This window comes from Panicum virgatum, chromosome 9K (assembly GCF_016808335.1).
Source record: "Panicum virgatum strain AP13 chromosome 9K, P.virgatum_v5, whole genome shotgun sequence".
NCBI lineage: Eukaryota > Viridiplantae > Streptophyta > Magnoliopsida > Poales > Poaceae > Panicum > Panicum virgatum.
In genome coordinates this window covers 61742177-61868041 of record NC_053144.1, presented here as the reverse complement: position 1 = coordinate 61868041, position 125865 = coordinate 61742177, and the positions used below count along the sequence as shown (strand labels likewise).

Genomic DNA, 125865 nt, shown 5'->3' with positions numbered 1-125865 from the left:
AATCAAAAAAATTGCAAGATAATATTAGAAAATTATAGAAAATGTTAGAAATTGTAGATAATGTTAGAAAATTGTAGAAAATGTTAGAAAATTATAGAAACTATTTTGTTGAAACAGTAGATTAGCAATTAGTTTAATTATTATTAGGACTGATTATTGGTACATTTAGGTGTAGTTACTTGTAGTGATTAGCGTTGATATAGTATATTAGAAATCTAATTAATTAATGTTAGTAGTGATTATTGCTAGATTAAATATTAGAAAGTACTAGAAAATTGTTAGAGAAGTATTAGAAAGTCTTAAAAATTGCAAGATAATATTAGAAAATTTATAAAATGTTAGAAATTATTAGAAATTATTATAAATTGTTAGAAAATCTTAGAAATTATTTAGGAAATATAAGGAACTATTAGAAATATTTAGATGAGTGTGATTGTATTGTATTGTTTTGATCTTACGTGGTAGGTATGGCCGGGGTTACTCCTGCATTGCTGGACGCAACAATAGACTTGGGTCACCGGTCCTTCCTTGCGAAGGTTCAACACCAAGAACTAAACGTGTTGCGTCCACGTCCACCTGCAGAGTTGGTTCCTGTAGACCCACGATGGGTGCCCAGGTGATATGTCGTCTATTTTCTATTTTTATCCGTTATACATTTCGTTATATAATGTATTAACATTTGTGCACTGTATGATGCAGGCTGAGTGAGGCAGGTCTTCTCACTGTGGCTCGTCTTGCTGAGAGTGCTTTGGTGAAGCTAGACATGTCTCTACTTTCAGCTCTCGTTGACAGATGGAGACCTGAGACACACACGTTCCACCTCCCTTGTGGGGAGATGGCACCGACCCTGCAGGACATTGCGATGCTGCTTGGTCTTTCTATCACCGGAGATGCTGTCAGGCCCCGCGTGGTACCTTCTACGTGGCTGGAGGATCTTGAGGAATGTTTTGCAGGTGTTGCCACCACGATTGATCCTGAAGATTTCAATGAGCACCCACAGTGGAAAGGCCCTTCCAAGTCATGGCTCCTACAGTTTCAGGTACAATTTCATACAAAACAATGTGTTGATGTATTTTATGGCTTTGAAATACCTCATGTGTTTCTTATTCTCAATGTTCGTACTTCATTGCAGTCGGATCTATTGGCAGCCGATACTGATGAGTACAACGTGACTAGATCACTCGAGGCATACCTGCTGTGGTTGTTTGGGTACATCATGTTCAACAACTCACACGACCACTATGTGGATAGGGTGCTTCTGCCCTACGCATAGGAGATCGCCGATGCAGATGAGAATGACATACCCTTATATAGTTGGGGTTCAGCGGTTCTTGCATGCACATATCGTGGACTCTGTAAGGCATCATGACAGAATGATAGGAATGCTGTCCTAACGGGGTGCCCAATTCTGCTATAGTTTTGGTCTTACGAGAGGATTGCTATCGGTCGTCCCATGATTGACCAGTCACCGTACAAACCGGATATGTACGGTGACACGGAGGACGACAGACCCACCATGGGGACTCTCTGGTACTCTCGACAGTTATGGACCCGATAAAAATTTATATTCTATGCATACTATGGTCATAAATTGTTCCCTCAATACCTTTCTTATGGACACATAATTTTTATTTTTGCAGAAAACATGGGCACATGTACAGACCCGGCGGTCTTATCCTGAGTTTGTTGCCGAATTTGATCGATTGACCCCAGAAGACATTGTGTGGGAGCCATACAATCCTTCGGCTATAGCCGCACGTGCACCGCTTGGGATATCTTCGGTGTGCACACAGGACCAGGGCCTATGGATGACTACTGCAGCTTTGGTGTACGACGTTGCAGTTGAGGCCCACTGCCCGGATAGAGTCATGAGGCAGTTCGGTCGACGCCAGTCTTTCCCTGTGTCTTCAGCGTTGGATCCTATTCAACGCCACAATCATAGGTAACAAAAATGTATAAGTCCCCATGTACTAATAACGTGAAACTAATTTCTATTTAACGTGCAGTTTATCAAGGGCTGGACATCCTTTCTCGACAATGTGGGTCACTAGATTATAATCATGGGTGGTTGCGTGGGATGATGCAGGCGAGCAGTTGGCTGAGGATACCGGTCCACACACTGAGCCTTCGTTTCGGGCGTACCTGACCTGGTACGAACCGAAGACTCGTTGCCGTTTGACGTATGTTGACATGCATCCACAGCCGCAAGTTGCGACTTCGCAGGATCGCTATGCACGACACAGGGATGAGGCATTAGCTGGGGCGGTGAGTAAATGTTGACAGCATTTTCGATCTTTTAAGATTTGTATACTAAGTTTTTTTTGTTGCAGTTCGAGGCCTGTAGGTTGCTTGAATTAGATTGCGCACTAAATGTAATGAGGATTCATGGCGGGTCTACGATGAGCATGCCGGCACAACTCGAGGCCTGGACCACTCAATGTGATAGAGCCTGAGGCATCCTTCAGGCCTTTGGTACGCGGACGGAGTACGAGGATTCCTAGGGATCGTCGCAAGCGTCGACGTCGGTTCCTTGTGGCCCCGCATGGTAGCAGCCTCCTTTATACCACCGATAGTACGAAGGTATGGTGTGATATTTACCGATCCATATGTTTATATGCAGTATTTAAATACGACTCCACATAGGGTACGGGTACCCCGGTTCTCAGCCCTATGGAGGGTCAGGTGCCTCGCAAGGGGCTCCATTTCAAAGAACCCAGTTTACCTCTATGTCACCAGCTGGAGTGACTTTAGGTAAATATGTGGTGCATAATTTTATTTGCTTATGTTTTATGGTCGAAGGCTCATACGTTATTATTTATACTCAGGATCACAACAGTTCACCGGAGCGGGGCCGTCTTCGTATCACCCTATGCCGCCACTAGGAGGATATGAAGGAGCTTCTTCCTATCCACCACCACCACCTGGAACACAGGGTACCTATTGAATGTTGCTTAAATTTTTTTTTGTGATCTGTAGGGTGGTCTGAAGACAACGACGCGGCCTCCTTGGATGACTTTACACGGTTGTTTGCTACGCCTGCACAGGACGATGATCCCAGCTTGCATACACCTGTGGCTTTGTTATGCCGTCCTGCCAGAGACGTGAGGCCACCGGACCGTCATAGCTACCCTATATATCACGTACACGCACAACGTAAGAGATGTCGGAATGGTATGGGTGGTTAGTTGTTGGCACTTGTTTCTCTATTGTTATTATGGACTGTTTCGACTGTTCGGATTATGGTTGTTTATGATTGTGGTAGTTTACTTGTCATTTGTTTCTATAGATATTATTGATGTGAACTTGTTATGTTTGTGGGTTCCATAATACTCGTGAAATAAGGGAAGTTCTTGTGAATTTTTTCCGTGATTTAATAAAGGACAAGTTAGGTGCAGGAGGAGTTAGCAGCCGAGATCCCGCCGACGGTGATGATGACTACCGCATACAGAGTAAACTTCGTGACACGCTCATATAGCTCAAAATAGGGATCATAGTGTATCTAGCTGCGAGTACGAGATCACAGGTTGCCACTGCTCAGCACGGCAATCACGTGTTTCCCATATGTCGCATTGTTTGCCCAGACAAATGTGACAAAAGACGACAGCCCAATAACAGTGCCCTTTCACCATTTCAAAAGATGTGACAACACGGCAACCACACTAGCTCACCTTCAAAGCAGTCTCTCGGGCGAGGACGACGGAACTGTCATTCTAAAGCGAAGGTCTGTGGCGTGTAGTGGGGAAGGCGACATCTAGGCACGATCGACCGAGCGGCAGCGATGCAGTGTTGTGAGTCTGCATGCACTTAGATGCTCTGCATGCATAGAGATGCATCGAGTAGTCAGTTCGAGAATTGAATCTAGCTTTTTCAGTATTCAGTCAGCTAGCCTCTTCACTGTGTTGTCATGTAGGCTTTTCAGGTGCATTTACACTCCACACTCCGGGTATCAGATCTTTGTGCGCCTATAAATACTCCGAAGTTTGTAAACTCCTAGCAGCACTCAAACACCAAAGCTCATTGTATACCCAATGTCTGGAGGTGGGTCTAGCGGGAAGAATTACTACAGTTTTGGGAAAGAAAAAGGGGGAAGAAAGGGAGACCCCATAATATGGGAGGGGCATCTTGGACCTGATTCCTTTTCGGAACCAGTGTCTGAGTTTCCGCCACAGCACAAGAGTGAATTTACCAATGAAACTCCTCTTCGACAATACGATAACCGTAGAGAACCGAGGCCAAAATATAGACATGGTGAGGACTATTTAGTGCAGATGTGCACCGACGGGATGGATGGCGGTCGGCGTTTCTTCAAATGCCCACACGCATGGGTAATACTCGGTTGTTTTATTTCTTTATCTTCATTGAGACACCTTACATGAAATTTATTTTGCAGTCTTCATATGCTCCAGAAAACTGTGGTTTCACCAGGTGGGTCGATCCTGCACCAATTGATTCAGTTCAGGAGTTCATCGAGTACCTCCAGATAAAGATCTTTGATCTGGAATGCAAGGTGAACCATTACGAGGAAGTGAGCGAGGGTAACAAAGATGACGAAGATGATGATACCAGCAATACTGCCGCTTCACAGGATGAACTATGCACTATTCTTTACTGTAACTGCACTTATCACAAGAAGAAGGGCCCTGCCCCTCCGGCACCATCGCTTGCACCACCTGCAATGGGTGGATACTGCGGAGAAGGCTCAACGCAGTTTGCTACGTGGGGGTACGGCTACGAGGACTACCTAGTGCTAGTGACATGCTGTATCGTTGTGTTTGTTGTGTTTTTTTAAATTACCTAAGCCATGTTAGCTTAGTTCAGAATCTGTTTACCGTAGTTGCAACGGGTTCTGTCATGCCACTGCATGTCTGATTTGTGTTTCATTAACGTTGTATTATGATGTAATTCCTATGGTTTACATTGTGTAATGTAGTTTTTAGTTCTTAATTCTTATCGTTATATTTCATGTGTGGTTCACAGTATTCTAGTCTCCGGAAAATGTCCGAAAATATTAAAGGTAAGTTCAAAGATTCACTAGATTGCTTGTGCGTGCGTGGCACTCGGCGTCGTGATCTGTGGCGCCAAGACGTGTTATCTCGGCGCCGACCCCAGGGTCTATTTTTGCAAAAAGTTACAAAAAGGACACATATGTGAAATTCTTTCGCGAGAAGGGCTAAATTGCAAAAATTACGGCCGGTCGCCCCGCGGCCGGAAGGCTAGGGCCGGCCGCCCCGCTGCCGGGCGACCGGCCCCCAGGGACCTGCGAGCAATTTTCTCCGCGAATTTTTTTTCAGAAATGCCCCTGCCGCCCCGCTGCCGGGCGGCCGGGTATATTCCTGTAAATTTCCAAATCGAAAATATTTTTTTAAAAAAAACGAAAATAAAAAATAAAAAAATAAAAAAACCGCAACCCTCAGTCTTGGCCTTTTGGCCTGCGGTTGTGGCCGCGGGCCTCCTTTGGGTCCATGTAAATCAGTTTGCTTTGCAGCCTCTTTGAGTTTACACTATATCTAATAAATCATTCACATTCCTCTCGAAAAAAATAGAAATAAATCGTGCACATGACTACAGTAGTCATTTGAATAATTCTGCAGAGAATCTTGTATATTAGCCTTAGGTTTTAACTCTTCGAGAAATCCATTCAATTGTGTGCATCGAGATGAAATCAATTGACACAAGTTGCTTTGATAATGACATCATATATAAAAGAAAAGATAGACCTTTGATGCGATGTGGCAAAATTTATACTTGCGACCTCGAGAAAAAGAGAATTAGTATGTTCGTGACGAGATTTTGCGACATCCTGTATGCCTCTCTATTATTACTTGACTGGGCCGTGGGCCGACCTTATTAGGCTATCTCCAACAACGCAGGCAAATGAAGATCCAAACGCAAAATAGATCTTTCACAGTGTTTTTGCATACTCAAAACAGCCTCCAACAGAAGATGCAAACAGCTCACCCATTTTGCGCATCCGGCGAGGCAGAACCCAAATAAGGGTCTCCACTCTCCACGTCTGGCGATGGCGTAGGACGCGTCAAGGTGGGGCCGGCGAGGCGTGGCCGGGGCAGGGAGCCGCCGGCGCAGCGCGGCGGGTCTGCGGCTGGGAGCAGCCGCGGCGGGAGCGGCCGCGGGTGTGCTGCTGGGAACCGTCGACGCGCCGAGGAGCAGCCGCGGCGAGTGGGTTCGCGGTGGGGAGCCGGCACGGCGAGGAGCAACCAGCGCGGCGGGTCTGCGGCGGGGAGCCGGTGGCCCGTGGCAGAGGCGGCGGGGCACGGCCGGCACGCGAGGTGGAACCACGGCGAGGTGGAACCACGGCGAGGCGCAGCCGGATGCGGCGAGGCAGACCAGCGATAGGGAGCGGCCATCATGGCGCGGCGGCGCGGTGGGGAGCGGCATGCGCGGCGAGGTGGGCCCAAGATGAGGCGCTGCCGAAAGGGAATGGGTGCCGTGTTTTTGCGTTCATTGTTGGAGAAGGAAAGATTTGGGTGGGTGACCCTCTTACTGTACATGACCCAAAGTCTGGAATGAGTCTTTTGTTTGGGTCCTTGCGGTTGGAGACAGTCTTACAACCCTACTACGTTCTACCTACCCAAATAATTTGCACCCACCATCCTCTCCCCCCCCCCCTTCTTTACTCTGTCTGTACACAACATAATCCTTCTCCTATCTTCTTCTTTACCATCACATCTACATGAACACCAAACCCCAAAACGAAACAAAAAATTGTACGATCCCCTGTACTCCCAGCTAGACACGGTGCCGTGCCGCTACATTGCTGTGCTCTCGGTCAAAACGCTGTGCTCGCCGGCGATCCTCTGTACCCTGATCGGCAGGCCCTTGGGGAAGTCGACGAAGGGGTAGACGAAGGCCTGGTCCGGCTCCGCCAGCTCCCACCGGAAGTTGAGCACCAGGTGGTGCAGGAAGATGGCGATCTCCAGTTTGGCCAGCTCCGACCCGGCGCACAGCCGCGGCCCGCCGCCGTACGGCATGAAGCTGCTCGGCGCGTTGCTCTGCAGCAGCAGCAGCAGCAGCAGCAGAGTTAGACACCTGCGAGCGTGATCAATGACAGAAAAATCGCCGAAAACAAAAGTCTACTTCTTTTTTTTATTTAAAAAAAAGCTACTAGAGAAGCACAGGCTCGCTTCATTGTTCAGAGAATCTAGAAAGTCTATCATTTGGTTCATCGGTGAAAGTTTACAGTCTCGATCATCTCTGTCTTCTTGGTTCACCGGTGAATGGTGATCGTACTGCCACGATCGCTAGTCCTAGGGGCACTCACGACGGCGCCGTCTTCTGAGCCTACTTGCGCGCCGCATCCAAGAATTGACAATGGATTTCCCTATCCGTTTGCGACGGATAAGAAATACGTGTTGGCGACGGCTGGATTCTCCAAGGTGCCGTTCGTTTTCCATTTGGACCATGCTCTTGGAGGAGTCTCCTTCACTCCCGGCCGCCTCCGCCGTCGGAGCTAGGGAGAGTGCAGCTGGAAATCTATCAATCTAGCACGTCTCTTTCGATCGGACCACGACGAGATCGGGCACACGTGTGGGTGCCGAACATTCCCTTTCATAGTTTCATGTCAGGTCCATGCTCTTATCAATAATGGAGGTCATCAGAATAGGTGCCGTGCTGGATATTCCTCAACCTCAATCCTCAGAGGTCGCACATTTATCTCATGCGTGCTCCTTTTCCAGATTCTGATGTGCAGGTTAGCGTAGGATTCACTCTGCGTAGAGCCGGAGACCGCATCGGCATGCTCAGATATTTTCTTTCTCCATGATGGATTTGTGATCAGTGTTCATGTGACATCTACTGACTGGTTTCAGTTAATTTGTGCAGACTGAAACTTAGTTTGCAGAACTGCAGGGGGGGATCGGAGGCACTGACCTTCCATCTCCAAGGGTTGAACTGATTGGGGTCCTCGTACAACGACGAATCCAGATGCACTGCCGCTAACACCGGCAGAATTTTCCATCCCCTTGGTATGTCGTACCCTTCATTTTGATATGCAAGCAGAGAAATGTTCAGTACATGCTGTTGCTGCCTGTGCGATCGAACTCAGAATTGCGAGCTTATTAGGCTAAAGTTGAAGCTACCATTGTAGTGCACGTCTCGGATGACCTTCCGGTGCAGGAACCTGACAACGTTGCCAAGCCGCAATGTCTCATTTATAACCTGCAAGAAAAACAAAAAGAATCTGTTAAACGAAAACACACCTTCCATTTTCTACGGTTTTGAAGGAAAATGCTTCTAGCAGCCATCTGACAAGGCATTGACATCTACCACTACGTTTTAGGGTTAGAGACAAGCTTTCAGCATCTTTGGTTCTCTGTTTTATCTAGACCTGACCAGTTATTTACCCCCTGATCAGTTGATAATTGGCTGAGTGATGCTTGACATGTGAGTTCGATCAGCTTGCTTGTCCAGTTTGAACAGCGAGATACGACGCAGATACCTTCTTGTTGTATGCTAGTATGCGAGAACAATGTGTACTTCTCAACGCATCTGGACTGCCAGACCTCACCCTCTAAAAGCTTCCAAAACAAAAAATAAGAAGAAAAAACTCTGCTGGGAGAGCAAGCCGACACCAAGCACTCCAAAATTGGCCAGCTAATTATTCTGCCGAGCCACGGGTCCCCGCTCGTACATGACAATTTCGGGAAGTTGCTATCCTGTACTACGCAACCAGACGAGGCGGTTTGAGCAGGTCCGAGTTGGACGGGAGCAGGGCCAGCAGGTAGCAAACAGCAGAGCGTACAGCGATCTCGCACTAGCATTGCAGTGGAATGAACGATCAGAACAAGTGGGGCTTACACATTGCGTGAAAACCATCTCCTTGTAGTCTTCCCAGCTCAATTTGGACGCCCCGCGAAGCCTTTGTCTCCTAGCAATCTCGAGATGCTCTTCCTGCAACTCGTGTGTCAGTGCGACTGTACATGTATAATTCCATGATTTATGTATTTGTTTGACCAACATCTAATTTACTGTCGAAATTTTGAAAATGACTATATAAATGGTTGGCTTTGGATTTGTACCCGGAGTTCTTGGACAGCCTTAGGGCATCCTTCAAGAAAGAAGATGGCGAGGGCCAGCGCCATTGACGACGTCTCATGTCCGGCAAAGAGCAGGCTCAGCAAGAGGTCCAGGATCTGTTCCTTTGAGAGATTGGATTGCTTCAGCGCCCATCCAAGAAGATCATCTTCCTCTACACTTGAGTTCTCCTTGCTCATCTTCTGAAGCCTATCCTCCATTTTCCTCTCTATTACACCAAGTATGGACGCGCGTGACTACAAAAAAAAAAGGAACACGGCAATTGCATGATGTGGTCTTTTAGTACGAAGTCCCTCTAGTTTAATTTTGAAGAAAACATTGCACGTCTGTAGTATCGTTTAGGTGTTGCCTAACTGCCTATTGGTCTAGGGCAATGTCTTCTCATAGGTGTCGTCCGTTTTGGAGAAAACTGTGTCCTTTCTCATTTGGAAGTAAAAATGACATGTAACCACCGCCAAATATGGATAGAGAGAGGGTTCAGCAGCAAATTAATCTATTTTTTTCCTTCTCTCGTGTTCATCCATTTAAGTAATAAAAGAGGGCTAGGAAAGTTTTGCTTTTTCAGGTATGGAGGATGCATGGGCATGATTGGCATCTATCAGCTAACAAAACAGCCAGCACTATTTCATTAACTGCTAAGAGCAAATTATGACGTCCCTAATTGCCTGCTTAACAAAATGAATGCGGCTCTAGGGTGGCAAGAGTTGGTCAGCAATTGAATCATGATAAATGATGGATTCTGCCAACACATAATCATGTGAAGCTATGCAGATTGATCATTAGTTTTTTTTTTCAATAGCCTAGAACCTCCCTAAAAGAGAGTAAAAAAAAACCCCACATGCAATTGCATGATGCAAAGATCCTGTGAATAAAGCAAGCAAGCATGCATGCTGCAGCTGGGAGCAATCACTAAAGATCGTTTGAGGGTGACCTCACAGGCAGTGAAAAGTGGGCAGAATTTTTATGGGGCCATGAGTGATGTGGGGAGAAAGTATGGTGTAGCTAGCAGCTAGCTTGGGAATCGTAATTAGAGAAAAAATATATAAGCCGCGACTATAGCAAGCTTCTGATCTACTAAATCTAAGCTTTCATGTATGCAGTTTGTATTAGTAGGAAAACCTTGAACAAGCTAAGATAAACCTGTGCTGCTTAGAAATAAAGGTCTTCCCTGATCATGTACGCGTAGCAATAATTACACATCCACCACTACTGTTTCTAAACTGTTTTGTTTTACCCGTTTTGTGGATGCACAAACCCGTTGTGCAGAAAAGAACACATGAGGCGATATGTGTGTGTATATATAAATCCAGGTGCCTGTAGCAGGAAAGAGATGATCCACTGGTCTCTCTGATTGGACGTGTTATTAATTAGGACGTGTGCACAGCAACACAGCGATCCTGCTCTCTTGGACCATCCATACCAATCTGAAACCCACACTGCTCGTGCCATTTATATATTTAGTATAATTGCAATATACTAGTGTAGCTCTCTCTATATATTGGTATTGATACGGACCATGCATGCGGGCGGCGCCTACACACAAACTATACCAAACAAAAACTTAACAACCTATCTCTCACTCTCTCTCTCTACTATAGCTAGCTTTCGTGTTTTTTTGTTTTGTTTTTTTTTCTGACAAGGCACCAAACAAAACGTTGACAGGCTAGGGATCGGATCATATAAATATGTATACATCTATATATCTATATATATACATATATATCTTCGATCCATGCTGCTAGTTCCTGTAGCTAGCTCCCGCTCGTGCGCATCATATATATTCAGATCGCCGTAGCGGCTGTCGTTGCGCGTGCACAGCTAGCGTCCTCCGATCCGCTGAAACGTTAGCTAGCTGCCGCCTATTTTTGGAAACAAGGAAACAAAAAATCCGTGCTAGTGCGCGCACGGGGGGCACGGACAGAGAGAGAGAGAGAGAGAGAGAGAGAGAGAGAGAGCAGGTGAGACGAGACAACCCACGCACCTTGAGCGCCTTCCAGTAGGCCGTGCCCGGGAAGTTGAGCGGCGCGGACACGACGCCCTTCATGAAGGTGATGTACTCGAGCCGCAGCCGCTCCGTCTCCTCCTCGCCGGGGTCCATGCTCATTATGTTCTTGGCCATCAGGTTAAAAGTGAACTGCATGCACTCGCTCGTCATAATTCATCCGGGCACACACGGCGGTATGATCCTTGCTTGTTGGCTCTTGCACGGATGGATCATCAATCTACGGGGATCGATCGATAGAGATCGGGGAGCTGAGGTACATAACAACAACATACCTTCTTGGCCTCGTGCTGGGCGGAGAAGCAGCAGGCGCCGCCGGAGCCGCACCAGGAGCGGAGCACCAGCAGGGTGTGGCGCTCGACCTCCGGGAGCAGCACGGCGCGGAGGCGGACGGAGCTGAGGAAGTTGAGCGAGATGGCGCGCATCTCGCGGTGCGCGTCGCCGACGAGCACCAGCATCGACCACTTGCCCAGGATGCCGCCGATGCTGCGCGGGTAGCTGCACTCGAACAGCCGCCCCTCGTTCTGCAGGATGTACCGGTTCAGCCCCGCGTCCACCGACACCACCGTCCGCTCCCCGAACAGGCTCGACCGGTATATCTTCCCGTACCTGCATGCCCATGCCCATGGCCTCGCCGTTATTAATTGTTACCAACAAGCTAAGCTAAGCTGCTGGTGCGTGCACGTTTAATTTGCCAGCTGCTGCTCTGCTATATACCGTGCGATATGCTGCTCCATGAAGCGGCCGACGGAGGTGGCCGGGTGGGGGCGGAGGTAGCCGAAGGTCTCGCCGACCAGGGGCCACCCGGGGGCGCCCGGCGGCAGGTTCGGCCGCTTCTTCTTCGTCGGCCGCCACCGGCGGGCGCCGTGGCATTGGGCGGCGGCGGTCGTGTAGAAGGTGAGGAGGGCCAGCAGGATGAAGGGGAGGAAGAAGAGGAGCTCGCTGGTTATGGACGCCATCATGGCACCCATGAGCTCCTACTGATCGGAGGCCTCTAGCTTTGCTGAAATTTATTTCCTGTCGCTTGCCCTGCCCGATCACTCGCCCGCTTTGTTGGTTTTTGTGTGGTGTATGTTGGAGCGAGGGGATGGGTTGGAGAGAGAAAGCAGGAGCGAACCGAGCTAAATTAAAGAAGCGCTTTTAGCTCTGGATTTCTCTCTCTGCAAGTGCAAGCTTTGCCCAAGGAAAAAATTGGTAGGAAGCTAGCTAGGTGCCCGACCACTTCGCCCCCCCCCCCCCCTCTATATCTCTCAGCTCTTCTGTGGTGCTCTTATATAAGTTTTTGAGATGTGTGACAGGGGAGAGGTGGTTGTGGGGGCTCTTTTTTTTTTTTGGGTGCGGCGCACGGAGTAGGGTCGGTGCATCTCCAATGTTTATTTTCTCTTCCTTCCCAAGCTTAGATCGAGTGAAATCACAGTTTCGATGACCAACCATCTACTGACGGACACTACTATAAAATAAATAGTCTTTTGTTCTAATCCATTTGTCCCGACAGTCTTTGGACCCGTGACAATAGATGATTTTTGTCCCGGGTCCAACGGCTAGCCGGATCAGCGAGGGACAGGGATCTTTTGTCCCGGTTGGAGACACCAACCAGGACAAAAGGCCCGCACAGCTTTTTGTCCCGATTGGAGCCACCAATCGGGATAAAAGACTCCCCTTTTGTCCCGGTTGGTGTCTCCAACCGGGACAAAACTCCTTGGCCCCCTTATCCCCTTCCCTCTCCCCCCCCCCCCCCCCGCCCGAGCCATTCAGCTCACTTGTTCTTGTTTTTCTTGGCTCGGGAAAAGGGAGTTCTTGCCCATTTCTTCACCACATTTGTGAAGATCTTTGATTCCCCGTCCATCCATCGGCGCTAAAGGTTTGGGGCTTATTTTTCTCTTCTTCCTTGGCTTGTATGGCTCATTTCATGCTTTAGAAATAGATAAAATGTGTAGCTATCTCATTTCTTGGATATTTAGATTGCATATGTAGGTGTTATTTTCTTTTAGATTTAGATGAGTATGTGGATAATAGAAATTTTTAGAATGAGCGTAGACACTTCATGTGATGTACTTGTATATATGACCATATTGTGGATGGTTGATTTTTGTATTCATGAATGAATTAATAAAATGAGTATATTAGAATTTTTTGTATTATGAATGGATTATTTTGACACTCTAGTGATGTATTTATTCAGGCTCACATTGAACCATCTAGAAGCTAAAAAAATCTTTATTTCGAAACAAGTATACGTCGTTAATCTCCATCCAACGGTGATGGCACTGCCTTTCAGGGATACACGATGCGCTATAAGGACGTCGCGAATTGGCTGGTCGCATCACCAGCACTTCCGATTGATACGAAGACAACATTTGACGCAGTCAGCATGGTCGTTGTTGTACTGAGAGCATATCAACGAGCACGCTGCCTGTGCCAAGTGCTGTGTTCGTATTAATCATAAATGTTGGTGCTGCAACTGGCCGATTGGTGACATCCTTGTACCGCACCGTGTCCCCCGAAAGGCAGTGTCATCACCGCAGGGTCGAGGTTACCGACATATACATTTTCAGAAATAAAGGATTTTTTTCTTCTAGAGGGTTTCTGGATATTGAACAGAGTGTTCTCTTGGAACTGAAGGGTATCAAAGTAATTAGAAGTTATAGAGATTTCTTTCCATTAATGATACATTTCGTCTTTTTTATATAATTTCATTGTTATTTGCAAGAGTTATTAGTCTGATAATTGTAATTGTAATAGTAAATAATATTTGCACTGTAATGGTAAGAATTTATAATTTTGTGAAAAATAAAGGTATTTTCCAGTAAAATATGGCTTCAGCAGCTGGAGGAAGTGGCGCCGGTGGGGGTGATCGTTGTCCTTCTGGAGAGAAGGGCACAACTCGAGTAGGTCGTCGGTCCAAGAAACATAGTGCTTTTCATAGGGCAGCACTCCGTTATTTGGAAAAAGAATATAGAGAATGCGTGGCAAGGGGCGAGAAAAACCTATGTGTTGTCCGAATTTTTAAGTTTCATGTTGAGTACTCCTTTGTTAAGTTCTGTAATGGATTAAATACTCCTTTTAATTAATCAAGATGTATGATGGATATTGCAGATCTTTTAATTATTCATGTTATGTTATATTTAGTTTAATTTAGGTTTGACATATTTTATTTATTCGATACGTGTGAAGAATTCAAATCGATTTTTTTAAAATGTAGATGGACCGGCAATGGATGTACAATGCTGACCGATGTTCGAACGAATTCATTGAAGGCCTGCATTATTTTTTGTCTGTGGCTGAGGCAAACAAGCAGAATGGTTTTATGTGCTGCCCGTGTGTTCATTGCAACAATAACAAGGATTACTCATCTTCAAGAATCCTACACAGCCACATTTTCGCAAATGGTTTCACAGAGAAGTATGTTTGTTGGACGAAGCACGGAGAACAGGGGGTTACCATGGAAGACAATGAAGAAGAAGATTTTGACGACCACTTTCCCGGGAATGCTGGAATCGGTGCATTCGATGACGATATTCCCATGGAAGAGCCCGAAGTAGATGTAGCAGAAAATGATCCCAGTGACGATCTAGGGCAGGCATTGCACAATGTGCAGGCAGACTGTGAGAGTGAAATGGAGAGGTTAAAGTTTCAGAAATTTTTAGAGGACCACCGTAAGTTGTTGTACCCAGATTGTCAAAATGTATTGAAGAAACTTGGCACCACCTTGGAGTTGCTGCAATGGAAGGCGACAAATGGTGTATCCGACAAGGGATTTAGTGAATTACTCAAACTTGTTAAAAAAATATTTCCTAAAGACAACAAATTGCCTACCACAACGTATGAAGCCAAACAACTTGTTTGCCCTTTAGGATTGAAAGTGCAAAAGATACATGCATGCCCCAACGACTGCATCCTCTACCGAGGCGAGTACGAGAATTTGGATGCATGTCCCGTATGCAGTGCATTGCGTTACAAGATTTGAAAAGATGATCCTGGAGATGTCGAGGGGGAGCCTCCCCGGAAGAGAGTTCCTACGAAGGTCATGTGGTATTCGCCTATAATACCTCGTTTGAAGCATCTATTTAGAAATAAAGATAATGCTAAGTTGATGTGATGGCACAAAGAGGAACGCAAGAAAGACTCGATGTTGAGACACCCCGCTGATGGGTCGCAGTGGAGAAAAATAGATAGAACATACCCTGAATTTGATTTGGATGCGAGAAACATAAGGTTCGGTTTGAGTACGGATGGCATGAATCCTTTTGGTGAGATGAGCAGTGGTCATAGCACTTGGCCTGTGACTCTTTGTATGTACAATCTTCCATCATGGCTCTGCATGAAACAAAAGTTCATCATAATGTCAGTGCTTATCCCGGGTCCAAAGCAGCCCGGAAATGATATTGATGTGTACCTAAGACCATTGGTCGAAGAACTCTTATTGCTCTGGGCGATGAAGGTGCATGGATGTGGGATGAATACAAACAGGAAAACTTCAACCTACGAGCATTGCTGTTCGTAACGATCAATGACTGGCCTGCTCTTAGTAACTTGTCAGGACATTCGAACAAAGGATACAAAGCATGCACACACTGTTTAGATGATACCGATAATATATGGTTGACTAACTGTAAGAAGATTGTATACATGGGTCATCGTCGGTTTCTTCCCATCAGGCATGCGGTACGAAAGAAGGGCAAGCATTTCAAAGGCCAAGCGGACCACCGAACAAAACCGATGCACCGTAGTGGTAAAGACGTCTTCAACATGGTAAAAGATTTAGAAGTTATTTTTGGAAAGGGATCTGGTAGCTAACCTGTTCCGAACGAAAACGGAATGGCGCCCATGTGGAAGAAGAAATCTAAATTTTGGGAGCTACCATATTGGGAAGTCTTAGATGTTCATCATGCAGTTGATGTGATGCACCTCACGTAGAATTTTTGCGTCAACCTGATAGCATTCTTGGGAGTGTACGGAAAGACAAAAGATACAGTAGAAGCACGTCAAGAATTGCAACGTATGGAAGAACGAGATGCCTTACATCCACAATAGCGAGATAATGGACGGCAATACTTAAGTCCTGCCAGCTATACTCTTAGCAAGGAAGAGAAAGAAACCATGTTTGACTGTTTGAGCAGTATAAAGGTTCCATCTAAATACTCATCCAATATAAAAGGAATCTTAAATTTGGTAGAGAAGAAATTTACAAATCTCAAGTCACATGATGGTCCTTTTTAATTAATTTGATTAATGGTATATGCAACTTAATTCTGAGAGTGACCCTCTGTGTGATTTGAGTGGCTCACGTCTCGTTTAAAATTGTTTTGTTAGAAACATGGTTTAGGGGGCCAGCATGGTGCTTACTGCCTGGTTGGCCACTCTCCATAAGGACCGGTTCATAGAGCGACAACCTGGGACAACAGTGCTACCACAAGACTGGAATAGGACAGTCTTGACTTACTAATTAGGTCATTTTGGTTTGGGAGTAACTTACCGACGGGGCATGGGGGGTGGTGAGCTTCAATGGTGGCCAGGCTACGAGGCTTGGTCTGCGTACCCCTCGAGGTGGTTACCATAGTTGCGGAGCCTGATTCCTTAGCAGTTACACCTTACCAACGTGTCCTTTGTAACGGCCTCGTAGTGAGTTTGCTAGTCATCTCACCTAAGGAAGTGTGATGAACAACTAGCGTAGCTCACGACTTGTGGGTAAAGATGTGCAACATCTGCAGAGTGTAAAACTGGTATACTAGCCGTGCTCACGGTCATGAGCGGCCCAGATCCTCCTTTTGATTAGTGGGGTTAGCTCCTTCCGACGAGGGGGTGCCTCTCGGGGTTACCTTGGTGGTTTCGGTTTGGTTCTCAGTAGTAACATGATTAATTTTGATTAATTACTATGTAACTGGATTTATGGTAATTCATCAACTTGTAGTAATTAGCTTTAATAAAATTTTGCCAAGACTTAAAAGCTAATGCAGTTGAGTCAGCCAACCTTAGAGCCTCATAGTTTGTGTTATACTTGTTGAGTACAAGTTGTGTACTCACTCTTGCCTACTCTACTCTTTTTCCTCTTGGGATACTCTACTGCTGCTCAGTTCCTGCCGACGTGAGGGAGTTCACTCAGAGCTACCAGGACTACGAGGACTTCTAGGCGTTCGTCTCCCAGTCGACGTCCCTGTGGCGCCCTGCTCAGCTTCGGAGAGTTTTTATCGTATTTGTACTTCGCTTCCGCTGTATCAGACACTTTTGTCATTAATGTAATAAATAACATTCGTATTCGCTTTATTATATCTTTTACGTGATATGTGCTGTGATATACTGTTCATTCTGTTGTATATACGTGTGACTTGATCCTGGCACGTATATGATTGCTCGGTTTATGTCCTTTTATAAACCGGGTGTTACAGCAAGTCCTCGATCCAAAAGTCAAATTCTACTATGATGGACTATCTAATATTGACAATCGCAGCAAATATGATAATATGCGTGTATATATAATTAAGAATGAATATACCTATGTAAATATATATGTGTGTGTATGTATTATATTTCTATTTATGAGTATGTATGTATTATATATTTAAGCCCTCCAATAATATATATGTGTATATATATGTTTATATATGTAAACTATCTAGGACAAATATTATATAAGTAACTATATATATGTATATATTAGTGGAGATCTTACACACTGAATTCCAATACATAAGTTTAATTGAAATGTAAAAGTATAATCGAATTCCAATACATAAGTTTAATTGAAATGTAAAAGTATAATCGAAATAGAAAAACAATTGAGAAAAGAGGAACAGAAAAAAATGGAACTTTTGTCCCGGTTGGTGCCAACCGGGACAAAAGGGTGCGCCAGGCACGTGGCGCTGGCAGTTTGTTCCGGTTGCCAGACCCCCCTTTTTGTCTCGGCCTGGCGTTCCCGGTTGGGAAACCGGGACAACAGAGGTTTCCCAACCGGGAAAAATCAGCGTTTCTGTAGTAGTGGGAGGGTCTACAGTTTAGAGGTTTTAAGAATCGTCTAGCAAAACTGACTACCGAGAACTGAGGAAGAGAGACATGGGCAACGATACGAAAACACTACTGAATGATAATTTCTCATTAGGCTATAAATTCATAAAACTTTTTAAAGTAATACAACTGATGAAGAAGAATTGTATTGATTTATAAAATTATTTTTCATCATATGTTAGAGAATTTTGAAGATCCGTTAAAAGTTAAATTTTTGAAAGAAAGTTTAAATTTGTTTTTGTTAAAGAAATTCAAAATTTTCTGAGTAACATATAGTATAAAATAATTTTATAAATTAATGCATCTCATCTAAGTAATATTAGGTATTTTTATCAATTTTTGGATAAAATTTTTGTACTGTTGGGTGTATGTTATTTTTATTTATTTTTTTGCGAGGGAGGGTGTATGTTATTGTGGGTGCGAATGTGTGCCCTTATGTTTTAGTTTTTTTTTTCTTTTGAAGTAAACCTTGTGTGCCCTTATGTTTTAGTTGCTAGTGAAATAAAACTAAAAACTTTTTCATCTGGTGTAAACGAGGTATGCATGTTATTTAAGTGAACGAAAAATCATTTCTACTCTCTCACACACGAAATTGGTATCTTAACGTGGTTACGCCTAGCCCCCCCCCCCCCCCCAGGGGAATCAAGGATGGCTAATAATCCGTACTAGTTTAATTTAAGTGTATACAGAAACATACAGTCCTATTCAATAATGAACGACCTATATTTATCATTGCGTACAACTTCTACTGTTCGCGTGGATAGCTGCAAAAGGAATGATCCAGCCGGTCAGAACAGTATCGCCTGATCAGTCTAATTCCTGCTACTTGATGGTGTTGAGTATTGAGGAAAAAGCCAGATCCCAAAGGTAGTAGTTGGACGATACGTTTATCAAAGAACGGTTTATATCTCATCTCCTGTCAGAGCTCTGGAGTTATCAATCTAAACCCTATAGAATGTCTATGTATCATCTGACAAACAAATAGTTTACGTGGAACAAGATTTTATCAGACGTTGTCCGATTAGCTGTACCATGCATGCATGAGCCACAAGAAGAAAAACTGTCTCCATCCTACCCGCCAAAATAAGATATACATTCTCAACTTTTCATTTATTTGATTCTAGGAAAATAATAAGTAGAATATAGATTTAATTGAAGTGTCAAGTACTAAAAATGAAAAAAAACTCTGATTTCAGATATTTTCAAGTATATAATCTAAACAAGGTTTCAAAAGTTTACTCGAACGCATATTCTAAGCAGATAATGGAAATAGTAAACCACATTTAACAAAGCAAGACTAGTTAAGCAAAATAATACACCTTCACTAAAAGAGATTCCCGCAGGCCGCATCAACGAGAATTGTGGAACTTATATTAAATAAGCTGCTGCTCTGTCAGGGGGCTCGAGCAGTTGTGCTTTTGGAATATGTTTAATACTAATAGTATTTGAATTAAATATCGCCATCTTTCTTTTGGTTCCAGCTCAGTAACGAAATCGAGTGGCTCTGGAGCTGATTGATCGGTCCTGTTCATGCAGCATTCATAGTCTTTTCGGTGGGAGATGGCCCCTGGCGTGAGGGGGCATGGAAATGAAATCATCAAAAGGAAGGGTCTGGATCCAGATTTCCAGATAGGCCAGCATCATTGTTAATTTGGTGCCATGGGTAGATGATTAGGGTGATGTTTACTGATAATTTTTTAAATCGTGTACATAATTCAGTGGCTGTTGCTGTGGTCCCATCTAATAATGGTATGGTGGTGGTGTACCTTTGAGGACTGACAGAGTTGCAAAATAGCATCTGTTGCACAGGCTGAGACTAACAAAAGTCAATCATGGGAAGCAAATAGATTTTCGTAAAAAAAAAACCCCTTAGTACCATGAGATCAATTTTCAGAGAATGAATTTTTACATTCACAATATATAGATAAATAGATTGCCTTTAGTCTCTCTTACCATCATTACCAGCAACGATAACCATGACAATAAACAAACGCCTTCAGTATAAGGGTCTTGTTCGAAAGAGATGCAGCTCACAAAAAAAAACATGCAGGATGCAGCTGCTAGACATCTACATTTCCAAAAAATACACAAAGCAAGACTTGCGGCAGAGTTAGGTTATTTAGGTGAGGCATCTTGTTCACTTTATTTAGAATATAGAATCGAGATTATGCTACTACAGCCCAGGAGTTGAGCCCTAAACAACTATTTTCAATTTTTTTTTGTAGTATGTACTTAATTGCTGAATCCAATTTCTTCATCTTGTACGCCAATTAATGCCGACTTTATAGCTAGCCATCTCCAGTCTCGTATCCTGTTGTTTCTTCCGCCATCGTTGCTCTAGTTGGCACCAACCTCGCTAATCCCATTGGTCAGTTGCCTTGTCATGTCGGCACATATTGCCTTCTTATTACTTGGTGCCCAAAAGTAGTGTTCTTATGCTACTCCACCCTTTCATATCCGTTAAGATTGGGACGCACAACGGGTTAAATCCTAATTTCGAGGGGGCATCACTTGCCCTGCGTCGGGGGGTTCACAAGTTGGAGATTGAAACAGATTGCCAAGTGCTTGTCAAGCTGTGGGAGAGCAGGACTAGCCAGCGGTCTGAAATCTCACCGATACTCAGCCGCTTAGAAGACATTTGTCGTGATTTTCGGGATGTTAGATTGTCTTTTGTTCCTAGAACTTGTAATCAGGTTGCTCATATATGTGCCCAGCTAGCTTCGGCTGACAACCCATTGGTGGAGTGGCTTTCACCACCGATGGAGTTGCAAAGCCATCTGCATGTACCCTGTAATCTGGACTCTCATGAATGAATGAAGGCTGGAGTTCTAAAAAAAAAACGGGTTAAATCCTAATTTAGCTGACCTTCAGTCATGGAGAACGTCGTTGTCCGATAATAGTGTTAAGCAAAGCAGTAATCTCAGTCTCAGGTAATCGAGCAAGTTCATGCACCGCTTCATCAGCATCTATCTATTATCTTATTATTTAGCCAACAAACGGAACCTCCACGTTCGCTCTCAAGGTCTAAAAATTTCCACATTAATCGGAGAAAAATAGAAAAATAAAAATTACCCACCACTGTCATTACAATAAAAATTAGTCTAAAATACCCCAGTGCCTAATTAAAAATCACCCACCAATGCCATTATGAAAAATTAAATATAAAAAACCATCTATTATATTAATAAAGGAGTGTTGAAAGAAGCCACCACGTTCGTCGATAGAGGCTAGAAATTCTCACGTTAATCTAAAAAATGAGAAGGATTTACACCGTTGGATTTTATGAAGATCCAACGGTCTACATCAACCTGAAGAGTCCATGCCGAATACGAAAAATAATATGCTTAAATTCATAATTAAAAAATAAGCTAAAAAAATAGAAGATATTTCTCTACAAACAATCTGATTTGGCACCGAACCATGACAGGGAGGTCGAGAGAAGCAATCGTGGTAATCTGATCAAAATCTCAGCCATATACCATAGTCGAGTCATCGAAAGACTCCCTGCCGCACAACACATGGGTCTTCAAAAGCAAAGACTGAGCATTACTACTCGAGTGTGCTTCATGAATCTTGCTAGCTCAGATTGGGTCTTCACGTCGACACTACAGTACTGATCATCTTACGCAGTGCAAGCGGCGCTCTAGCACAAGCTGGGTTCAAGGCTGTTCCGGACACAAACGAACACATGCATATGGCGTTGATCAACAACAATGTTTCATGCAAATCACTTAATAAAGGAGTGTTAAAAGAAGCCACCACGTTCGCCGATAGAGGCTAGAAATTCTCACGTTAATCTAAAAAATGAGAAGGATTTACACCGTTGGATTTTATGAAGATCTAACGGTCTACATCAACCTGAAGAGTCCATGCCGAATACGAAAAATAATACGCTTAAATTCATAATTAAAAAATAAGCTAAAAAATAGAAGATATTTCTCTACAAACAATCTGATTTGGCACCGAACCATGACAGGGAGGTCGAGAGAAGCAATCGTGGTAATCCGATCAAAATCTCAGCCATGTACCATAGTCGAGTCATCGAAAGACTCCCTGCCGCACAACACATGGGTCTTCAAAAGCAAAGACTGAGCATTACTACTCGAGTGTGCTTCATGAATCTTGCTAGCTCAGATTGGGTCTTCACGTCGACACTACAGTACTGATCATCTTACGCAGTGCAAGCGGCGCTCTAGCACAAGCTGGGTTCAAGGCTGTTCCGGACACAAACGAACACATGCATACGGCGTTGATCAACAACAATGTTTCATGCAAATCACCCCCTGATGATGATGGTTTTAGACTTTCTATTTTTGATATTGCACATGGTTCAAAGTTTCAAGTGAAATTAAGATCGCGTTTAGGTGGAACAAGATGAACGGGCCAGATATACGCACGCACGAAAATAGCCTCTATATTTCTCTGTCAATATTGCCAACTATTAAATAGTAGATCGGAGGTTGTACGTATATGATCTGTTTTGGTGTACCAACCAGGCATGATCTTCCATGAAAGAGAAGGCAAAGATACAGGCAGGAGTGCAACAGTAAAAAAATAGTGAATCTATGCAGCTTTTCTTGCAAAAGCATAAACTTTGGCACAACAATATATAGTTCACATCTTTATGTTCAATAAGTTGTAGGCTAATAAGATAGAGATCAACGGAGGTGATTGTCCTTGAGTTCGGTTCTATATATCTCCTGTACAATACTGACAAGGTCATATACGGGTTGCTAACTTGCTATGTAATTTGATACTGTTACCGGCTTCATTGTAAGTACATGGCATTCAACATCTAGACTATAAGAACCTACAAAGGCACTTTGTATATGCTTTCACTAGCTAAATGGTACTAACAAACCTTAATCGACTGATCAAATTTGAACGACATGCATAATGTGCATGTAGTGCTTGCTGCACACACTTCAGCGTATGATTGTAAAAAGAAGTTACATTGAGATAAATTTTCTTTGTTCTCATTTTGTTGGTACTAAGGTCACATGCAAAAAGCACCCATAGGAACATTGGAGACTGATTTGAGGTGGTTTAGAACAACATAAGCTTTGGTGGACATTAGATTGCGGAATAGTAGTGTTGGCTCATGAAGTTGAGGAATAGAGAGAGATTGAAGGAGAAAGAGAGGGCCAATAATACATGGTTGGTGAATAAAGTAATATCATTTTTTCCTATAGCAAAAAAATGTTAAATTCAAGATTTTTACATCAAGTTGATGTAGACACCTTGAACCACACGTTCTAGGCATCTGCTGCATTACCAGAATATACAGAGCCAAAAATAAAGAAAAACAATGAACTAAGATGCTACTAATGGTAATCAATCCATAGACTAGATCATAGGAGGAGGAGGATAAACAAAGGAATACAATGTTCTTTGTTTAATAAAAGATAAATGAAAAATAATTGCATTGACAACTGAAGAGCAGTGAAAAGGGCTCCAAAGGAATCGGATTCCATTTGTTTTGGAGTTTGAGCAGTCCGATGCCATGACCAATAGGGTCATAGCAACTGCACTTTAATGATTTCGAGCTCATATGTGATTAAGCTCAATAGACAATGTTGGATTAAATATATTAGCAAATATTTGATTAAATTTATTACAAAATCAATGACCATCATAGTACGCCATGAGCCGGACTTGGATCATGAAGCTTACAATTACAGTGGCAGTCCTATACAATACGTTTGACTTACTACTACCTTCATTCCAAAATATAGCTACTTCTAGCATTCAAATTTTACCTCATAATATATACTTTTAAGTTCCCAAGTGAGTTTTTTGGTATGCTAGGTCAAAAATGCCCCTCCTTGCATGCAAGTTAATTATGAAATGCAGATCTTCATACAAGCTAAATAGAAAAATTATAACTATTTTCTAAATTAGTACATGGTAATTAAAGAAGGGTAATATAGACTTTTACTCTCCATCATTAATCTGTCTAAAAAACTTTAGAGTAACAAAAAAAATTTAGAGTAACAATATTATGGTTTTCATATTAGTTAGAATAAAAAATTATAATGATAAAAGTTTATCTGGAATCTAGCCGCGCTATTAGCGCGGGCCATCACGCTAGTTTAGTTATATATCAGTTACAAATATACACTATTAATAAAAACTAAAGCTAACAACAATCAATCAAAATAAAATGAAAATAAAAATAATTATCTGCATAATATTATTAAAGCTCAACAAATCAAATTGTTATTATAGGTAGATCATAGTTGAATTGTTTTAATCAATAATAAGAAATAATTTACGATAATGAACATGATGATGTATGGTAAAAAAAAGATAGTATAATCTTTAAGTAAGGATATAATGAAATACAAATTTTTAAATTTTCAATACTAGCCGCGTAAATGCGCGGACTATACGCCTAGTTTGTATAAATTCAAAAGCCAACAGGTTACCAAGACCAGCAGATTCTAGAAACCGCGACGGCGTCGCCGACGCCGTCGCGAGGGTCGAGATTACCATCATCCAATCCATCCCGATAAATCAGGATTGGGCATCCTACACGATCGTCGACCACTTTTTTGTTTCTTGCCGTTAGTCGCGAAAACGATCCACAAAATAAATCATCATCGACCCGCCCGGCGCGCGCTAGAAAACAAGGCCGGGGCGAAAGCGGCCGCGCTGATGCGCACCTCCGGCGAGCGACGGGCCCGGACGCGACCAGGCACCCGTGACCACACGTGTGGGGATGTCAGCTGGTCGTGCCGTGGAATCATCAAAAGTACGGGCCCGGTGGTGGATGGATCCCCCGCTGTGGCAGCTCGCTCTCTCACTCTCATGACTGAGGCCCTGCTTGGTTCACTCTAGGTTCCTAGTGCACACAATTTCAAAAAAATCTTACATACATGGAGTGTTAAATAAAGTCTATTTGAAAAATTTTTTAGAGATAGGTATAATTTTTCGCGGTGAATCTAATAACAGTAATTAATCGATGATTGGCTATAGTAATGCTACAGTAACTATCCTATAATCACACAGTCAAAGGTCTCATTAGATTCTTCAGGGTTCCTAATGCGGGGTTCTGGAGTTGGTTTTGTAAACTGGTTTTGTTTAACACCGCCTCTAATCTCAACCGTGCAGCCCTCCAGGTTCAGACTTCCGTAATTCCCACCACTTGCAAGGCTATTAACAAAGACAACTTGCTCCGTCGTACTAAACTTGAGCAACAACGCCGTTTCCAAAATTGCTAGATTTTTTTTCTTCGTTTTACTTACTAACTTATTACGAACTTCAGTATCTTGTATACTTTTTTTAAAAAAAATCTTAGACTTGTTAGGCAATAATTCGTATCAAGGCGTTCAAGCAAATACTCCCCCCTCGACACCCTTCGCAACGGATTTAAATCAAAAGTGCTTTCTCCGTGATGCCAAGTGAGTAAAAGAATCTGAAATTCGAAACTCTTAATCTCTGTACAAACAATGAAACAAGGATAAACGAACGGGGGTGCCGGGCCGATCACACGGCAGGGCATCCAGCCATCAGAACGAACCTCCTTTTTCCGGGGGGGGGGGGGGGGGGGGGGGGGGCGCCGTCAGGCCGCGATCCCGGTCAACCGTACCCTTGGAGCACGTAAGAACAAAACCGCCACCTCTCATCTCCGGCTCTCCGCCGTCGTCGCAGCGCGCACGCCGGCACGCGGCCGTACCACTACCAATCAGTGAGTGCGCGACCCGACTGATCTCTCACCTGTAACAACCAAGTATTAATTCTCGGTAATTAAGTCAATTAAAGTGATTAGTTTTAAACTCACACGGTAAAGCACAAACCAAAACATTTCCTGTCAGCTTGGCCCGGACCGGTATGGGCGACTGGTCTGACCGGTCTAACCCGAGTTGGTGGTTTTTGGGCCCCACGTCATTTAAACCTCACTCTCTCACTCCCAACCGCTTTCTCCCCTCACCAGAGCCGGCTCAAGCCCGAGCTCTCCCTCCCTCTCCTCTCATTTCTTCCCCCAAATCCTAGGACTCAAATCCATTCATCCTCCATTGATCCAAGGCCCAAGGGAGCTTCATTTGGGTGGAGAATCATCCTTCCCGCGTGCTCCATCCCGGGGTGCCTTGGTTTCAAGCTCTTGAGGTAAGGACCCAAGGTAATAGCTTGTGGTTTGAATTGATCTCTTGCTCTAGGGGGATTTAGGTAGTTTCCTTGGTCATGAACCTTTACTTGCACCTTAGGCTAGAGCCTAGATGGAATTTGTGCGGTGGAATCAAGTTTTTGTGGGGAAAAAGGACTCATTCAAGGTAATTTAGGAGTTTGGGTCGATCTCTTGTTCTAGAAGGTTTTTAGGTGGTTTTCTCTGGCCAAAAGCATCCACATGAACCCCTGAACTAGATCCTAGGAGGTGTTTGCAGTTGACGGACGATTTTTGCCACGCCCAGGATTCTGGGTTCTGGACTGGGTAGGACCGGTCTGACCGGTCGGAGGGATCAGTCTGATCGGTAGCTTGCTGCGAGAATAGGACCGGTCTGACCGGTGTTGGAGACCGGTCTGACCGGTATAGCTGGGCTGAGCAGGAGTAAATAGGTGGTTGTTGATACAAATAGTTGGAAATTTAATTGGGTATCAATTATTTATAATTTTTATAAATCATGCATGCATTCTCATGTCATATGCATATGCACACGTGTAGCAGCCGCGGCTGAGGAGGTCGTATACAAGGTGGTTGCGGAGCCACCGGAGCCGCAGGGGCAAGCCCCGCAGGAGGAGGTTCGTGGGGAGTCGGCCCAAGGCCTGGCTAACCCCAATGTGGTGCAGCAGACGCAAGGCAAGCCCCGGTGCATGTCCTATTATTTTTAAATTTATGACACCTACTTATGTTTCTAATACTTGTGCAGTAGGTTCAGGAATTGGTTGGAACCCTAGGTGCATGATCCTTAGGTTCCCCTGAGTTATACTAGTATGTATAAGACGATAGCAGTGCTATGCTTAATGGTTCCCGATAGAAGACGAGTGATCTCTTATCACTCGCGAGACATAGGATGTTAGAAGTCAAGTAATTTCCGGTTACTCGCGAGATATAAGATATATATATTCATATTCCAGTACATGAGTTAAATCGGATCGATTCGCCGTGTCTCGCGGATATGAGGGCCTTGATCTCTTTGTCACACCGTAGCAAATGAGTTAGGTTATTAGAGATATAAAAATGGATATAAATTTTGAATCTTAATTGGATGCTCCAACATGCGTGTGTAGATAGACAAACATTAGTGAGAGTCTATCTACATAAAATATGCGGCTAAAACATTGAAAGTATGGATACACCTCTAGTTGCTATTTCTGCAAAATAACCACCAGCCAAATACCGTGCATGTCTAGGTATGTGGGCTAAGTTATACCCACTGGTCGGGTAAGCCTTGCTGAGTATTAGAATACTCAGGGTTTGTTGCCACCTTTATTATTATAGGACACCCGGACGTTGATTTCTGCCCCTATTGTGTCAAGTTCATCCGTCGGGACGCAGAGGAGTGGCAGGTCGAGGAGCGGGATCCTTAGGTTAGGGCGTTGTCGGGTTGTGCACTTATGGGCTGAGTGTGCAGCCTTTCTGTTTTGCGTAGACCGGTCTGACCGGTGGAGTCGGCAGGCAGTGCCGACCGGTCCGACCGGTTGGTGGAACCGGTCTGACCGGTCTTGAAGGAGCAGAACTGATGGAAGCTAAAGTAGTGGTAGGATCTTTTATATTCGAACTTCAGGCACATCTTTTGTAAAGTTTTGTAAATTATTTATGTATTTGAACTCAGCTTGTAAAACTAAATGTTTCGTGTCGTGATCACTCTTATATTTCCAAGTATTAAGTCGTGCTTGTACCATCTGCGCCCACCTTCGCGTGGGACTACCGGTGATGTTTCGATCGGGCCGTGGGTTGAGAAAAGATCGCCAAATTAAGCAGTTAAGCTAATGCGTCCGATGTGTTCAAATGACGGCCACTACGCTTAATTAGAGTTTTAATTTGGTGGTTCCGTCACAGCTGGTATCAGAGCCGAAACGCACTGGGGGTGGTACGAGCATGACTAATTTTCAGAGATTACAAATTAAAAATGGAGTCCTGACTTAGGATCGGGTGGTATACTGATATGGGGGGATGTTGATCGTACTAAGCCCTGTGTATATATAGTCGGTGTTCGAGTAGTAGATAGATGTATAGTTTTGGTTGAGAGATTTACGTAAGACGCTCATGCATCATGCATCATGGCATATAAATTTCTAGTTGCATGTGAAAGTTTGGTACGGGAGTTTATGTATTATATCATGCATCATGGCATCGTGATTTCCAAAATTTGCAGTAAATGATTTGAATTATGGGGTTGGTGAACAGTTAGGACTTAGAAGTTCATCTCTGATGGGGACCGGTCTTGGACACCAGTCTGACCGGTTGATCTACGTAGACCCCATGCAGATCCATGCAGACCGGTCTGACCGGTCGGATGCACCGGTCTGACCGGTTGAGCGCAGACAGAGACCCCTAAGTTGTGTTCAAACAATTGATTTTCGGCGATTTCTTCCATGATTCGGGTGTTAGTTGCAGTCAAGATTTTTCTTAAGTAATCAGAAAAATGTAACTAACCAAGTCATGGTTGAATGTAGAATGGGAGAGCAACCGAACCCTCCCGAGTTGGCCCAGGCCATTGCGGCCATGCTCACTGGGCGCGATGAGCAAACGACACTCCTCCGTGAGCTTGTGACGCAGGGAAGAGCACCGCAGCCTGAACATCACCACCAGCCGCCTGCTCCTGGATATCCAGAGTTCCTGGCGCTCTTCCATAAAGCGGACGAGTCATTGGAGGCGGATAGTTGGCTCCGGACTATAGAGTCCAAGTTCACCCTGCACCCGTACCAAGATGGGGACAAGGTGGGATTTACAGCCCAGCAGCTTAGGGGTCCTGCACGCACGTGGGGCAGGCCGTATACCTGGCTCAACCCCGGCTTCACGTTCCGTGCACAGCAGGTACGATACAGGGCCGGCCGCGTCTCGATCGCTCGGCTCGGCAGAGATAAGCTGGGTGTCGTCACCTGCCGGTTTACGTGGGCACCTGCAACACGACGAGCTCCGAATCTGCCGGCTCCGGCCAAGCTACGGCGGAAAGCGCGCGCCGGCGGCGTTGCTAAGCCGGCATAGCCGTGCGTTACAGTTGAAAACGGCCCGAGCAGTCCCGGTCCTAGCGTGGGGGCAGGGCAGCGAGCTTTGCTGTGTCTGGGGTGTTGCTTTTGGCACTGGAAAAACTCCTATACATGCATGCAATGCAAGCGAGAGGTAGCTAGTATGGTTACGTGGGGAGAGTTGTGCCGGGGAGGGTACGGTGTGGCTGTTTGATCGAAAAGATGGCGGAAGATGTGACTTCGTTTGTTTGTTTACCTAATAGTAGAGTAGCTAGTAATGGTATTGTTGACGCAAATCTCGGTCAACACACGAACGCACTAGATCGTGCGGCACGAGAAAGACCTCGATGCAGCTCTTCCTGCGTGGAGGGGTCAGACCGGTCTAAGGGACCAGTCAGACCGGTCGCCGGTGAGAATTGGCGACGGCCGACGAACACGAACCCGGGAGGGACCCCGTTAGGGTAGGCGCACGTAGGGTTGTTCTAGGATCGGCAGGCCACCTAAAACGCCTTCAAACGTCGCGGAGACGAAGGAAGAACAGCAGAGGGGGTTGGAAAAACTAGGGTTTGGAGAAGAGGATAAAAAGTAAGGTTTGTATTGATTTTGTTCGATTGTATTCTCTAATCGGCCGTGACCCTTTATATTTATAGGGTGGGGTGGACTTATCCTGCAAGAAATTCTATTTACAGATCTAAATCTATAAAAATCTCTAGTTGTACTCGGACTCTACCTGGACCGGTCAGACCGGTCGGACCTACCGGTCGGCCCCTGCCGGACAGGCCACAGTGCCTTGACCGGTTAGACCGCTCGGTCATACCGGTCAGACTGGTTAGTGCCAATTTTGGCTGTCAACATATGCCCCCCTGTTTTTTGGTAAAGCTTGCTTACCAAAAAATATTCTTCTGAGTCAAAATTGTCTAAGGGCGATGATTAACACTACATCGGCCATGTTTTGCTCAAGTCAATATTGAAACAACTTGTTTGGGCCGCCACACCTTCTTCATTGTCGCTGACGTCTTTGGCACAGTCTCCACTTGTTGTCCCATTGCCTCCTTCTTGCGCATACGTTGCAGCCTTCGCTTCTGAGTATGAGACAAACCTGAGGGACACCACCTCGGCTGTAAATACTTCGAATCTTGCTCCTTGCTCTTCACATTCTCTTTGCTGCAATCAACATCTTGCTTGACCGGATTATTGCTAGCAACAATCGGTCTTTGTAATAATGCATGATTTGGATACATAGGAGGATATTGAATATAATATGGTTGCAGATGCATCCTACTATAATCCATAGGTGTATAAAAGTAAGGATACTAACAATACCATGGAGCAATCGGTCCACTAGATGAAGTATAATTACTTTGACTCGATTGTTCTTGATGTCTTGACGATGATCCCGTATCCTTGACTTTGCTTGGTAGCCCCTTTTGTCTCTGAGCACTCCCTTCCTTCTCATATTTAGCCAAGAGTTCTTTAAAACTCGACCTTGTCTTAATTTTGGAGGAGTTCCCAGATTTACTGGGCGCACCGGTCAGACCGGTCCCATTACCGGTCAGACCGGTCAAACCGGTCAGACCGCCGCTGTGGCCAGTCAGACCGGTCGACTTATTATCGGCCTTCTTCTTGTCTTGCCCCCCCCCCCCGAGTGTTTTTGCACCTTGAGGGATCTCCTGTGTCAGTTTCTTTTCAGGTCTTTCATCACCAATAACTACATTCTTCCCCTTGGTTGATTCGGCTTGACTCGGCCGAACTAGCACTTTAGGATTTTTCAATTCCAACACATGCACTGGGAAAGTATTCTGATCAACCTGCATATTAGGAGTAACCAATCGACCTTCGTTAATGGCCGATTGAATTTGTCTACGTAACACATTGCAATCATTAGTAGCATGTGAAAAAGTATTATGAAACTTGCAATATGCTCGCCGCTTCAACTCTTCAGGCGGCGGTAGAGTATGTGACATTTTGACGTATCCAATCCTATATAACTCATCAAATATCCTTTCGCACTTGGATACATCAAAAGTAAATTTTTCATCTTGCCGATTTTTCTGAATCGGCTTAAGAGCAGAACAAGTAAATGGTTTAGCTTGAGATGGTCAAGCAAACTCAGCAGCATACACATCATTAGATTGATCGACCGAACAATTTGAATTGCATTCTAAAGTATGCACACTAGAACGATGAGGTCTTTGAGACTCTTGAGGCTCTTTGCTTCGGCTTTCTATAGCCAAAGCTCTTTGATGCACCTGAGTAACGGTAAAGAAATCATAGCCCTCTAATCTTTCTTTAATATGAGAGCGCAAGCCATTAAAAGCCAAATCAGCTAAATCTTTTTCTGCAATATTCACACTAAAGCATCGGTTTTTTGTATCACAGAATCGTCTTACATAATCATTGACAGATTCATCAAGCGATTGTCTAACCAATGTTAAGTGAGACAACTTAAGCTCATCATGCCCACAGAAAAAGTGCTCATGGAACTTCTGCTCTAACTGTTCCCATGAGCCAATAGAATTAGGTGCCAAAGATGAAAACCATGAGAAAGCGGTTCCAGTTAAGGATAAAGAAAATAAACACACTTTCAACTAGTTTATTGCACCAGCTTCTCCTAATTGGGCAAGATACTGACTAATATGCTCAAAAGTACTCCTAGTATCTTCCCCACTGAATTTAACAAACTCAGGCAACCTAAAGCCAGCAGGATATGCAACCGAATCAAACGAAGTAGGATACGGTTTTTGGTATGTGCGGGTTTTGCTTTTAACATCCACTCCAAAACTTTCTCTAAGCAGATTAGCCAAATCATACTTATAATCAGTAAGTATTTTATTAAAATTACTTGAAGAGTTTGGCTGTGTGGATGTAGATACCTCTCACTGGTTTGAAACAAACTGACCGGATGGACCGGTTGGGGGGAACCGGTCTGACCGGGCTGATATACCGGTCTGACCGGTCTCTGCCGGATTTGCCAACGCTGCACATATCGGTCGAACATCTCGTCGGAGATAGGACCGGGGTGTGGCACTGAATTCCTGGAGATTTCTAGTTGTGTGTACTGAACAATCTCGTTCGTTCGGCTAATGTTGGCCGAGCCAGGAATACTCATAATAGGATTAGTGTATGTGGGTGTAACAGTTTGACCACTGAAATAATTTATCGGCATCCCATATTGAGGTTGACTTGTAGGAGATGCTGCCGATGGCTGAGGAACATAAAATTCAGAATTAGAAACAGATGGTGGTTCATCGGCTGATTCTGGTTTCTTACCAGCCAATTCCCTTTCTTTAGAGCTAAGCCAATTAACCCAATAAATATCACGCTCAGCTAATAATTTCTGAATTTGTTCCATAGTAACACCAGAAGGTGGAGCAGTTGCAGCAGGTGTTACCTCAGTAGATGCATCCGAAGAAGTAGAAGTGAAGTCGATCTCTTTGATCTTGGTGATCTTGCCGCATCGACCGACCTTGATGCTCGCAAGCGCTGCTTGTAGATCTTCTTCATCACGCTTCTTTTTGCGCTCCTCCAGCAGCAAACGAACGTCCTCCGGAAGATGCTCATATGAAGGGATGATGTTCTCCTTGTCGATTTCTGTGTTGGAGCCCATCTTCTTTGGAGTAGATTAGATCGGTTCTATTAACCAAGATTTTTCTTCCCCAGTGGAGTCGCCAAAAAATATGTTGACGCAAATCTCGGTCAACACACGAACGCACTAGATCGTGCGGCGCGAGAAAGAGCTCGATGCAGCTCTTCCTGCGTGGAGCGGTCACACCGGTCTAAGGGACCGGTCAGACCGGTCGCCGGTGAGAATCGGCGACGGCCGACGAACACGAACCCGGGAGGGACCCCGTCAGGGTAGGCGCACGTAGGGTTGTTCTAGGATCGGCAGGCCACCTAAAACGCCTTCAAACGTCGCGGAGACGAAGGAAGAACAGCAGAGGGGGTTGGAAAAGCTAGGGTTTGGAGAAGAGGATAAAAAGTAAGGTTTGTATTGATTTTGTTCGATTGTATTCTCTAATCGGCCATGACCCTTTATATTTATAGGGTGGGGTGGACTTATCTCGCAAGAAATCTTGTTTACAGATCTAAATCTATAAAAATCTCTAGTTGTACTCGGACTCTACCTGGACCGGTCGGACCGGTCGGACCTACCGGTCAGACCGGTCGGCCCCTGCCGGACATGCCACAGTGCCTTGACCGGTCAGACCGCTCGGTCATACCGGTCAGACCGGTTAGTGCCAATTTTGGCTGTCAACAGGTATCTTCTTAAGTAAGGCACCTATAATCAAGCAAGGCATTGTGTGATTTCGTTTTCTTCTAGTTATGATGGCCAACTACTCTCACTCGAGTGATTACCTGATAGTAGAGCTTGTTTGGATTGATGCATTGAACAACATCCCCCCCCCCAAAAAAGGAAAAAAAATGTGAAATACTAGCTCTTTGGGCGTTTGCTTGAATCAACTTTAATTTTTGGCAGGCGAGCAAGGGTGAGATGCGGATGGCGATACCGCTCGCCAATATTTTAGCGAGCCAACAATATGGCGATGAGATTTGTGCCCTGTTCGGTTGGCTGATCAGCCGCGGTTGGGGGGCTTGGTTTTTCACTGTAGCTACAGTGAACGTGAGGGCCAACAGTCACCAGCCCAGCCTCTTCCGATCATCCGAACAGGGTGTTGTTTCGAATACTTTCATTTGGCAGGTTCAGCATATATGTTTCTTCTTTGCCAACTCTTTTGAATATTCCCTCCCAAAAATAGGCCATATTAAGGAATGGCGGCGCCTCCAAATTGAACAAGATTTATTAAAAGACGTTCCTGCCTGCGGTCCTTACCCCTGCCAGCACACCACTAACTGCAGCGGAATCATGCATGGACTCCTGGTCCCTCCCTTCTTTCCCCTCTCTGTCTCTTCTCCGGCGATCGAAGAGTATCACGATTCGTGCTCCGATCCGGGAACCATGCGCGGCCGATGGTCGTCAAACTGAGGCGAAAGCGTGCGAGTCAGGTTTCCCCATACGCCGCGACCACTTGTGCACTGGCATCCAGAGCAGCACACAGCAGGAGTGGTTGGCACGGTCAGCAATACACAACTGCGAGCTGCTGTGGTCCGTGGCAGTACAGGGCTGCCGGCCACCGGCCGTGAATAATGGACATTTTTCACGCGCACAACTTTTCCCACGCGATCGCTGCTGCTCCTCTGCACGCGGCAGCCGCCCACTCACCGTGGTGCATGTATGGCACAGTTGCTGCTCGGTCCGCGCAAGCATGGGCGTGATCATTGATCGATCAGGTTGGAGTCAACACGCACACACCACACGCTCCACGCGCACGAGAGAGTTCCGTGCTCGCTCCTCGATCACCCGCCCATGCGCCCCCCCTCGCGCGCATCCTCTGGTCTAGCAGCGGCCACCGTGACGGCGTGACCTACCATCACTGCTCCAGCCGCGACTTTGAACAAGTGACGATGGCCTTATCCTATCTATCGATATCCCGAGAGGTACGGTGGCAGGACGACGGAGCCGGGCGGCCGCCCCGGATGTGATGGAACCTCACGGCGACCCACCGGGCACCGCCACCGGTGGATGACGCGGACACGGCCTCCTCGGGCCGACGCAAGTTGCGCTCGCGTGGTGGCCGAGGGGATCAGAGCAGTAGTTATGTTGCCGCGACGCGTCGGTCGCGCATGGGCGTGGCTGCCCCTCCGGACCCGCGTGGCTCTCGCCGCCGTGCGCGTCGCCGTCGCGCGCGCACGCACTCGGTGACGCACGTGAGGTCGGGCGCCCGCCGGCGTCGCGGATGAGCCAGCCCTAGCCAGGCCAGTCAGTCGCGCGCGGCGACTCCGACGAGACGCGCGGGGCGTGGGGGAGATCGAGAGCGACGCGCCAGCCTCCTCCGTCTTCCCAGCCGCGCGCGGCGGATATCATCGCATCGGGTCGGAGACCAGACCGCGCGATGCCGTACGGCTCGCGACGTCGCTCTCCTGGTCCTGGGCCAGGCCACCCAGGGTATCAGGCCGCAGATCTCGCGGAGGCATGGCAGTGGCAGGGCGGGGGCCTCCAGCTTAGCTGGCCCGGCCGTACGCGCGGCGCGGGGGGCCATTCATGAGCCCGACAGCTACAGCTCCTGCGTATCAATTGTATCATTGGGGCTGGGGCCCTCTCCTCGAGGCGAGGTGGGGCCGGCGGGTGCGCCCATCTCGGAGTCCGAGCAAGCTGCAAGTGCAAGCTCCGTCCACAATTAAGACCGGGCGCTGAACGGCGGAGGACAGATGTTCCGGCTGATTGGGTGCATGCACGTACAGTGCACGCCTTGCCTGGCCGGTGATCCCATCCCATCCCGTACGCGAGCGATGGCGCCTGCTCCTCCGCCATCTACAGGAACGGCCGTTCGTCCGACCCAGCCTACCTAGCGCCAGTTTTGTTTCTCCGGCACTGTGCGTTCACTGCTCCATCGGAGGGCGATCGCCGACCTCAACGTACTCGACTGATCAATCATCCCCTCCTGTTCACACGTACGCGTTCTGCGTTCACAACTTTATACGGGAGCGCGAAGGTTTCCACGAGGTTTCGCCGAGCGTGCTTGACGACGACACATGCACGGTGCTACAGTACATTACATGTCCTGATAAAAAAGCAGGTCGGTCAGTGAGGAGTAGATGACCATGTTAATCGTACTAATTCTGTCCAAGCAGGCAGGTGCTGGCTGCTGGTACGACTCCGCTGTCGCTCTTTTTTGTTCTTGATTTGGTCACCTGCATGCATGCATGATACGAGTGCACTGTCGTTCCACGCGTACTTGTTGGAATTTGGGCTAGCCCCATTAATTATTTCAGTTATTCCAAATAAATCTCAAAAGTTCATGTGAGCATGAGAAAGTGTAGGAGTGGTGCAAACTTTTAGTCCCACGAAGTTGAGGATGACTAACTTAAATAGTGAGGCCATCTTTGCATCTTCAAGCTATGTGTGTCGGGGAGAAAGGAAGCTCCACATGCGCGCACGCACTCGCTCGCCTTGCCAGGCTCAAGCAAAAGATGTGGGCACGCGACATCTGCGTGAATGGTCTGCCGAAATGCCACCAAAACACATCTAATCTAAGTTAGGGTTTTGCCTTTTCTCTCTGCTGCGCCGCCACCGTAGTCTTCTCCATACCGAGTGCCTACGTGCACCGGCAAACGGAAGAGCAGATCTCCGGAACCTTTCGCCTTTGGGATTCTGCACTGGGAGAGGGCGAATAAGGTTTTTGGAAAGCGACTGGCGCGATAGCTAGGGATGCAAGTTATATTTATTTTGGGTCATTGGGTTGATCCAAAACTTCGATAAATGAAATAGGATGGCATTGTGCGTAATTAATTTAGGAGAAGAAATAAACTAGAATGGCATGCCATCGTAATTATTTAGTTGACCCATAAAACATCATTGGGCACCCACTTGCATCCCTAGCAACAACTCAACGATCTTCGCCACGGCTCGTCCTCCGTCCAAGTCTGGTGCCGCGGCGTATCGTCGCCTGCGCCGTCGTCAACGCTCAGTACGTGCACTACTATTTAGTTTAGTGTTTAATCATATTTTCTAATATCATGTGTCTACTGCATCTTGCTACTAGTATGATAGGATTATTCATGCTAGTTCTAGTCAAGTTCATGATCTATTTATTTTGAAATTTAATTGGATAATTGCATAATTATTCAACAGTACTGATGAATCATTAGAAGAAGGCTAGCTGGTCATTTTCTCCGATCCACAAATGTGCTAATCCAATCCATGGTGGTTGTTCGGTTTCTCCACAAAAAGATCCAAAGGCTAGCTGCAGAGAGACTAATCTGTAGTACAGATATCAATAGTCTCTGATCATTGATTCGCAGATCCAAAGTTCTGATCAGCAAGGTTTCAAAAAAAAAAAGTTCTGATCAGCACAGCGACGGCCCCTTCCGCGCATGTACGGTTGCCCTTGTTTCCTTTTCCACATCTTCCTGCCTTTCACATGTCGACATATACATGGCCGTGGCAGCATGATATTGATTCCAGTGCTCGTACTATTGCGCAAAAAAATGTGCATGGATATAGAGGCTGTGTGTTTAGATCCGTAAAATGGTGGTAAAAAGAGTCACATCGGATACTATAATACACTGTAGTATTTTTCGTTTGTTTGTGATAATTGTTGTCCTACCATGACCTAACTAGGCTCAAAAGATTCATCTCGTCGTGTACATCAAAACTATGCAATTAGTTTTTTTATTTACTTATATTTAATGCTCCATGCATAAGGCAAAAAATTTAATGTAATAGGTGAATAGTGAAATTTGGAGTGAGAAATTTTGAAACCAAACACACAGCCCGAGAGATAAAGCAGGTCGCACAGCGCCATGCGGAGGGATGGGCCCGGCGACGAACCAAAGCCTTTGACCGGGAAAAAGGAGGCATTGCCGTGCCATTGCGTGGATATGGATTACACGCCTTTTGCATCATGCATTTCTTACGACTACAGACACGCATGAGTGCCCTGGGGTCGTCCTTGCATTGCATTGGCCTTTGCATGCAACAATACATATCTCCTACCCCGTAAAAAATCAGGCAAAAAAAAAAAGGCAAGGCCGCAAGGGCTGAGAGTGCCTAGCTAGTTCATAGTATCAGGAAAAAAGGTTTCAGCAAACGCTGAACTGTTTTCTTGCCCCCCTTGCTGAAAATCAGTTATTCTTCGGCCTGCTCTGTTTCAGGCCGACCTACTTTCTCAGTGCCTAATCATGTCTGATTTAACGTTGATCTTATGTGATTTTACTGGACGACATGTCCGCAGCTCTGTTCCTGGCAACTACTCCCTCTGTCCCGCAATATAAGCACTTCTAGCATTCAAAATTTTTATCAAAATGTAAGCATTCCTATGTGTGGGTCCCACCACGTTATCCTTCTGCCTCGCGTCTCCTGGATGACTGGATCTCCAAGCCCGCACGCCCGCCACCGCACTCCCAGCTCCGGCACGCCCGCCCGCCGCCGCCCCTTCAAGCTCCGGCCGCCATCCCGCCCACCTCCCCTCCCGTTCCAACTGCCGCGTGGTGGCCCCGCCACGCCGCCATCCTCCCCTCCCGCTCCGGCTGCCGCGATGCGCGGCCGTCCTCCTCCTACTCCGGCTGCCGCCCGGGGTGGCCTCCTCCCCCTGCTTCGGCCGCCGCGCCGCGTGGCCGTCCTCCCCCTGCTCCGGCCGCCGCCGGGGGCTGCCTCCTCCCCCTGCTCCGTCAGCCGCGAAGAGGCGCCTCTTCCCCCTGCTCCGGCAGCCGCGCGCTTCGGCCGCCGCCAAGGGCCCCTCCTCCCCGGCTCCCCCTGCTCCGGCCGCCGCGGGTTCCCTGCTCCAGCCGGTCGAGGCACGCCCGCCAGCGCTCCTCCCCTTCCGCCCGGCCGCCGCGCGGGGCCCCGCCGTGCTGCCCTCCTTGACGGCGGCGGCGAGAGCCGCTCAGCGCTGGTGTCCCCGGGAGCCGTGCCAAGGCTCATCCACTTAAGGGCAAAATCGTCATTTCCCCCTCCTTCTATTTTTCCAATTTAAATCCTTGGAGTGCTTATATATTGGGACGGAGGGAGTATACGCAGACAGGGTGAAAAAAGTCGGAAGGGAAGATTTTAGAGCAGCGGCAGAGCCCCGGCCGGCCCGGTAAGACGTTCTGTTGTCCCTCGACACCATGAATAGGTGTGCGTGAGCGAAAAGATGACGCCGGGCGTCGTCGAGCGAAAAGGAGGAGAGGCCTCTCCAACTTTGGTCCTAGCCTTTTACCTAAAAACGCAACTATACTAGTAGCCCCGAGTGCACAAAGATGTGTCGACTGCTGGAGAGACAGATGGCTGCCGGGATCAACGGGCAACTCGATGAGCTCGCCATTGGGCTTATTAGTTTATGAGTTAATTCCCTGAATGCCATCAAAATTTAAGCCAATCCCTTGAATGCCATCAAAATTTAGCTCATCCCTTCATTGCCACTTAAATTTAACTCCAATCCCCTCAGTGCTATTTCTGTTAGATTCCAAGCGGAAACCGTGAAAACACGGTAGCAAACGGCTCCCTCCCCACCGCGGCGCACGTGCCGCACACGCCTCCTCGGCTCCGCCCATGCGCATCGGCGACACGCCGCTAGGAGGGCGCGCGAAGCCAGACCAGCGCCCGCGCCACCAGGAGGCCCACATAGCGGCGCCCCTGCTCGGCGCATGGGGGCCCTGGCGGCGGCCTTGCTCGGCGCCAACGCGGCGGCGCCCTAGCTGGGGGTGCCCCTGCTCAGTGCCCACGCGAGGCGCCCTAGGCCCTAGGGTGGGGTGAGGGAGAGGGGGCCATCGACGCCCTGGCTAGCGGCGCCCCTACTCGGCGCCAGCGCAGCAGCCCCATGGCTGGGCGGCGCCCCCGCCACCAGGAAGCCCACGCAGCGGCGCCCCTGCTTGGCGCATGGGGCCTTGGCGGCGCCCTTGCCCGACGCCTTGGCACCCTGGCTGGGTGGCGCCCCTGCTCGGCGGGCGGCGACCCTGCTCGGCGCCCACGCGGAGGCGTCCCGGGCCCTAGGGTGGGGGGAGGGAGAGAGGGCCGGCGGCGCCCTGGCTGGCGACACCCCTGCTCGGCACCCACATGGAGGCGCCCCTTGTGGTGAGGGAGGGGTTGGGGGAGGGAGCCTACGCCCCACGCGGCGGCGTGTCGTGTGCTCAACCTGCAGCACCGCCCCCTTCATCCGCGCACGCGCCCAAGAACCGCGGGAGGGCGTCGCGGCAGCCCGATCTGTGGCGACCTGCTCCACCCACGACCGTGCGCAGCACCATGGGAGGGGCGCCGCCATCCATATATTACAAGGGCAATAACGTCTTTTTGTTCTCATTTTACCATCACTCTAACAGCAGACTCACGGAATGGCATTGAGGAGATTGAAGTAAAATTTTAGTGGCAATGAAGGGATAGTCTAAATTTTAATGACATTTAAGAAATTGTCTTAAATTTTGATGGCATTTAAGGAATTAACTCTTAGTTTATTGTTAGTTTATTGCGCTCCCGCGCGCGCAGGTGTGAAGTGTGATGTGACCCAACCCAGGTCGACGGACGGAGTTGCTAGCTAGTTCTCTCGCCGAAGCGTGCGTGCGGGGTTGCGTCGCCGGCGGGCGGCGGAGAGCTCAGCAGCTCTCGTCGAAAGCGCGGGGCATCATCATTCGGCTCGGGCACCTGTCGAGGGCTCGTTCGGTACGGTCGTCCCCATCGGGCACTCGCTCGTGCGGCACGGAGCTGATGGGCTCTGCCTTTTCGCTAATCCGGCGCGAGATACTTGCTCACTCCTCCGTGCCCAGTGGCACCCGGCCCAGCACCAGCACCAGCACCAGCAGTAGCTTTCGGACGATCGAACGAACTGGCCATTGCCGGTGTGGCTGGAAGACAAAACCGCCCACTTGACACAATGACACTTGTGGTGAGAAACGGGATGCCCCACTGGGGAAGGGAAGGGCGCTCCAGGGTATCGGCGGCAGTGTGCCGCGGTCAGCGGATGCCGGATGGGGATGGGGGGGGGGGGGGGGGGGGGGTCCAAAGGCTGCCGCGCGAGCAGCGCAGATCAACGTCCGCCGGGCCACAATGGAGATTCGCCGGGAAGGGGATGATGGCGGATGCCCCCCAACTTGGTGGGCGCACGCACAGGCACAGGCACAGGCGTGCCGTGCGGTGCCGCCCTGATCGATCTCGATCCTGCCGGCGCCGGCGGCAGACGCGCGGATGCGGCAGCGTCGCAGCCAAGTACCCTGCCTGGCTGAGGGCGTATTCGTCGCATGCGCTCAGACCGGGCTGTGGCCTGTGGCTGTGGGGCGTGGGCTGCCGTTCCGCGGCCGCGCCTGGACCGTGCGGGCGCGCGGCCCGCGTCCAATTCCAACAAGGCCGGTGATCGAGCGGCAGCCGGCACCGGCGTGGTTGGGAAGGGAACCAGCTCGCCCGGCTGTGTGATGAGAGTGTCGCTGCTGCCGATAACCCGAATCCTATGCTGCATCACTCTGATCGCGTCACAGTTTATGAGTTTACTATGCAAGACAGCGTCGGTGGTGCTGTGCCGAACCAGCGATAAAGACCTCTTATCCTGGCGGGTGGCAGGCACGGTCAGCTAGCTTCAATCTACAGTACGTGAGCAGCAACAGTGCGCCTGGACTGAACTGTTGCTGGCCTGATCAGCTAGTGCAATACCTTATCCTGGTTCCTAGAGCTGTTTTTTACCAGGTCCTCCGGGCTCGACACACGCGACACAACAAGCAAGATAGACTGCACAAAACAGTGTAGGGAAAGACTGCGGCTGCAGGAACACACGACAGTGGATGTTAAGGCTGACAAAGCTCAATAAAACTGGAAGACGACATCAAGGGCGCAAGAGCGTATGTATTCACACACGGGGAGGATAAAACCGGCAAAGCGGCTCGCCGAGTGCACTGAACAAGAGCTGATTCCAACAACTGACGCCACAATTGACCAGAAATTTTTCACATGATTGCAGCCACCAGCAAATGCACTGGACAAACAAGCTACGAGATTTGCATGATTTGCCGTCACAAACTCCAACAATATGCATTCTCTTTCAAAGGCCGCAGTTTGAAAAAAGAAGAGAAAAAAAAGGCAAAACCCAAGTGTCGGCAAATATGTACGCATGCGCATAACAGCAAAAGCAGGAGAGAATGCAACATTCTGGAAACTGGAAAGTGTAACCTGGGGCTGTGAATCGAGTTAATCTGCCGGGAATCTTTTCCTATCTGTAGTTGAGCAACTTTACTGAAATGTTACATGGTATGGAAACATATTCACATGGACAGTGGTAACAGTAATCTCCTTTCTCTTTTCCTCTTGAGCCTTCTATGCCTAGAGATTTTGAGACTCACTGGAAGAAGAATTCCGAAAATTACAAACATGGCTGAAAGTTTGAACCATTTCAAGTAAATGGCAACATAGCAGGACACCATGAGAAAACAAAACAAGACCGCATATATGAGAGCAACCTTGAGATCCTTCCTGCAGAACAAAAGGATAAAAAGATTTTAAGCATAATAACAAATTAAAAACTGACTAAATGCAAGATCAATTACACTGGCCTCACAACTTAGGCACAAACAGGATTAACAAAAGCAACATAAACAGCTTTTACACTAACCAAAGTATCAGTTGGGATTCACAAATTTGTAAATCTATTTGTCGTGGTGTGGCAAACCACAGCCGGGTGGCGGAATGCACCCGCCTAAGCCCAGAGGATGAGTACTCGGGGGTTAGTTAGGACTAGTTCGATCTCGCTCAAGAACACGATGAACACAGCCGGTTTAGAGTGGTTCGGGCCGCCGGAGCGTAATACCCTACGTCAACTGTGTGTTGTATTGCTTGAGTCTGGGTGAGCTCGGAGAGAGCTTGGTCTGTGTGTGTGCGCGCTCGAGGGAGCTTTTTGCCTGGCCTTCGAGAGCCTTAGGAAATCTAGTCTTCGGCCTTGGCCTGGGTGTATCTGTGTTCTAGCGGGCGTGCTCTCCCTTTTATATGTCCAAGGGGAACACATACACTGAGCGGGGTCCCGACATGTGGACCCGGCGATGTATTATAAACTATACTTTGGCCTTCAATTCCTCAGATCCAGAGATCTTGTCGTCGGCTTCCGTGCGTAGCTTCTGACCAGGGATGGTCTTGAGCTGTCCTGTCAGAGTAGGGTCTAGCCTCTGCAGCCACGCGTCGAGGTCATGATGAAGCGCCGAACTACTGACTCAGTCCACTGTAGCAGCGTGCACTGTTACTCCAGTCAGTAGCTGGTCATCATGACTCGTCGCCCATGTGCGCGGCGCTGAGTCTTTAATGCTTACCTTGGTAACTGACGAGCCGCCTCGGTAACTGGCGATCCACAGTGTGGACTGAGAAAAGCTGTCCCGTGCCCAGCGGCAGCAGAACCCGCCTCAACCACTCGCACTTAATGCGGGTGGGTGAGAGAGCTTCCAGCGGAAGGCTTGCGCCCGCGCCCGCGTCTACGTGACACGTGGCGGCTCCGGACCCCTCCCGAGCAGCTAGCTGAGCCGAGAGCTCACGGGGGTCCGGATAGTCACGTGGAGGTCCCGGACCCATCTGCGGGAGTCCGGATGGCACGTGGAGGTCCCGGACCCACCTGCAGGGGTCCGGGTCCGCGGCCACAGGTGCTGAGCATTTCCACCTCTGGGACACGTGGTGACACCGGACCCGTCCCCAAGCGGGAAGCGGGTCTGGGACCGTTGGTCCGGTGAGATGGAGTCGGACCCCAGGGGTCCGGCTGCTCAGCTCCTTAGGGCGTAGTTACGGATAACTACGCGAGTCTTGGCACAGTAGGAGTGGGTACCCCAGTTGTAGGGTACCGACAGAGGCCCCCGGGCCCGCCTCGGGAGAGGCAACGAACCCGCAGGTGGGGCCACTACTGTGAGCAACTTGGCTGCTTCTGGCACCCAGCGGTGCGCCGCAAGGGTCTTGTCCTGCGTCGTCCATCCTTTGGGTCACCTGCTGCATCATCACGTTTGGACCTGCACATGACTCAAGGTAGATGCTTAGTAGCGTGCCCACGGGTCCCAAATCCTGTTGGCTGTAATCCTTTGAGATAGATAGCTAGGTTCAATGAACGGAGCTCAACAGGCCGACCTTTAGGTTAAGAGAAAGTCCGGACCTCCAGGTTCCCAGTCCTAGATACTACGGCACTCATTCACAGGAGGTGGTGCGTGCAGGCTTAGGGTACGGAACCAGACTAAGCGGCTACACGGCTCCGGACCTCCCCGGAGAATGAGTGCGCTTCCCTGAACCTGCATATTCCCAGGGGTCCGAACCCCTCTCTTCCATGAGGGGTCTCGAGCTAAGTCACTAACTAGCCAACTCATTTCGGACCACAATCACCGCACAAGAGTAAGAAACCACGTGGGGGTTAGCGCAAACAGAATGCGTAGATTGAAATTGGAATGTAACATCCTTAGAGGCGAACTGAGACTAAACTTTTCCTTTATAACTAGATGTACATGAGATGTGCGATGTAAGCCAGAACACGGGTTTATGAGGCCGGAGCTGTCCGGACCTCCGGGCCCCCAGTCTTAGGTACTACGGTACTCGCCCTAGGGAGGTAGAGCATGCAGGCTTAGGGTACGGAATCAGGCTAAGCGGCTACACGGCTCCGGACCACCCCGGAGGGTGAGTACGCTTCCCTGAACCTGGTTCGCAGAGGTACGGACCCCTCCACGGGGGAGGCTCACCGGACTGGACCACACGGAAGTACTACCTAGTTACAAAGGAAAAGGTTTTATTCCCTGCTGGGCCTCTAAGGGTAGGACTTACAGAGATGTAGAGTCGTGGGTGCGACCGGGGTTGGCTTAGCGTCGGAGAGAGCCACCAGAGTCGGCTTAGTGCGACCGGAGTGGGCTTTCCGCCGGAGCGGGCTTGGTGCGACCGGAGTCGGCTTTCCGCCGGAGCGGGCTTAGTGCGACCGGAGTGGGCTTTCCGCCGGAGCGGCTTCCTCACATGAGTGAGGTATGCTGCGAGCTGAGATTTGTCGCTCTACCGCTCGCAGCTTGTGAGGGGGCCCTTGACGGGCGCCTTGACTCTCGCCGACGTGCAGCGCGCGCCGCTGCCGACGGTGGTTGCTCCACGGGCACGGTTGCCCCTGGCGCAGGAAGGCGAGAGGCGCGTGGCACGGATGACGCCACACCCTCTGTCATCTCCACGTCGTCGTCGTGGTGGGAGTGCTCAACCACCCGAACCATGGAGATGAGCAAGAGATGAAATAAGACCAGCTAAAGCTCCCCCTACCTGGCACGCCAAATGTCGTGGTGTGGCAAACCACAGCCGGGTGGCGGAATGCACCCGCCTAAGCCCAGAGGATGAGTACTCGGGGGTTAGCTAGGACTAGTTCGATCTCGCTCAAGAACACGATGAACACAGCCGGTTTAGAGTGGTTCGGGCCGCCGGAGCGTAATACCCTACGTCCACTGTGTGCTGTATTGCTTGAGTCTGGGTGAGCTCGGAGAGAGCTTGGTCTGTGTGTGTGCTCGAGGGAGCTTTTTGCCTGGCCTTCGAGAGTCTTAGAAAATCTAGTCTTCGGCCTTGGCCTGTGTATCTGTGTTCTAGCAGGCGTGCTCTCCCTTTTATATGTCCAAGGGGAGCACGTACACTGAGCGGAGCCCCGACATGTGGACCCGGCGATGTATTATAAACTATACTTTGCCTTCAATGCCTCAGATCCGGAGATCTTGTCATCGGCTTCCGTGCGTAGCTTCTGACCAGGGATGGTCTTGAGCTGTCCTGTCAGAGTAGAGTCTAGCCTCTGCAGCCGCGCGTCGAGGTCATGATGAAGCGCCGAACTACTGACTCAGTCCACTGTAGCAGCGTGCACTGTTGCTCCAGTCAGTAGCTGGTCATCATGACTCGTCGCCCATGCGCGCGGTGCTGAGTCTTTAATGCTTGCCTTGGTAACTGACGAGCCGCCTCGGTAACTGGCTGCTCAGCTCCTTAGGGCGTAGTTACGATAACTACGCGAGTCTCGGCACAGTAGGAGTGGGTACCCCAATTGCAGGGTACCGACACTATTGCTCATTTGCACCAACTATATACTACATTTGCTGTGATAATAGCTTGACGCATAATTTGATGATTGTCACATTCCACTACCACACAAGAAAATTGCTGGCATCAGGAAGCCCATGCATATATGAGCTAAGTTCAGACACCATTTCAGAAACTGCCACAAACAATTAGGTTCAGGATGGGAAGCAAATGATAAAATGATATTCCTTTATTATAATAAAACAAAGGCATTTATTATCAATAAAATAAGCTAGTTCTAGTGGCTATAGGGATTTATATTTATAGCAACAAATTAGTATGCAGATCCGTGCAGCAGCTATTTATTACATACTAAAAAATAGTTTACTTCCAGTGACCGATTGACACTAGAAGGCTGGCACTTATTCTTGTTCATGTATATAAAGCATTGATGCTCTTAGAATTTACTAGCAGTCTAGCACTGAGCAAACATCAATAAATGCAACACGCAAAAATACAAGAAAATGCAGATCATATGGGTGTTACTTAGGTTGAGTTGCAAAGACATACAAGAATGAGTTGCCTGCGTTGCCACCCTACATGCTCAGAGTTCAGAAATGAAGCGCGGAACAAGGTGATATAAGGACAAATGACTTTCTGTTCATAATCAAGAACGTAATTGTCATGCAGGGCCTCAGAACGGAGGGAGCAAAAGAAGGTGCAATCCAGTCAGGGGGATGCAGCTGCTACAGCCGAGTTGTTTAAGTTGTCAGTCTCGGTTAAGATTGGATTTCAATTTGTTAACTTGGAGTTCAATTAGGAGATCAGTTTAGAGATATGTTTAGGAGTCGGCTATATATAAAGGGCCACAGCATCATTTTGGAAACCAAGCAATAGATTGATTCACCAGGTCACTCCTTTCTACCGTCCTGCCTCCTCAGGGGGCGTGTCTATCTCGGCACTACTGAGACGGCAAGGTCCAGCCGTCCAGGACAATGCCCTATTGTTTGTTTTTGCTACAATCTCCACAATCCTCCACCCACAAATCTCCATGCCTCAAGACACCTGTTTTATCTAGGAAAAAGTCCAAATTACTCCCCTCAAGTATAACAAAAGTCTGAATAACCCCCTAAACTATGTTCTGGTTTGTTTTACCCCTTAAACTATGTCATTTGGTTCATCATACCCCTTAACGAAATTTGTTCTTTTTATTCCACCACATATAAGTTGAATCTTAATTTAAAATTTTGCATGGTAGTAGTGGACATCACAATGCATTTTAATAAAATGTATTATGAATTTTTCGTCAATATGTTTTATATAATTTGAATTTCAAGAAAGAATTTATTAGTAAATATCTTACTCTATCAAAGAATGATGAAAAAAATGATGATATATTTTTCTAAAATACGTTATGATGTCCGCTACCATCTTGTAAAAAACCAACTTAAGATTCCACTTGTGTGTGGAGAAACAAAAAAGAGAAATTCCATCAAGGGGTAAATTGTACCAAATGATATAGTTTAGGGGGTAAAATGAACTAAAACATAGTTTAGGGGGTTATTTAGACTTTGGTCATAGTTCAAGGTAGTAATTTGGACTTTTTCCTTTTATCTAATTCTTCCACTGAAGTAAGCTCTAACACTTGTTCCTATATACCTTGTTTCCTTTTCGATCTATGGTTTCATATTAGATTGTAGTAACTTGTAAGACCCACTGAAATGTTGCAGTCCATGAATTTGTTCCTTCAGTTGTTTGGAGATGTTCAAGATTGAGCCAAATGTTTTCTAATACTAGAGGGCATGAGATTGTGTTCAAGTTCAATTTAAAATAACAAAAAATGATAAGAAATACAAAGATAACCACTACTTGTTGGGCCAAATGTTTTCCTTTTAGTTCCACGCAAATTGGGACAAGCTCAATAAGAAATACACAATTAAAAATTGGTTAACCACTACTTGTTTACCAAAAGAACACAGCTAAGAGTGCTCACTGGGAGCCGTGCAAACATGACTGGTGTTTTTGCATTCAACCTCGATGAGCCAAGTGGCATCATGCCCACTTATGTCCATCAAGATCATCAAAAGACTATGCTGGTCAATATTCTGCACATATTTGCATGGATAGAAAAGGAACGGCATCCAACAACAAGCTGCCAATCTATCAAATGCTGCCAAGTTGCCGGAACAGAGAAGTTCTGCCCTTCCAACAAATGGAGTACCACAATTTCCTTTAAATGAAGCTTCAAGTTTCCAACATGGCATCCTATTAAATCTTAGAAAATTCAGTTACATTACTTCAACTGGATATGGATTATTAGTGCCAAGTGCTAGCCCTATACAAGATTACCAACATACTAGGCATGATCTGAGTCTCTGGATCTAAGTGAAGTAGCAGCAGCACAAGTTAGACCTGAGCAAATTAAACACTCACCCGACATCAACAGGCTTGGCTCAGGCTTAAGCAGGAGATAGGGTCAGAGGCAAGGCAGTTGGCTAACTCAACTAGCCTTTGGGCTATACCTGTTTACCTGAATAATGTGAGCTGGCTCAACAAGAATCTGGCCAGAAGCAAGCCTGAAAAGAGCTCCCGTCACAAGTTTAATAAAGTGGTGGTGGTGGCATCCATTTTGTTACTAATTCCTTTTACGTTCAAGAATTCATTTCTTCAGCAACTGGCGAATCCATCAGAGAAAGATACATGGTTTAACAGTGTTTCAGTTGGTTAGAGTTGCACTAAAACAAGAAATCCATATGCTCCACCCAAATGCCAACCAAGCACAGTAGCTACGCTATTGTCTTCACACAAAAAGCAACCCCTGTCTCTTAACTTATACCCACGTACATTCTTCATTGCTTCCAGCAAACAATCTAGCGTGATGAAAAGATTAATACTTGGAGAACAACAGGTTCCACGCCAACACTTCTCAAGAATTCCTATCTTCAAAAGTATGGTATTTTATTAACTACAAGCATAGGTCTTCTAGTAACATTTTGTACGATATTATGCCTGCAAGTAAAAATATTCTGTCTCTCCGATGAGGCCATAAGCCCATAAGTTGATACTTTTCTTGAATTAAATCTCTTATAACTGCTCATATACATCTCGTGCATCCCTGCTGGTTCCTATCCGGAACTAACAAAGCAAAATGGATGCAACTAAGGCCCATACAGACCAGCCAAGATCCACAAGATCATGTCCGCACGAGATTAAGGCGCAGTCTATACCGCGCGAATCTGGGCGATCCCTACTTCCTACGCGTCACGTTATCAGTCAAGCGCACCGAATTGGAAATCGGACGTGAGCAGGTTGGCGGGAGGCTGACCTGGAGGCGATGTGGGGGCTGGGCAAGAAGACGGCGAGCGCGGCGGAGTAGGACTGGGCCGACCGGATCTGGTGGTCCCGCAGCTGCTCCACGAGCTTGGCTCGCGTGATCATCTCCTCTCCCGCCCGCGGGCAGCCGCTCCTCCCGACTCACCTCACCAGACGGCTGATCTCTCTCCGGTCCCCCCACGGCGAGAACTGTCCTCGAATTGCCGGAGACAAGGAGGAGGAACCGCGGGAGCCAGCAGCCAGGAGGGGAAGAAGAGGGATTGGTTGGAGGAGGAAGAGGAGCTCGGATCCTCCCTCCTGCTGTTGCGCGCGCACCACCGTCGGATCGGAGATCAACGCTCGTTACCTCGTCTGCAAGAAAGATGCAGTTTTGGAGGGTAATGTTTGGAGTTAGCATTGTCTCTTGATATCACATCTGGTGCTCGTAGGATCCCTGAAGAAATTAGAATATTTTGTGCAAAACTTATGGGCATTGCAAACATTTCCACCTGCTGAGGTGAGGATTGTTTGCGATCAGCATGACAACAGATCAATTCTTCCAAGCAAGCAAGCAAAAAAAAAAAAACTTGAACATCTCATCTGTTAGTAAAAATTGGAAGGGAAGGGATTGTGAAATCCCTACCTTTGAATGTCACATCGACCACCAAATCTGTTTTCTGTTTGTGAAGGAACGGTTACACGGTGCGGCTTGCGTGTTTCGTCTCATGCGTTTGATTGGAGAGTTGGCTGGCTCTTTTTCGTGTGGTGTACCTGCATCTGCATGTGACGGCAGCACCAACCTTTCCAAGCTGTCTGTCTCTGACTCTCTTGTCTGAACAACATTCGATCAAAATGGAAACAAACCCCGATCATCAATTCATCATCGACATCGTCAAAGATGATCGACCAGGGAAGTTTTCTTTCCACTACGAGGGCCCATGGGCCATGGGTTTCACCTAACCTGCTGCAGGCCCGCAGGTGATGATGGGCTTCTTTTCTTGTTTCAACTTTGTTTGAAGTTTTTTTTAACCCAATCATGGCCTGCTGCAGGTAACAAACTTGTGTTTGGCAAGCTGGAGCTGGAATGATGTGAGAGAAAAATATTGTTGGGCTGGCTGGAGCTGGTGGCTGGAGTGGTGTGAGAAGAAAATACTATTGGGCTGGAGCTGGAGCTGGCTGCGGAACGGAGTGAAACTGGATGGACACTCTGCGCATATACTACCACTACTGCGTCTGCATTCTGCAAGTCGTCCGTGGTCCCTCTCGTACTTGCTGCGTTGTCACCAACCATACTTAGATGTGGCACGCCGGCGTGTAATGCGCGTGTACTCGCGCGAACGGCAAACATATGCATGCATATGTCGGCACGGCACCGTGTGGACTATGCATATAACCTTCGAAGTACGGTTTGGACACTTGCGTGGATCAGCCCGAGCTAGACCAAAGCAGAGAGACCAGCTTGGGAAGTACGAGTGCAATAAACCTTGCCAGAGTGTGTTTGCTTTTCCTGCAGGCCACGACAATTCGGTCGAGCTGGCACTTAAATCAATCTTGGAAAAAAAAACAGAGAAGCTGGAGCAAACCCGGGGCGATGATCCATCCACAAGTTCTCGTGCCGGCTCATCATGGTCATGGCTGCAGCGGAGCGGAGCGGCCGGCGGGCGCGACGCCATCTTCAGCCGCCACCGCCCTGTGCTGCCTTGGCGCACCCAACCCTTCTGGCTTCTCCCTGTCACCTGACCTCAGGGACCTCTGGTTTCGTTTGATCATTGAAGTAATGAGGTGTCCCCGCGCTCGAGTGACAATTAGCGCGATAACACCACGTGTGGCCGCCCCGACGCCACACCGTAATCGCGCATAGGATCCACTCAAATCCTGCTCATGACACGCCAGCCTATAGCTGTATGGCACGACCCATAACTGCAAAACTTGGACGAGGCCGATTGCTAAGTACTAGTAGTAAGACTCTGAGACCAGAACGTACATATCGCCATCACGGCGACCTCGCGAGCCTGCTGATTTCGCCCGCCCCGCCGGGACAGGCACCCAGCACTGGCGCGCAGCCACATCCTGGGCTGCTTGGACGGACGAATAATTCCCCGGAAACACCCCAAATTTCCGCCAAGTCGAGAAAGTTCGATCCCGGCTGCAATGCGCTGCCACCGCCATGATTCCCGACGCAAGCGACCCCCCTCCTGCTTTCTCGCCGCCGGTCCGGTCTGGTCCGGCCGGTCTCGTCTCATGAGCATGACACGTAGTGCTACACGCCTACACCTGAAGCAACCCCGGCCGGCCTCCTGCAGTCTTGCTCTTGCCTACGGTGAGCACGGAGCGGCACCGAGCCCCTATAAAAAAGATTCCGGACGTGGAGGCCGGTGCAGGCGGAATCGGAAATTTCAGATACGCGCGCGCAAAAGGGGCGGACGGGGACGGGGACGGGGACCGGCCGGGGCGCGTTCTTTCTACTGCGCGTACAACGCCCGGCGTCCTGCCGCACCCCCACGCCCACGGTGTCGCCCGCGCGCGCTGCAGCCTTCTTTTACGCGCGGTAGGCGGAAAGACTCCCCGCACCCAGCGACGGCGCGACCCCTTGCGCTGCTCGTGCGTCTCCCGCCCGCCCCCGCGCACCTCCCCTCGCTCGTTTTCCTCAGCTAGCGCGCGCCTTCGTCTTCCTCCTCGCCGCTAGTCGCCGACCTGCCATTGGAGACGCCGTAGGGGGCGGCTGCGGTGAGCAGTCCCTACCTAGCATGGGGAGCAGGGGGCGGCGGGATGCCGCTGCTGCGGTCCTGGGCCTCCTGCAGGTCTTCCTCTTCCACTCCGCGAGTAAGTTCATGCTGCCATTAGTAATTACTTCCCCTGCTAATAAGCACACTTCAGAATATATATATAATTCAGACTTCTTCCTCAGCCTGCAATTGTGCTATGCTTCTACTTGGTCATCTCCATTCTTTAGGCTACCAGAGTTAGTTGTCTCCTAAAGGGGTGAACATCGGCATGCGTACAGGCTAGCACTGAACCACATCAGTAGTCGCTCTTTTCCCCATTTGCTTTGGAGTAAAGATCATTCGCTGGAATCTCTGCTTCTACTCGAGTCGCATGCTCAATTTAGCTCGCTTTGGAGAGTGGCGGCTTCATTTTCGGTATGCGGCTTCTTCGTTTCTCCAACGACCGTAGTACTACTGCACAGCACTTTATCATCTCTGCAGAGACAAAAATTCGTTATACGTCGGACGTTACACATACGCACGCAGCTGAGCTGACTCCCTAGTGGGGGTAGTTTCGTTGCCGGGCTTTGCTGCTAGCTCCCCAAGTAGTGGCGTGTAAAGCCGACGGTGATTGATGGTACAATTTTCGCTATTCTGAAGGTGGGACGGATTTGCTGAGATCTTTTCTTTTGCTCCCCATGAAAATGAAATTCCTCTAACTAACAGCAACAAAAATAAACTGCCGAGAGCTGAAGCTTCTCCTCTCTTTTTTTTCCATGTGTCATAGTCGTATTCTTAACGCCTGGATAAAGATAGGGATCATGTCAGCTTGGAATTGCTCTGAAAGGCGATGCTGACGAACCACACAAAAACCAAACCATGCCAAGTTGGGTAGAATAGATTAGTAGCTAGCACGTTCTGTTGTGTGACCAGCGACGACTGTGCATTATACGACCGAGTTATGGAGGAATGGTACAAGTAGTACTCGTTGCTATTGGCTCTGGCATGGGTCGTGCTCAGAGTGGACTGGCATGAAGGTGACTTTGACCCGTGGATCACACTTTGAGTCCACCAAACCGGTTGGTCAGGGAATCTAGCAGGGGCATGCTAATTATATTGCCCAACCATCAAAGCGTAGGAAATCAACAACTCCTCTGATCAAACTATGTAATAAATAAATAAATCAACGACTCGTGGACAAAACCCAAGAGTAGTTGCAGACTTGCAGTTGCCACCAATGCTCCGCCGAAGCAGAGATGATCCGCCATGTCGTGGCGTGTCGTTCGTGCGCGCCAGATGATGGTGCCCACGGCTGCTCAGCTGTGCGTATCGTTGCCGTCTAACCACCGGTCGTTCTGGTACATTTGCATTTGACCAAACGCGTCATGCGTCGTCCCCCACAAATCATGTTCACTTCCAGTTTGGATCCATCCCAAGAAAGGCAAGAACTGATCTACTTTTTCTCTGAAACTTCTTTAAAATCTGGTTCGTGCAATCATCAGTTTTGGAGCTCATGGCAAAGCTTTCTGGAACTACTGCAGTTTTAATTTTAAGCTGGTTTTCTGCAGCAGCTGAGCTCGTGAACTGAACTGAACTGAACATGCACCGTAACTGTGACTTGGTGGATGTCTTCTCATTGCGCTCGTTCACTGTTGACAGCGTCGCAGTCGTTCATCGGCGTCAACTACGGGACGATCGCCGACAACCTCCCGCCGCCGGCGTCGACGGCCAGCCTGCTCATGTCCACGTCCATCGGCAAGCTCCGCCTCTACGAGCCCCAGCCGGAGCTGGTCGCGGCGCTCGCGGGCTCCAACATCTCCATCCTGCTGGGCATCCCCAACGGCGACGTGCCCAACCTCGCGTCCTCCCCCGCCGCCGCCGCGTCCTGGGCCGCCGCCAACATCCCCACCACGGTGACCGTCTCCGCCATCTCCGTCGGCAACGAGCTGCTCAACTCCGGCAACCCCACCCTCGCGCCCCAGCTCCTCCCCGCCATGCAGAACCTCCTCGCCGCGCTCCCCGCCGGCTCGACCACCAAGGCACGTATCTCCTGATCTCGTCGTCACTCATGGGTGGCACAATGCCTTAACTAAAGCAGAACATGTACTGCGCGTGGTTGGCCGAATGATTGTTGAGCGAGCTGATCAGTGAAGTTGGCACGCGCCTTGCACGAACAGATCTCCACCGTGCACTCCATGGCCGTGCTGTCGGCGTCGGACCCGCCGTCGTCCGGCGCGTTCCACCAGGACCTCGCCAGCAGCCTGGACCCGGTGCTGGACTTCCTCCACCAGAACGGCGCGCCCTTCATGATCAACCCGTACCCCTACTTCGCCTACGCCTCCGACACGCGGCCGGAGACGCTGGCGTTCTGCCTCTTCCAGCCCAACGCCGGCCGCGTCGACGCCGTGTCCGGGCTCACCTACACCAACATGTTCGACGCGCAGCTGGACGCCATCCGCGCGGCGCTGGACGCCAAGGGCTACGGCGACGTGGACATCGTCATCGCCGAGACCGGGTGGCCGTACAAGGGCGACGCCGACGAGGCTGGCGCCACCGTGGACAACGCCAAGGCCTACGTCGGCAACCTCGTAGCGCACCTCAAGTCCCAGGCCGGCACGCCGCGGACGCCCGGCAAGTCGGTGGACACCTACATCTTCGCGCTCTACGACGAGAACCTCAAGAGCGGGCCGGAGTCGGAGCGCTCCTTCGGGCTGTACAAGGCGGACCTGACGGCGAACTACGACGCCGGGCTTGCCAAGAGCGGCGGCACGGCGGCTCCGACCATTGTGACTCCGTCTCCGCCGCAGGTTCTTCTACGAGATTGCTGCTCGCCAGCCAATTCTATCTGCCTGCCGGTCTGATTGATGGAACTGGGCGTTAGCGTTACTGATCTTTGCCATCTGATTTTGCAGGGCACGCTGCAGCCGAGCAGGGGGACGACGCCGACGGGGTTCTGTCAGACGACGGCCGCCGTGCCGGGCAGCACGCAAGGCCAGCAGGTGCCGCTGAGCAGCTCGTGCTACATCCCGGCCGGAGCCGTGCCGCGGCGAGCAGACGCCGGCACATGGCAGCTTGCTTGGTTTGGTGTTTTGCTGTGGCTGGCAATGGTAGCAGGCATGTAGTTACAGCGTTTGTAACGTGACGGAACAAGTACAGCACAGCACAGTACAGGCTCTTTCGCAACCACAGCTGGGCTTAAGGATTCACCGCCATATCAGTAGATTTCATGAAAACTGCTAAACGCAGTGACACAGAACGTTGAGCCGATCTGTTGCCTTGCCCTTGCCTCGACGGCTCCACCTCGACTGCAACCCTTTGAAGTAGACATAAAGGTCAGATCGATTGCGTGAGCCTTCCTCTTAAAAAAAAGGGTGGATACATGAGCAACGTTGTGAATTTTATCTACAGAGCTAGCTAAAGTTAGTTTCGTGGTATGAACACTTGAGCTGCTTGCCTGAGCAGCGGCACCCTGGATTTATGCACTTCGGCACACCTATGCCAACAATTTGATGTTTGCAATTTGGATATGGCTGAGCGCAGAGTCCACATGAAGTCAAAGGCATTGAATATTTTGGAACCAGAACAGCACCGTCTGGGCTTCCAGTCTTCTAATCCGAACCTTAACCTTGGCAAAATTCCTTTATAATCACTGCTGGAAATACCAGCATCATCATGATTTAAGCTTGTTCCAAAGATAGGTTGCTCTTCTGATGATTGGGTCTGCTGAGGAGCCCTCTGCATATGCTTCCAGAGCTCGTAAGAGCTTTATGAATTTGGTCCCATCATCCTGAAGCAGTAAGTGACAGCAATTTATGCAGGGAGAAGTATAAAATGACCGCACTGTAGTTACTAAAAAGATATGGTGCAAAGTTTTAAGTCACCTGCGGCTTCTGAAATACAAGGTCAGCTGTCTTGAAAGGAACCATATAAGGAGGAAGATCAGACCGCAGAGTGGCCTACAGTTCGATGAAAAGAGTTTTGTTGAGACGTAGTCTTTTAACAAATAGAAAGGAAGGAATAATTTTTCACAGAAATAACAATAATAATACCAAGCTTTTGCAAAGGATAGCCTGTTCTCCTTGAGACATCAGAGCCTGAGAAGAGCCACATAAACTCAGTTCAATGATATCGATAATCAAGAAGAGAACAATCATGACAATAATCAAGAAGATGCCAGATTAATTTAAGTGTACGGACACAAAAAATATATTTAGCTTTTCAGGTGGTTGAAAAAAATCTATTGCTGAAAAAAAGGGGGCACCATACAACCAAATGAAGTGAAATCATATCAGCATTTTTGCTAGAGTTCTGTGCAAAGAAACATGTGGATGAATACATATAGACAAAGGAGAGGAGTTTGTACACCTTACCTGTTTAATTCGTTCATCCTCAACTTCATCCACAGATTTCAGTAGATTCTCTAAAGAACCTATTTTTTAATTAAAAAAATAAGAACATCATTGCTGTGCTTTTGAAACCTTCCAAATAATCAGGGTGACAGATATGCTGAATGCTCCCTAAGAAAAGCTTGACAAACAAGACTAAACAAGTGAATGACCTATAAAAGATTCAGGTGGATTCATGAAGGGACCTTGGTAATCTTTTCAGTATGGCAAAGTGGTGAGTGTGCAAGATATTCTAAAATCTATTCACCTTTTACCTCTATGTACCTAGATCAATCACTTTGCACCAACCCTAAATCAAAAAAATTAAACTCTGCTACAGCATACACATCTTAAACTAATTAATCAAGATTTAATATTAGTCTTCAAGTGCAACTTTTTTGTAAAGAAAATAAGAAACATACCAAACTTAGTTATCAGCTTCACTGCATTAACATCTCCTATCCCCTCAACTCCTGCAAAATAAAGTGCTTCCAGTCACATCATAATCATCTCACGGTCAATGGGTTCCAGCAAAGATAAATTCATATCAGAGAGATGCATTGTGCAAAAGAGAATGATATCTCCTTGTTTCTCATCAATAATAATCAGAAAAGACAATAGCTCAGGTTCATGCAGCAAACAGACCAAAACAACACAAAGTATGTTTCATACACTTAATTATTTCTTTATCAGTGGATGCAAGGAATTAGAAAAAGAGGAAAAATGAGATCAATTGCTAGAAGAGGCATGCATCATAGGAAAAAGCAGTAGCAAAAGACTACCAGGTATATTGTCAGCTTTGTCTCCAGAAAGTGCGACAACATCAACAAACTGCGAGGGTTTCAGTGCTGCATATCTCTTGACGAAATCTTCAACTCCAAATGAAACCATCCTGCACATCCAGAAAATTAACTCTTTGAATTGATCAGTTACTCACTTGAAATATAACAAAAGATTTAAACTGACCCTGAACCACGTGGAGCAATCCTGAGCAAACGCAAAGAAGGTGACAAAATTTGGAAGAAGTCTTTATCAGGAGAGACAATCCGTACCTTCAGACGACATGGACATTTTATAAAACAGAAAGGTATTAGTCATAAATAAGGACCAAAGTACATGAGAATTATCTTGTGCATATGTGCCAAATTTTTCTAGTGAATTATTTTCAAGATTTGATGTTTGCATAGAAGATAAGAAATTCTAAGCATATCAGTGGGAACAATTCATGGATAAAATAACTGAAAAAGATCAATGGTACAAGTATTTACCTTGTAACCAGCCGACACACTGTTTACAGCCAGGGTACCAATAACATCATCAGCTTCAACACCTGGAACCTGCAGCATCAATTATTTGACAATGCCAAATATCAACAGCTATCCCACTTAACAGAGATGGAGCTCTCCTGCGTCTTCCCCAACATATTAAATAGTAAATAACTATCCAGATTGTAATAAAATGCGTACTGATATATTTTTACCTCAATTACTTTGATTGACATCGCCTTAATGGATGCCTTCAAGTATTGCATGCCCTGGACAACCGTGTCCGGTGTTGGGGTGCGGTTACTCTTGTAAGCAGGGTACAACATATGACGAAAGGTCATCCCTACGTGGGAAGAAAAAAGAGAATGGTATTGTCTCTTTGTAGAGTTCAAAAGATAAGTGGGAACCAGATACAATAGCTGCAACTGAAAAGCACTCAATTGGCACCGAACCCTCCAAAACAAAAGATATCTTCTGACAAGTCGCTCATGCAAATATCAATGCTAATGTTTTGACATGTTCTCTTTCCAAACCTCTCATATGTTTGTTGCTTCAAATATACTACTCCGAGGTTTTGGTCGAGAAAAAGTCAAAAGAACGATTGGAAAGAGAATCAGAATTCAGAATCAAGCAACTAAGTGCCACATAAGTCATAGAAAGTAAAAGTTGTCAGTTCTACGTGTTAGAGTATATTTGGTAGTTTAGATATTGTATCCGGACTGCCATACATATCCGGTGGGGTTGCCTTGCACCCCAAGTCTTGTACTATTATATATACCGGCCGAGGCATCAAGCTAATACAATCCAACCATTATACCAATTCTATCCTTCCTACATGGTATCACGAGACTAGGGTTCCTAATCCTAGACCTAGCTTCCGCCGCCGCCGCCGCCACCGCCGCTGCCGCCGCCACAGCCACCGCCGCCGCGCGCCCCCGAGGAGATCCATCTCCGCCGGGGGCAGCGCCCTCCTAGATGCGCGGCCGGTCCCTCTGACCGCTGTGTTCGTCATCGTCCTCAAGTCTGCGGTGGATCCATCTGATCCCGCCGCCTGTCGTCGTGTCGTCAAGCTCCAGCAGATCAAAGACCTCATCGTTGTGCCGCCGGTCGCGCCCCTCCTTCACGCCGCCGGCTGGGCCCTCCCTTCCGCGCAGCCGTCGTGGTGGCGGCTGCACTCCTCGCCGCCGATGCAGCTCGCCACCGTGGTGGTGGCCGCACCCTTAGTCGTGGTGGAGGAGGCCTGGACGGGTCCTCTTCGCCAGTGGCCGTCGCTCCGTCCTATCCGCGTCGCTCCACCGTCGCTTCGCCTGATCCGCGCCACCCCGTCGTCCGCCCACGGACCAGCGCCCTGTCGCCTTCCCGATCGGTTGCTGCTGTTGTTTTCTTTTTCCCGATCTGTGATAGGGTTTGCGTCCCCATCGCCCACCGCCGTCGACTCGCGCATCATCGACATCGGCTTCGACAACACCGACTTCCTCATCTCCTTCGACTGTGTTTCCGGCGTGGCCTGCGGCGTAACCGGAACGCCTGCCTGTGCCGCGCCCCCTCGTCTACACGTCGGCTCGTCTTCGCCAACACCGATCGGGAGGCTCCACCTTCGACATCGTCTTCGCCATCGTTGTCTTTGCCTCGCACACCGTCGGCCTGATCAACCGATCGCGCGAACCACCCTCCTGAGACGTTTGTCGTCTATCGCGCGATGCTTCGCCAAGCAAGAGGGCTGCCGCTGCGTCGCCTCCTCGGGCAGCAGCGTCGCCGCCTATCGTCGTCCTCGCCGTTGCATCTACATGATGTCGACTCTATCGGTGCGCGTCTTTCGCGCATGGTCTTCGTCAAGCTGTACGAGTTCTTCGCCGTCTCCTTCGAGCACCGCCGCCGCGTCATCTGGATCACTTGGCCTTGTGCTAGAAAGTCTGGATTCCCCTCATCGCTTCGTCTAGCACAACCACATCGCCAGCGTCGCCATCTCGTCCCCGACTACTTCGTCTACTCCAGCAACAGCAGGCGTTGGCGTCTTCTACCTCGCCTTCTTCTGCGCCTGCGACCGCCATGGAGGCCTTCTCTGCTGGTCTCTCGGCGACGGCGTCTGGTTGTGCATCCTCCCTTGCACGTCCGGTATTGGCAACACCGGTGCGTACCCATCGTCCCCGATGCGTTCCCGAGCCTGGCAAACTCGGGCATGTGTCGCCCGATTGCCTGACTGCATCGACTTTGGCATTGCTCCCTCTACGACTGCCTCGACGCGTCGCCATCTTCGTCTCCGGCGTCTTCTCCATTACGCCACCACCATGGCACCTCCTCGTGCGCCCGCGGCTTCATGTGCGGCTACCTCGTCTTCGGCAACTTCGACAGCTCTATGTCGACCACGGCTACTCTACACACGGCATCTTCGACCATGGCTCCTTCAGCTCGGCTATCTCGACATCAGCACAAAGAGCTACCATCCGCATGAGTTTCTCGCCGGTTCTCTCCAGTCGCAGCATCCGCATTGCGCCGACGCTACAACTGCGAGGGGATGTCAGTCCGTCGGTTCCTACTTTCGGCTTCTCCTCCAGTCTCACCGTCTGCAGTGCTCCCGTTGTGACTGCGGGGGGATGTTAGAGTATATTTGGTAGTTTAGATATTGTATCCGGACTGCCATACATATCCGGTGGGATTGCCTTGCACCCCAAGTCTTGTACTCTTATATATACCGGCCGAGGCCTCAAGCTAATACAATCCAACCATTATACCAATTCTATCCTTCCTACACTACGCAACATTCAAAAATATGTTTTTATCCAAACATTCCTATTGGCTCTCCAAGTCAGGGCTCCAGGCCATCGCGAACACAATACATGCATCGCGGATCAGTCCAAGATCTTCTATGCCACAAGATGCTAATTGACAGTCACAAATTGCCTTCTCCCATGATCCCATCAATTTGAGATATCTTACACTCTTACCTTTTGCCATGTGACATTCTTTGGATGGCATGGCAGTATAATGACCATATGGAACTCCTGAAAAGAAAAGTTTGGTAACTTATTTGTTGCTTTCAGAAGTTGAAGGAAATACATTACTTTAAATTTGCACAGATACTAGGTCCATCTCACAATCTAATTCTCCAGGGATGTTCAGCTTTGAGAAGAAATTCAAGGAGAAAAAAGTTAAAATAAAAAAAACCCAAAAGAAGCTATAAAACATATATATTCTTTCAAATTTAGTAAATCATGTTTCATGAAAACAATATTGAATAAAAACTATCCGTGACTGGTAATGAGAAATCAGATAGCAAGGTAAAGCTTCCAGCAGATCAATATGCTGGTCTAGTCTTCATAAGCTGAACAATGCAAACATCATATTATGACAATGCTTCAGTGCTTATTGAGTTAAAAAATGTGGCAAGTGTCTGCTGCGGAAAGTGATCAACAAGAGACACTGCATGGGTACTAAAACATTAAACAGAATGTGTATACTCTATAAGATAATTATCCTGGGCACAGCTCACCATCATGGTCAAACACAACCTACAAATGAGTAAACAAAATCATAAGAGGTGAAGGCTATGAGAAAACAAACAGCTATCGATGCCAGTAGAAACCATGCTAGAACTGAACATACCGCAGCATGAGATGGAACGAACTCCAGCATGTCAAGAAGCTGCAGAAAAAAATTAAAACAATCACAAAGATGAATAACACACAAAGCAAAATATAAAGTTGTAACATGTTAATATGTAGTTTGGTACCTCACTACTAAAAAAATGTGCGGCCATAACAGAACATATAAAACAGATTAATCCTAAAACAGGCAGCTACGCACAGCAAATTTTACTTTTTAGACTTTCAGTCTTACCAGCAAGTCCAAAATTACAATGGAATAACCACCTAGATCCATGCTAGTAGACTTCGTAAACACTTTATCTATTCCAAAATTCCATAAAATCATAAGAGTTTTGCTACAGCAAGAGTGGACTGGATTGATGCTTACAGTCCATTTACTCTATTTGTGACAAAGGAATTAGGATATAAGCTGTAAAATTTATAGAAATCTCAGGGTATAGTTTTGAACTTCTTAGGATCAAGGACTCTGCTTGACTATGGAACAATCCTACTCACCAGGGATAGAGCTTTGAATATAGTTAAAACCCAATCCCCATTTCCATCAGCATGCTCCAATTGGCCATGCTGCAGCTGTGCTACACTCGTAGAAACAAATATAGATGAGTTGCAGATTCCAGTAATTAAAAAAGTGCAAAAAGAATGCAGAGAAAATGGGGATGATAGCAAAAAGGTAATAGAAAACATACATCCAGCATAGAAAACATTCGTCCAGCAGTTGCTTTTGGTGGGCTTTTTTTTATTTTGTAAATTTCAATATTATAAAGGAGGAAGTTCAGGTGGTTTAGCTAAAGGCAGTTTCATTGGACACAATTTTGAAATGATTACACTAACATAACTACAGAAGAACAAGATGGTATGCATCAATTACTACTTTTTTTTGTAGTCAAAAGCTTTAAAAGCAAAGCACAAATTGTATCCAGAAAAATTTTCAGGATAACAGATCTATATAGCTTAGGCTAGGCAATCCAGCAGGTAAACTGTCAGGCTACAAAGACAATGCACATCTTTTGGGTAAATGACACAATAGAAATGGATACATGTTATGAAATTGAAAGTGTGTTGACATTTGAAGTTTCTCCTTTTCTTTTTTTCCATTACATTTTTGTGTCTATGTCACTTATTTCATTCTTTTATGGTTTCAACATCACAGAAAACAAGGCCAGCAGTTCTGTACTATAGTTAAGTTATATCATTTATCGATGGCATAGTATACATATACATAAAAATGCAGACATCAAGGCTCTCTAGTCTCTAGATGTTTAATAGAATCAGGAAGCAAAAGGTGACAGCACATATCAACAAAGAGGCGCAGTGAAGAAGAAATCAGGAAAGTACTAACCTAATATCTTGTAGTAGGATCGGTACATCACTGACGTTCCATCAACTAGCATTATTCTGCCATTTGAAGGATCGGCACGAGTGACACCCTCTGTCGGATTCGACAATGTGTCCAATATGCCTGAGGATATGCTGTCATCATACAGTGGAATCCGTGGAGTATTCTGCACTGATGGTCCTTGAAAACTCTCAATCGAGTCTCTGATTGGCAGAACTGACTGCTCCGAAAAACCCTGATATTTAAGAGAAAATTTAGATCAACAGTTAATTGATACTAACATCCTTGAAATTATTGTGATGATGACCTTTGAAAATCATTTTGAGCGGGAAAAACGCTTGACCAACCCAACATCGAGGGGGTAAATATAGTGGGAGCTTGAAACTGTATATACGTGGTTACCCTTAAGTTAACTTCAAGTAATCAAACTACACAATTCCAATTTTATACATCGATCGAAGAACTTTGAGTCCAAGTAAACCATGGCAATACAATCCAAGTACCAGGAGATGGCTCATGACCTTCATGGTGCTACTAGGGCTAATGGACATCCTGCAAATTTGTCTCACTCCTTCCTAACCCCGAAGTTGTAACGCCATGAGAGGAGGAAGGGGGTTTGCAGTAGCATTTACCTTTCTGAGTACGGTGAGTGGCGACGGGAGCTGCTGGGAGGCGGCGGTGCGGCAGAGGAGGAGGCGGGGCGCCGCGGCGGCGCGAAGGAAGCAGCAGGCCATCGGCGTAGGCTACCTCTTCCGCATCTCCCGCGCAGATGGTGGAGGGGTGGCAGTGGCGGGGAGAAGGGCTAGGGTTTACGTGATGGGGATTGGGAAGGCGGAGATGAGGATGAGATTGAGGTAGAGCCCTAGAGGGCGCGGTGTTCGACGGAATGCGCGGGCGGAGCGGAAAGACCACAACTCACCGAAGGCAAGAGGAGCGCTGCGGCGGCAGTCGCAGAGCCACTGGAGCCAGGCAGGCAGAGTCCTGAGGTTAGGGAGTGGACCGAGTAATGTATGTTGAGTATTATAGACTCTTAAAAGGTAGCACACATCCATTGTCGTCCAGTCCGGTTAGGATACCTGGCTTTCACCCAGGCGACCCGGGTTCAAATCCCGGCAACGGAATTTTTTTTTGAATTATCCGTATGCGCGAAGTTGGATACCTTCTCTTTTCTTGGGGGGGTTCTTTTTTGGAGCCAGAGCACGGTACTTGTCGAGGACACATTTATTTTCGGTCGAAATTTTATTGGTTTTGCCTACCATTAGCAACAATTTGGCTTCGGTCAGTCCAAGAAAATCCCAGGCACGTAATTCACAACGGCCTCCGGCCAAAATTCAAAACGGCCCTCCAACAGGCCCAGTTAAAGCAAGCCACCATTCACAGCATAAGTCAAAATCCACTAAAAAAAAAGTCAAAAGAGCACACAAGCATAAGTTAAAAACTCAGAATAGCCCACACATTACAGAGTTCCAGTCCACCAGCAGTTCAGCACGCATCAAAAGCAAACGACGACAGAAGTGTACATTTCTGTTCCCAATGTTCCATGAAATCAGTACTTCAATCAACAGGGTGGCAAACTACCATCTGAAGTTATTTGTACAGCAAAAAGTGAAACGATTACAGAGTATGCTATCTGAGAATATTCACGAAGCGACGAGGAGTCTGTAAGCACCGAAATATTACCACTATTTCTAGCACAAACGAGTGTAGGTGAAAGCTATCTACCAGTTTTACATTGTTTTGGCAGAAGATGCGAGTCTTGTGATCTATCCCCTGGCAACAATCTCGTGAATCTTGTCACTGATTTCAGGGTCATCTGATCTGACAGTCAGCTTCATTGCAACTTCGTTAGGCCCACTGAGCCCAAATGATAACCTGACTAGAACCTTCACATCTCCGATAAACACGCCAGAAAGCAGGCAGGAGTGCGATCTTGCATTTCTTGGTACAACCTCGGTGCCCTGAAAATAAAGATTTACTGGAACAGTTAGCAACCTTTCATTACCCATTTCAAGAGAACCAAGCTCTGGACATGTGCTGTCCACACTGGACTGTAATGGCATTGTAGTCATCTAGTATCACTAAGCCAAGTTAAGTGTCCTGATATTCCAAATAAATGCACACAGATCAAATGGTATAACCCACGAACATCGACCAGCCAACTATCAGGCTATCGCATATTAACCATCCCAACCCCCACAAAAAACATAAGAATATCCAGGTCCAACATAAGTGTTGATGAATAAGGTGCAATTTGACATGCAGCTTGCTTCTAGATTCTTGTGTTGAGCTTTATTAGGGCATCTCCAACAGTTCCTCATCTCTCTTTCCCATCTTTGATTTTTTTGGAAAAAAGAAAAAAACACTCTCCAATAGTTCCCTATTTTGATTTCCCATCTCCTAACTGGTAAATTGGGTTGGCTTGTGCGTAAATATGCGCGCTACTCCGTAGCTCCCGATCGCGACTCCCCGCGAGCGCTTTCTTCGTCGCGCGTTTTCTTCCCGCGGAGAGGTCTCGTTCGTGCAGCAAATTGGCCGGCCTTGTGCCCGATCTGCAGCCTCGAGAGCATCTCTCGGACATCCGCGTGCGCCGGCGGCGACGGGCCGGAGGACTCGGACAGCATGCTGGTCCTCACGAGCAGCACGCAGTACCGGAGGTTAAGGTCCAGCTTCCCAGAGAGCGCGTCGATGGCAAGGGCACTCTGCGTCCGCAGCTTCCCGTCCGGTGGCAGCCTCCGGCACCGGCCGGCGAGGTCGGCCGCCTCGGCGAGCGTCCCAGCTGAGGAACTTTGCGCCGTCCTTGCACACCCGGAAGCCCAGGTCGAGGCAGCTCACGTTCGCGTTGTAGTTGTAGGGCGGCCCGCCTTAGCCGCAGAGCTGGGTGTTGAACTCGTAGGCGCCGTCGTTGAGGGTCTTGAGGCAGCCGCTGTAGTCGAGGTCACCGTCGTCGGGCCTGGGCGCGACGAGCTTCTGGGGCAGGCAGCCTAGCTAGGGGCCCGGTGCCATGGACCCAGAAGTTCTTGGCGCCGTTGTAGTACAGAGTCTGGATGGATACAATTAATCGAAGCTGGTTCGTCGTCATAGTTCAGACAAGAACGAATTGAGCTACTTGGCCGATGATCGAGCTGGAGACCAGGGAGAGGGGCGACCGTGAGACGGCGGCGTCGAAGAATCACGGGAGGAAGGAAAGTTTGGTTTGGAATTTATGGGCCACAATTTTTCATATTTAGCAAGTTAAAATAGGGTACTATTGGAGATGATCTCCTTTTTATCTCCCCAAACCTATTTGGGGAGTTGCCAAACAACAAAATTTAGGAAGAATAAATGGGGAACTCTTGGAGATGCTCTTAGTGATGCTCAAGAAGGATGTAATGATGCACATGGAAGTTGATAATTCCTTTTCTCAGATAAGTAGAGACTTGAAAGCTGACCTCACACGGTTGCATCCCAAGGATGTTAATGACAGCACTGACAGCCTCAGCCAAGCTCTCTCTAACTCCAAGACCATACTCATCGACACGCTCACTCTCTGGGTCCATATTTTCCCAGGCATTCCTGAAGTTGGAGACAGGGACCCTCAGCATATAATCAGCGGCAACAACTTCAAACTCCTCTAACTGGTATTCATCCTCCACACCATCCTCATCAGCTTCCCCTGTAGATGTGTCAACCTGACAAAGTGGGAAGGTATTTAGCATTTTATAGTTATAGAACAATACAGACAGTGGCTTAACATATATTAAAACCCATATCTCAGATCTCATCTAAAGTTAAAAGGCCTTATAGAATTAAAGGAGGTAAAACTAAAATGTTACTGATTGCTGAGAGGGTTTTCAGATGAGCTAGTTCATACAGATTGGATAGGAAATCCCAGATGACATGATTAATGTTGGATACAAATTTCATATGATACAGAAATCATTGGAAAACAGAGATAATATGATTAATGTTGGATGTTGGGAGAAGATTATATACATGAAACATTCAAACATTACATTTACCTCTTTAACAGTAAATTTCAGCAAATTTAAAAATTTCCCAATAGCAGGTACACGCTCTGGCTTTTCAAAAGCAACAAAAATTTGCCCAGTAGAATTATAAGGCAATCTTGCCAGGGGCTTTGAACAAATTTCTGAAAACTCCTCAGCATCTGAGGCATCAACACAAACAGTGACCTGAAAGAAGCAAAGACATTTACTGAGTGTTCAGTTTGAGTTAAAATTTACAACTTGACAAAAATACTTGAAATGTAGCTGCTTACATCTTCTAACAGCTGTTCTTCTATAGTGTTTGTACAATTGTACTGCAATACAACATAGCTGTCATAAATGTGCTTAACCACATTAACAGCATACTCAGTTTCTGCCTCTGTCAGCTCCACCGGTTCAGAGGACTGAAGAAATTGAGAAAATCAGCATATGTGCTTGCCAAAATTCAAAATACACTGTAAAGTAGGCAAACCTTGAACAGCCTTCCAAACCCAGTGAACTCAGGAATGGATGAAAGCATCTTCTGATAAGCATCAACAGCCGCAACAGGTGCAGGGGCAGCAGCAGCAGCAGGTGCCTTCTTTCCAGGTGCCTTCTTCTCTTGAAGTGGTAGCGACCTAACTTCTCTCGACACCAATGAAATGTCAAAAGGCTCCTCCGAAGGTTCCTGTCAATTTCTTGAAGACATAAGCAAAAGGTATGCGTTCAGTTGAAACATGCAGAATTTTAATGTTCGCCCAAAACATACATAGGTTCTTAGGCTTGCTTCTAAGTTGGCAAGTGGCACATCCAATGATCCAAATAGGAAGCCCTTCGCATCCTTCTCATTGTTACCAATGGAAACTTCACCACCAAGAGTTTGGAGAAAGAGTGTAGCCCGATCACGAACCTACAACAACAAAGACCAATGGCACTTTTACAACACATAGGAATTCTGGGTTTTTTTATGCTGTAGAGTCCATTTATCAGGTACTCTGCTGAGTAAGACTACCACATGAACCATTCTTCAAAGTTTGGCATGCGCTCAAAAGTCAAAAGTATATTGAAACAAGTCGATTCCCAGAATTACCTCATCTTCAGTATCAAACAGGCATCGTCGCAAGAGAACAAAGATCCGAGGCTGAAACATAAATACAGAAATCCTAAATCAGCTAGAAATACACAGGAATTACAATGGTATAAAAATACAGTAAATAATCTAAGATGTCACATACCTTGAGCGTATCCACTAGGGCACCAAACTTTGCTAGCGTGCTGACAGCACTAGCACGAACAGTGGCATTTTCCAATATCACACGGTTGTAGATGTAGCGAATGTACCTGCTTGGATCTGATGTCCTTGGCCCTTCATTTCCCAGAAAATGCAATATCTACATGGAAAAAAAATCCCCAAACATTTCATCTTACCTCTCACTATCACAGCGAATGTACACGATATTACGCACTTGAACTTGCTACATGCTCCGCATCCATATTGTCATATTGCTAACATACTTATAATAGAATATTACTCCCACCAAACAATAGAGAAACTAGTTTTTCAAAAAGTCAACCAAAATGAGGACAACAGATTCCTTAACAAAATTGACTCCAACAAAAACTGTCTTATCCAGTGCTGTTGTTGCACAGTAAACAGACGAGTTCCCCAACAATATGAATTAGAAAACCACCCAAAGTCATTTGGCGCAAAAACATCTTATGCTCATCTAGCCATCCGCTTTTAGATACATAATACCGTGCTGCGCATTTTTATTGTTCTACTAGTTATCAGTATGTCATGATAAGTTTTTCTATGTGCAATATTTTGTAATCAGATCTAGAGATACTTCCAACTATGAAGTGTTCTCTAAGCATAAGCATTTAAAGAATATCGAATAACCACAGCACATGGAGATTGCTTATGATAGCTCGAAGCTAATGAATAATTCTTTATCAACAGAAATAACATAACAATTGTAGTTACCTGACTAGAAAGATATGTGAATTCGCAGTCTTCAATGAATTCACAGAGATGTAGCAGTCCAATTTCTTTGGCATCTGGTATCTCACTTATCAGAGTAATTATGGAATCCACTATGGCCTTTTTATACTCGAAGCCCCCTTCTTCTCTCAAACTGTTGCTCAAAAAGTTCAACCTAGAAGACAAAGAAATAGTCAAGGCAGAAGAATTTTAAAAAGAAAAAATTGTATCAACACTCTTCCAATTGGCCACATACATTGAGCGATATTTGAGCGGGAACTTCAGGCACAGAGACCGGATAGCTTCGACAACAACTATCTTGAATTCGTCTGCTATGTCAGACATGAAATTGGTAATCTGTTTCATGAGGCGATCTACACTTGATTCATTGCCAGTTTTAAGAAGAGTAGTGATTGCCAGGGTTGCTATACTCCTGTTCGTGTCTGACATCAAACTCTCTAAGTCCACGTTGCAGTTTGTCACCGCCAGAGGGCGTGTCATGGCAACCTGCAACATAATGAGCAAATCAAGAAATGGATAGCGCGGAAATATCTTTGAACAGCTAAGCTTGAGGAACATATATGGATAACCTTATTGAGAGTCCGGACAGCAGCAAATCGAAGCACAGGCTTGGATGAACTCAAAAATAATTGCAACACTGTAATTGCCGGTGCCAATTCACGACTTGTAACATCCATCTCAGTTATCTTCCGTGCAGCTTCTAAAATCACCATTTCTGATTTATGTCTGAGGGATGATTCCAGAAAATCAAAAAATGGACGGTCGCCAGTTTGTGTGTTCATGCTTGACTCACGCATAACCTGCAAATTGCCTTTGGATTTCAGTAATTTACGTATTCTGCATGGTTTTCAATAATGCAAGATATACAGTCAAAAATAATGCAAGATATAGGTTATTGGGCTACCTGACTTGTGTAACGAATCAGGAGACATTGTGCAAGAGGAGAACGTACGGATCCCCTTGTCAAACTAGAAACTAGCTTGCTAACAGCCAAACGATCATTCTGTCTGATCTGCAAGTTGGAGAGGAATGAACTGAATATTAAGTGCCTCGACCTAGGAGAAATTACATCATAATACAATATTTCCACAATGCAAGCACCCTACTAAAACCTACCATTTACCCAAAAAATGGAAACACCAAATAATTTACCACATGCAGTAAAATGGAACCAAACACACAAAAAGCCCGAAATAGGGTATGAGTAAAAGTCAAGTAAACTGGATCACCTGAAAGAATATTGGCTACCATCTAAGGGAAATATCAGTGTGAACTAAAGCCATATTACCAAGATTAATAAAACAGCCACGGGCACAGCCCCCAAAGTCCAAAAGAAATTTTCCCAAAAAGCTGAGCATCAGAACACTGATATTGCTAACAGCAGCAAGAAGCATACAGGTTAGTAGCCTGCAATGCCTGACCCACTCCACTAAAGCAACCACAACCTATTTCTGATAGGTATACTACAAAGTATATGACACGCAGTGATCATGTCCACCATCACCAAATCCATTAGTATAATGCATCAGGGATGTCGTGGACTTTTTGGCGGTACCCACAGCCGGGTGGCGGAACGCACCCGCCTAATCCCAGAGGGAAAGTACTCGGGAAAGTGCTGAGCGATTAGGCCAATCTAGCTTGGGGCAAGAACACAAGAACACTCGGGTTTTTGAGTGGTTCGGGCCGCCGGAGCGTAATACCGTCCACTGTGAGGTGTATTGCTCTTGGTGGGAACGAGTCTATCCTCTGCCCCGGGGGGCCTTGAATCGCCCTTTCTCTAGCGAGCGTCTCCCTTTTATAGACCAAGGGGACGCGTACACAGGCATTCAGACCCTGACAGGTGGGTCTGACGTGGATGTATAGTATATTGCGCAGAAAGTTTTAATGGAGCTACAGCGGTTGAGAATCTCTTCTTGGGTACGCTTCATCGCCCTGTCGACTATCTTGACCGAAGGGAGTCTTTATTTGTCCCATCAGCTAGGCGCCCGTTGGGGCAATGTAGCATGTGGCGTAGTCTGTCGAGGCTACCATGTAGGCGTCATAATAGGCGAAGCCGAGCCGTCATGCCCAACTGGCATAGTAGACTGACATACGCGGCGTGGGCGGCGCCAGCGACTGCATTGTGCGCCTTGGTAACACGCGACCAATAGTGTAACCTGGCAAAAACCGCCTCGGGCTCTGCTGTGGCAGTGCGCACTTCCGCCTACCGCTTTGAATGCGGTAGGTAGGCGTGGCTTCCAGTGGAAGTGTCGCGGCTCCGCGCGCGTGCCCGCACCTGTGGACACGTGGCGGCTCCGGACCAGCCCAGGCGGGGTGTCGGATAGTATATGGGGATCCGGGACCCGGCGGGGGTCCGGTACTCCCTAGGAGGTCCGGGGCCCCCAGCTGTTTTGGCTGAGGGCTACCTTCTCCGGGACACGCGGCGCCACCAGACCTTCCCCAAGCGGGGAGCGGGTCCGGGCCGTTTGTCGGGAGAGTAGGGCTCCGGACCACAGGGGTCCGACTGCTCGGCCGTCAGTGCGTAGTTAAGGATAACTATGAGACTCTTGCCTAGACACAGCAAGAGGGGTATCCCAGTCCTGGGGTACCGACAGTGGCCCCCAGGCCCACCTCGGGAGAGGTACGAACCCACAGGTGGGGCCACCATCATGACGCGTTCTAGCGCAACTTGGCTGTGTTGGCGTGCTCATGTCGCGAGCGGGTGCTCCGGACCCCCTAAAGGCCGGAGCACATGTTGCCAGGTTCGGGTACTAGAGCGCTCTCCGCAGGGCGGCGAAGGTGCAGGCTTAGGGTACGGAACCAACCTAAGCAGCTGCACGGACCTCGAACTGCCCAGGGAGCGTGCACCACTTCCCTGTACCTGGCCCCAGGCGACCGTGGCGAGCGGTCTCCGCCGGAGCGGGCCACCGGAGTGGACTTGAGCCGACCGTGGCGAGCGGTCTCCGCCGGAGCGGGCCACCGGAGTGGACTTGAGCCGACCGTGGCGAGCGGTCTCCGCCGGAGCGGGCCACCGGAGTGGACTTTGAGCCGACCGTGGCGAGCGGTCTCCGCCGGAGCGGGCCACCGGAGTGGACTTTGAGTCGACCGTGGCGAGCGGTCTCCGCCGGAGCGGGCCACCGGAGTGGACTTTAAGTCGACCGTGGCGAGCGGTCTCCGCCGGAGCGGGCCACCGGAGTTGACTTTGAGTGTTGCTGATGATCCCATGAATTACACCACCAGACCTTGCAGCAAGGTGTAGGAAACCAGGCCTTATACTAGAAAGGAGCCCGGGACCTCTAGGGACAGCAGTCTCGGATACTAGGGGACTCGTAACAGGACAGTGAAGTACGTAGGCTTAGGGTATATTACCAAGCTAAGCTACGCGGGGCTTCTCTACCCCAGGATACGGGCACCACTTCTCCTGAGCAGGTCCCTAGGGGTCCGAAGTGCCTTCCAGCTAGAAGGGGTGTCCCCACCTGACCACAAACCAGCAACTCAACTTGGATCGTTAGTAACTAAAGAAAAGACTCTATTTGGGAGGACACAGTAAAACCAAAACGGATAAGAGTAATCACTGTAAAGTTTAGATAAGACTAAAAAAGCAATTCTCCTTTATTAGTTTATTGTGGTTATCGTGGTGTACATCAGAGGTCGGGATTACGAGGCCGGACCTCTACCGCTCTGGACCACTTACTGGCGTTGTCTGTTTGTGCGATGAAGCCAGAGGTCGGGTTTACAAGGGCGGACCTTTACCGCTCCGGACCACACGTAGGCACCATGTTATTACAAGGATGTACTCTCTTAGTCCTATCTAGGGGTAACCTTCGGCCGCCTTCCGTAAGGCATGCGCATTCCCTGCCGGAGTGGAATTGCCACCTTTGAGTTCTCCACAGTCGTCGGAGGCGAAGGCATCCTGGACGTGCCTGAACTGCCTCATCCAGTATCACCTCGGGAGCTCGGGGGGCCTTCCCTGCCTAAGAACTGTCATATGCCTAGATAGCATGGAGACGAATTCTTTGGCTTTGAATGGGAGTGGCCCAGCCGCCGCCGTCTGCCGCCGGAAGCCAGCCTGATGATCGCTCATCACGAGCTGGGTGCTCATTTGGATGAGCACGGAGCGTGGAGAAGGGCGGTCGTTCGCCGGCTCGACCTTGGTGCTGGCATTAGGCCCCCGCGCCTGGTGGCGGGATCCTGTCTGCAACAGCACCGAGAGAGACTCGGTCCTGGCGAGGAAGGAGACGGCGGTAGACTTCCCCCGGGCCACAGCGGTCGGCTCCAGGCTTCATATTGAGAGAAAGCCTTGAGCCGACGCCATGTCGCCGCAAGGGAGTCCTGGTGGTTGCTTGAGAGAAAACCTTGAGCCAACGCAGAGGTGTTGTAGGGTGACGTACAGCGGGCGTCTCCGCTGCGCGCCACCGCGCCGGCTCTGAGGTGTCGCAGTGGCGATGTACAGCAGGCGCCGCTGCCGTGCGCCGCCGCACCGAGGGCACCGCTGCCTCGCCTCGGCGCTGTGGCATGCGGCATAGGTGCCGCCATGCCTCCCTCCATCTTCTCGTCGCCGTTGCAGAGGATGAGCTCAGCCTCAGAAGCCTGGAGATCTAGCCAACGCTTGCAACTACCCACGGACGGCGCCAAATGTCGTGGGCTTTTTGGCGGTACCCACAGCCGGGTGGCGGAACGCACCCGCCTAATCCCAGAGGGAAAGTACTCGGGAAAGTGCTGAGCGATTAGGCCAATCTAGCTTGGGGGCAAGAACACAAGAACACTCGGGTTTTTGAGTGGTTCGGGCTGCCGGAGCGTAATACCCTACGTCCACTGTGAGGTGTATTGCTCTTGGTGTGAACGAGTCTATCCTCTGCCCCGGGGGGCCTTGAATCGCCCTTTCTCTAGCGAGCGTCTCCCTTTTATAGACCAAGGGGACGCGTACACAGGCATTCAGACCCTGACAGGTGGGTCTGACGTGAATGTATAGTATATTGCGCAGAAAGATTTAATGGAGCTACAGCGGTTGAGAATCTCTTCTTGGATACGCTTCATCGCCCTGTCGACTATCTTGACCGAAGGGAGTCTTTATTTGTCCCATCAGCTAGGCGCCCGTTGGGGCAATGTAGCATGCGGCGTAGTCTGTCGAGGCTACCATGTAAGCGTCATAATAGACGAAGCCGAGCCGTCATGCCCAACTGGCATAATAGACTGACATACGCGGCGTGGGCGGCGCCAGCGACTGCATTGTGCGCCTTGGTAACACGCGACCAATCGTGCAACCTGGCAAAAGCCGCCTCGGGCTCTGCTGTGGCATTGCGCACTTCCGCCTACCGCTTTGAATGCGGTAGGTAGGCGTGGCTTCCAGTGGAAGCCACGCGGCTCCGCGCGCGTGCCCGCACCTGTGGACACGTGGCGGCTCCGGACCAGCCCAGGCGGGGTGTCGGATAGTATATGAGGATCCGAGACCCGGCGGGGGTCCGGTACTCCCTAGGAGGTCCGGGGCCCCCAGCTGTTTTGGCTGAGGGCTACCTTCTCCGGGACACGCGGCGCCACCGGACCTTCCCCAAGCGGGGAGCGGGTCCGGGCCGTTTGCCGGGAGAGTAGGGCTTCGGACCACAGGGGTCCGGCTGCTCGGCCGTCAGTGCGTAGTTAAGGATAACTACGAGACTCTTGCATAGACACAGCAAGAGGGGGTATCCCAGTCCTGGGGTACCGACAAGGGAGAAGGCCTCAATTGGAATAAAAGAAAAATGCCTTCTTATAGGACGTTAACTAACAAGTGGAGGATACAAAACTATAATTTTTTGTTGCATCTTTAACATTAGCTTGCCCCCCCCCCCCCCCTCCCTCTCCCTCCCCTGTATGATACACAGAGAAAATTATTTGGTCACAAACTCAATCGGCAGTTCCATCTGACATCATTCGAAAACCAGAGAGGTATACCATGATGTAATTCACCCTTCACTTGGATAAAAAAAGGATAAATTCCACTAACAGCCCTTTAATGCAGAATAAGCATCTTGTATTCTCTTTCTTTGCACTTGCTTCTAAATTTAACTGGACCAACAAAATAAGATTATACCTGGTGTAGAAGAGCAAGACCATGAAACTGGACAAGGGGAGCTCTTGATTGAACAGCTTCCTGGACTTCGTTGCTCCATCTTTTCACAATTTCTGGGTTTGCCTGTAAAAAAAGATGATATTACGTAACCTTAAACAAGAGATGAATAAATGCAGTGGAATTATAGCAGTACCTGAGAAAGGAGGATGCCACTAACAAGAGCAGCACTAGCAACCACTGGATTTTTGTCAACAATAGCTTGCTTCAAATATCTCTCAATTTGAGTTAGTAGGGTGCCATCAATTATTCTACAAAGAACTCTAATAGCATTGGCACGGTACATATCCGTCTTGCTGTTCATATCTTTCATCAATGAGCTTGTGACTATGATGACCTGTTACAAACATGAAGCTCAAACACCTTAGAATCAGAAAGGTGTGAAATAAGTTTGTATCCATCTGAGAAACATCATCTAACCTCATCTGATGATGGAGAAAGCTCTTTGATCATTAAATACACCAGCCTCCTAAGACCAGCATCACTAGACTGGAACAACTTTGTTACTGCAAAGAAGACTTCGGTGGCCTCAACCTGTAATAGAAGTGCACAGTTCAATTTGTTGCATAGTTCAATATGTCTTCTCCCCATTCAAACAGTTTGGCTTCTTTAAATGAACAAACACGCGCGCACGAACTACACAACTCATACTGTGTAGCTGGTGTGTACCATACCTTTGTGAATGTCTCTCCTTGATTAAGCAAATACAACAGCTTGGTGATAACCTGTAACAAAATTCAAAATAAGACAGGAAGCAAAAAACAAAGTCACGAGGATAAGAGGGTCAAAATATATATCTCATCTACGCTGATATAAAGAGAGTCAAAATGGGAGAAAGTGCAAGCAATTCTTACTTGTGAGCACCGTCTGACATCAAGTTGTGGATCATGGAAAGCCCTCGCCTCCTGCAGAACAGCCCCCTTCTCAATCCCAAAGAATGGTGAATACTCGACTGCAAAACCCATGCGCACAGTTCACAAAGATGAAACAAGTTGAAAGCATTTTGTAACAATCATAAATAGAGAAGAATAAAATTGCTCTTAGGACCTGGGGGGGGGGGCTCAAACCCATCTGATATTACTAAATAAAAATTTTACCATTATAAGGTGCCATTGCATTGCATAGTATTCTCCTAATTAAAAAAGGAAGCAAATGGTTGATTTATCAAGCACTGGGGCTTTCTGGTTAGGAACCTTACTATACTGGTGCCACGGAATTCACAATGAGGCAACTAGATTAAGGATCTAAACGAAAATATTGCACGTGAAGCTCCAATGCTGAAAAAAAATGGTTCCGGTGAATGGGTTAGAGCATCTCCCTCTCGCAAGTGGGATTCGGAAACAGCGACGCGAAGCAGAACGGCCCGCCCGATCAGATGCACCAAGGTGGCGCGATACCGCGAAGGGAGGCACTCCAGATCCAGGTAACTCCGAGCCCTCCCGACCCCAATTCCCAGCCAAATCCCGCGAACGATCTCCCCTCCCCGACCAGCAAAGCGTCGTCACAATCCGCACCCCTGACGATGCAACGACGGATTGCGCAGGGAGACACGACGCGAGATCGCGCCAGATCCGGCACGCTAGCGCGGCCAGCGGCTCGCGGATCGTGCCCGGGCGAAGGCAGCGGGAGGCACGGCGGTAGGGTTTATGTGGAGGAGGGAGGGAGGAGAGGTGGATTACCTTCTTCGTCGTCGTCGTCCTTCTTCATGTACGGCTGCGCCATCTCCGGTCCGGCCAGGTCGCCGCCGACGAGGGAGCGAGGCATGTGGTGCTGGCGGGTGGCGGCGGTGCTGTTCCTGTTCGCTCGGGCGGGGAAGGACGATGAGCCCAGATCGTTTTGCCCAGGACAGGAGGAGGAGGGTGACCCCGCGGTGCGTGCGCCGGTGCGGTGGGGGTCAACGATCCGGCGACACGGGACGCGACGCGACGCTGGACACGGAATCTGGTTGGTGGTTGCGCGCCCTTTTTGCACTTGGAACCTTGGGTGGGTGCATCGAGTGGGAGACTGAGGTGAGAGTGGGAGACTGGTGGTGGGGATGTGTTGTCAGATGATAGGCCTGATTTCAGTTTTTCTTTTCATTTTTATCCTCTATGAAAATGGTATGGTTCAGCAATTTTCCTCATCACACCATCTCAAGCTGCGTTTGGCAGAGCACCCAAAGCTGATCTCTGCTGAATCGAGCAGAAGCTCAAGCAAACAGTTTTTTTAGAGAGAAATGATTCTCTGCTAATTCTGTGAGTTGAACTAAGAGATTGGGAGTTGAAAAGAGTAGCTTTTCCTGATTCTATGAAGTAATTCTCCATTCATGATTTTAAGAGTCTATGCCAGAGAATCAAAGAGAATCACTTTCAGCCACATAATCACTTCTGTTCGGCTGGCACCAACCAGCAGTGTTTTTCTCACTCTGTTTGGGTGACACCAGTCAACAATATTTTTCTCTCGCACTAAATTAATATCAGCCCCCAGTCACCAGCCAGCCAGCAGTACTTTTCTCTTACAACAAATCAGCACCAGCCACCAGCCACAGCCAGCCAAACAGAAAATCAACTCCCATAGAAAATCAGAATCAGATGGAGCTCTACCAAACAGACCGTTAGTCCAAATACTTAGGTTCGAAGAATATTCGGGATGCATTAGTACACTAAACCAAAATCATATGACCATTCAACCTTAACCATTTTCATCCATATATCATTCAATACATACAACCAAACACTACCTTAAAAAAAACTAGGTCCAGTCTTACTGTCACGAGCCCTAGTTTTTTTCTTCTTCATCCGCGGGGCAACTTCACCACCACCGATCTGATATATACTGCCTCTTCAATGCCAGAACACATTGCACGAATGCTCAATTCTGACTCCGTAAGTCAAGACTCAAGCAAGAGCAAGGGCGCTCTGTCTTTGATTCGAGATGCTCAGTTCTAAAATTGTACGTGAGGTGGAACGTGTGGATTCGATCACGAAGGTGCCAAAAGACCCAAAGTGTCTTCCAAGTTCGAAACCTCTCGAGCCTGCGTTGTGTCCTCATCATTCATCAAGTACGTCTTCACGTCCAAGAAGTATGACCATCGTAGAATCATCACACAGATTCGTATATTATGTACACGCTGTCATGAACATGGGGGTACATCTCATACTACCCAACAATCGACTTGCCGATTACTTTTGGTACAAGCTAGGATCTCGAGGAGCTCGCTCTCGCGCGCTGCCGCGCTCGAGACGATCAGTGATGCTGCTGCCGACGGTGCGCCGCCGCCGCCGCCTCCCCGGACTCGCTCGTGGCGCTGTACTCGTTGCTGTAGTCGCCGCTCTCGAAGGCCACCTTCCTGAACCTGCTGATGTCCGAGGTGTAGTTGCCGCCGCCGGCGGCGTCGTACTCCGAGCTGGAGCTGAACATCATGCTCTGCCCCGGCTTCACCCCCTCGTTCAGGTCGTCCAGCAACGCGTCGCCCTCCAGGGCACGAACAATCTGGACAGACGGCGACATGGAGTACAAGATGTGAGAGGAAACAAGAAATCATTTGCGTGCTCTGTCTACAAAAAGTCGAGGTCCCAGCTCACCTGTTTCATCTTGGGGCGGCGCTTGGCGGAGTGGCGGACGGCGGCGGCGGCGGAGGCGCACATGCGCTCGAGCTCCAGCCGGTCGACCCTGTTCTCCAGCCGCGGGTCCAGCAGCTCGTCGAAGTTGCCTCCTCCCTCGGACAAGGCGCGCGCCAGGAGGGGCCTCGCCTGCATGCGCATCATATCGATCGCCATCGCGAACGTAACGTGTGAGATCGAGCGTGCATCAAACGCTTGCAGCCAGGAATGGCGGCGGCGGCGAGGCAGTCTGGAGACCGGCTTAGCTAGCTTATTACCCAATCAACAAGGCTGTCCTCCATGTAGTTGCTGGGGTCAACCGGACGCTTGCCGGTGATGAGCTCCAGGAGCATGACGCCGAAGGAGAACACGTCCGACTTGTCCGTGAGCTTGCCGCTCGACGCGTACTCCGGGGCCAGGTACCTGCACGCGCGCGCGCGAGCAGATCACGGTCAGGGATCCCGTGCGCTTTGCTGCAACCTTCGTGTCACCGAACTCGCTGCATTACTACTCCCTGCTCACCCGAAAGTTCCCATGACGCGCGTGGAGACGTGCGTGTTGGTGTCCGTGGTCAGCTTGGCAAGCCCGAAATCCGCGACCTGGGGTGGGTGACCACGCAATGCGAACGAGCTCTTACGATTTCGATATATCCGCTAGGTCTTTTTCCTTGTTCTTTCAGTAGAGCGCTTACCTTAGCCTCGAAATTGTCGTCCAGGAGGATGTTGGCAGCCTTGATGTCTCGGTGGATGATCCTGGGGTGGCCTTAATTTGTGTGAAAATCGTCAGAGATGAACATAGACAAACCATACCGCATAAAATCGTCAAAGATCAGAAAAAGACCCAGGAGCAATCTTTATTTGGAGCAGTGCTTACAGTCTTCGTGCAGGTAAGCCAGGCCCTTGGCGGAGCCGAGCGCGATGGCGAGCCTCGTCGGCCAGTTCATCACCGGCACGCCCTTCCCTGCACCCAGCGCGCAAGCATCACGACGACCAATCACAATCAGGGGAGGAAGGACTCGCAGGAGCAGTGTGTCAGGGGTGCCTGACCGTGGAGGTGGTGCTCGAGGGTTTTGTTGGGCACGAACTCGTAGACGAGCAGGCGCTGGGAGGACCCGGCGATGCAGTAGCCGACGAGGGACACGAGGTGGCGGTGGTGGACGCGGCTGATGATCTCCACCTCCGCCTGGAACTCGCGCTCGCCCTGCCCGCTCCCGGCCTTGAGCTGCTTCACCGCCACCTCCTTGCCGCTGCCCGGGAGCACGCCCCTGTACACGTACCCGAACCCGCCCTGCCCCAGCACGTTCGCCGACGCGAACCCGCCCGTCGCCGCCGCCAGCTCGTCGTACGAGAAGGAGCTCTTGGAGAACCCCAGCGGCGGCATGCCCGGGGACGACGCCGACGGCATCTGCCCCGCCGCGTGCGAGCCGCTCGTGTCCCCGCTCCCCGGCGAGTACGGCGCGTGCCACCCCCCGCCGTGGTCCATCATCGCGGCGCTGTTCTTCCACTTGGGCATGCTGTTCGCGTAGAACACGTTCCCTGCACGCACACGCGCCATGTTAGCCAACCTAACCCTCGCCGTCGGCGTGCCGGCGTGCGCCCAGAGCTGTACCGTGCTCGTCGGTGTAGTAGGGCATGTTCATGTGCGGGGGCTTCTTCCTCCTCCTCCCCCTCCTGGCGCAGCACACGCACGCGGCGATGCACATCAGCAGGCCGAAGGCCAGGACCCCGATCACCACGCCGGCCACGATGGCGGCCACCGGCGGGGACCCGTTGCCGCTGCTCCCGTTCTTGCTGTGGCCACTCTGCTTGTCGGAGTCGGCGCCGCCGCGCTTGGCAGCGGGCGGGGACGGGGAGCCCCTTGACGGCGCTGCCGGCGAGCCTCTGTCCGCTGGCGCCGGGGGTGACAACGCGCTGCTATTCTGCGGCGTCGCCGTTGGAGGCGACAGCGACGCCGCGGGTTGCGACGGTGAGGGCGGCGAGGGCGGCGGCGAGCCCGAGCCGGAGGAGTTGGACGGCGGCGAGCTGGATGGTGGCGGCGACGACGTGTCGTCGCTTGGTGGTGACGGTGACCCCGAGGAATCGTCCGAGCCTGCCGACGTGCCGAGCATGTTGTGTAGCGGCGACGCCATGATTATTAATGTTTAACGAGGATGGAGTTCTCTCCCGGCCGGCGAGGGTGATCACCCCACCCTCGAGAGGGTGGGCCGGGATTGGATTGCAATGGCGCACCTCCTCGCCGCCGCCGCCGTCGTGATGAACCCCTGCGAAGCAAATGCTGTCAGAGAGCAGAAGATCAAAGACGCGAGAAACCAAGCCGATCAAAACGCGCAGAAATTGGGCCGTCCTGGCGTACCTTCCTTTTCTCCGTGTTTTTCTGCGGAAGAAGAGAAGGGGTTGAAACCGAACCGCGGAGACGGAGGAAAGGGAAGTAGGCTTCAAAGCGCAGGTTCCGTCACATTGCGCCCACCTCCACCCCAGCGCGCCATGCCACATTTCCAGGATGGGAGACGTTGCCTTCCTGTACTTTTCCATTTTTAGCTTCAGTAACAAACGGGATGCTGCCACGATGATGTTCGTGCCTTCGTCGTGGTCGTGGACTCGTGGCTTTGGGAGTGTCTGTTTGTTGAACACGCAACTCTAAAGAAAACTATGCTTGGCAAAAGAGCATCATTAGCACCTTAGTTCTAGGTTCGATTTCCTGTGGTATATTTAATGGTGCTGTGCTTTCAATGATATGCAAAGTTCCCATCAATAGCGGTAGGCGACGTTTCCATCGAGCGAAGCGCATGCGGTGACTTCGTCATTTTCATAAATTTGCATGCTCAGTCTTCAAAAATGCTCATAGGGGTAGGATTTATGTACGTGTGTTCATAGAGATTTTGGGTACCCGTTGCCATCTTAAGTAACGATTAATATTACTTTATGTTCGTTCACTGTTGTAATTGTGCGAGACATTGATTGCATGTGTTCTAATTGGGATTCCGATTAATTTGTCTGGATTCTGATTTTTGAATTCCAATTATGGTTTGATTGACGGACCAAATAAACATTGCTTGCCTTAGATAGAGACTAACATATTGTCCATGTGCTGCTACGAGTAATATAAATTTTACGAGACTATCTCTATCAACTACTAAAAAGAGGTTAAGGGTCACTTTTTTTCGTTCGTTATTGCTGCCTTCGTATGTTGCCCCCTACCCCTCGGTCAGCCGCCCCATCGTCTTCCCGTGCGATCTAAGAGCATCTCCAGCCGGCCTCCTCAAATTAGGCCCATATTCCCACTTTTGAGGGGCCTGCTCAAAATTTGTTGGGCCAAAATCAGAGCCCAACTCCAGCCCAAGCCCCCAGGTCGGCCTGCAAATCAGCGGGTCCCACTGTCAGATATTCTCCCCCAAGCCCCGTCGGCCGCGCCCCAGGCGAAATACACGCCGCCGCGCCGTCGCGCCCTCGGCCGGCCTCCATCGGGCGCCTCCGTCGTGCGTGGCCCCGGCCTCTGTGTCGTCGTGGCTGCCGCAACCTCCCCACCGGACACTCCATCCACACCGACGCCTCCCTCGACCCTCACCGCCGCCGTATTTGTTGGTCGCTGCCCTCACCCAGTAGGTCGAGCCGGCGGCGTCGACGACTCCGAGCTCCACAACAGCGTCTCTGTGCTGCCCGCCGCCAGTTAACGCGCTCGGCTGCTGCTCCCGGCGCCGCGTGCTCCCGGCGCCTCCGTGCTCTCGTGTTAGCTGTTGCTCGGCCTCCGTGATCCCGGTGCCGCATCGGCAAGAATGCCGTGCTGTTCAGGAGGAAGCTGTGCTGTTTGGGAAGAAGCAGCAGCAGCACGACGAGAAGAAGCCGGAGCTGTTGGAGCTCGATTTGCCCCCCACGGCCGTCCCCTCCTTCGATTACAACTTCACTGCAACTGAAAATTAGTTAAAGGTGACCTTTTGTTTCTGAACATTATTATGCAAATGTCCATTGTGAGTTGCTTTTTCGATCTGCATATGTGTCATTATCGACTGGACTATGCATGTGTTTAGAAACTCTGTCTAGTTCAAGAACATGTACCAACAGAGCAACAACATTGTGAGAGTTGCATCGCAGTATGTCTCTAGCCATACGCCGCCGGAGATGGTGCGGGACGGCGGCGCTTATCGATCCATGGCGCTGGAGATGGCGCGGGATTCGCTGGAGAAGCCGGATCTGGGAGCGGGAGAAGAGGAAGAGGAAGGAAGGGAGGAAGAGAAGGGGATGGCAGCGGCGGGCGGCGCAGGGGCGGGATGCCCGCGGGCGGTGCAGGGACGAGACCGATGCGGGAGATGAGATCGGTGGGACCCACGTGAATAGAGGCTCAATAGAAGGCCTGTATTTTTGGGGGCTTGCGAGTAGAATTTGGAGGCCCATGCAAAATAGGAGCCCAAGTAGGAGGCTCACTGGAGTTGTGATTTTGGGCCAAACTACTAAAATTTAGAATAGGGGCCCAAATGAGGGCCTGGGCTGGAGATGCTCTAATCCCTCCAGCCCGCGCGCTCCCCATTCCCACCCCGACCCCAGTTCCAACCCTAGCCGCCCTACCTTTCCTAACAACAGCACCGCCCCTCCCAGCCGTTCTTCCCCTTGCTCCCTCACTCTGCCCTACTGCCGGCCACCCTCCTCTCCATCTCCGCATGCCTCACCCCGCGGCACCATCCAACTCTAGGCCATGCCGCTCCTCCCCACCGCCATGGCCGGCACCGGCGCGATGCCATCCGAGACGACAGCGAAGTGGGCCGACAGCTTCTTCTCCAATCGACCGCTTTAGCATCTCACCTCGCCTCCTCCGATCCGGGGCCTCCCCGACAATCCGCTCCGATCCGGGGCACTCGCCACTGGCGCTGCATCCCCTTTGCCCTCGGACCCACATCCTCCCTCGCCGTCGCCTCTTCCTCCGACAAGCCGGCGCTGCAAACCGAGGACGTCGTGGTTGTCCTACATGTTGACGTGGCCTCCCCCGAGCCGGCGCCTTCCCGAGGATCCGCTCCGATCCGTCGCCCTCACCCTCGGACCCGCGTTTGCGCTCATCGTCCTCGCTGGTACCCGCCTTCATGCGTGTCCCGACGGCGCCGCATACGATTCGATCTTCCTGGTTTCACCGTCGGCCCTTCCTCGCCTGATTCGGCGTGTCGCCGACAGATTTGGTTGTGCTACTACCCTCCCGCAGGTTGCACGAGTTGTGGGCTGTCAGTTAGGTGCGACACCGGCTCGTGCAGATAACGGCGTAACTCCCCTTACGCAGGGGAGTGTGAACGGACGCGTGATCCAGGGGACGGATCACCGGCAGCATGAAGGTGCGACCACGGCGGCGCCGATGGACACATACTCCATGTGACAGAACCGCCAAATTAAAACTCTAATTAAGCGTAATGGCCGTCATTTGAACACATCGGACGCATTAGCTTAACGGCTTAATTTGACGATCCTTTCTCAACCCACGGCCCGATCGAAACAACACCGGTAGTCCCCCACGAAGGAGGGCGCAGATGGTACAAGCACAATATAATACTTAAAAATGCAAACACCATATGAACACAAAACATTAGGTTTTACAACCCGAGTTCAAATATACATATAATTTACAAGAGTTGCATGATTTATAAACTTTACACTAAATTTCGAATAGACTAGATCCTACAACTACACTAGCCTGCAAAAGCCCTGACTAACCATGACCGGTCAGACCGGTCTACGCAAAACAGAAAGGCTGAACACTCTGCCCTCAAGTGTACAACAACAACAACAACATAACCTTTTTTTCCCAAGCAAGTTGGGGTAGGCTAGAGATGAAACCCGAAAGAAATAAGTTCAAGGTTCAGGCACATTGATAGCTAGTCTCCAAGCGCTCCTATCCAAAGCTATCTCTTTAGAGATATTCCAATTCTTAAGGTCTCTCTTAACCGATTCATCCCACGTCAGTTTAGGTCTACCTCTACCCCTCTTTACATTATCGACCCGCTCAAGAACCCCATTACGCACCGGCGCTTCAGGAGGCCTTCGTTGGACATGTCCAAACCATCTCAGCCGATGCTAGGTAAGTTTCTCCTCAATTGGTGCCACTCCGACCCTATCCCGAATAACTTCATTCCGGACTCTATCCCTCCTTGTGTGCCCGCAAAACCACCGCAACATCCGCATCTCTGCTACACTCAGTTGCTGGACATGTCGCCTTTTTTAAGGCCAACATTCAGCACCGTATAGCATCGCCGGACGAATTGATGTCCTATAGAATTTGCCTTTAAGCTTTTGTGGCACCCTCTTGTCACAAAGGATGCCAGAAGATTGTCGCCATTTCAACCAGCCAGCTGAAATTCTATGCCTAACATCTTCATCAATGTCGCCATCCTTTTGTAGCACCGATCCTAAATACCGAAAAGTATCCTTCTGGACCACCACTTGTCCATCTAGACTAACGTCTCCCCCCTCATGCCTAATCGCGCTGAAATCGCACATCATGTACTCGGTCTTGGTCCTACTAAGTCTGAACCCTTTCGACTCTAACGTGCGTCTCCACAGCTCTAACTTCCTATTAACCCCTGCCCTACTCTCGTCAACTAGCACCGCATCATCAGCAAAAAGCATACACCAAGGGATCTCACCTTGTATATCCCTTGTGACCTCATCCATCACTAAAGCAAATAAATAAGGGCTCAATGCTGACCCCTGGTGTAGGCCTATGTTAATAGGAAAGTCAGTGGTGTTACCATCACATGTCCGGACAAACGTCGTCGCATCCTTGTACATGTCCTTAATGAGGGTAATGTACTTAGTTGGGACTTTGTGCTTCTCCAAGGCCCACCACATGACATTTCTCGGTACTTTGTCATATGCCTTCTCAAGGTCAATGAAGACCATGTCAAGTCCTTCTTCTGCTCCCTATATCTCTCCATCAATTGTCGTATTAAGAAAATCGCCTCCATGGTTGACCTTTCAGGCATGAACCCAAATTGGTTTTGGGTCACACTTGTCACTCTTCTTAGGCGATGCTCGATAACCCTCTCCCAAAGCTTCATCGTATGGCTCATCAGCTTAATCCCACGGTAGTTAGTACAATTTTGAACATCGCCCTTGTTTTTGAAGATATGTACTAATATACTTCTCCTCCATTCTTCCGGCATCTTGTTTGACCGAAAAATGAGATTAAAAAGCTTAGTTAACCATACTATTGCTCTATCTCCTAGGCATCTCCACACCTCAATGGGGATACCATCAGGACCCATCGCTTTACCTCCCTTCATCCTCTTCAAAGCCTCCCCGATCTCTACCTCCTGAATTCTCCTCACAAAACTTCTGTTGGTATCGTCAAAAGAGTCATCTAACTCAAGGGTAGGGCCCTCACTCTCCCCATTAAACAACTTGTCGAAGTACTCTCTCCATCTATCCATGATGTCCTCATCCTTCACTAGCAGTCGATCTGTCCCATCCTTAATGCATTTAATTTGGTTGATATCCCTTGTCTTCCGCTCGCGGATCCTAGCCATCCTATAAATGTCCTTCTCCCCTTCTTTCGTGCCTAGCCGCTGATACAGGTCATCATACGCCTTACCCTTTGCTACACTCACAGCTCGCTTTGCAACCCTCTTCGCTAATTTATAGCCCTCGATGTTGGCTGCACTCTTGTCAAGGTGGAGGCGCTTGAAACACTCCTTCTTCTCCTTAATAGCCCTTTGCACCTCGTCATTCCACCACCAGGTGTCTTTCTCCTCCTGTTTGCCTCCCCTACTCACGCCAAACACCTCTGAGGCCACCTTCCGAACACATGTTGCCATCTTTAGCCACATGTCATCTGTGTCTTCTCCTTCTTCCCAAGGCCCCTCACCTAGCATCCTTTCCTTAAACGCTTGTGCCGCTTCCCCTCTAAGCTTCCACCACTTTGTTCTCGCAATTTTGGCACGTTTGTCCCGGTGGACACGTACCCGAAAACGAAAGTCCGCCACCACAAGCTTGTGTTGAGGGACAACACACTCCCCAGGTATCACCTTACAATCTAAGCAATCACGTCTAACCTAACACAACTCGACAATTTCCTAACCTAAGGGTCTCGTTCCTCCACCTCCCACCCCTCTGCATCCCGGCGGATGAACTTAACACAGCAGGGGCAGAAGTCAACGTCGGGGTGTCCTGAAATAATTGTGGCAACAAACCCTGAGTATACTAATACTCAGCAAGACTTACCCGACCAGTGGGTATAACTTAGCCCACATATCTAGACATGCAAGATTTTCTGGCTAGTAGTTGGTTTTGCAGAAAAGCACTAGAAATGAGTCCTTCTTTTCAAATTTTATCTCCCATTTATATCGATAGATCCACTAATAATCTAGGATTTTGCAATTCTACAACAATCAAGGTGAGCAATACATTAATTAAATAACAGCAGCCCTCATTGCATCTCATCTCATTATATTCCATTTCCTTTCTACGATGTGACCAAGAGATCAAGGCTCTCATGACCGCGAGACACGGCGAATCGATCCGATTTAACCTTGCAAGGTGGACCTAACCAACACGGCACGCAAAGCCCCGTCGGACCCCACGCACCAACATTTCCCCTCCCCGCCTCGAACTACAGGAACCAGCCCAACGACATATGGTTAGCCGAGCTCAACGTGAGACCACCAAAAGTAAACATATGCATTCCCAATTCTCCGCGACTACTCGACTCGCCCCAGGAGTTGGGTGCGGGTTTCTATACTTTCGAAGCAAAGCAGTACTCGGCTTACCGGTTTCGACTACCTCATACTCCCGGCATGCGGCTAGGACAATTCAATCCCCGATCAGCACAGCCGATAACGGAACGGTCCTTAATCGACACAGATGGGGCTACACCTTCCCCCATCCAGTCTCCCATCCCATACCTTCCATCTTGAATAATAATTCATATACTGTAATATAAAGACATCCTATATCTCGCGAGTGACAGAATTATCACTCGACTTCTATCGAGCCCTATTAAGCATAGCAGTGCTAACGACCTATTCATACTAGTATAAGGCCCAGGAAAACCTAGGGATCATGCAACTAAGGTTTCAAACAATTCCTAAACCTAATGCACAATTATTAAAGACATATATATGTGTCATAATTTGAAATAGTAGGATGTGCACCGGGGCTTGCCTTGCGTCTGCTGCTCAGTGCTAGGGTGAGATGAGCCTTGGGCCTGCTCCCCACGATCCTCCTGCTGCGAGGCTTGCCCCTGCGGCTCCTGTGGCTCCGCAACCACCTCGTACACGATTCCTTCAGCGGCGGCGTCTATACGTATGCATATGATATGAGAATGTATGCAATATAATTTGAAACTTTGAAATAAACCTTAACCGATCACAAATACTGCTAACCGAACAACCCAACGTTCATAACCCTGCAAAACCGGAATATCCGGATTTCAATCCGGAATATCCGGAATTTCCGGAGTATCCGGATTAATACCCAGAGTTTCCGGGTTTTCACACAATTTTCGCCCCCAAAACTGAAACTCTGATTTCTAGCAAAACCAACCTACAAAAATCGAAACCCTTCTAGACCCTAGTAGAGGGATTCATAAGAAGGTGATTGACCGGAGGAAATCGATTTAGACCCCCTAGAACAAGGGACTTGCCAAACACTAGCTTATTTACCTTGGGGTGAGCTCTTCCTTGCACCAAGAGCTTGAACCCAAGCCGCCCAGGGAAAGAGTACGCGGGAGAGATGATCCACCACCCAATTGAAGCTCCCTTGGGCCTTGGATCAAGAGTAGAGGAAGGGTTTTTGGTCTCTAGGGTTTGGGGTGTGAGAGAGCACGGGAGAGAGTGAGAGAGGAGACTGAGGAGAGTGAATAACAGTTTATAACGTTTCGAAACAGTCATCAGACCCAAAACTTGTGATATAGCATTTCAGGTCCGGACTATCCGGAAGAATATCCGGAGTATCCGGGTAAATCCGGAGTTTTCGGATGAAATACCGGAGTATCCGGATATTTCCGGAAGTTCCGGGTCCCAATCCGGAAGTTCCGGTTTTCTCTGGCTCCAGAATTTGAAAACTAAGCTTGGATCCATTTCCGACTCGATTTGTAACGGAACGTCTTAAGTCACTAATTAGCTAATTAAATCCCAAGTTTAACACTCGGGTGTTACACTCCGTCCGTGCCTAGGTCGCCGTCGAGTCCATGTGCGACAATGCTTGTTGCAGACGGTTGCAGAGGAGTGCAAACGGTGAGCGGAGGCATGACACAAAGGAGTGTCCGCTTCCAAAATGTGGAAGCTGAGGTAAATTTCCTGCTCCTTTTTCGAATGGATCATATGCTCGAGGCTTTGCTGTTTATTATGCTATTGTAGTTTTGAATACTGGTTAGATTTAATGGTTTGCTATTCTGATGCATGAATTACTTGTTTGGGAGTAGATCATCTGATGGTGGCAAATCGGTTTGGGATTAGTTATTTTTCTTTCTCAAATTCTTGATGTTGAGTAAATGATCATGATTCAAATACTTGGATCTGACATAGACGATGAGATCTATATCTTAGATGTCACTCATTTGGTTCATGATTGTTCAATAACTGTAGTACTAGCATGCAGCTCTATGCTTGTAACAGATCACTTTCTTTCTTGTCATTATGAGATTGGATGATGCTTCTATATTTTGATGATCCCGTTTAGATGGCTGTGATGGGAGCCTTATCTAACCTAACTTGCATAGTTGTTAAATGTTTAGCTGTTGGCAATCCCATGAGGTCAATACTACCAATTTTAGGATATGATACAATTTTTTGGCATTTTTTTCCATGTACAAGATAGGAGAGACTTTTGGCATGATTTTTAACCAAGGTGATATTAATTCAGTAATTTTCAAGGACGCGGAAGGATGCTACCAATTTCATGGTTTTGATTCTTATGTCTATAGATGTCAATTATGATTTTTTTTTTGGTTCTACCTGGTTCCTATCTAGAGTTTGACTGCAGAGAATAAATAAGGGAAAAAAAGAGAAGTCAGTAGTTTTGAAAGGGGTATCACTGCTGTCAGGTATTCAGGAGATTTCATATTCTTGTGACAATGCTTCGCAAGTCTGCACCTGCTGTGAAATTGATGAACCTTTTTCCTTGTGACAACTTATTTACTTTCAGTGACGGGATACCATGGCTGGCATACGGGAAGCTGTTTCAGCAGATTCCAAATTTGGCATTAGAATAATTCCTGGAGTTGAAATGAGTGTAATCCAAGGTAAGTGCCTTCTAGCTTTCAGCGAAAAGACCTTTCAATCTCAACAACTATACCATGCTACTAAAACGACGACATCACATCTTATCGTTGCATACTCTCGTCAATGGTCTGCAGTATTGTTTAATGTTGCATTGCCGTCTAATAAAATACCACTGTAAACAGCATTTAAGCAATTTTACTATGACTATTGATGTTTCATATGATGATTCATCATATTATGAATTTTATTGTCTATAAGGGAAGGTGCCGGTGAGCCTGTTCATATCCTTGCATACTATGGTGCATGCGGTCCATCAAGGTCTGATGAGTTGTACAGCATGGTATTGAACATTAGAGATGGGAGATACGTGCAAAAAATATGCTGACAAAGCTAAATACACTCAAGGTGCCAGTAAAGTGGGAGCGTGTAACTAAAATTGCTGGTGGAGTGGCACCTGGTCGAGTGCATGTAGCAAGGTCTATGGTTATGTAGAGCGAATGTAAAGTTGGACCTTGGTGATGGTGGCTCCGCATATGCTAGGATAACGCTGCATATACCGGACGAGTGAGAACGAGTCGCTGGGGCTGCTTCTGATCCCCAGCATATGCCGGAGGATCAAGCACTCGACCGGGCGACCATGACCAGAATGTTGCTGGCGGTCGCGAACAAATGTAAAGAATTCAAAGTGCTACTGAATACCACCGAGAGGGAAGGTACTTGATACATGAATTCTGGTCCAATTGCATGTCGCATGTGTCCATGCTACTAGGGTTACAAGATTGTTCTGCAAACTTATTCACCTACTGGTCTATTCCGAGCTGATTAGCATCTACACTATCTTTTGGAGGGAAATAACCGTAGATTCAAGTGCTACTATTTCTAGATGAATGGATGAGTTGTTTTTTTGTTGTTGAAGATGAATACACAGATCTGCAAGTACGACCATTATCAGTTGTACATTCTAATCTAATAAACCTAATAAACCCAGTTATCTTTGTAGTATTTTCACCTTTTTTTCTGTGAAAAATTGGAGCCACAACTATTATAGCTATAGCGAAATCTTGTTCTGTCCTGTGGGAGTTGAGTTATATGCACTACGAGGTAACATAGTTTTTTTTTTTGGCCAATCATCTCATTTATTTTGCAATTTATGGAGCACTAACTTTTCAAACTTGGTGTGCAGGTCTACGCATCCTTTGTGGTGGAACCTACCCACTCGGGTTCAAATCCTCGACTTGGCACGGGTGCTCGCATTTTTCTAAATTTATTCTAGAATTTTCCAGCGTTATGCGTTAAGTGGTAAGCGACGTTCCCGTCGACAACAAGACGCCAATGGTGACTTCGGGAATCTTCAGATCTGCCGGTCCAGTTTTTCGGAGGTGCTCATAGGGGTAGAGTTTGCGTACGTGTGTTCATAGGGGTGAGTGTGCGTGCGTGTTGTTAGCGTCTGTGTTGTACTGTACAAAAAAAATACTCTGTGAACACTGTTCCCGCCAAGTACCACAGTTTGCGCATGCCGCCCTATTGCGTGGGATAGATATTGTTGTGGGGGTTCTAGGGGTACCCACAGCCGGGTGGCGGAACGCACCCGCCTATTCCCCGTGAAGGAGTACTCGGGGAAGTACTAGGCGATGGGACTGAATCTACGCTGGGACTAGGACTCAAGAACACAAGATTTAGAGTGGTTCGGGCCGCCGGAGCGTAATACCCTACGTCCACTGGGAGATGTATTGTTCTTGGTGGTGTGTATGAATCTATCCTCTGCCGGCCTTGGCTCTTGCCCAGCCTGAGGTTTTCTAGCGGCGCCCCCTCCTTTTATAGATCAAGGGGAGCGGATACATAGAACGTTGGTGCCCCGACAGGTGGGCCCAACGTGACTGTGGCTACAGTGGTAGCGAATCTTTCCTCCGATATGCGTACTGCTGCTCCTCTGACTCAGGGGGGGTCTTTTCTTGTCCCGTCAACTAGGCGCCCGTTGAAGTAGCGTAGCTTGCGGCGTGGCCTGCTGAGGCTATTATGTAGCGTCATAATGGGCGAAGCTGAGCCGTCGTATCCATCTGGCAGACGCAGTATGGGCGGCGCCAGCGGCTCCACTGCCTTGGTAATACGCGATCAATAGTATCCCCTGGTCAATGAAACGCCTCAGCTTCTGCTATATCAATGCAGACGTTCACCTACCGCAATAAATGCAATGGTGGGTGAACGTTGGTATGGAAACTCAAACGGCCATGTCTTGCAGACACGTGGCGGCCCCGGACCACCCTGACGCGGGGCGTCGATCTCTTCCCTTAGTGAGGGGTCCGGTTATTATGCAGGGGGTCCGGGACCCCATGAGGGTCCGGGACCCCGCGGGGGTCCGGTCTCCGTGGGAGGTCCGGAGCCTCGGCTGCTCGCGCACGAGTTCCTGCCTCCTCCGGGACACGTGGTGTCTCCGGACCTTTCCCAACTGTGGAACGGTCCGGGCCGCTGCTGGGAGAACAGGACTCCGGACCGTAGGGGTCCGGCTGTTTGGATGTAGTTAAGGATAACTACAAGATCCTTGCCTAGACACAGCAAGAGGGGGTACCCCAGTCCTGGGGTACCGACAGTGGCCCCCGGGCCCACCTCGGGAGAGGTACGAACCCGCGGGTGGGGCCACCACCGTGATGTGTTCCTACGCAACTTGATTGCGTTGGTGTGCTCTTGGAGAGTGCGGGCATCCCGGACCCCTGAGGCCGGTATGCCTGCTGCCAGGTTTAGGTACTAGAGCGCTCTTCATGGGGCGACGAAGGTGTAGGCTTAGGGTACGGAACCAAGCTAAGCGGCTACACAGACTTCGGATCGCTCAGGGAGCAAGCACCACTTCCCGGACCCGTCTTTTGTCGACCGTGGCGAGCGGTCTCCGCCGGAGCGGGCCACCGGAGTGGACTTGGAGCGACCGTGGCGAGCGGTCTCCGCCGGAGCGGGCCACCGGAGTGGACTTGGAGCGACCGTGGCGAGCGGTCTCCGCCGGAGCGGGCCACCGGAGTGGACTTGGAGCGACCGTGGCGAGCGGTCTCCGCCGGAGCGGGCCACCGGAGTGGACTTGGAGCGACCGTGGCGAGCGGTCTCCGCCGGAGCGGGCCACCGGAGTGGACTTGGAGCGACCGTGGCGAGCGGTCTCCGCCGAAGCGGGCCACCGGAGTGGACTTGGAGCGACCGTTGCTGACAATCCGATGAAGCATGTTACCGGACCTCATAGTAAGGTGCAAAGAAACCAAGCCTTATACTAGAAGAGAGCCCGGGACCTCTAAAGACAGCAGTCCTGGATACTAGAGTACTTGTAACAGGGTAGTGAAGTACGTAAACTTAGGGTACATTACCAGGCTAAGCCACGCGGAGCTTCTCTACCCCAGGATACAAATACCACTTCTCCAGAGCAGGTCCTTAGGGGTCCGGACTGCCTTCCAGCTAGAAGGGGTGTCTTCACCTGACCACAAGCCAGCAACTTAACTTGGATTGTTAGCAATAAGGGAAACTCCGGTCAAGAGGAAAGAATAGTTAAACCAAGGCGAATAAATGTAATCAGGGTGGAGCCTAGGTAAAACTGAGAAAGAAAATCTCCTTTATTATTGTGGTTGTCACGGTATACATCGGAGGTCGGGATTACGAGGTCGGACCTCCACCGCTCCGGACCGCTTTTGCCTGTTTGTGTGATAGGGCCAGAGGTCGGGTTTACAAGGTCGGACATTGACCGCTCTGGACACACACGTAGACGCCACGCTATTACAAAGGAGAAAATCTCTCATTCCTTTCTTAGGAGTAACCTACGGCTGCATGCTATACAGCGTGTTCTTCGGAGGTGAAGGCGCCCCGGACGTGCCTGAACCGCATCATCCAGCATCACCTCGGGAGCTCGGTGGACCCCTCCTTGCCTTAAGAGCTGTCACATGCTTACATGGCATGAGACAAATTCTTTGGCTTTGAATGGAAGAGGCCCCCTCCCCCTGCCGTCGCCGTTGCCGATGGAAACCAGAGCCCTTGCGCAGCAGATGGACCGGTGCGACGCGTGGAGAAGTACGGTCGTTCGCCGGCTTGTCCTTGGTGCTAGCGCCAGGGGCCCCCGCGCGAGGAGGCGGGGTCCTGTCTGCAGCAGCACCGAGCAACGCTGAGGTGGATCTCCGGTGCTGGAGACGGCAGGACGACACGGTCCACTTCCTCCGGGATGGCCGTCGGCTCCAGGCTCCATGTTGAGAGGAAGCCTTGAGCCGACACCATGCCACCGCAGAGGGGGTGTGGCCGTTGCTTGAGAGAAAACCTTGAGTCGACGTAGGGGCAGCAGCGCCCAGCGGCGCCTCCGCTGTGCGCCGCTACGCCGGCTCCGAGGTGTCGCAGTGGCGACGCACAGCAGGCGTCGCTGTCGTGCGCCGCCGCACCGAGGGCGTTGCTGCGCCGGTGCCAAGACAGGTGGAGTGAGTGTGGCCCTGCCTTCCTTCATCTTCAGGTTCGTCGTTGCAGAGGAAGAACACAACCCAGAGGCCTGAAGATCCAACCTGCGCCTGACTTCCCCACGGACGGCGCCAAAATGTTGTGGGGGTTCTAGGGGTACCCACAGCCGGGTGGCGGAACGCACCCGCCTATTCCCCGTGAGGGAGTACTCGGGGAAGTACTAGGCGATGGGGCTGAATCTACGCTGGGACTAGGACTCAAGAACACAAGATTTAGAGTGGTTCGGGCCGCCGGAGCGTAATACCCTACGTCCACTGGGAGATGTATTGTTCTTGGTGGTGTGTATGAATCTATCCTCTGCCGGCCTTGGCTCTTGCCCAGCCTGAGGTTTTCTAGCGGCGCCCCCTCCTTTTATAGATCAAGGGGGAGCGGATACATAGGACGTTGGTGCCCCGACAGGTGGGCCCAACGTGACTGTGGCTACAGTGGTAGCGAATCTTTCCTCCGATATGCGTACTGCTGCTCCTCTGACTCAGGGGGGTCTTTTCTTGTCCCGTCAGCTAGGCGCCCGTTGGAGTAGCGTAGCTTGCGGCGTGGCCTGCTGAGGCTATTATGTAGCGTCATAATGGGCGAAGCTGAGCCGTCGTATCCATCTGGCAGACGCAGTATGGGCGGCGCCAGCGGCTCCACTGCCTTGGTAATACGCGATCAATAGTATCCCCTGGTCAATGAAACGCCTCAGCTTCTGCTATATCAATTCAGACGTTCACCTACCGCAATAAATGCAATGGTGGGTGAACGTTGGTATGGAAACTCAAACGGCCATGTCTTGCAGACACGTGGCGGCCCCGGACCACCCTGACGCGGGGCGTCGATCTCTTCCCTTAGTGAGGGGTCCGGTTATTATGCAGGGGGTCCGGGACCCCATGAGGGTCCGGGACCCCGCGGGGGTCCGGTCTCCGTGGGAGGTCCGGAGCCTCGGCTGCTCGCGCACGAGTTCCTGCCTCCTCCGGGACACGTGGTGTCTCCGGACCTTTCCCAACTGTGGAACGGTCCGGGCCGCTGCTGGGAGAACAGGACTCCGGACCGCAGGGGTCCGGCTGTTTGGATGTAGTTAAGGATAACTACAAGATCCTTGCCTAGACACAGCAAGAGGGGGTACCCCAGTCCTGGGGTACCGACAGATATGATATAATGCTTGCGAAAGGATTTAGATCAATAAGAGTCCAGTATTTGGTGCACTTTATATAGTCAAAGTCAAAGTTAATAGGACGACCATTTAGATGATTGTGTGTGGAAATTAATAGAGCTTCAAATATTATGTGTTTCAAATATCATGTGTTTTCTTATACTGTTTATTATTATGAAATTATTTTTTATTACCCGTAGCAACGTACGGATATACACCTAGTTAATTTCTAATTGTTTCACTCTTTGCTGAAGCCGTGCTTTGATCGAGCGAGGTATGGATGGTTCGAGTTTTGATTGTGATTCATATTAATTTATTCGGGTATATATGCAGTTATGTCCGTGTGTTGCTACGGATAAAGTTGGTATAAGTATCGGATACGTATTGGTACCCGTATATTAATTTGTACGGATCTACCTGATCGAGTTGTGAACGGATGAGGTTGGTCTGACTCGTATACGTGATATCTTAAGGCCCACCTGTCAATAGTATAGGCGGACCAAATCAACGTACCAAATCAAAAATTTGGTTGGAAACCTTACTCGCTTTAGTAATATGTATAGCTATAGATATAATATATAGATGTATAGAAAATTTTCTTATAGTTATATGTTGTCGGTACCTCTGGACTAAGGTACCCCTCTTGCTGTGCCAAGACCCGTAGTTATCCGTAACTACGCCCAAAGGAGCTGAGCAACCGGACCCCTGGGGTCCGACTCCAACTCACCGGACCAACGGTCTCGGACCCGCATCCCGCTCGGGGTCGGGTCCGGTGTCACCATGTGTCCCGGAGAAGGAAGCACTCAGACAAAACAGCCGGGGGGGCGGACCTCCCACGGGGTCCCGAACCCCCATATACTATCCGGACTCCTCGGCAGGGAGGGAACAGACCCCGCCTGGGGGGGTCCGGAGCCGCCACGTGTCCGCAGACGCAGATACGCGCGCGGCTGCCAAGCTTCCTCGGGAAGACTTGGCCACCTACCGCATTCAATGCGGGAGACGTTAAGTGCGCTCTGCCACAGCAGAGCCCGAGGAGACTTTCGCCAGGCTGTACTGTTGACCGCGCGTTAACAAGGTACACTGTACAGCCGCTGGCGCCACTCACGCCACGCATGTCAGTCTGTTACACCAGTTAGACACGACAACTCGGTGACAGAGTATCATAACGCCTACGCGGTAGACCCAACAGTCTACGCCGCAATCTACACTGCCTCAACGGGCGTCTCACAGATGGGACGGGAGAAGACTCCCCTCGGTCAGAGCATCTACAAGGCGATGAAGCGTATCTGGCAAGAGATGCTCCACCACTATAGCTCCATTAGTGTCTATAGTATACATCCATTTTGGACCCACCTGTCGGGGTCCAACACCTGTGTATGCGCCCTCCTTGCTCTATAAAAGGGAGGCGCCCGTTAGAGAAAAGGTCAAGTCCAAGGAGAGACTAGGGGCAGAGGATAGACTCATTCATAGTGCAATACACCCCGCAGTGGATGTAGGGTATTACACTACGGCGGCCCGAACCACTCTAAATCCGTGTGTTCTTGCGTTCTTGCCCGAAGCTAGATCGGCCTAATAGCTTAGCACTTCCCCGGGTACTCCCCCTCGGGGAAAAGGCGGGTGCGTTCCGCCACCCGGCTGTGGGTACCCCCAAAAGCCCGCGACATTTGGCGCCGTCCGTGGGCATGATGCAAGCGTTGGCTAGATCTCCAAGCTTTCGAGGCTGAGCTCATCCTCTGCGACAGCAGCGAGAAGATGAAGAGAGCCATGGTGGCACCTACGCCGCATGTCACTACGCTGAGGCACCAGCGCCCTCGGTGCGGTGGTGCACGGCAGCGGCGCCTGCTATGCGTCGCCACTGCGACACCCCAGAGCCGGCGCGGCGGCGCACAGCGGAGGCACCGCTGGGCGCTGCCGCCCCTCCATCAACTCAAGGTTTTCTCTCAAGCAACGGCCACGCTTCCTCTGCGGTGGCATGGCGTCGGCTCAAGGCTTTCTCTCAACATGGAGCCTGGAGCCAACGGCCATCCCGGAGGAAGTTGGCCGTGTCGTCGCGTCATCGCCAGCACCACCAGAGGTGCTTGGTGCTGCTGCAGACAGGGCCCCGCCACCAGGCGCGGGGGCCCCTGGCGCTAGCACCAAGGACAAGTCGGCGAACGACCGCACCTCTCCGCGCTTCGTACCGGTCCTTCTGCTGCGCAAGGGCGTCGAACTGGCTTCAGCTCACTATGAGCGGCCATCAGGCCGGCTTCCGTCGGCAGCTGGCGACGGCAGGGGGCCTCACCCATTCAAAGCCAAAGAGTTTGTCTCATGCTACCTAAGCATATGACAGCTCTTAGGCAAGGAGTGGTCCCCCGAGCTCCCGAGGTGATGCTGGATGATGTTGTACAAGCACGTCCAGGGTGCCATCGCCCCAACGACTCAGAAGAGCCCCCAAGATGGCAGCTCCACTACGGCCAGCAACGTGTTCGCCTTACGGGGCGACGGCTGTAGGTTATCACTAAGATAGGATTGAGCGTGTTTCTCCTTTGTAATGATTTGGTGCCTACGTGTGGTCCAGAGCGGTAAAGGTCCGCCCTTGTAAACCCGACCTCTGGCTTCATCGCACAAACAGGCGACACCAGCAAGTGGTCCAGAGCGGTAGAGGTCCGCCCTCGTAATTCCGGCCTCTGATGTACACCACGAGTCAACCAATAAAGGAGATTTGCTTCTTCAATCCTATCTTTACTTTAAACCTAATAGCACTTGTTCGTTCAACCTGCATGATTCCTTCTCCCGCACGGAGTTTTTCTCTTTTAGCTGCTAACAATCCAAATTGAGTTGCTGGCTTGTGGTCAGGTGGGGACACCCCTTCTAGCTGGAAGGCAGTTCGGAATCCTAAGGACCTGCTTCGGAGAAGTAGTACTCGTATCCTGGGGTAGAGAAGCTCCGCGTAACTTAGCCCGGTAATGTACCCTAAGTTTACGTACTTCACTACCCTGCTACAAGTACTCTAGTATCCGAGACTGCTGTCTTTAGAGGTCCCGGGCTCTCTTCTAGTATAAGGCTTGGCTTCTCGCACCTTACTATATGGTCCGGTGACGTAATTCATGGGATCGTCAGCAACGTCTCAAGTCCACTCCGGTGGCCCGCTCCGGCGGAGACCGCTCGCCACGGTCGTCTCAAAGTCCACTCCGGTGGCCCGCTCCGGCGGAGACCGCACGCCACGGTCGCTCAAGTCCACTCCGGTGGCCCGCTCCGGCGGAGACCGCTTGCCACGGTCGCTCCAAGTCCACCCCGGTGGCCCGCTCCGGCAGAGACCGCTCGCCACGGTCGCTCCAAGTCCACTCCGGTGGCCCGCTCCGGCGGAGACCGCTCGCCACGGTCGCTCCAAGTCCACTCCGGTGGCCCGCTCCGGCGGAGACCGCTCGCCACGGTCGCTCCAAGTCCACTCTGGTGGCCCGCTCCGGCGGAGACCGCTCGCCACGGTCGCTCCAAGTCCACCCCGGTGGCCCGGTCCGGCGGAGACCGCTCGCCACGGTCGCTCCAAGTCCACTCCGGTGGCCCGCCCCGGCGGAGACCGCTCGCCACAGTCGCTCCAAGTCCACTTCGGTGGCCCGCTCCGGCGGAGACCGCTCGCCACGGTCGCTCCAAGTCCACCCCGGTGGCCCGCTCCGGCGGAGACCGCTCGCCACGGTCGCCTGGAGCCGGGTCCGGGGAAGTAGTGCTGGCTCCCTGGGCGGTTCAAGATCCGAGCAGCTACTTAGCTCGGTTCCGTACCCTAAGCCTACACCTTCGCCACCCTGCGGAGAGCGCTCTAGTACCTGAACCTGGTAACAAGTGCTACGGCCTTGAAGGGGTCCGGAGCACTCGCTCTCAACATAAGCACGCCAACGCAATCAGCATTGCGTCACAATAATGGCCCCACCTGCGGGTTCGTACCTCTCCCGAGGTGGGCCCGGGGGCCACTGTCGGTACCTCTGGACTAGGGTACCCCCTCTTGCTGTGCCAAGACCCGTAGTTATCCGTAACTACGCCCAAAGGAGCTGAGCAACCGGACCCCTGGGGTCCGACTCCATCTCACCGGACCAACGGTCTCGGACCCGCATCCCGCTCGGGATCGGGTCCGGTGTCACCACGTGTCCCGGAGAAGGAAGCACTCAGACAAAACAGCCGGGGGGGGCCGGACCTCCCACGGGGTCCCGGACCCCCATATACTATCCGGACCCCTCGGCAGGGAGGGAACAGACCCCGCCTGGGGGGTCCGGAGCCGCCACGTGTCCGCAGACGCAGATACGCGCGCGGCTGCCAAGCTTCCTCGGGAAGACTTGGCCACCTACCGCATTCAATGCTGGAGACGTTAAGTGCGCTCTGCCACAGCAGAGCCCGAGGAGTCTTTCGCCAGGCTGTACTGTTGACCGCGCGTTACCAAGGTACACTGTACAGCCGCTGGCGCCACTCACGCCACGCACGTCAGTCTGTTACACCAGTTAGACACGACAACTCGGTGACGGAGTATCATAACGCCTACGCGGTAGACCCAACAGTCTACGCCGCAACCTACACTGTCTCAACGGGCGTCTCACAGATGGGACGGGAGAAGACTCCCCTCGGTCAGAGCATCTACAAGGCGATGAAGCGTATCTGGCAAGAGATGCTCCACCACTGTAGCTCCATTAGTGTCTATAGTATACATCCATGTTGGACCCACCTGTCGGGGTCCAACACCTCGCCCTCCTTGCTCTATAAAAGAGAGGTGCCCGTTAGAGAAAAGGTCAAGTCCAAGGAGAGACTAGGGGGCAGAGGATAGACTCATTCATAGTGCAATACACTCCGCAGTGGATGTAGGGTATTACGCTACGGCGGCCCGAACCACTCTAAATCCGTGTGTTCTTGCGTTCTTGCCCGAAGCTAGATCGGCCTAATAGCTTAACACTTCCCCGAGTACTCCGCCTCGGAGAAAAGACGGGTGCGTTCCGCCACCCGACTGTGGGTACCCCAAAAGCCCGCGACATATGTAGAGAGAGAGTCAGAGTCCCGGAGAGAGAAGCGTTTCTCAATGAGATTCCTACCAGAATCCGTTTTTCAAGAAACATAATCCGCACCAAACACGGCTCTAGTTTCCTTGCAAGTCTAGTCGATCCGATCCCTATCAAATTAAGATCGCAACAACAAGCGCATGTAGCGATTGTTTGATTTGATTTGATAATGCCGCCGCAACAATCTGCAGTCGCTACTTCTTGGTCCGACCTCCTGCCGGAGCTCCTTGGCCGGATCGCCGCCTGCTGCCCTAACCCTGCCGACCGCGCTCGCTTCCGCTCCGTCTGCCGTTCATGGCACGCCGCCGTGCGTCACCACTGTCCCCAGACGCCGCCGCAACCCTGGGTCGTCCTCCCCGACGGCTCCTTCCTCATGCTCTCCGACGGTGACCGCCACCTACCGTCAGCTATCCTACCCGGCTACGGCGGCGGTTATTACTTGAAGCCGTCCGACGGTGGCACGCACCGCCTCGTTCTTCCCAGGAGCACCACCTGCGTCGGCTCCACCGACGACTGGCTCGCCCTCTGCCGCAGCACGCCGTCGTCGGGCGACACGTTCCTGCTGCACAATCCTTTCTCCAACACGACCGTGCCGCTCCCGGGCGTGGACGCCATCCGCGCCAGGACCCCTCCGCGCGAATGGTTCCGGGTTGTCAAGGTGCTCATGCGCTCCGGCGCCGACGACATGGTCGCCGTCATGACCATGAGCCGCAGCTACCCATTTGTCCTAAGCCTGCCGGGGAAAGGCGCGTGGGTGCCCGACCCGCACGCTCCCCACCTTCATGCACATCATCAACGTCGCGTTCCTGGGAGACAAGCTGTACGGGATCACCAAGACCGAGGACCTCTTCTCCTTCGATCTCTCATTGATGCACAGCGATGATGGCGAGGTCGCCCCTGCTATTACTCATTGCGAACGTGTCATTCGGCACCCGTTGGACCACTACGCCGTACCATGGAGCGACGTCGAGGACGAGGAGGACGACAGTACTGACGATGAGCTTGATGATCTGCCTCTTCTTAGCGGAGAGGATGAAGACAATTCCGATAATCTGCCTCTTAGCGGAGAGGATGAAGAAGACAATTCCGAGGAGGAGGAGGAAGACAGCTGCTTCGAGGACGACGCCGAGAACCTGCAAGTTCCTAGCAGGGTCGACTGTTGGATCGATGAAGCCAAGGATTGCATGGTCATCACCATCCGGTACCTCGTCGTCGTTAATGAGTCGTGTGGGAAGTTGATCATGGTGAGGCGGGAGCTGCAAATCCCAGATGCTCGCCCCAGGTACACACGCAAAGTGGAGGTTTTTAAGGCGGATACCGAGGCAGGCGCGTGGGTGCCGGTGCCCGGTGAGCTCGGACTCGGCAGCGGCGGCCAAGCACTTTTCGTCAGCAAACGTTTCAGGAAGTGCGTTTCCACTTCAGCGTATGGCAAAGAGGCAGAGCTGGATGTCGATTCCATCTACTTCATGGATACAGGGGATGTCTTCCACATGAGATCTGCAACCATTAGCCCGGCGCGATGGTGTTTGAACATGTGGGACGACCCAACCTGGGTGTTCCCTCCCGTCTTCGTCGCTTAATAATCATGCATGCACGCCACTTGCACGGCACTCGCTTGATAATCTTTGCCGCTTAATTTTTACAGAATGGAAAACTGAGCTATGAAAATACTGAAAGGATCATATTTGTCCGGTTTCGGTAATTGTATAGCTTCTATTATCCGATTTTGTAGTTAAATATTAAAAAATCAGACTTTTGTGATGCTTCGAACGAGTAAGCTTGGCTTGTCACACTCACACCTCCATCGATCTAAGCATATAGAGTTTGTATCATTATTCGAGGACGGCGAAGCACGGTGGTGAGTGGAGAACTGGGAGTAGAGATTTTCAAGTCAACGGGCTCCATTTTGGCCGCCTCGTGGGGCACCCATGCACCACCGGTGAAAGCATTAGCGAAGCTAGAGTAAAAAATGGAGGAAGATGCTACAAGACTATTGTTGGACGGCCAATCCTGTGGGGGTGCAGAATATTAGGTCGAGGACGGTGTTTATAAAACTAAAATCTTATTTTTCATTTTTTTAGGGGTGCAACTGCACCCAGTAAATTGTACTGGGCTTCGCCCCTGGGTGAAAGGGAGGTTATGGTTAAGGGGTCAAGATGCATGTGCCCGGTTTCAGGAGTTTAGGGAGCCCGATTGGACAGTTTCGTAGTCCCGGTTTCAGGAGTTTAGGGAGCCCGATTGGACAGTTTCGTAGTTTGAGGAGGAAAAACGAATTTTGCTGAGGGAGGAAAAAAAAAGACTTTTTCTTTGCTTGCTAGCGTGCAGCCCCATGTGTGTTTGCGGCCCATGTAGGTGAGCCCATGCTCCAGCCCACAAAATTGACGTGCACGGCACAGGGCCCAGGCACTCTCTCCCCCCCGACTCACCCCGCGTCTCCAACGTTGCCACGGGCGCCTTCCAGTTCCGACTCCTATCCTCCGGCCGCCACCGCACCACCCGGCCCCCCATGGCCGCCGCCTCCACCTCCACCTCCCTTTCCCTTGGCTTCCCCTCTCTCCTCCGCCCAACTCCCAGAACCCTACCCCAGACCCAGTCGCAACCACCGAACCCCAACAACCCCCCTAAACCCCTCCGCCTCGGCCTAACCCTCGCGCCGCCGGCCGCGGCGCCTCGCCCCGCCGCGGTGCCCGACGGCGTCGCCATCGCCGACGTCGTGGAGAGGGACTGGTCCTTCCTCGAGCCCGCGGGGGCGGGCGTCCAGCGCGCGCTCGCCGCGGGGGCGCTGTCGCCGTCCTCGCGGGTGCTGGCCGTCACGCCCACGGCGTCCTTCGTGGGCGCGGTGCTCGCGTCCTCGCCCTGCGGGCTCCTGGTGGCCGTGCACGAGTCGCTGTACGTGCTGGCGGGGGTCAAGGAGGCGCACGACGAGGTGAGGTGCTTCCACCTCGAGGGCGGGGGCGGGGGCAGGGGCGGCGGCGTGGTGGAGGCCGTCCCGGAGAGGTTCGACGGCTTCGACGCCGTGTTCGTGTGCTACTTCCCTGGGATGGGGGTCTCCGCCGCGGCGCTGCTCAAGTCTCTGGCCAAGAGGTGCTCCAAAGGTGAGGCCCGTTGAAATGGCACCTTATCCTTGCTTACCTGCGTCGTTTCTGTGGCCTGAGCCTGAGTTGGTTACAACGATAAAAAGGCTTATTAGACTGTGCATTTCGTTTTCTTAACTATATACGTTGACTCTTCAAATAATCTGGATGGTTAATTTCGTGTGTTGGTTTAATTTAACTGGGATGGGAGTGAGTCAATTCGTGGGTCAGATGTATGACTCTGGCAGTGCAGAGTGCAGACTAATATACAAGTGTGTTCTGCATATGGTCTGTTTCTTTGTGTCACTAGGCTACTTTTAGAACTGAGTTATGGCTGCCAGTTAGCATCGTGGTTTTCACTCCTAAAAGCACTTAGTCTTGGTTTTCCAACAGCGACTACAATTTCTGTTTTAGGCAAATTGATGTATGTAGGTGCCTTACAACTATCAACACTGTCAAATAAGCTGATGAAAATACAAGGCATGTAACTGGTTCTGGGCATACTTAATCATGATACAGGTCGGAGCTACATGTAGTTGTTGGGATCAGTTGATTCCAATGAATTTCGCTAATTCTACTGTAGTTCCACTAGTAAAATCAAAATCTCATTCAAAAACATATAAGATTGCATCACGTTTAGAAGAGAGGCTCCAAGGACCCTGATGAAACAAAATTTCTAACTTCGTCCCTGTCATGATACCTGCGGTTTTTCTGTGTGAGTGCATCATATCATTGTTTCAGTTTGCATAATTTTTCTGTTCAGTTTGAGAGCTTGAAAAACGTTTTTCTTCGTTTTCCTAGGTGCAAGAGTTGTCATGTTCTTGGATCAAGACAGGCAGAATTTTGAACAACACCGGAGAGAGCATCCTGATGTCGCAACATCTGATTTGCCCAGTAAATCCTCACTAGAGAAGGCTGCATCTGGGAACAAGTATGAAATAACAGAGTTTGTGGATGATCCTACCTTGTACCTAGCTGTTTTGCAATTTCAAGGATGAGAATTTTCGATATTTGTAAAGCAAATCGTGATTGCTTGTGATGGCTAGTTCGAGTATGGCTTATGTAGTTGTATCTCTTTGGCCAGCTTGTGTCTATAATGCTCTGTTCACTTTGTTTGAGATCAAATGAATCACCATTCACCAGGGCAAATCTTGAGCATATAATGCTCTGTTCATATAATAGTTGATAGGTTTCTTCAAAAAAACATATAATAGTTGATATTCTTAAAGCCTGGATATTGATCCAAGCGTTTTTGCGCTCGAGCACGTACAATGGGGGTACTTAGTGCGGGTGCATAGCAAAATAAGTTTTTTCCTTTTCTTTTCTTGCTATGTTATCATCAGGTGTAACAAGATATTTAAGTTTGTTCTTAGTGCTTAAGGTGTGCTTGAGGTTGACCGACTGTGTAACAATATGGACTGTAGCCAATTATGAATTAATTAGTCTTATTAGATTCATCATGCAAAGTTATATCCATATGTGAAAAGATTTTGCAAATAAATTTCGTTAGTACTCTATACATTCAAAATTCTCTTACAGCACTTGGTTGAGTCATCGGAAGACAAGAGGCCTGACGTGGGTCTCCTATACCAGGCAGGCTACACATCAGCAAATAGTATATAGCCCCGCGGGCCTGCCTGCGAACCCTGATCCCCAAATCCCAGAGCTCGCCGACGCCATGTTCCCGTTTTCCCAAGATGGATCGTTCCTCTTCACCGGCTCCTTGAAGCCCCCCGTCCTACTACAACCCGCTGCCGCTGCCGCCACCTCCTCCGGGTCTCTCGCCTGCTGGGCCATCCTCGACGCGGCAGCCTACATCGCCGACCGCAAGAACGGCACGTACGCCGAGACGACCACGCGCACGGGGCAGGTCCTGGGCGTCTCCTTCTGGCTCGCCGACCCGCCGGCCGTCTCCCACCTGTGCGTCCACTGCCCGGGCATGAACGTGGCCAAATTCCTCGATGAGCCTCTCGTCGTCTGCTCCGGCAAGGACGTCGCCGTCATCCGCGTCGCCTACGCCTTCGGCGCCAGGCCCATCGAGAGCACGGACGATTGGGGGATCACCGACCTCGACTACCTCGTCTACAGAGCCGGCCTCGCCACCAGAACCCGTCGCTCGAGCTGCTCCCAAACCCAAAGCCGCTCTTCTTCGAATCCAAAGAGCGTGACGGAGAACGGGCTCTGCGTTACATTCAGTTCCCCAACCCGTTGGATGGTAACATGGGCAAGCGTCTCAGAAGTTGTCCACGGGCAGTTCGGGATGTCACCTTCACCAATGGCTTCATCAGGCTAATCGAGATAGAAGAACTGACCATACTACCGGTTGCTCCTGATAACATGCCATCCAATGACCCAAGGAACAGAGTAGCTGCTGCTGCTTCCTTGGAGCTGGAGAACACTACGGCCACCTGCACCACGGAGTCCTACGCACGGGACGGCTGGGCTGCCGTCACATGGACTCGAAAGGCTGCCTCGGATGATCGTTGGAGCAGGGGCTGCGAGGCCTATGTTAATGGAAGCTCTATCTCGCCGGCGTTGAGGCACAGCCACCCAGGTTTAGCATTGGAAGACCTGGTAGTCGTCTACCCTATGTGGAGTGCGCATGGTGAGGATGGTTTTTATCTGATTGGCAAGGAAGATTTGAAGAACAAAAATGCATGGTCGATCTCAGTCAACATGAGAGATAACACGTTGGATGGGGCGGCCTCCTCCGAAGGAAGAGATTTTTTCTTCGTGCGAGCGTATCAGCCCTTTGCCCTATCCAACTACCTAGATTTGACTCCAGATAACTGCAAAGGTACCGCGCTTTTAAATTCTGGTTTTTAAATGGAACCATTGTGAACTTATGGCTATCTATGTGCACTGTAGTTGCAGATGGTTCCCAGATCCAAGAGAGGGAGGACTCCATGAATGACCCAAACAACACTCTGGTGGGCAACACTTTTTCTAGTTGGGGGTTCTGTAAGGAGTTGCCGCACCTCAATTTCCACCGTTTTGTTGTGACAGGTCCTTGTGGAGGGGTTAGATCCCTTGGTTCCTGCGAACCGGCTGAAGGGCATCCTTGGAATGTTTGGAGAACTTTGTTATGTGAAGTTTCATTTGAAAGAGGGATACGGTCTAGTCCAATTTGCCCAAAGGTTTGTGTGTTTTGAAATCCACCACCTGGTACTTGAGTTTTGTTGTCTTCGTTTTCATAGTATCACTCTGCTTCAGATCTTGTGCTGAGGAAGCCATCAGGACTCTAAACGGAGTTCAGACTGGTAGGAAGGGTCTCAGTCTTTCATGGAGCAGTAGCAAACTGAACAAAGATGTAAGTCATACACCATATTATTCTTTCTGTATTTCTTGTGGTGGTATCTTTATTTTTCCTCAAACCATCAGTTCAACTAAATTCTTCTTTGCAGCCACCCAAGCGGAGGTTAAGTGAGCGTAATAGCACCAACCACCATCCATATCAACGCCTCCACGGAATTCACAGTTACAAGAAGATTGCAGCACGAGGAAATAATGATTAATGAATATACAGCGCCAACCCATTGCGGCGACCTGAATTTGTGTTGGCCGCAGCGCCTCTACCTGCTGAGTGGCACTAATCTACTTAACTTTTGATGAACTGATGCTAAAAAAATTCAGTGACATGCGAGCCCAACATGTTTCTTTTGTTTACGCGGTAGCACTGGATAGTTCTATCTAGTAGCACTGTTGTGTGCTTGTATCATCTTATTTTTTACTGTTCTAATCTACCGTGCTGGCCTCTGCTCTTATTGACAAATCAGGTATATGTGTTTGTGGCAGACTTGCTTGAATGCAGAAATATTTTGGCCTTTCTTAACTTCCGGGGATATTTCATATGCGTGGTGGGTCTCGTGAACGTGAATGGATTAAGGATGGACGCCTGCTCCGTCCAAACTCAAAGAGAACAGTAATGTTTAGGCGTCTCTGGAATGCAAACCCAACCGCCAATAATTGTAGCAGTTTGGTTTTCTCGAAGTTTATTCAAACCAAACCCGGCTCTTGAATGATGATGCATCTAGGATGAACGCTGACCTGCTAACACGTTATCAATAATATATTAGAATGGCGAAAGGGGCTGCAGCCTAGTGGTTACAAGAGCCTCGGTAACACCTTAGGTCCTAGGTTCAACTCCCTATGGAAGCGAATATGGATTTAACTGTGTTGTACATTAAGTGGTAGGCGATAATCCCATCGACAGCAAGATGTCTATGGTGACTTCGTCAATCTGGAGGATTTGCCAACTCAGTCTTTGAAAATGCTCATAGGTGCATAGAGGTGTGAGTGTGTGTGCGTTTGTGTAATCCAAAAAAAAAAATGGAATGGAATGGTTCCACCCTACCCCATCCCACCAACCAAACATAAGAGCCAATCATAACCAAGCAATACAAGGCATTACATATTGGAATTCAAGAGGCAGATAGATCGCCCCCTTCGCTAGCTTTTCATACACACAAGGAGAACAAACCAACATGCAGACAGAAACAAGAAAATTCTGAACATCCTTTATTTCATTCGGATAATACACATCATTAACGAAATGCAGTGAGAGCCATAGTAGCAGAAACGGAGGAGAGCACGTCTGTCACAGTTTTTCTTTATCTACATAAACGAAAATATACCATTATCTTTCGAGAACAGATTATACTCCTTCACATCTGCCTGCTCCCTCGAGCAAAGCTGACCTTGAACCTGAACCAATGGCGTCCTTGCAGCCAACTCTCTGTTCTTATCATCTTCAGATGACGGTGTTACAGGCGAAGCTATTGGCAGGTTAAACTGGAACAGAGAGAAGGACGCATCTGCATCCTGTGATTTGTTCTTGTCTTCCGGGAGGTCCTTTAGGCCTGAGTTGATCTTGTCTTCTGGGAGATCCTTGCCTGATGGCGTCATCAACTTTGAAGGGTATCTCTCTAGATTCATGTCTCTATAAGCATGACCAGCAATATGCTGAGGTCCATTTTGAAAAGGCAGTGATGGAGGTATGGCTCTGAAGCTGGCTGCAGCCTTGTGGATAGGCTCTGGAGGCATATGACTAAAGGCAGGTGCCAGGTAAGGATTTACACTGTTATACTGGACTGGATAATCAACAAAATGGTTCCCAGGTGCTCTGAAAAAGAGCGGACTAGGATATAAGTGGGTAGTCCGGCCATAATGGAAGCTTCCATTTGTTTGAGCAGCCAAAGAACAGTTGTGAAGCCCCACTGTTGCCGGCGAATATGGAGGTGCATGCAAGCTTTGGTGATGCAGTACCTGATCCTGGAGAGGCGATTTGTTGAATCCAAATCTGTCATTGTGAGCGAGGCGTGTTGCTTTCGGTTGGTATTCTCTGAAACCGTTTCCTGCACATGCCTCAAACAATGAACGTGATGTAGTTCTTGACGATGGAGTGCCTACAGTGCTCTTTGTTCTGTCTGGGGATTCCTCTGATTCAGATGAAGACGATTCCGGATTCTGAGCACTCGAAGAGGTCATGCTGCTGGAGCTGCTATCCCTATCTCCCTCGCTCAGACATGAAGAGGAGCTGTCAGAACCAGCAGAGTTCGTCATCAGCTCTTCATCATGCCTTGAACCTTCATCATTTCCAGGGTAATAGTTTCGTTTATTCAACGTAAGAGTACCATCACAAGTGGCAGCTTGACTTCTCTCAGTGATTGCACACGGCTGATCTGATTTACAAACATCGCTGGAACTTCCAGAAGCCAGAGGCTGTGATTCACATCCTACACCAAGCTTTTGACATCCACTGGTATCACAACCCACCAGTTTTAGTGGATCGATACTGTCAACATGATCCGTGTTTTCTAAATTAGTCTTCTTTCGAGCATCCATTGGCTCCCATACTTGCTTTGGAATAGCATTTTTCTGTGTACTGCCAATACGGGTTCCTTTCGAGACTACAAAGCTGTCCAACGGATAGCATCTGCGGTACTGGGCCCTAGGCTTCTCAACTCCCGATTTCCTTGCCATCTTCATCTCCCTACCAGATCTTGCTGTAGACAAAAAACAACTATCCACAACCCTGTAGTCTTCCTGATGGCCACAGCTGCAAGAATTGTATGCATGCCTATCTCTTGTTCTATTATTTATAGTGGATGCTGCGTTGCAGCTTCTATCACCACTTCTTGTTCTTTGCCTCGGCTGCCACTGTAAATCACCAATCCTTCCAGCTTCATCTTGGCAGTCATCATACCAACAGGCCTGATCTTGAGGAAAATCCTCTCTCAATCTTGGATTTCGTTTTGAATATTTGGATTGCTCTGAGGTGCAAAGGTCACTGCAATCCATTGGACCAAACTCTGCCGCTGCATTGCAGTGTAAGTTGTTTTCTCCATTAATTTCCATACACGAAGACTGATCTATACTGCTGTCAGGAGAGCACAGATCCAAAACTTCAGCATTATCTTCGTCTTCAGTAGCTGAATCTCTTGAGTCAAGAGTATTAGCCAAATCATCATTGGTAGATGTCGAGGAGTTGCTTAGAGCTGAAGATGAAATATCATCATCTGGTGACTTTGGTTCGACTAGTCTTTTCCCTTTATTTTCCTTTTCTTTCAGCCTTTCTTTTCTCCTGAGCTTCTTTTCTCTCTCTCTTGTTCTCCTCTTCATCCTGCGTTCTTGTTCTTCACGCTTCTCTTTCTCCTCTTCCTCAAGAAGTTTGTTCTGCAATAAGAGCACCCACAGTTGATGTTCACATATATTATCTAGTCAAACTTTTCTATATTTTATCTAGAGGTATAATTACCTGTTTTTCCAAAGTAACAATTTCTTTGCATGCTATATGAACTCGCTCTTCCAAAAGTTTTAGTGCAAGCGACACAAAAACACTATGTGCATTCTGCTGCGCTGTACCTTCTCTGAAGGCCTTCTCAACCTGCAACAAAATCAATAATAATACTTAATACGTGGAAAAATTGGAGTATAAATGCTCGAAATTTCTAAGAAACGTGAACAGATCCTTATTAAATGATGTTGACTACAGTACATACTTATAGCATTACCAGAAGAAAGAAAAGGCCATGTTTGAACGCCAAACAATGCAGAAATTATAGATAAGTAAAGTGGCAATCAATCGTACTGTAAGATGATTAGATAAAAATATCAAAGAAACAACCCAGGGTAATAATCACAAAGAAAATCTTCCATTGGTGAACCTGGTAAAGAAAGGGATGCCAGAAAGAATGTGTTATTTGACAGAAAAATAATTAATGTGTTTAAACATCACTAAATACGATGGGATACACAAGATAGAAGTCTTCATGCAGGAAGCACAGAAACTAAGTTAGAATACTTTTTTGGCAGTCACATTCAGAGGATAATATATATTAATGAACAGGTTCAACAGGAGGCTGTGAGCTTGAATATACAACTAAGCCATCTTAATTGTGAGCTGAGGTTCATGACTTAAAAAACGAAGTCATTTTCCTTTGTTCGTAGTTGGATCATTACATCAAGTACAACTATTCTAGTGACTTTTTTGGTCAATACCTGTTCTTTAAATATCACAGCAGCAGCATCCAAAAGAAACTCTCTTGCCAGTTCAGGGCTCTTGGCATGCTTCTGTGGATGGGAGCCATCACCATCAAAATCATTTCCATCCCTATCCATGGCATCATCTTCCTGTCCATTTTTTCATCAATCAGAAAAAAAATCTTTTAACACCAATAATGAACGCCATATTTATGTCTATCTGAGTTAAAGATATAAACCACCATAAAGGGCAAGTGACGTACATCCTCTTCCTCGGCCTCTTCAGCATGCTCAAAGAAATTTCTAATACTTTCACCCTTTGTCATTGTAACAAAGCCATCACCCACCAGAAGCCTGTGGTGCACACATGATTGACCCTTCAATGCATGTGCTTTTACACACAGCTCTGTGTAGTCGCCATCAAGCCTCCAAGCTCGTAGAGTTATGAAGTAGTCCTCAAACTGATCAAGATTAATTCCATTTCTGTGGACTTGTGCATTCATCCCAACATCTTCAAAGCCAAGAATATCAGATTCTCCTTCATCTGTCCCAATGGCCCACTCAAAGTGATCATAAGAGCCATCTGGCTCTGATAAGCACTGGCGCCAATCGACTATGACTGCATCCTCAAATACCTGAAAATCGGAGAGGTCAGATTTGACTCTCCTAGGAAATGTACTTCAGGAACCAAGGACCCAAATTGAAATTATGGTGGTGAAGTGGGTTTTGGGAAAGCACCCTGACCTCACATCGAAAAGCAGTATCTGTAACACAGAACCAACTGGTGCAGCAAGGTTCCCTTCGCATGCGCTTCAATTCCTTCAGCTCCTTGAATTCACGGATAACATTCCTTCGGCACTCTCGGCAAAATCTCTTGCTATCAAACCTATTCACAAATTTCCTCCAAACTGTTAACAAAACTTAACATGATCTATTGGCTGTTGCTAGAGAAATCTCAGCAGATGGCAGACTAGTAGAAAAAAGTTACTCCAACGTCCAACAGAACAAAGATAGAACCAATCAGTAATATTGTAAAACCATCAGGCTCTTACCCTATATGTAATAACAGATACTATTGTTCATGCTTTAGTAAAGATTATCCAAGGATTCATATTTCAACTTCCCATCAATCTCCAGTGCGATCCAGAGAAGCTTGGGAGTACTAGTAAGATTCCTTCTATAGAAATCTTTCATTTGGCAGGCACAAGCCTTCAGCTTGTTATAAACTCACTAGTCGACTTAATTCGTTTTTGTTCATAATTCGAATGCCTATGCTCACCTGTACATAAGTTTTTCAATGAAATCTTCCTCCTTCATCCGAAGAAGAGATGATCTAGTTTCTTCACCTAGTGCTGACCAGAAATCCACCAGTGTATCACATGAAAGGTGGGCAGTGTGCAGAGCACACATTTCTCTTGTTCCATGCCCCCTATAATTAGCCATCCCTTGGCTAATCCATCCTCTGCCACCAGCACCACAGGCATCAGGATAAAGCATTTCCCGTTCCCTTTCTCTTGCTCGTGCATTGTCAAATACCTGGTTAAATTCAAATGTCAAATACATTAGGCTACTAGAGGGTAGACCAAACCTATCCTGATCTAGAACTTAAACTTCAGAGTAAACACCATGATCATGATTTACTAATTACTTCACAAGTTCACATAAAGTAACAAAAAGGGTCAATGCACAAAACTTAAAAAATATGTATCAATTATATCGTCACTGAAAAGAGCACAAATAGAAAATAAGAAGCCTGGTTTCATGCAGTATTATTCAGACTTACATTCTGAAGCACCCGTAGTGACTTCGCTTTTATAAAGCAGTCAAGAAGTGTAAGGACACCATCCTTTGTGGTTGAAAGACCTCCCCAAGGATGAACTGATGGGTCCTGAGCCCCGTCTTGTTCCCCTTGTGTAATCCTTGACTCAGTTGATGTCCTGAGTAGACCAATATCTGAAGCTTCTTGCTGCAGTGACTTCCCATAGATAACTATTTGTGTGAAACTTTCCAGAAGTAGTCCATTGCACCGTGAGCAGTAGAAATTCTTGCGTGCTTGTTCAATGAGAGTTTGCTTATCCAATTTGAGGAGCTCCTGCCGTGCTTGAGGAGGCAAGTCATTCCAGAACTGGAAAAAAAGATCAATTCACAGCCTAAAGCAATCAGCTACCTTTTTTGGCAATAAAGCTATCAGGTACATTTCCCTAACTTCAATTGCCAAGATAAAGCATAAGACTACTCAAATAGGCATTCAGGTTTCTTTCCAATTCAGATTTTAAAGTTACTGGAGAATAATGTCCAGTAGAATGTGGTCAATAAAAGAAACACACTGACACGCAGCTTACTACAGAATAAAGATCACTCAATTGTCAATGCTAATCAAGAAAAATACAATATAACATTTACATGCTCAAATCAAGGTGATTGTGCAGCAAGGCAGTTGTAAGGCAGATGCAAGTTCACCAAAAACAACATGGCACAAACCTGGAAGACTACGGAACATGTGACAATGCTAAAATGGAATAAAAGAAAGCAAGTTTCATTATTTGACTACAGTACCAGCTATATCCAATCTGATTTGAATTGCAGCAAAACCTGCTACAATGGAAGAAAACAATACAAGGGCTAAGATTTAAAAAGCAAAGTCTTGATGATTTTTGTTGAAATGACACAGATTCGTCACAACCTGAAGATTTCGTTTCATAGCTATTTGATGAAATTTTTTGAATCATGCACTCCTCTTTGACGCTACAGTTTGCTTTTTCTAATTCTCAGCACCCATTTGTATTTTATCTCACCAGCATTTTACATATTAGGTATCATTGACGGCAGAGCTTTACAGGCCACTCAAATTAAACATCAGGACGGACCTAAAACCAGTAGGCTAACTTTCTCATCAAATCTCAAATCAAGTGCCTCAATCTTTCGAAACGAGCAGTCACTAAATCAAAACAGCACAGAGCAGAATGAGAATCCCAGCTAACATAGTAGCATTTTCCCCTCACGTTCAGGTACGAAACCAAAAGTGCAGCTATACCGTTCAATCACCATCTAGCAATGCACTACATCATTAATGCAAAGACAGTACAAATGAACTGTCAAAAAAGTCAATAAGACATATGCTTATCTGAGAAGTAGCAAACGTAACCCGACTGGACTCCACCACCGGAATTTACCGTAAAAATGAACCCTCGAGATCATTAAAAAAAACAGCAAGCAATTCCCTTAATCGCGTCCCTAAAACACCATCCCCGTGCAGTTTTTGGCGAGCAGAAAGCAGCCAATCAAGGCAGACGGAAGCAGGGCACCCAGCTCCGTCCCAGAAACTACGCGGCGGACACGAGCACCGACCAACCCCCGATTCCCCCGTCACCCGGATCGAACCCAGCCTACGACCGAAGCAGCGCGCACGCGACGGTACCTTCTGGAGGCGATCGAACGTGATCTCGTCCCGCCGCCGCGACCAGATCCCCGATCCCGATGCGGACGGCACCCCCGGCATGGCGTCGCCCCCCTTGCCGCCGTGTTCAACTCAGCAAGGTCCTCCCGCCTGCTCCGTGGCGCATCCAATTCCCGCCGCCGAAGACGACGACTCCGCCTGCGGCCCTCGGAGGATGCGGTGGCGGCGGGTACCCCCGAGCTGCGGCCCGGTCGGATCGACCGCGGCGGTGGCGCGGCGACAGCCGCAAGGGTTTCAGCGAGACCGGGAGGAGGCGGCGAGGCGAGGCGAGGCGAGGCGATGCGGAGTAAAAGGAGGGAGAGGGGGGAGGATGGCGAGGAGGGGGACAAGGATGAAATGGGGGGAGGGAACGCGACGACGCCGTACGCGTTTTTAACCGTCGCGGTTAGCGGGAGTTGAGGCGCCGGGGATTTTAACGGGGGCCTCCGTGGTAAATTTCGAGCTGCGGCGCACGGCGGGCGGCGTCGAAATTTACCTGCTGGACGTTTTTTTATGTCTACACCCCTGTATAAGGATGAATTTCTCTTGTGGTAGTTGAGGCAGACTGGCAGGGCTAGCCCCGCGTCTGAAGCCGAACTTTAGCGGGAAAATTTTACGCATGATAGCTTTGTACCGGAATAAAGTGCGCCTTGCAGCTTTACAAACTGTAGCCTTTGTCAACTGTTGCCGCCTTTGGTGAAGGAAAAAAGGCATGGGCGCATGGCACGATGACTTTCTGGATTAACAAAATACTGTTTATATGCTACTAGTCAGTACTGTTTATAATGTTTTGGATTTTTTAAAATGAGCTGTTTTTTAGTGAAACAGCAATGGCATGTCACCTGTATGAAAATGATAAGGGCAATTTGTTATGCTTAGCTTAGCATAAACCTATAATTCATTTTTGCTAAAAAGGAATGGAGGGCTAGCTAGACTGATGAGCAAAATATCTAGAGAATAAAATCCTTACTCGGAACGCACGTGAAAAGGACGTATATCGGCATAATACGATGGCGAGGTTCGCAGCATTAATAGTGGAGGACCAATAAAAGATCTGGATGCATAAAAGATTTGGATGCAAAGTGGTGATGGCGCCTATAGCCTAATACAATGGATGGCACCATAGATATTAATTTTGTGTCATGTAGGACATTTGCTGACATAGCAAACAATTAAGAAGAGATAGATGAATAGACTTCATGGAGATACTTGCTTAGAGATAATTGTCATTGTCATTGTTTGTGCAAATGGACTGGTGATTGCTAAGGGCCGTTTGGATCGTCTCATTTTGGAGGAATTGAAATCTACTTAATAAACTAGGCTATTTGGCTTAGAATTTAACATAGGGTAGAAGATATAAGTCTATATTAAATTCATAGGGTAGGAGATGAAAATTGATTCTATACACCACCAAACTTTGTTTATATTCCGTAACTTTTAGCACTTTCTCTGGCTCACTCCATAGTAGAAACATAGCACATAAGTATCTCTTTTCATATGGTTAACATTAGTATACAAATATATTCGTATATAATCATAATAGGTTAATAGATTTGTGTCTAAATTATGATTATTAGAATGAAATTCAATTCCAAGGTTCCAAACAGGGTCCAAGGGAAAAGACATCATGATACTATGCATTGTGAGAGTTTTATGATTTCCCCTTTTTGAAAAAAAAATCGACCTGACATGCATGACAGGAGATCAGCCAACTTGTGTACTAGCAATTAACAGCATGGACCTAGTATCAATGGGAATCGAGCACGTTTCCAGGTTGAAGCAGTTTGTTTATTTGCTATTTTATAAATCTGGTTGAGCTCTATGCATTTTGCAATAATGACAACCAGCTGTTCATAATCATACAAGTCTTGAAGTCCCAACCTAGCGCAACCTCTCATAGAATTAGTATTGATTGATTTCTGAGTTGTCAGCTGTATTCTTCTTTCACCATGACATGTAGGATCGCAAATCGAAAACACGCAAAAAAAAACACACGGATTTCCCCGCTCGTTTTTGGTGGATCCAGAGACTGGCGTGCGAGATTTGCTTCTTTTTTCCACGAGGAAGGAACTCTGCTTCTTTTTCCCTGTTTTTGGAGGCACTTATACGGAAAGAAAAGAAAAGAAAAGGTTAACAAGGACTAGCTAGCTAGTGAGAAAGGAGGACGGAAAGGCCGGCAGGACAGCCGCAGGCAAGCCCGCAACAGCAACGGCAAAGCAAAAGCACTGGCCGAGTGGGGCAAAAGGAAAGGTCAACCTTTCTGGAACGGGTGCTGGACTGCTCGCTGGTTCTACTACCTCGGAGTACGCGCCGGTAGCCCCTGTAGCGAGGACCACGCTGACACCCGGGGGCCCACCTGGCGGCGTCCGTGGTATCCTCCTCCCCGCGTGACCGCGCCACGTCCCTGGCATGACAGGACACGAGCTCCTTCTAGAATCTAGATCAGGATTCAGGGGCTTCGTTGGAAGCACAAGCGCCAGAAAGTGATAGCCAAATCAAATCCCGAATGGTTAACCGCGCGGTCATCTCGCCGCGCTCGGTTCGTAAACCAGGGACAGGGGAGAGCCGCCGCGATTTGGTGCGCGCGGCCTCGAGCCGACAGCGACGCCGGCGGGTTGCTGCTCGACGGCGAAAGCAGCCGGAGAGGGAGGATGGGGCCTACAGGCTCTAGCTTGGGTGGGAGAAACTCGGGGAGGGCGGAGGAGCCATGGTGTCGTCATCGTGGCGGGAGGCGGATACCGGGCGCTGCCGCCCGGGACCAGGGGGCGGGCCGGTGACGACATGGTTTCGGCAGCGGCAGCGCGACACACGGCACCGGCACGAGGCGATAGCTGTATTAGCTGGGGCGGATCAGATCGGCCGCGGGGTCACTGGCCACTGGGTCAGGAGAAATTTAGGATTTCTCCATTCTCGAAAGTGGGCTTCGCCAGTTTGTCATCAAATAATTAGGCTTCGTTGTTTTGCCATTATGAAACGAGATCACTCCGCTGCTTTACCTTTCCACCCCTTTTCAATTCATTTTTCATTTTCCTACCTTTTTCTTTGACCGCATGTTCCCAAACTACCCCTAGCCCCTCGATGGCCTTATCCTTCGTTTCTCCCACGAGCGAGAGCTCCCGACGCATCCAGTCCCCGATGCCGCCGGCCCCGAGGCCAACCTCGTTCGTCGCCATGGTCGACCCGGCGCCGCCTGCGGCCCGACCACCCGCAGCCGACCTGGCGCGCGCCTCGCCCCACCCGCGTCGTCGTCTCTTTCCCCGCGCATCGAGCAGGAGCCTATCGCTAGAGCTGGAGCTGGCCTGCGCACCTGACGGAGTGCCGGCAGCCATGCCCGCCATCTCTCACACCTTCGCCATCTCCCAGGCCGGCTGCGGCCTAGCCTCCGCCCGCACATGCCCCGCTTGCCGCCGGGCTCCCCACGCCAGAACCCACCCCCGCACCTCAGCCCGCGACGCGGAGCAGCCGCGCGAGGCGGAGGCGGGAGCGCGGGGGCCGGCGGCCCGCAGCTCCTCTCCTAGGGCGTTAGCACGTCGGCGGCTAGCACCATGTGCCTCCCAATTCGCGGCGCGTGGCGGCCATGGCGTGCAGGAGCCCCCGTGGGGAGGAACAGGTGGCGGCTATGGCGTGCAGGCGCCTGCGGGGATGAGTAGGCGGCGACCATGGTAGGCAGCCACCGGCGGCTACGGGAGCAGAAAGAGAGGGGGGCATGGGGCTCTCGTGACCTAGAAAGAAGAAGGGTGAATGTGGGAGGAGCAAAATAGTCATCTCATGTTGCAAATAGAAGAAGATAATGAAAAATGAATTGGAAAGGGGTGGAAAGTCAAAGCAGTAGAGTGACCTCGTTTTATAATGACAAAACAGCGAAGTCCAATTATTTAATGACAAATTGACGAAGTCCACTTCTGAGAATGACGAAATCTCAAATTTCTCTTGGGTCAGGGCAAGGGCTCACGGCTCGCGCCGTACCAGATCCCGACTCGTCGAGTAGGCACGCGGGCGGTGGTAGTAGTCGGGTGGTGGGTGCGGTCCGTCGCGTGTGGCCGACGAAGCAGCACATGTCGTACGGTACGATGTCGCTATGGGACCAAGGAAAATGGATACGGAGAGGGAGCCGGGTCTATTTTATAGCGCACATGCGGAGCCGGGCTCTGTGCTTGTCCTGACATGCGCTGCAGCATCTACTGTTTTTTTTTCTTCTCTTTATTACCGTGATGAAACACCGTGAGAAGTTCTTCTTCAAAAAAAAAAAACACACCGTGAGAAGCTGTAACAAGAAGTCGCGAGTCGCGAGTCGCGAGTCGCGAGTCACGAGAGAGTTGTTCACGTGTTTCAGCCTTTCAGGAGAGAATGCTGGCTCGTGTCTTGCTTCTTGCACATTTGCTGGATCCATTTCATCGAGATCGTCCTCTGCTTCTTCATGTTTATCGTTCGGCGTAAGAGGACTGCTTTGATTGACTGGGCCTGATGTTTTAGCAACAACAAGGCCTCCATCTGGGCTCAAAAGAGAAAACTACCTGTAACAGATGGGCCGGATGGTGGGCCAAAAAGAACAGATGTTAACGTGAAGGAAACTCAGTCTTGGGCTTTGAGCCACACAATATAGTTTCAGTATCCTTTCTCATACTCTCGGAACACTTTCAGACAAAAAATGAAATGAGATTTGCTTAAAGCAAAGGATCTGCCTCTTCCTCCCTAGTCCCTACCCTTGCCTACTCACCATGACACCATCGTGTAGCAGAACGCAGCCAATCACATGCCAACTGAAAAACGCCTAATTTCGATCAAAACACGACCGTGCAAGCACAGGGTTCCACACACTCGCGCCTGATCTGAACCTCACGGCCACAAAACTGGTTTAAACTTTAAACTCTTAGTTTTAGTCACACAGCACAGGCACCACCATTGCACCAAGCACCGTAGCAGATCCTGCACGACAGTCCAGTAGCCCAACGGCCACGAGGGAGTGGGATTCCATTCGGATCAAGGCTGGCTGCTGGGCAGCTTGCTCAGAATCGAGTGCTCCGGCTTGTGGTCGCACTCGAAATCCAGGTGAACGAATGCTCGCTCGACTTCAGGGAGCTCCTCGATCTTGATTTGGAGTGATTCTCCGATGGCGTGAGCCTCCTTAAGTGGCAAGTCCTCGGGGAGCTCGATGTCAACCTGTCAGAGTCCAGTGATCACATGAGATGAGCTTGTTACGATCTAACATTGAGGTCCGATTGCTGAAAGAACTATCCTACTCTGTTTTTTCAAAAGAACTATTCCAGTAAGCAAAAGCCATGCTAAACTACCATTCTAGACACTGCAGTGTCGCTGCAGGGATCAGGAGGAATTAAGCTACTTTACAAAACAATGGCGTTTCGTTGGAAGTGTATGAGGAGACAACTGAAACCTGCTAGTTACAGGCAACAATATTATCCTTTTAAACAACAAATCTAGCAGTTGCAATAACAACATTATCCAGCTCCAGCATCTAGGGATTCGAACAGAACATATATGACAACAGTCCCTTGGTTGGATTGGCTGACAACACGACTGATTCCCCTTAACAAAGGGCAGAAGGAGGAATAAGATGATAGAATAAACAGACACTAACCTCAACAAAGTAAAGCACCCCAAAGGTGTATGCCCGAACCGTATCGACACGCTTGATTTGAGGATGATGTCTGATAGCTAGATATGTCAACTTCTGAAGCATTTCTGGAGGAGCTGATTCACCTACAAGTGATACTGCACGAAGGATGGCAATAGATAATAGTAGTAAGACTGCTGTCTGTCAGTCCCAGCCAATTTGTACATGAAAGTAATATTAGTGCTATATGTGGCAACTGCTCCGGATGCATGACAGTGCAGGTGATTACAGAGGAAGCCTTTGATTCAAGTAACTTTTCGGTAACAGGTATCCACTGCAAAGTTCTAAATTCCCATTTCCAGTAGGCTAGTAAAAATAGTTGAGTGCTGATGTGGAACTTATTCCATGTTTCGAGGACCACGAGTATGAATGGATGGATACAAATGAGTGCAGGTGCTGTTGCCTAACCAAACGTTCAAACTGAAAAAGTAACACAAACCTGCATTTTCCCACACTGTTCCAGACCAGTTTGAAATTGTGTAGACTGCAAGGGCAATTGCACCAATTGGATCGATCCACCAGTAGAATCTATCGCCAAGGACAGCAGCAGCCAAACCGACGACATTTGTGACAACATCAAAATAGTGATCCTGTGGAAACAAATCCATAAAAAATATATGATAAATCATGTTCAACTGTTAATATAAGTAAAAAAAAATCAATCCAAGTTGACAAATGAAACTAGACACCAACCTTAGCATAAGCACGGACGATCTTGTTACCAGATGTTCGGCAATAGAGCCAAAGAGCTAGTTTCACCACTGTTGCAAAGATCATGATTGAATATAGCCACAATAGTTGTATTTGGTTCAGTTTATCTGGAGCTTCATTCACTATCAGCTTTTCAACAGCTTGAATAAATACTTGGAAGCCTGGATATGCAACTCAAATTAATGTATGGTATCTTGACAGGAAGATCACACTGAGTAAAATTCTAAGATGGCAGTACACATAAGCACCTCCATTTGGAGAAAAAGCAAGCATACCTAAAGTGGCCATGACAGCAGCAAAGATGATAATGCCTACAGGCTGTACCCTCAGTTTGCCAATGGGGTACTTGTAGACATTGATGCTCTTCATTGACAGATGTGTGAACCAAAGGATACCACCAGCCATGAGATCAAGCAGTGAATCCAGTGTTGAGGCAGCTATAGCAATTGATCCACTTCTAATTGTGGCGTATACCTGGAGAGAGAAAAAAAAATCGAGTAAGTCTAGTGATCCTTGAGGAGTTCATGCATAGGGAAAGGTGGGGCGAGAAACCAACCTTCAATACTAAGAGAATAATGTTTGCATAATTTGATATCTTCATGGCAAATTCACTCTGGTTTTGCTCCGCAAGCTCATCTTCCTCATTGATTTCATTGGATTCTTCTAGTGAGTCAACTTCCTCAAAGGACCTCAATGTGGCAAACTGTTTTTCATAGTACTCTCTCTCCCCTATATTAGCCCAAAACATGTTACTTTGTCAGATCCGATCATAGACAAGTAGCAGGTGATTTGTAGGGAAAAAAGTGCAATTGTTGATTGACGTTAAAATAAAACCAAACTAGGCGTATAGCCCGTGCATTTGCACGGCTAGTATTAAAAATTCAAAAATTTGCATGTCGTTGTATCCTTACTTAAAGGTTATTATACTATTTTTTTACCATACATCATCCTGTTTATTATCGTAAATTATGTCTTATTGTTGATTAAAACAATTCAATTATCATCTACCTATAATAACAATTTAATTTATTGAGTTTTAATAATATTATGCAGATAATTATTCTTATTTTCATTTTATTTTGATTGATTGTTGTTAGTTTTAGTTTTTATTAATAGTATATATTTGTAACTGATACATAGCTAAATGATATTTTATATTTAATTTTTCATAATGGCATTGGTGGCTGATTTTTAATTAGGCATAGGGATATTTTAGGATAATTTTTATCATAATGGCAGTGGTGGGTAATTTTTATTTTTCTATTTTTCTCCGATTAACGTGGAAATTTCTAGGCCTTGAGAGCGAACGTGGAGGCTCCGTTTGTTGGCCAAATAATAATTAATAGTATATATTTGTAACTGATACATAGCTAAATGGTATTTTATATTTAATTTTTCATAATGGCATTGGTGGGTGATTTTAAATTAGGCACTGGGTATTTTAGGCTAATTTTTATTGTAATGGCAGTGGTGGGTAATTTTTATTTTTATATTTTCCTCCGATTAACGTGGAAATTTCTAGACCTTGAGAGCGAACGTGGAGACTCCGTTTGTTGGCCAAATAATAAGATAATAGATTATGGAAAATTTTAACTTTGGTTTTTTAGGAAATAGCAGAAGCCCTACTGTTAAGACATAATACGAACATTGAAACCATATTTGAACAATACAAGGCTAGAAAGTTGTGGTGGAAATATATTGTACACAGTTGATTTTAGTGTATTACCAAGAAACAACAAGAAAGTCTTCAGACAGTCCATTTGCTAAATCGGAGAAAGGTTAAAATAAATAAATTTCCTCACTTGTTTAAAAAAAACATAGAGAGTAAGCAAAATGGTCATCCAAGGATCAAATGTAGCAAAATGGTCATCCAAAGATCAAAATGTAGGACCAACAAGAATCGCATGAACAGACTGTTTTTTTTTTATTGGAACCCGTTTTCTCCATGGTAGAGGAGTTCAACATTACCATGAAGAAAAGTCAAAATTTCCCATGCTCCCGCAGATTAAGGTATTCAGAAAACAGGGGGCATGGGCACTAGGCAGATCCAGAACATCATGACACAGATATTGCAATTTAAAACTAGCGGTTGATACGGCACAATATAGAGGTTCCCTCCGTTTGCCATCGCCTTTTGTCTCGATACATCTTAGATGGAAAGTAAAGAAAGATCAAAGCTGCACAGATGAGGGCGGACCAGAATAGAAAACGAATAAATGGAAAATATGTAGGCACAGCTAAAAAATCACAGCTCAGTTTGAGGCGACGATAGATGGCACTTCATTAAGCCCTGCTACTTGCTACGTGTGTTACTCCTTGTTTGTTATACCTATTTGCATGCCTGCAACATGCTATAGATCACAAGAAAGGAACGGCATTACCCAGAAGGGGATTTTGACCGAAACGAATCCCATAATATCGCAGTTTTGTACAGAGAATCAAACAAACCACCTAGGATCTAGGGCCATGAAAAGACAAAAAAACACGCACAAAAGGCATTTGGGAGTAGTATTTACTCAACCAAATATACAGAAGCAAGCACCGAGTGGTAGTTAAATCACTAGCTGTTCAATCATAAAAGTAGAAGAAATCCTAGGACCCAGAAAAAGCACGCGGAGGATCAATGATAGGAGGCTGAGCCATCCCCAAAAGAACAGAATTATCCACGACAACTCCAGAGTCTAGATCAAAAGCACATCAATCATATCACTAGGAGACTTGGTTAACAAAAAAGAGCCCCCATAAAATGCGAATTTTTCTGTATCACTGCACCCAGAAAAGGAAACGCTCGGAGAGATTCCATGGGCAGACCGAACCAAGGACAAAGAGAAGGGAAATGATCCGATAATGCAAACCTTCGAGGAGGCCCTTGGAGCGGGAGAAGTCGACGTGCGACGGGCGCTCGGGGTCGACGGCGTCGAGCACCTTCTTGGGCAGCCGCGAGACGAACTCCCCGCGCATCGACGCCACCGAGTTGCGCCGCCGCCCGGGCCCCGCCAGGAGCGGCGCCCGCGCGTCGTCGCCGCCCCCGCGCCCGTTCGCGTCCATACTACCTCTCCGCTCCGCTCTCCGGCCCGGCCTCCTCCGAAGCTAGCCGGCCCCTCGCGGATCGCCTCGCCTTACCGCCCCGCCGTCCGCCCGTCCGTGCCTCCCTCTGCGGTCTGCGCCTAGCCGCCTAGCGCGCGCGCGTGGAGGAGGTGGAATGGCAAGAACCGTGCCCGCGCGTTGTGCAGCGTGCTGCGGCCGCGCCTATTAAACGGGGGCCCTGCCGGCTCCTGCTCCTGCCGCGCTATGAACTGAAGGGAACGGAGGCGTAACGCAAACGGCCAAATGCGCTCGGATCCTGGGCTGTGCGATCGTTCGGTCAACGGTTCAGATCATATCACCGGAACCATTTGACAGAAACGGACTTTTCTTTTTCCTTTTTTCATTTTTTTTGGGTACGCGGTGGATGCTGGCAATGGCAATAGCATGACGTGGAGTGCTGATTGGTGTGATGTGTGCACTGATGAGTGCAGAAAAGAAGGGGGGGAAATGTGCATCCATTTGGTGCTTGCTAGGGAAGGTTTTTATTATTTCAAAAATAGGGAATGTGTTTCAGTGACAAATTTGAAGACTCTTAAGGTAGGTTTGTTAGGGACAATTAGACAGTGAAAATGTCTCTTTTTTTAGTTTTAATTTTGTGCATTTCCTTTTTTTTAAGACTGCCATTTCAACAGAAACTGTGGCTGACGGAGGTACAGTGCAGCACTATAGCAGGATGGCAGATTTGGTCATGTGGATGTGGTGTAGCTTCATACACCTAGGTTACCATGGCAACGTACACATAGACGATCCATATATGTATTAAATCACACACAAAAAAAAGTTGTTCTTTGCCGAGAATCGAAACAGACGGGTGCATTGCTGCATGCCTGCGTTCTGAATAAGCACAAATTGCACGGTAGGCAAGATTGGCCCACCAGTTTCTTTTCCGGTTTCTCGTCAAGGAGCTGTGCAGGCACTATTCTGGAAAAGGGACCCTGGCGCTACAGACAGCAGGCATGTGAACGGCTCTCCATGATCACAGATCACACATCCCGATCCAAGAACTTGTTAATTATAAGCTCAATCATGTTCAGGATCGTGTGTCTACACCAGACTACTAGGATGCAAAACTTCCTGGTGCAAATGTTCTCTGGAAGAGACCCAACAACTACGCTGTCAAGATCAGGCTGGATCGATATATTTTTAGTACGAAACAATTTTTTTAGTTTAAGCGCGTTCTTAATCTTGAGCGGCCGGTCGGCACATGGACTGTCAGCTTACGACCAGACGGTGTTACGTACGGGAGGAGGAAGATCCGGCACGCTCATGCCGTCTGCTACACGCCTGCACGCCTTGTCCGAACCGGATTGGGAGTTTCTTGGACATTTCCACTGTCCTTGTCTGAATTTCGTGGTATTGTTCAGCACAGCTAAGCTGAAAAATGCAGCATTCCCCCTACGAGAAACATACTCTTACAAATTCTATTGATACAATTTTTCATATATTTGTCTGACCTACTAGTTTGGGGCTAAACTATGTGGCATTTGACTGTTTGCGCCTCGTTCAACGTTCATAACAAGATCCGCTTGACCGGTTGAGTTGCTTCAGGTCAATCTAGGGTAGTAGTATTCGTCGTTGAGCAGCACCTCCAGATGGCATTGTCTGGAGTAGCAGCTGGCAATCATCTTTTTCTTTTCTTTTTTGGCGGATGCTAACGTCACCTGTCAATTGTCATCGACCAATCTCCTCCGGTGTGACAGAGCCGCCCGGTTAAACGATTTAATTAAGCATAACCACCATTATTTAAATACATTAGGCGTATTAGTTTAATTAAGTGTAACCTGACAGTCTATTTCCAACCCACAGGCCGATCGAAACACACCAGTAGTCTCGCACGACGGCGAGTGTAGACGGTACCAGCATGATAAAATTTTACAACAATAGTAATTAATTTTAAATTATTTATAATACCGCTTTCCATTTAGAATAAACATAAGAAATGATAGTAGCAGAAGAGAATTTAACCTGAGGAGCATTTTTAATAGAGAACAAATAAAATAAATAAAATAAATCGAGAACTACCGAGGCGTAAAGACATGACGTCACATCGAGCCTACCGATGCGAATCCTGGTTAACACCTATACCTGAAAATAGGGTAAACAACAAACTCTGAGTATACTAATACTCAGCAAGACTTACCCGACTGTTGGGTATACTTAGCCCATATATCTAGACATGCAAAGCTTTTTGGCCGGTGGTTTATTTTGCAAAAAAAGCAACTAAAAGTGAATCTTTATTTTCAATAATTTAGCTCAAGACTTTTATTTAGCCTAACCTTTAGCTAATATTTGCATAACAACTAAAGCAAACATGGTGGAGCATTAAATAACAATTCAAAGTAATCAACATCATATATCAGTCATATTCCATTCCATCTCATTACTACGATACGACTCGGTGATTAAGGTGCTCATATCCGAGAGTGACTGACGGCGAATCGATCCGATTTAACCTTGCAAGGTGGACCTAACCGACACGGCACGCATAGGCCCCATCGGACCACACGCACCAACCATTCCCCTCCCTGCCTCGAACTACAGGACCACCCCACCATCATATGGTCAACCGAGCTCAACGAGAGACCACCAAAAGTAAAACATGCATCCCACTTCTCCGCAACTACTCGACCATCCCAGGAGGTGAGATGAAGTCCTGTACTTTTGAAGCAGAGCAGTACTAGGCTTACCGGTTTCGACTACCTCATACTTCCGGCATGCGGTTA

At 48.7% G+C, this 125865-nt stretch overlaps 10 protein-coding genes, 1 long non-coding RNA gene and 1 other non-coding gene across 15 annotated transcripts; 5 read left to right on the top strand and 7 right to left on the bottom strand.

Moving 5' to 3' along the window:
* Positions 1-6443: 6443 nt before the first annotated feature.
* Positions 6444-12287, bottom strand: LOC120646755 (cytochrome P450 90B2-like). Its single transcript, XM_039923206.1, has 8 exons — positions 11771-12287; positions 11329-11662; positions 11033-11185; positions 9036-9287; positions 8815-8907; positions 8097-8175; positions 7888-7994; positions 6444-7010 (listed from the first exon to the last, which is right to left on the bottom strand). The coding sequence occupies exons 1-8, from the start codon at positions 12022-12024 to the stop codon at positions 6768-6770; spliced, it is 1515 nt and encodes a 504-aa protein (XP_039779140.1). The 5' UTR covers positions 12025-12287; the 3' UTR covers positions 6444-6767.
* Positions 12288-41850: 29563 nt separating this feature from the next.
* On the bottom strand, positions 41851-49796 carry LOC120646754. Its single transcript, XM_039923204.1, has 3 exons — positions 49636-49796; positions 49006-49364; positions 41851-42173 (listed from the first exon to the last, which is right to left on the bottom strand). Exons 2-3 carry the CDS (start codon positions 49116-49118, stop codon positions 41966-41968), a joined length of 321 nt encoding a protein of 106 aa, XP_039779138.1. The 5' UTR covers positions 49119-49364; positions 49636-49796; the 3' UTR covers positions 41851-41965.
* A 1574-nt stretch (positions 49797-51370) lies between these two features.
* Positions 51371-55202, top strand: LOC120646752 (glucan endo-1,3-beta-glucosidase 7-like). The gene is made up of 4 exons (XM_039923201.1): positions 51371-51815; positions 53357-53736; positions 53875-54504; positions 54610-55202. Exons 1-4 carry the CDS (start codon positions 51740-51742, stop codon positions 54817-54819), a joined length of 1296 nt encoding a protein of 431 aa, XP_039779135.1. The 5' UTR covers positions 51371-51739; the 3' UTR covers positions 54820-55202.
* On the bottom strand, positions 55033-63280 carry LOC120646753 (DNA polymerase I-like). 2 transcript variants are annotated; one of them, XM_039923202.1, is made up of 15 exons: positions 62921-63271; positions 62292-62523; positions 61448-61527; positions 60951-60989; positions 60838-60856; positions 60293-60349; positions 57563-57690; positions 57351-57419; positions 57049-57134; positions 56865-56974; positions 56505-56555; positions 56068-56126; positions 55747-55791; positions 55579-55653; positions 55033-55484 (listed from the first exon to the last, which is right to left on the bottom strand). In XM_039923202.1, exons 1-15 carry the CDS (start codon positions 63020-63022, stop codon positions 55368-55370), a joined length of 1269 nt encoding a protein of 422 aa, XP_039779136.1. In that variant the 5' UTR covers positions 63023-63271; the 3' UTR covers positions 55033-55367. The 2 variants fall into 2 exon arrangements, with proteins under 2 accessions (XP_039779136.1, XP_039779137.1); XM_039923203.1 differs by lacking the exon at positions 60293-60349 and having other exon boundaries at positions 62921-63280.
* Positions 63281-63335: 55 nt separating this feature from the next.
* Positions 63336-63409, top strand: TRNAE-UUC. The gene has a single exon. It is a non-coding gene; the product is annotated as a tRNA-Glu (tRNA).
* A 340-nt stretch (positions 63410-63749) lies between these two features.
* On the bottom strand, positions 63750-76294 carry LOC120646742 (coatomer subunit gamma-1-like). Of its 2 annotated transcripts, none has more exons than XM_039923193.1 (18): positions 76017-76294; positions 75192-75289; positions 75012-75062; positions 74758-74871; positions 74474-74674; positions 74302-74403; positions 69160-69267; positions 68825-69055; positions 68491-68741; positions 68238-68409; positions 67489-67644; positions 67344-67394; positions 67023-67163; positions 66747-66941; positions 66547-66678; positions 66287-66460; positions 65717-65956; positions 63750-64246 (listed from the first exon to the last, which is right to left on the bottom strand). In XM_039923193.1, exons 1-18 carry the CDS (start codon positions 76099-76101, stop codon positions 64052-64054), a joined length of 2697 nt encoding a protein of 898 aa, XP_039779127.1. In that variant the 5' UTR covers positions 76102-76294; the 3' UTR covers positions 63750-64051. The 2 variants fall into 2 exon arrangements, with proteins under 2 accessions (XP_039779127.1, XP_039779126.1); XM_039923192.1 differs by lacking the exon at positions 63750-64246 and adding an exon at positions 64566-64584 and having other exon boundaries at positions 65637-65956; positions 76017-76272.
* A 1210-nt stretch (positions 76295-77504) lies between these two features.
* Positions 77505-80046, bottom strand: LOC120648207 (proline-rich receptor-like protein kinase PERK5). Its single transcript, XM_039924943.1, has 8 exons — positions 79527-80046; positions 78965-79453; positions 78792-78878; positions 78610-78680; positions 78441-78517; positions 78197-78341; positions 77901-78068; positions 77505-77808 (listed from the first exon to the last, which is right to left on the bottom strand). Exons 1-8 carry the CDS (start codon positions 80044-80046, stop codon positions 77563-77565), a joined length of 1803 nt encoding a protein of 600 aa, XP_039780877.1. The 3' UTR covers positions 77505-77562.
* A 1235-nt stretch (positions 80047-81281) lies between these two features.
* On the top strand, positions 81282-90623 carry LOC120646749. 2 transcript variants are annotated; one of them, XR_005664554.1, is made up of 4 exons: positions 81282-81841; positions 88062-88931; positions 89033-89822; positions 90293-90623. It is a non-coding gene; the product is annotated as an uncharacterized LOC120646749 (long non-coding RNA). The 2 variants fall into 2 exon arrangements; XR_005664553.1 differs by having other exon boundaries at positions 81284-81841; positions 89033-90623.
* Positions 90624-102135: 11512 nt separating this feature from the next.
* Positions 102136-104174, top strand: LOC120646747. The gene is made up of 2 exons (XM_039923199.1): positions 102136-102815; positions 103596-104174. The coding sequence occupies exons 1-2, from the start codon at positions 102227-102229 to the stop codon at positions 103790-103792; spliced, it is 786 nt and encodes a 261-aa protein (XP_039779133.1). The 5' UTR covers positions 102136-102226; the 3' UTR covers positions 103793-104174.
* A 264-nt stretch (positions 104175-104438) lies between these two features.
* Positions 104439-106618, top strand: LOC120646745. The gene is made up of 5 exons (XM_039923197.1): positions 104439-105591; positions 105663-105724; positions 105801-105931; positions 106008-106104; positions 106199-106618. The coding sequence occupies exons 1-5, from the start codon at positions 105015-105017 to the stop codon at positions 106307-106309; spliced, it is 978 nt and encodes a 325-aa protein (XP_039779131.1). The 5' UTR covers positions 104439-105014; the 3' UTR covers positions 106310-106618.
* A 669-nt stretch (positions 106619-107287) lies between these two features.
* LOC120646741 lies at positions 107288-114111 on the bottom strand. The gene is made up of 8 exons (XM_039923191.1): positions 113695-114111; positions 112060-112401; positions 111556-111812; positions 111021-111162; positions 110540-110911; positions 110295-110426; positions 109552-109680; positions 107288-109469 (listed from the first exon to the last, which is right to left on the bottom strand). Exons 1-8 carry the CDS (start codon positions 113773-113775, stop codon positions 107409-107411), a joined length of 3516 nt encoding a protein of 1171 aa, XP_039779125.1. The 5' UTR covers positions 113776-114111; the 3' UTR covers positions 107288-107408.
* A 4157-nt stretch (positions 114112-118268) lies between these two features.
* LOC120646743 (metal tolerance protein 4-like) lies at positions 118269-123317 on the bottom strand. The gene is made up of 7 exons (XM_039923194.1): positions 122911-123317; positions 120612-120784; positions 120331-120529; positions 120038-120216; positions 119784-119934; positions 119309-119442; positions 118269-118872 (listed from the first exon to the last, which is right to left on the bottom strand). The coding sequence occupies exons 1-7, from the start codon at positions 123101-123103 to the stop codon at positions 118693-118695; spliced, it is 1209 nt and encodes a 402-aa protein (XP_039779128.1). The 5' UTR covers positions 123104-123317; the 3' UTR covers positions 118269-118692.
* Between the last annotated feature and the right edge of the window lie 2548 nt (positions 123318-125865).

What these genes read in the sequence shown, in the direction of transcription:
- LOC120646753 (XM_039923202.1), bottom strand. Translation starts at nt 63,022, where the DNA reads ATGGCCTGCTGCTTCCTTCGCGCCGCCGCGGCGCCCCGCCTCCTCCTC. An exon ending in GTGTGTCGGCTGGTTACAAG is followed by an intron (nt 57,135 to 57,350) that starts GTAAATACTTGT and finishes TGTCGTCTGAAG; the next exon opens with GTACGGATTGTCTCTCCTGA. An exon ending in AGGATGAACGAATTAAACAG is followed by an intron (nt 55,792 to 56,067) that starts GTAAGGTGTACA and finishes GGCTCTTCTCAG; the next exon opens with GCTCTGATGTCTCAAGGAGA.
- LOC120646755 (XM_039923206.1), bottom strand. Translation starts at nt 12,024, where the DNA reads ATGGGTGCCATGATGGCGTCCATAACCAGCGAGCTCCTCTTCTTCCTC. An exon ending in CCCAGCACGAGGCCAAGAAG is followed by an intron (nt 11,186 to 11,328) that starts GTATGTTGTTGT and finishes GAGTGCATGCAG; the next exon opens with TTCACTTTTAACCTGATGGC. An exon ending in AGGCTGTCCAAGAACTCCGG is followed by an intron (nt 8,908 to 9,035) that starts GTACAAATCCAA and finishes CACGAGTTGCAG; the next exon opens with GAAGAGCATCTCGAGATTGC.
- LOC120646742 (XM_039923193.1), bottom strand. Translation starts at nt 76,101, where the DNA reads ATGCCTCGCTCCCTCGTCGGCGGCGACCTGGCCGGACCGGAGATGGCG. An exon ending in GGACGACGACGACGAAGAAG is followed by an intron (nt 75,290 to 76,016) that starts GTAATCCACCTC and finishes TGGGTTTTGCAG; the next exon opens with TCGAGTATTCACCATTCTTT. An exon ending in CTGTCCGGACTCTCAATAAG is followed by an intron (nt 68,742 to 68,824) that starts GTTATCCATATA and finishes ATTATGTTGCAG; the next exon opens with GTTGCCATGACACGCCCTCT.
- LOC120646754 (XM_039923204.1), bottom strand. Translation starts at nt 49,118, where the DNA reads ATGATCACGCGAGCCAAGCTCGTGGAGCAGCTGCGGGACCACCAGATC. An exon ending in AGCCCCCACATCGCCTCCAG is followed by an intron (nt 42,174 to 49,005) that starts GTCAGCCTCCCG and finishes TTTGTTCTGCAG; the next exon opens with GAAGGATCTCAAGGTTGCTC.
- LOC120646745 (XM_039923197.1), top strand. Translation starts at nt 105,015, where the DNA reads ATGGGCAAGCGTCTCAGAAGTTGTCCACGGGCAGTTCGGGATGTCACC. An exon ending in CTAGTCCAATTTGCCCAAAG is followed by an intron (nt 105,932 to 106,007) that starts GTTTGTGTGTTT and finishes ACTCTGCTTCAG; the next exon opens with ATCTTGTGCTGAGGAAGCCA. An exon ending in GTAGCAAACTGAACAAAGAT is followed by an intron (nt 106,105 to 106,198) that starts GTAAGTCATACA and finishes TCTTCTTTGCAG; the next exon opens with CCACCCAAGCGGAGGTTAAG.
- LOC120646741 (XM_039923191.1), bottom strand. Translation starts at nt 113,775, where the DNA reads ATGCCGGGGGTGCCGTCCGCATCGGGATCGGGGATCTGGTCGCGGCGG. An exon ending in CGTTCGATCGCCTCCAGAAG is followed by an intron (nt 112,402 to 113,694) that starts GTACCGTCGCGT and finishes CTTTTTTTCCAG; the next exon opens with TTCTGGAATGACTTGCCTCC. An exon ending in TTGTTACTTTGGAAAAACAG is followed by an intron (nt 109,470 to 109,551) that starts GTAATTATACCT and finishes CTCTTATTGCAG; the next exon opens with AACAAACTTCTTGAGGAAGA.
- LOC120648207 (XM_039924943.1), bottom strand. Translation starts at nt 80,046, where the DNA reads ATGGCGTCGCCGCTACACAACATGCTCGGCACGTCGGCAGGCTCGGAC. An exon ending in AGGACAGCCTTGTTGATTGG is followed by an intron (nt 78,069 to 78,196) that starts GTAATAAGCTAG and finishes ATGCGCATGCAG; the next exon opens with GCGAGGCCCCTCCTGGCGCG. An exon ending in GCCGCCCCAAGATGAAACAG is followed by an intron (nt 77,809 to 77,900) that starts GTGAGCTGGGAC and finishes CCGTCTGTCCAG; the next exon opens with ATTGTTCGTGCCCTGGAGGG.
- LOC120646747 (XM_039923199.1), top strand. Translation starts at nt 102,227, where the DNA reads ATGGCCGCCGCCTCCACCTCCACCTCCCTTTCCCTTGGCTTCCCCTCT. An exon ending in GGCCAAGAGGTGCTCCAAAG is followed by an intron (nt 102,816 to 103,595) that starts GTGAGGCCCGTT and finishes TCGTTTTCCTAG; the next exon opens with GTGCAAGAGTTGTCATGTTC.
- LOC120646743 (XM_039923194.1), bottom strand. Translation starts at nt 123,103, where the DNA reads ATGGACGCGAACGGGCGCGGGGGCGGCGACGACGCGCGGGCGCCGCTC. An exon ending in TCGTCCGTGCTTATGCTAAG is followed by an intron (nt 119,935 to 120,037) that starts GTTGGTGTCTAG and finishes TTGTTTCCACAG; the next exon opens with GATCACTATTTTGATGTTGT. An exon ending in GGGTGCTTTACTTTGTTGAG is followed by an intron (nt 118,873 to 119,308) that starts GTTAGTGTCTGT and finishes GGACTCTGACAG; the next exon opens with GTTGACATCGAGCTCCCCGA.
- LOC120646752 (XM_039923201.1), top strand. Translation starts at nt 51,740, where the DNA reads ATGGGGAGCAGGGGGCGGCGGGATGCCGCTGCTGCGGTCCTGGGCCTC. An exon ending in CTTCCTCTTCCACTCCGCGA is followed by an intron (nt 51,816 to 53,356) that starts GTAAGTTCATGC and finishes CACTGTTGACAG; the next exon opens with CGTCGCAGTCGTTCATCGGC. An exon ending in TGACTCCGTCTCCGCCGCAG is followed by an intron (nt 54,505 to 54,609) that starts GTTCTTCTACGA and finishes CTGATTTTGCAG; the next exon opens with GGCACGCTGCAGCCGAGCAG.